At 30.7% G+C, this 139,453-nt stretch overlaps 20 protein-coding genes, 2 long non-coding RNA genes and 2 other non-coding genes across 26 annotated transcripts; 11 read left to right on the top strand and 13 right to left on the bottom strand.

The window, feature by feature from the left end:
- Positions 1-429: 429 nt before the first annotated feature.
- On the bottom strand, positions 430-1,574 carry LOC124931993 (RNA-binding protein involved in heterochromatin assembly dri1-like). 2 transcript variants are annotated; one of them, XM_047472587.1, is made up of 3 exons: positions 1,038-1,574; positions 828-961; positions 430-760 (listed from the first exon to the last, which is right to left on the bottom strand). In XM_047472587.1, exons 1-2 carry the CDS (start codon positions 1,499-1,501, stop codon positions 859-861), a joined length of 567 nt encoding a protein of 188 aa, XP_047328543.1. In that variant the 5' UTR covers positions 1,502-1,574; the 3' UTR covers positions 430-760; positions 828-858. The 2 variants fall into 2 exon arrangements, with proteins under 2 accessions (XP_047328543.1, XP_047328544.1); XM_047472588.1 differs by having other exon boundaries at positions 430-754.
- Positions 1,575-4,902: 3,328 nt separating this feature from the next.
- Positions 4,903-7,126, top strand: LOC124932482. The gene is made up of 3 exons (XM_047473119.1): positions 4,903-5,083; positions 5,613-6,031; positions 6,114-7,126. Exons 2-3 carry the CDS (start codon positions 5,624-5,626, stop codon positions 6,798-6,800), a joined length of 1,095 nt encoding a protein of 364 aa, XP_047329075.1. The 5' UTR covers positions 4,903-5,083; positions 5,613-5,623; the 3' UTR covers positions 6,801-7,126.
- A 1,863-nt stretch (positions 7,127-8,989) lies between these two features.
- LOC124932136 (GTP-binding nuclear protein Ran-3) lies at positions 8,990-10,682 on the bottom strand. Its single transcript, XM_047472743.1, has 7 exons — positions 10,535-10,682; positions 10,305-10,374; positions 10,086-10,142; positions 9,903-10,020; positions 9,720-9,809; positions 9,383-9,640; positions 8,990-9,303 (listed from the first exon to the last, which is right to left on the bottom strand). The coding sequence occupies exons 1-7, from the start codon at positions 10,535-10,537 to the stop codon at positions 9,234-9,236; spliced, it is 666 nt and encodes a 221-aa protein (XP_047328699.1). The 5' UTR covers positions 10,538-10,682; the 3' UTR covers positions 8,990-9,233.
- A 1,537-nt stretch (positions 10,683-12,219) lies between these two features.
- Positions 12,220-12,292, bottom strand: TRNAA-AGC. The gene has a single exon. It is a non-coding gene; the product is annotated as a tRNA-Ala (tRNA).
- Positions 12,293-13,723: 1,431 nt separating this feature from the next.
- Positions 13,724-19,622, top strand: LOC124929083 (potassium channel AKT1-like). The gene is made up of 12 exons (XM_047469351.1): positions 13,724-13,917; positions 14,156-14,521; positions 15,097-15,154; positions 15,240-15,560; positions 16,001-16,246; positions 16,416-16,514; positions 17,308-17,340; positions 17,450-17,635; positions 18,195-18,389; positions 18,497-18,572; positions 18,682-19,266; positions 19,348-19,622. Exons 1-12 carry the CDS (start codon positions 13,724-13,726, stop codon positions 19,620-19,622), a joined length of 2,634 nt encoding a protein of 877 aa, XP_047325307.1.
- A 191-nt stretch (positions 19,623-19,813) lies between these two features.
- Positions 19,814-23,324, bottom strand: LOC124929082 (1-deoxy-D-xylulose-5-phosphate synthase, chloroplastic). The gene is made up of 9 exons (XM_047469350.1): positions 22,911-23,324; positions 22,661-22,783; positions 22,401-22,565; positions 21,911-22,061; positions 21,565-21,836; positions 20,842-21,414; positions 20,469-20,750; positions 20,086-20,370; positions 19,814-19,998 (listed from the first exon to the last, which is right to left on the bottom strand). Exons 1-9 carry the CDS (start codon positions 23,079-23,081, stop codon positions 19,849-19,851), a joined length of 2,172 nt encoding a protein of 723 aa, XP_047325306.1. The 5' UTR covers positions 23,082-23,324; the 3' UTR covers positions 19,814-19,848.
- Positions 23,325-25,929: 2,605 nt separating this feature from the next.
- On the bottom strand, positions 25,930-28,344 carry LOC124929226 (3-ketoacyl-CoA synthase 11-like). Its single transcript, XM_047469527.1, has 2 exons — positions 28,177-28,344; positions 25,930-27,997 (listed from the first exon to the last, which is right to left on the bottom strand). The coding sequence occupies exon 2, from the start codon at positions 27,652-27,654 to the stop codon at positions 26,098-26,100; it is 1,557 nt and encodes a 518-aa protein (XP_047325483.1). The 5' UTR covers positions 27,655-27,997; positions 28,177-28,344; the 3' UTR covers positions 25,930-26,097.
- Positions 28,345-30,339: 1,995 nt separating this feature from the next.
- Positions 30,340-37,442, bottom strand: LOC124929445 (carbon catabolite repressor protein 4 homolog 3). The gene is made up of 16 exons (XM_047469807.1): positions 37,126-37,442; positions 36,622-37,045; positions 35,646-35,815; positions 35,207-35,272; positions 34,733-34,785; positions 34,247-34,328; positions 34,075-34,130; positions 33,732-33,813; positions 33,112-33,204; positions 32,949-32,981; positions 32,501-32,589; positions 32,319-32,412; positions 31,504-32,121; positions 31,335-31,420; positions 30,741-30,825; positions 30,340-30,649 (listed from the first exon to the last, which is right to left on the bottom strand). Exons 1-16 carry the CDS (start codon positions 37,204-37,206, stop codon positions 30,563-30,565), a joined length of 2,199 nt encoding a protein of 732 aa, XP_047325763.1. The 5' UTR covers positions 37,207-37,442; the 3' UTR covers positions 30,340-30,562.
- Positions 37,443-39,118: 1,676 nt separating this feature from the next.
- On the bottom strand, positions 39,119-40,087 carry LOC124932373 (V-type proton ATPase subunit c''1). The gene is made up of 4 exons (XM_047472992.1): positions 39,931-40,087; positions 39,777-39,854; positions 39,534-39,704; positions 39,119-39,445 (listed from the first exon to the last, which is right to left on the bottom strand). Exons 1-4 carry the CDS (start codon positions 40,041-40,043, stop codon positions 39,271-39,273), a joined length of 537 nt encoding a protein of 178 aa, XP_047328948.1. The 5' UTR covers positions 40,044-40,087; the 3' UTR covers positions 39,119-39,270.
- Positions 40,088-43,286: 3,199 nt separating this feature from the next.
- On the bottom strand, positions 43,287-53,323 carry LOC124930717. The gene is made up of 3 exons (XR_007098677.1): positions 52,961-53,323; positions 45,994-46,090; positions 43,287-43,525 (listed from the first exon to the last, which is right to left on the bottom strand). It is a non-coding gene; the product is annotated as an uncharacterized LOC124930717 (long non-coding RNA).
- Positions 44,977-52,681, top strand: LOC124930716 (pleiotropic drug resistance protein 1-like). The gene is made up of 24 exons (XM_047471063.1): positions 44,977-45,689; positions 45,798-45,918; positions 46,009-46,097; positions 46,187-46,271; positions 46,361-46,520; positions 46,961-47,037; positions 47,142-47,192; positions 47,271-47,361; positions 47,466-47,767; positions 47,863-48,144; positions 48,459-48,775; positions 48,849-49,009; positions 49,101-49,204; positions 49,282-49,438; positions 49,566-49,672; positions 49,736-49,918; positions 50,038-50,370; positions 50,449-50,739; positions 50,815-50,898; positions 50,980-51,113; positions 51,186-51,413; positions 51,499-51,670; positions 51,806-52,060; positions 52,156-52,681. The coding sequence occupies exons 1-24, from the start codon at positions 45,352-45,354 to the stop codon at positions 52,411-52,413; spliced, it is 4,380 nt and encodes a 1,459-aa protein (XP_047327019.1). The 5' UTR covers positions 44,977-45,351; the 3' UTR covers positions 52,414-52,681.
- A 1,729-nt stretch (positions 53,324-55,052) lies between the features above and the next one.
- Positions 55,053-58,919, bottom strand: LOC124932617 (probable LRR receptor-like serine/threonine-protein kinase At1g56140). The gene is made up of 18 exons (XM_047473275.1): positions 58,777-58,919; positions 58,545-58,704; positions 58,400-58,471; positions 58,264-58,335; positions 58,101-58,172; positions 57,886-57,957; positions 57,728-57,799; positions 57,575-57,646; positions 57,420-57,491; positions 57,168-57,239; positions 57,015-57,086; positions 56,852-56,923; positions 56,700-56,768; positions 56,533-56,586; positions 56,392-56,436; positions 56,174-56,241; positions 55,519-56,094; positions 55,053-55,444 (listed from the first exon to the last, which is right to left on the bottom strand). The coding sequence occupies exons 1-18, from the start codon at positions 58,862-58,864 to the stop codon at positions 55,263-55,265; spliced, it is 1,962 nt and encodes a 653-aa protein (XP_047329231.1). The 5' UTR covers positions 58,865-58,919; the 3' UTR covers positions 55,053-55,262.
- A 14,725-nt stretch (positions 58,920-73,644) lies between these two features.
- On the top strand, positions 73,645-77,445 carry LOC124929271 (UDP-N-acetylglucosamine transporter UGNT1). The gene is made up of 10 exons (XM_047469596.1): positions 73,645-74,002; positions 74,545-74,621; positions 74,766-74,918; positions 75,005-75,138; positions 75,940-76,070; positions 76,147-76,191; positions 76,306-76,403; positions 76,621-76,728; positions 76,956-77,012; positions 77,138-77,445. Exons 1-10 carry the CDS (start codon positions 73,867-73,869, stop codon positions 77,210-77,212), a joined length of 1,014 nt encoding a protein of 337 aa, XP_047325552.1. The 5' UTR covers positions 73,645-73,866; the 3' UTR covers positions 77,213-77,445.
- Positions 77,446-77,656: 211 nt separating this feature from the next.
- Positions 77,657-78,510, top strand: LOC124929273 (ATP synthase subunit b', chloroplastic). Its single transcript, XM_047469597.1, has one exon. It carries the CDS (start codon positions 77,757-77,759, stop codon positions 78,381-78,383), a length of 627 nt encoding a protein of 208 aa, XP_047325553.1. The 5' UTR covers positions 77,657-77,756; the 3' UTR covers positions 78,384-78,510.
- A 13,776-nt stretch (positions 78,511-92,286) lies between these two features.
- Positions 92,287-93,583, top strand: LOC124931609 (adenine phosphoribosyltransferase 5-like). The gene is made up of 5 exons (XM_047472120.1): positions 92,287-92,518; positions 92,603-92,713; positions 92,782-93,024; positions 93,109-93,167; positions 93,278-93,583. The coding sequence occupies exons 1-5, from the start codon at positions 92,428-92,430 to the stop codon at positions 93,347-93,349; spliced, it is 576 nt and encodes a 191-aa protein (XP_047328076.1). The 5' UTR covers positions 92,287-92,427; the 3' UTR covers positions 93,350-93,583.
- Positions 93,248-96,005, bottom strand: LOC124931608 (PX domain-containing protein EREL1-like). The gene is made up of 6 exons (XM_047472119.1): positions 95,803-96,005; positions 95,423-95,531; positions 94,788-95,335; positions 94,239-94,658; positions 93,862-94,071; positions 93,248-93,794 (listed from the first exon to the last, which is right to left on the bottom strand). The coding sequence occupies exons 1-6, from the start codon at positions 95,893-95,895 to the stop codon at positions 93,642-93,644; spliced, it is 1,533 nt and encodes a 510-aa protein (XP_047328075.1). The 5' UTR covers positions 95,896-96,005; the 3' UTR covers positions 93,248-93,641.
- Positions 96,006-96,080: 75 nt separating this feature from the next.
- On the top strand, positions 96,081-97,080 carry LOC124931613 (adenine phosphoribosyltransferase 5-like). Its single transcript, XM_047472124.1, has 4 exons — positions 96,081-96,210; positions 96,279-96,521; positions 96,606-96,664; positions 96,775-97,080. Exons 1-4 carry the CDS (start codon positions 96,105-96,107, stop codon positions 96,844-96,846), a joined length of 480 nt encoding a protein of 159 aa, XP_047328080.1. The 5' UTR covers positions 96,081-96,104; the 3' UTR covers positions 96,847-97,080.
- On the bottom strand, positions 96,745-100,316 carry LOC124931612 (PX domain-containing protein EREL1-like). Its single transcript, XM_047472123.1, has 9 exons — positions 100,070-100,316; positions 99,768-99,878; positions 99,570-99,668; positions 99,299-99,385; positions 98,919-99,027; positions 98,284-98,831; positions 97,736-98,155; positions 97,359-97,568; positions 96,745-97,291 (listed from the first exon to the last, which is right to left on the bottom strand). The coding sequence occupies exons 1-9, from the start codon at positions 100,157-100,159 to the stop codon at positions 97,139-97,141; spliced, it is 1,827 nt and encodes a 608-aa protein (XP_047328079.1). The 5' UTR covers positions 100,160-100,316; the 3' UTR covers positions 96,745-97,138.
- Positions 100,317-104,618: 4,302 nt separating this feature from the next.
- On the top strand, positions 104,619-113,904 carry LOC124930036. The gene is made up of 10 exons (XM_047470404.1): positions 104,619-106,050; positions 106,440-106,916; positions 107,029-107,330; positions 109,520-110,245; positions 110,327-110,605; positions 111,090-111,251; positions 111,354-112,307; positions 112,476-112,691; positions 112,781-113,041; positions 113,118-113,904. Exons 1-10 carry the CDS (start codon positions 104,670-104,672, stop codon positions 113,529-113,531), a joined length of 5,172 nt encoding a protein of 1,723 aa, XP_047326360.1. The 5' UTR covers positions 104,619-104,669; the 3' UTR covers positions 113,532-113,904.
- Positions 113,905-117,147: 3,243 nt separating this feature from the next.
- LOC124931514 (uncharacterized vacuolar membrane protein YML018C-like) lies at positions 117,148-119,431 on the top strand. Its single transcript, XM_047471996.1, has 8 exons — positions 117,148-117,518; positions 117,634-118,026; positions 118,120-118,334; positions 118,466-118,536; positions 118,621-118,722; positions 118,805-118,922; positions 119,003-119,138; positions 119,215-119,431. The coding sequence occupies exons 1-8, from the start codon at positions 117,438-117,440 to the stop codon at positions 119,275-119,277; spliced, it is 1,179 nt and encodes a 392-aa protein (XP_047327952.1). The 5' UTR covers positions 117,148-117,437; the 3' UTR covers positions 119,278-119,431.
- An 867-nt stretch (positions 119,432-120,298) lies between these two features.
- On the top strand, positions 120,299-123,115 carry LOC124931002 (ER membrane protein complex subunit 7 homolog). 2 transcript variants are annotated; one of them, XM_047471382.1, is made up of 6 exons: positions 120,299-120,479; positions 121,120-121,166; positions 121,765-121,873; positions 122,291-122,354; positions 122,465-122,581; positions 122,658-123,115. In XM_047471382.1, the coding sequence occupies exons 1-6, from the start codon at positions 120,382-120,384 to the stop codon at positions 122,871-122,873; spliced, it is 651 nt and encodes a 216-aa protein (XP_047327338.1). In that variant the 5' UTR covers positions 120,299-120,381; the 3' UTR covers positions 122,874-123,115. The 2 variants fall into 2 exon arrangements, with proteins under 2 accessions (XP_047327338.1, XP_047327339.1); XM_047471383.1 differs by having other exon boundaries at positions 120,300-120,479; positions 121,123-121,166.
- A 528-nt stretch (positions 123,116-123,643) lies between these two features.
- On the bottom strand, positions 123,644-126,805 carry LOC124929240 (protein PHOX1-like). Its single transcript, XM_047469541.1, has 5 exons — positions 126,704-126,805; positions 126,522-126,577; positions 124,410-126,410; positions 124,126-124,326; positions 123,644-123,947 (listed from the first exon to the last, which is right to left on the bottom strand). The coding sequence occupies exons 3-4, from the start codon at positions 126,397-126,399 to the stop codon at positions 124,178-124,180; spliced, it is 2,139 nt and encodes a 712-aa protein (XP_047325497.1). The 5' UTR covers positions 126,400-126,410; positions 126,522-126,577; positions 126,704-126,805; the 3' UTR covers positions 123,644-123,947; positions 124,126-124,177.
- A 4,159-nt stretch (positions 126,806-130,964) lies between these two features.
- On the bottom strand, positions 130,965-131,161 carry LOC124933268. The gene has a single exon (XR_007098963.1). It is a non-coding gene; the product is annotated as a U2 spliceosomal RNA (small nuclear RNA).
- LOC124933040 lies at positions 131,159-132,160 on the top strand. Its single transcript, XR_007098807.1, has 3 exons — positions 131,159-131,542; positions 131,711-131,763; positions 131,853-132,160. It is a non-coding gene; the product is annotated as an uncharacterized LOC124933040 (long non-coding RNA).
- The last annotated feature ends 7,293 nt before the right edge of the window (positions 132,161-139,453 follow it).

The raw sequence follows: 139,453 nt of genomic DNA, 5'->3' as shown, positions 1-139,453 counted from the left end.
AAACCCGAATGCTCTACTCAATTATCTATATGACTCTCCATTTATCCTAACTAGGTACTGTTTTAGACAGAAATATGTTTTAGTCGATATCTTCTAATCTAAAAAGTGTTTAATGAAAAGTTTGATATTTTTATATACATATATTGAGTATATATATATTTTTTAAATTGTGATCAAGTTTAATTTGAAATTTTAAATTAAATTTAGTTGTCAAATTGGATGCTTATGTGCATCAAAATGTTTAGAAATTACATTCATTCATTAATAATGTAAAGAAAACTAAGTACAATTATTTATTTAATAAATTATTACTATTATTTGAATGAATGATTTTCATGTTAACTTCAAATATTTTTAATCTTTTATAATATTTATATATATATATATATAATATATTTGTAATATTAGATAAAATTCTGACTTTAGATATCAATCCAACATCAATAATCGATACATAAATGTCACAACAATATCAAAAGAGAACAAGATTAAGGTTTTTCCAAACCAAAGAAAGAAAGGTCATTACCTAATTAAAAAAAAAAAAAAAAAAAACTCCCTGACAAAGCTGAATTTGATAATGAAATTAATAAAGTGAAAAAAAAAACAAAATACAAAAAAAAAAGCAAATCAAATTAAGGAAAGATAAAGTGAAAGCTGGCGCATGGTATCATAGTGGAAGTCCTTTCTTGATTCTCTCTTTTTCTCCTCCTCTTCCACCCCTGACCCGAATTTGCTTCTCCCGACCCGTTTCCGCCTGAAACTAATTAAACAAAAATTATTATTATTATTTTATAAATGGTTTTAGTAATTAATTAAAAGAATATTACCAAAAATTGGAGAATCTAATAATGGAAGAGATTAAAAGTATGACGATGACGTCATAGTGGTGGAGTCGACCCTTGGTGCGTTGCATCTGAAGCATTCCATTCGGCTTGCGAAATTGTGTTCGTTGCAACCCGACCTGTTTATATATATATTAAATTAATTTAATTAGATAATATAAATAATAAATAAAAAACTAGTACGTAGGTACGTACCGGGTACAAATCCAATCACCAGACTTCCAACTGGAGCGGCTGTTAATAATATTTCCGGGTGAGCTAAAAGCGGCAAAGGCGGCTGCGCCAAAGCCGGATCTTCCGCGGGCCATATCTGCAGCATCAAAACCAGTGGCTGGAGAATCGGCGTGGTCGAGCTTGAAAGCGCCGCACTTGAAGCAGCTGGAGCGACTGGCGAAGTTATGTGCGCCGCAGTTACCAACCGTACAGTACCAGTCTCCGGGCCTGACGTCGGGTCCGATGCTGAATCCGAATGGAGAATTGGAGGAACCACTGACGCCAGATGAAGCCCGTAAGGCCCCGAAGGTGGCGGCGGCATAATGATCGAGCTGTCCTACTAAGACTGGCTTAGGGTCGCCGCATCGCTGGCAAGAGTCCCTCCTTTGGAAGTTTAGATGAAAACATGACCGGCAGTTCCAGTCTCCGGGCCTGTTGTTCATCATCAGTTATTAACTAAGTAAGCTTTATAATATTAATTAATAAATATTCAATCGAGAGAAGAAAACAAACAAAATGGTAGCTAGTGAGTTCAAACAACTGGCTATGGCGGGCTTTATATATAAATTTCTTCACACCTCTCCTCGGGAATCGCCAAGATCTTTTTTTCTTTTTCTTTTTTTTTTGTTTTGTTTTGGCTACCATTTATATATTTTAAATTAATTTTAATATATACAACCCACCTCAAGTGGATAGGATTTGTATTAAAGGGTATTAAATATATATATTTAAAAAAATAAATTATTTTAATTAATAAATTGAGTAATGTCATTTACCAAAGAGAGGTGGATGATATTATGTATAAAAAAAAAAAGAAAAAAAAAAGTTTAGAATAGGGATGCAATTAGACATGCATATAATATGTTATTGTATAATTGGTGGAAAATAGGTGCCCCACAAAAAGAAAAGAAAAGCAATGTCTAAGCAAGACAAGTTTGATCATTTCAAGATCTTTGTTTGTAGCCTTTTATGTAATGTAATGTAATGACCGCCTGCTCATCACACAATTAAACTCCAGCCCTTTGACTGAATTTATAAGATCATCCATGATCAACACCTACTAATATAGTTAGAACCAAAAAAAATAAAATTGGAATAATAATAATTAATTACTATTATGTTTTAATTCTTTCTTCTTCTTTTTATATCATTGAGTGAGTGAGTGAATATTCCTTGCATTTAATGTTTGTTTTTTTTAAATATACATGATACTTTTATATATGCCATGAAAAAGAAGAAGACCCTACAAGCTTAAGCAACCTAGCTAGCTAGCTAGCTAGCTCGCTCTCATTGATCATGCATATTGTATATTCCATTTAATAATTATATATTCCAAAGTGAAGTCCCACTCCCACTTTTTAATGTGCTGCCAAGCCCGTAGCTAGGTAGCCCCCACAATTGATTCAAAAAAAGGTCAAAAAACTATTGATAATTAAGGTGTAACACTAACACATGTATTTGAATTAATACATTACTTAACATTTATATATAAATGTGACACTATGAGCTAGCTAGCTAAGCTAGGTCAAACTATCTTGTTAGTGTACGTGTCTAGATGGAGCAATGAATAAAATGACCTAACTTAAAATAAAAATTATGTTTTAAAATAAGTCTGATCTCAAAATATTGTTGTATAAAGCAATTTGCATGGCTGCAATTTCGAAGAAGGACGTATAATTAAGCTCGATCTGCTCAACCCTTTTTCTTTCTTTCTTTTTTCCCTACCTCTCTCTCTCTCTCTTTTTATTCAACCAATTGAGTTGATTCTCTTGCTTTTTCTGTTTCTCCTCTCTCTCCCTCTCTTTCTATATATATATATATACATAAATAAAATTAATATTGCATTCTTAAACATTAAGTAATTAATAATACTTGTAGTTATCCATGGCCACCATAGATAGATAGATTTTGATAGATATAGAAAACAAAAGATATCATGCTTTTAAATACCCTTGTTAATTATATATGTTAGTCTATTTATTTTTGTGTTAAAAATGAATGAATGAATGAATTAATTAAAGATATAGAGGGAGAAGAGAAAGGCAGATAGAGAATATCGATAAAGATGATAATAGGTCGAAGAAGGAAGATAAGTCTGTCTTGGAGGTATTATTTTGACCATCTTTTGCTACAAACACTGGTTTGCCTTTTTTTCTAGGGGAATGCCAAAGATATCTATCTATTCATTAATAACCCAAAGGAACTATTTATACAAACTTGGTTAGATCAGGTGTCAAATCTAATGTATCAATTTTAAATTTTATAAGTAATGCAAAGTTACTTATTAGATTGCATGTATATCCAAAAGTGTGAATAAAGTGACAAGAAAGTATATTCTCATGAGGACCAAAAATGTAATTAAATTATCAATAAAATGATCGTTTTTATTCTTTGCAATTTTGAAAATAAAACTAATGTAAATGTTACATTAATTGATTATCTAAAGCTATATATATACACGGACAAAAGTGATGTAAAGTCATGAAAGAAATATGCAAGTTATTTTTATTTTTTAAATAAAGCAGAGTTAGCATGAAAACTTAACGTCATGACTCAAATATGTGAGTTATTATAATTAAGAAAAATCAATAATCAGATATTAAACATTTCTCACTAGAGTTTTCCTATGTTGTGTGGGTTAGTTATTATGCATATATTTATTTTCATCAACTCTCCACTATATATATATATATATGTCAGTATCTTACTTTTCTTGATATGTCAATCGCGAATCCGGTACTGGCCGAGAAGTTTGGGGTGTCCTAGTTAGATTTTTTATATTTATTTATTTATTGAAGTTGCTATATTTTATATTATATTATAAATATATAATAATTTTCTATTTTAATTATAAAAAGAATAATAATAAATAACCTGGAAGGCCTGTCTGTCCTCACTAGTATAGACTCTAGATATCCCCATGAAAAAAGATGAGTAAAGAAGAAAGAAATTCCTTATAAATACACATCAACAAAAACATGTGTAAAACCCAAATGTAATAATGTTTTCACTTGGTTTTAAAGCTAATTAATTTGGATCTAATATCAAAGTTAAGTATGTATTTTCAACTTTTACTTGGGGAAGTGACTTTGGTAATAAAATCATTAATGTTTTGTGTGAATTATTTTTATTATTAATATCTGAATAAAAAATTGTCCCTTTAGGACTGACTATACACTTTCTCATTATACATTTAATCATTTAAAATAAAAACAATAGAAGTTCTATTTTCAAATAGGTCCTTATAATTTTACTAAAAGGCTTCTCCAAATTCCATATTTATTAAGCCCATGATAACCGCACAATACAGGCCCCATCAAGGCCACAAATTTTATTTTATTTTAATTTTTAAGAAAAGCCCTCAATCAAGATTAAATATTATTGCTTATATTTTATAAGCCATTTCCACCAAGAAAAATATCCATTTTAAACTGACTATTTTATATTTAATAAAAAAGTCCCAAATGTATCAATTAAGAATTAAAAACAAATAGATTAATAAAGAACGGATAATTAAGGTATTTTTTTCTTTTATTTCTGAAAATAAGGTCTTCTTTAATATGATTAAGTTAAATTAAATTATTGACATCATATTAATTATCAATACCATCAACAAAATTAAAAATATAAAACTATTTCCTTCTATTTTAACATTATTTTCTTCAAAAATAGGATAGTTTAAAAAATGACACCTTGAGCATTTACCCTTCAAACAAGATTATATTATAAATAGTTTAATTTAACAAAAACAACCCAAATAATAATATATTTAAAAAAAAAAAAAAAAAAATCTCTTGCACATGAGGATAACATTCCTCTTGTGAATTCCATTAATGCCCTCATTGAAAGAAATAATTATTATAATCCCATTTGGTATAAATAATTTTCTGGCCCCAACAGTTGTTTATCTTGAAGCCCTAAAGATCGAAACTTTCATAATCCAAATCCTTTTATCAATTTTCAGATCAAATTAACGATCTCTATAATCTAGAATTTGTGCTGCAATTCAATTTCTAATTAGCAACAAGGTAAACTTTGATTTCTGTTTAGTCATTTACGATGCTTCATATAATGTTTAATGTGTTAATTTCTAGGGTTTTGATGCATTCTTTCTGAAAATTGCTCTTTTTTACGAATTTGGAGTTTCTTATTGAATCTTCCCTTAATCGTAGGTTTCTCTACCGATGTTATTGTTTGATTTTAAGAATGTCTTATCGTTCTGTTCTTTACTCCTAGTTTCTTGGCTTTTACTATATCTTAATTCTCAATCTCAAGCTTCTCAAGTGATGCATGTTTGTTGTGCTATTTTATTGTTGATCAACGATTTTCTTCATTATTTGGTGATTTTTGTGGCTATGATCTTGCATCATTTTTAGTTTGCTTATTAGTGAAATGAATTTGATTGCTATCTCAATCATATCCTTTCTGGACAGATTATCATATGGAGAAAGATCGGATATAGTGCTTAATAAATTTTATTTATTTCTTTATTATTCTCTATCTGTTGTGTTCTTGCATGTTAACTTTGGGACTTATTGAATATTTTGATTTCTGCAGTTTCGCCAATCATGAAATTCAGGAAGGGTTGCAAAGTGGAGGTTATGAGTGGAAACCAGGTTCCAATGTCATGGCGTTGTGCTGAAATCATCTCTGGTAATGGGCGCAGTTATCTTGTGAAGTTTGATCATCATCTGGAATCGACAGAAGAGGAGGCTGTTTTCGAGAGGGTGTCGAGAAAGGCTATCAGACCTTGCCCCCCTTCAATTGAAGATATTCAGATTTGGGTGGCTGGGGATGTTGTAGAGGTTTTCAATTATGGTTCATGGAATAGTGCCACCGTTTTGAAGGTCTTGAATGGTGATTGTTATTTGGTGAGGCTACTAGGACCTTCCCAGGAACTGAGAGTCCATATGTCAAGGACTAGGGCTCGATTATCTTGGCAAAATGAAAGATGGGTTATTTTTGGGCATGGGCAGGTATATTGTGTTTCATCTTTTTTATCCCTTTTATCGTGTGATTTACTGAATGCTTAATTGGATTGTTTCCCATCTGCTACAGGGATCTAGAAGTTATCAGCATCTCAAACCTGCGTCTAATGGCCATCAGAAAAGAGGAATTTTAGAGCCAAAACCGAGTGGAATGTTTAAGAGGCGGCGTGAGAATGATGCTTTTGCTTGCGAAGTTAGTAGAACGTTGCGAGAAGCATCTCCGCCCCCATCGTGCCATCTTGATGTCTACAGCGGTCATTTTCAGAAAACAAGAACACTAGAAAGAGACTCTGCCCGCGCTCTTGAAAAGGTAGATGCTATTGCTTACCCGAGAAAATATCTGGGTGAAAAAAGCATTTATTCTTCATTTAACAATAGGTTAGATGGATTTTCTGATAGGAAGAGAACTGGTCCTATTGCCTGTTCTCTTGCTAGAATCCCTGAACCTAATGATTCTGATAATGATGCATGTTCTGTTGGTAGTTGTAGTGTTGCTAGTAGCAGTCCAGATAGGCTTCCTGAAAACTGCCTCGGAAATGATAACAGTCATTTTATGCACAAAAAAATTGATGATAGTGTTCATACATTAGAGTTGCATGCTTATCGCTGTACTCTAGAGGCCCTATATGCTTCGGGGCCGTTAAGTTGGGAACAAGAAGCATTATTAACGGATCTTCGTATAACACTCCATATATCAAATGATGAACATTTAGTCGAGTTGAGAAAATTTCTGCTGGGCGAGACACACAGTCGTTAGTTGAAATATTTTAAGGTTTTGCAAATTTGGATTCTAGGCTTCTTTAATAGTCTTTATATCTGTCTATAGAGGCTGTTCTTTAAGGATGAGCTCAGAAAAATGGTGTCAATTTGTATAGTTTCTTTGCGGTGTTGTCTGTCTATTCATATTTATAGCTTGAGACAAATTCTGAAGAAATGTTGTAATAGCCAAAAACAGTTATATCCTTCTATTTGTTTTCTTAATTTCCTGTCGAGCCTTCCATATTTGTAATAAAGACCTTTGTCGTGTTACTTTTAGCCGGTATATATAAAAGTCAAGGGCATGAGACTCTTTCATCTTTCTGATTTCACGGTTTTGCTAGCTGCATATTCAAAAATTGTGCTTTTTTAATATGTTGAATGCCCTGCGTTTTCAGGACCATGTTGGAGGCATGCTTTGCTTCCAAAGGGTCTATAGATGATGTTGAGTTTGCCGCTGGCAATATCGAAAATAAGGTCACTGGCAATATCGAAATTTTCATCATCTTCATCATCTTCATCTTCGGTGTATAGTTACTTTTTATACGAATTTTGGCTTTTTTTATTGTAAATTTTTTTTTTGTAAAGGTAACAACTTGTACCAAAAGAAAATGTACCGAGAAATTCTAATGCATGATGAATATTCCTTTACTTGGACTTCATCTCTTTTTACTATATAATAGATAGTATTTTTTGCTCGTATGTGGTTGATTTGGAGCTAGCAATATTGCCTTCTCAATAAATTATAGTTGTAACACTTTTGGTGTAACCAATATTTATTGAATAAAATTGTGACTAGATTATAAATCTTCATAACGAAAATTTATGAAACAAGTATGCTTCTTTGGTATCATTATACTTGTGGTTAGGTAGGTCACACTATGGGTCTTGATTGAATGTCAAACTGAATTTGAGATGCAACTAAAAATTCTGATTTACAGAAACAAGAAATGATAAGCGGAGGAGTTGGTTTGGTGTTTTAATTTGCTGGTCACCTAATTTCAGTAATGGTACATAATGGAGCATCTTCAACAGAAAAAAACAAAAAGAAAACATTGTCCTAATCGGAATGTTTCACTATGTTCTGGATTTCCAATAGAGGCTTATAATATTAAAATGACAAAATCTTTGGCCAATGAATTGCCAACTCTACAACTGGTTTCCTACAGAAATAACATATATATAATCGAAGGCCTTATCGTATTCATCACGAAGAGGTTAAAATTTCAGCGGCAAACTTAGCTTCACGTCCTATATAATAACTAAAAATACCAAATTTGGTATAGCCATGTCAACTGCCACCCTTCAGGAGTAGGCATCTCAATAAAATGCATATTCAGATCACTACAAAACAAAACAGTAACAAGTTTCTTTCACTTGTTAAATGGAAATTTTTTAGCTGATAAAAAATTGAAAAGAATTTATTTCTGTTAGTTTTTTTACTAGGGTAATTTTTCTTGGCTAGCTGTGTAAAAACAAATCTTGGGATTTAAAAACTGCACCAATGACATTTTTGTAAAGTAGAGTTTAGAAGAGATGACTTACCATCTCATTTCTCATTCAGCTTTTACTTAAGATTTTACCTTCAAGGTTAACCCTCTTAAAAAAAATTAAAACATAAATGAGAAGAAAAGTGAAGATGATGAAGATCCCAACAAAACTAAAAAAGTAAATAAAGAAATCACAATCTACCATTGAAAAGAACATCTGGAAATTCAACTAAGGTAGAGGTTTCTATGATAAAATGAAAATAAGGCTCTCATATGTTAACTAGTAACAGTCACTGAGACTTCTAAGGGTTCAAAACAAGGGTTTAAGAAGAGATCGTTTCTTCATTTAAAAAATTTGTACACTTAAATGGTAAGAAAAGTGAAATGATGAAGATCCAAACGAAAGTAAAAAAACAATAAAGAAATCAAAATCTACCATTCAAAAGAACATCTTGACCAAGGAAATGAGGAATTCAACTAAAAAAGCAAATAAAGAAATCATAATCTACCATTCAAAAGAACATCTTGACCGAGGAATTCAACTAGGGTTGAGGATTGATTGTATGATAAAAATGAAATTAGGCTCTCATATGTGTATGTAAGATGAAAAATGATATTTAAGCTTCTTTCAAATGAATCTTCTTCACTTTATAAAACAAAATTATAAATAAAACCCATAAAGAAGGAGAACAAACATTGTAGACAAATGACCAAACTTCTTTTTTTCAGCATAAAAATGTCATCATCTATATCATCCAAAACAACTGCTAAACAAATGGCCATAAACTCAGAATCATAACTTGATGTGCTCATGTCGAAGCACTACATATATTATAATACTAAAAATTCAAAAAAGACCACAAAACATCACTCAAAAGATATAGTGATGATTAAAAAGAAAGAGAGACCGAAACAACACAAACAAGGAGCAAAACAAGAATCATCTACTCAAAGGCATCATCATCATCATCTGGGAGAGGCTGATTTGCAGCTTGAGCAAGCTCAGCTTCATGCCTACAAAGATTGAAACCCACAATTATTAACAGTGTACGAGATAATGATCAAGAAAGATATATAAACTAAGAACACTTACTGTTGCTGGGCAGCCAAGTCAATAGTGACTTCTGGAGGAAGAAGTGCAGGCATCTCAACAAAATGCAAGTTAGCATCCCCAGCTAATTTACGGGCAAGATAAAGGAATGGCTTCTCGTAATTGTAATTGCTTTTAGCAGATATTTCATAATACTGCAAGTTCTTCTTCCTGTGAAATGTAACCTGCTTTGCTTTAACTTGCCTGTTCTTCACATCAACCTTGTTCCCACATAACACAATTGGGATATTCTCACACACCCTGGAATTTATTATTATAATTTAGTTAATAAGATATGATCTTTTACTAATAATCAACATGATTCGAACACACAACATACCTGCATAGATCACGATGCCAAGTTGGGACATTCTTGTATGTCAATCTTGCTGTTACATCAAACATGATGATAGCACACTGTCCATGAATGCTGCACATAATTCAAGATGAATGTTAGAAAACAAACACTTAAAAAGAACAGCCATGAAAAATTCATTTGAGAAACCATGTCTGTCAAACTTACTAGTATCCATCCCTAAGACCACCAAATTTCTCTTGTCCAGCTGTGTCCCAGCAATAGAACCTTATTTTCCCACAGTTTGTGAAGAAATCCAAAGGATGAACCTCCACACCAATGGTTGCTGATTATAAAGATAAATCAGTTGGTTTCATATATAAAAACAAAAAGATAAATCATGAAACTCACGTTCATATTTCTTCTCAAATTCTCCTGTGCGATGTCTCTTCACAAAAGTCGTTTTTCCTGCAATTTTCCATTTTTCACAAACAAGATCATAAGACAACTGAAAAACAAAAAGGGAGCAAATTTCATTTGGAAATCCCCCGTTTCCGTCTTCTACAGACAAACCCATTTCTGTTTACGATATCTTGTCAACGAAAAACAAAGAATCGGGAAACACAATACCTGTTCCACCATCGCCAACAAGTACAAGCTTGAAACTAGGGTAATCGACAGTCTGCTGATTAGGCAAAGCCTACAAGACAATAACCAGAAACATTTCATAGTCAGAATCGTAAGATTAACCATAATCACCAAATCGAAAGATACAAGAAATGTAATGATTGAATCATAGTAATACTTATAACCAGAAACCGATAGATAAAGAATTCAAGAGAGAAAGATACGAAACTCACCATTTCTGGATTCGTCTGGAGCGATTTAAGAAGATAGAGAGATTGCGGCAACAATGTCTGATCTGAATAATGCAAAATAAGGGTTTGCAAGATCTATATATATATAAAGGAGAAATGAAGGGTTAAGGGTTTTTCGTTTTTGCCATCTTAACCTTCGCCTCAGCTTTAAGCTAACGCGACCGTGTAGGCCGTTGGATCAAAATCTTAAATTTAATTAAAATAGTCATGTGTATGTCACATGGACCGTTGGATTATACTTACCTCTTATTGCATTTTCAACGGTTACTTTTCCATCTTTATTAAATATCTCACACGGTTCTTTGTTTTTTGAATTTTTACTAACCGTTTTTAATTATAAAATAAAATATAATATTTATTGATGACCAGATTCATTTTTTAAACTAATATTATGGGAATTCAGCTTCGATTTATTCAGGTACAAATATTTTACATATTCCAATCACTGATATTTTGTTCTATAATTTTACTTATGGAATATTTTATTTATATAATGGGTTCTCTAAAAGGAATTAAATATGACTTTGTTTGAAAATATTTAGAAGAAATTAGAGAAGTGTAACTGAATTTGAAATTAAAAAAAAATTATTAAATTTGTTAATATATAATTAAAATATATTTTATAATATTATCTCACATAAATTAATATTTAAACAAAATATATTTTTAGATAAATTTATAAATATTTTTTGTGGTTAAATTAAATACAAATCTAAATCATTTTGTTAAAAAACATCACTTTATTACTTCAATATAAGGACCAATCTTTAAATGATCAGATCACTCTTTTACTGCGAACCGAGCCGACCAAGACTAGCCCAAGGGTGAGCCCTGGGCTAAGGAAGACCTATCACTGGGCAGTCCAAAGACCCATCCATGTATTAAACAAATAAATCTTCTCCTTTTTTTCTATTAAAAAAATACATATTTAACAAGGATTTGATAAGCATATGCTATACTTTATTACATTGATAATTTATCTCTTTTATACCTAACAATTTTTATTATTTTAATATTTGACCTCTTTTGAAAATTGAAGGGATTGAAAATTACTCTTCTCTATTGAAATTCTCATATTTATAATTACTCTAAATTTTATATGTTCACAATAATATAATTTTGTTTATTTTATTAATTCACAATAATATATTTTTATTTCTTTTATTAAATTTTTCTTCTTTCTTTTTTTAAATTAGTTTATAAATTTTTGGAGTAAAATGATATTTGCTTTTCTTTTTTTATATATTAAAAAATATCGATCATTTGACTCTTTCATTGTGAATTGGATATTTATTTGTATTCTTTTAAGAATCAATGATTATCAATTCATAAGAAGATTTGAAAAAAAAAATCTTTGAAATTATCATATAACTTCACCAAAAGGTTCAAAAGTAACCCATCATCTTCATGTTAATAAGAAACCTTAATGAAAGAATGCATTCAATAATAATTACCATTGTGATTCACATTTTTTATTGTATTCTTACAAAATTTATTGAAGCCTACCAAAAAATGATAATTCATCTCAACAGAACTTATTCAAGCTGTTATAACAAATAAACTTGAGAAGATAATTAATTAATATATATGTTTTTGTACACTTGAAATTATACTTAAAAAAAGAAAACATGTTGAAACTAATTTTTTTCAAAATTTAACCAAAATAATGGAGATGCGGGGTATCGATCCCCGTACCTCTCGCATGCTAAGCGAGCGCTCTACCATCTGAGCTACATCCCCATGTTGAATTCTTCTTAAAACTTTAATATTTTCTTTATAAATTCAAAGAAGGCTAGTTATTGAATGAATAATAACACCATTTCCGTTTAATGAGTTTGATTGAATTGGGGTTATCCAATGGGTGATAAAATTATAAAAAATTGACATAATAATAAAAAATCCTATGAACACTAATTAGTGTTCAGTTTGACAAATATATACTTTCCCATTTTCATAAAATATGGAAAATAATATATATTAAAAATTTCAATATAAATATATAAATTTAAAAGCAACATATTAAACTGTTTATTGTATGAGTTTAAATATATTAACTAAGGTAATAAATTAATAATTTATTTAATTGTTGAAAGATTATATGTTAAATAAGTATTATTTTATAACATCAATATGTTGTCTTACAGTTTTTTTTATAAATTTTAAGTAGCAACCAATATTAGAATAAAAATGGAGTCAAGAATTCCAATCTTGTGCAATTTCTTATAGCCTTTAAGAAACCATCAATCTTAGAATTAGAATAACAATAATAATAATAATAAATAAGGCAAATAACTATTAAAAAAATAAGTGACATGCAGTGAATTTTAATAAATATGACATAAATTTATAAAATCATACCAACAATATTTCTTAGTTAATGTATAAATGTGAAACTTTTAGTCCAGGTTATTGATAAATTTGATATTTAACTAATTTTAAAAAATAACTGATAATTCTTAATTTTTTTACTAGTTTACCAAAATTAGATATCTTCTTAAAATAATTAATTTATTCATCGTATACTTTTTTATTCTAAACATTTTTTTTAATCAAATATTTTATTTAAATAATTAATAACCAAAATTTAAAATATACACCACTTAAATTTGAGTTTACATTGTATTTTTGTTCGATTCAATTCCAGCATTTCTTACCAATGCACGTTCCGAATTCATTGTCACTTATAATCGTTGATTGAGATTATTCTGACATTGTGTAATTGATCAAAATAGTTCGTATTTGAGACTATCTAATTTATTTTTTTATATTTAAATTTTTATTTTTATAACTTTTTTTATAATATTTAATATTATATTAAAGCTTAGTTGTTTTAATTTTTTAAAAATTGTATATTATATGAATATATTTGACAAAGCAGAGAAACATGCAATTTCATTTGATTTGGCCGTGGACCACCACCACCAAATAAAAGTGAAGAAAACAGGTGTAATTAACAAACTGAATCACAAACGCCGCGCGGATCAAACTGATGCAATGCAACAGACGAACGAGAGACGCGCATGGGATGTAGAGAGAGGAGAGATGTGCGTCGCCATTGAGCAAAACCTAGGTAGAAGAAGAAATAGAGATAGTTCGAATTCAAACTATACTCCCCCCAAATATACATACGTATATGACGCATAATCGCCAATAGAAGAGACCACCGGCGACATGAGGTCGACGGCATTGTTTAAGGGAGTCATTTGTGGCGAACAAGAGCTAAATAAGGAACTCGAAGAACAATCTTTGGATGGCCGAAGCTCATACAGCATCACCGGCGATATTCTTCCATCCCTCGGTGCACACGTCAATCGTAGAATCAAGCTTCGCTCCTATATTATTTCTCCTTTCAATTCTAACTACAGGTTTTTCCATTTCTTGTCTTTCTTTTAGATTCTATATATTCATCGTATAAGCCATTTCTGAAATGCTTGAGGTTTGTCTTGTTTTAATTCAGAACCAGAAAAGTTAGAGGAGTTGAATGCTTTTTTTATCAACCTCTACTGAATTGTTCATGCTTATAGTTGAATCACATTGTCTAATTACTTAAAAAAAACCACTTTATGTTTCACTGACACAAGTTTTCCTAAACTGAACTTGCAGAATCTGGGAGATTTTTTTGGCACTACTTGTTTTCTACACGGCATGGGTATCTCCATTTGAATTCGGATTTCTAGAATATCCAGACGGACTCCTCTCCATCGTTGATAATATTGTCAACCTGTTTTTTACAATTGACATTATATTGACATTTTTTGTGGCATACCTTGACAAAAGCACTTTTATTCTTATTGATGAGCCTAAGAAGATTGCTTGGAGATATACCAAAACTTGGCTTGTGCTTGATGTCATTTCAACAATTCCTCCTGAATTTTTTAGGCGTATTTTTCCTAATTCACTTAAATCTTTTGGTTACTTTAATATGCTTAGGCTATGGCGTCTTCGTCGAGTTAGTTCCATGTTTGCAAGGTATGATGTGTGCATCTCCTTTTAAAGTTATTTTTCTTTTATAAATTTATGTTCAACTTTTCACAAGCCTTATCTGATCCAAAATATTGATGCTAAATTGTTTAAAAGATTCGTCTTCAAGATCTCTACAAAATGTCCAAGTTTGGGGATAGGAAGGTTTGATCACCTAGGGGAGACATTCTAGATGTGTATCATGGCCAGACACATCTATATATTCCATATTTGGATTTGTAATCTGAAATTGATGGCAGTTTTCTTAGACTATATTCAGATACAGCCCTGTTTTAAAATGAAGTCATAAAGATCAAAGGATGAACATAGGGTAGTCTTTGTTAAGAGAATTTTGTTTGATTAATGTATTGTAGTTATTTACATGTAAGTTTATAGAGAGAAAATAAATATTACATATTTGGAGAAAATCAAATCTTTATCTCATTCATTTTTATCTGTTGTTGATGTGATAATTAGTCATAACAATGTTGCTCCTTTATTTTGGACATATTTTGGTGACGAGATAATTAGTCTTCTCCAATTATTCCTTTAGCCATAACAAGGTTGTTCCTTTATTACCGCAGAATGGAGAAAGATCGACACATCAGCTATTTTTTGGTCAGATCTGCAAAACTTATTTGTGTAAGCATTTTTAAAATTTTAAACGAACCCTTGCCCATAAGGTTTTTATTTATGAAGAGTTCTTGTCTAATTGTCAAATTTGTAGGTAACTCTTTTTGCAGTTCACTGTGCGGGTTGCTTTTACTATCTTATAGCTGCTCGTTACAAGGACCCCAAAAGGACCTGGATCACTCTGACCTTGGGGGATGACTTTGCTCAACAGAGCTTATGGCTTCGCTACATAACAACAATGTATTGGTCTATCACCACTCTTTCAACAACCGGATATGGTGATCTACATCCTGTTAACACACCCGAGATGATATTTGACACTTGTTACATGCTCTTTGACCTTGGACTCACTTCTTATCTCATTGGAAACATGACTAACTTGGTTGTCCACAGCAGCAGTCGAACAAGAGAGTTTGTGAGTAAAAATATTGCTTATTTTCTGTGTTAACAAAACAAAAAATTCTTGAAAAATCTTTTGCACTTTCATATTGTCCAACTATATATTTTCCCATGACTTACATATGGATAGAAAATACATGATTCTATTTCATCATTTTACCGCGTTAAATTAGATTCCAACAAGTCAATGATAAAACAATAATCAACATTAATAAAAACCTCAAAGGGCAATTAGTGCAAAACCAATCATGGTGTAGACAGTAAATAAGATGCATTGACTATTAACATAAAATTCATCCAAAAGTGAGGTGAATAGCTATGTAAATTACATAGTTGATCTATTTAGATGAGTTAATACTTTTTACATTGAGTATATTAGGTTGTGGAAACCGATTTCTTTGTCTCATTTAATATTTCATTCCATATCTTGTATTGATTTTCCTATTGAACTTTTAGAGGGATACTATTCAAGCTGCATCGAGTTTTGCACAAAGGAATCAACTACCTAACAATTTGCAAGAACAAATGCTTTCCCATTTGTGTTTGAGATTTAAAGCCGACTCTGAAGGGCTGCAACAACAAGAGATTATTGATGCACTTCCTAAAGCTATTCAGTCAAGTATTTCGCGCCATTTGTTTTATCCGGTGGTTGAGAAGGTCTACTTGTTCAATGGGGTGTCAAATGACTTACTCTGTCAATTGGTAATTCCCGGCGGAAAACATCTTAAATCAAGACGTTTGTTCTTCATATCTAATACTTAACTTGAATGGGTCATTCTATTCTCTGACATGTATCTAAGAGGATAATTACATTGACTACATGCTTAATGTTTATCCTTTGTTTGAGTTGTTTTTTTTATGATTTTTGTAGGTCTCAGAAATGAAAGCAGAGTACTTTCCTCCCAAAGAAGATGTAATTTTGCAAAATGAAGCTCCCAGTGACTTCTACATTATGGTTATTGGAACAGCAGTAAGATAAATGTTCTCTCCCCCATTAATGTGTAAGAAACACATCAAACATTAGTCTCCATCCTATTTTGAAGTAACCTGTTAGATGCTTCATAGTTCATACTAACCCTTGTACTTAGAATTATTTTCTTGCCTATTTCACAATTTTTCGCGATAAGAATATAGCTTGTCAATGGACCAGAACCCTTGTGACATATTATAGCAAGAAATGAAACAAAACTTCTCAATTGAGCAAATGACTCTGAGAAATATAATATGGATTATTAGTAGTGTATTTCTTCTCATGAAAAGGACAAAGTCTAGATATGCCCATGGAGAGGTGTAATTCACCATTGAAGTGAATGTAACCAAAATTCTATGTGTTCTGCCCCCCCCCCCCCCCCCCCCCCCCCCCAAAAAAAGAAAAATAAGTCTATCTGATTGAGATGAAGTTTATGCAGTTTTTCATTCTCTTGTTATATTTCTTGTAACGTAATGGTCTTTATAGAGTATAATCTGATCTATACTAGAAGAGAGAACTCGTACTCACGAGAATAGTAACTCAGCAAGTTTTCCTCAATTCCAGTTAGATGTTTCAACCATAGGTAGATCAATACTCAACTTTCCATTAAGGTGGAACCACCTTTCTATTGCTAGTTTATGCATTATTTCCCCTTGGGCTATAACCTTCTGCATTGTTTGAGATGTTGGAACTTAAAACCATTCAAGATAGGTTATTGTTTGATAGATCTTTAGACAAAAAAGATGTTTTATTTGTCATTTTTTTTCTTCTGACATTTGTTTCATTTGAGCAGGATCTCATCACACGGAAAAATGGAGTAGAACATGTAAGTTTAAAGTGATAATATCATTGAGCATCTGAAATATGCAACAGTTAATGTCCTTTAAAGTTTGTTCAGCATTTGAATGTAATATCATATGTGAACGTTCATATAGGTTGTTGGAGAGATCAAGGCAGGAGATGTCTTTGGTGAAGTTGGTGTCCTATGCTATAGGCCACAACTATTCACAGTTCGTACAAAAAGACTCAGTCAACTTCTAAGGTTAAACCGTACTGCATTTTTAAACCTTATTCAAGCAAATGTTGGAGATGGAACAGTTATCATGAACAATCTTCTTCAGGTTTGTACCCCCTCCCATATTGTACATTTTTACTTCATTACTTGACTTGTTATTCCTTTCAAGTATTTTCTTGATTGAGGAGAGTCTATATGTCAAATTTTGTTTGGTCCTTTACCCATAGTGCTATCATGTAAAATATAAATTTGAAACCCATGTTGCTCACATTCAACTCCTAATTATGAATCTTGGAAAAATTACAAAGAGGCACAATTCTACTCATGCTCTTAATAAAAGGTGCAAAAGTTATTGGTAAGGCCTTACACTAGACAGTTTATAATTTTTATTGTCCCATTTTCACTCGCTAAAGTTGGTACCTTTATTTCACTTATGGAGATGTGTACGCTTACAAAATCGAGTGTCTACATGCTGGCTCACACAGTTTTATAATACTCAACAACCCACAGTAATACCTAAAGAAAACTGAAAAATAAATAAATATATTTTATTGTCTTATAGTTGGTAGATACTATTCAAAACTGTTCTCTAATGTTGCAAGCTTGCATTTTTTTTATTGTTTTCCAGTCGACAAACTATTGATTAATAATCTTCTATTATGTAGCATTTGAAACAGAGGCCAGAACCAGAGATGCAAGAAATATTATTTGATACAGAGCATATGGTGGCCCATGGAAGGATGGATTTGCCTCTTACCCTATGTTTTGCAGCAGCAAGAGGAGATGACAAGCTGTTGCTACAGTTGCTGAAACGAAATATTGATCCAAATGAGTTGGATAACAATGGCCGTACTGCTCTTGTGTGAATCTTCCTCTAGTTTTAACAATTGTATTTTGTGCACAAATATGAAACTGTAATTTTGGCCCTCCTATGAAAGCTTGTTTCTATTTATGTTTTCCTTTGCAGCACGTGGCCGCAGCTGAAGGAAGTCGTGATTGTCTGGTTCTACTTTTAGATTATGGAGCAGATCCCAACAGGAAAGGTATGTACACAAGTCAATTCCTTTTTGTAATAACCAAGTGGGTATTTCCTTGTAAACTTACTTGTTTGACTGTGGGTTATTGAAAATAAGATTATTTGGGTAAATATAGATACTGAAGGAAATGTCCCACTTTGGGATGCAATTGTGGGAAGATGTGAATCTGTGATTAAACTGCTCGTAGACAACGGAGCCAAGTTATCAACTGGTGATGTGGGTGAATACGCATGCTTAGCCGTTGAGCAAAACCGTCTAGACTTATTGAAGGACATAGTCCATTATGGCGGTGATGTGACTTTGCTAAACAGTCTTGGCACAACCGCACTTCATACTGCTATATCTGAAGACAATTTTGAGATTGTAAAGTTTTTACTAGAACAAGGAGCAGATGCTGACCATCAAGATGTGTACGGTTGGACTCCAAGGGGTATTGCTAACTTTCAGGCTACGGATCAAATAAAATCTCTTGTACAATCCATAAAAGAGAAGGAAAATAAGACCTCCCTTGATTTTGTTCCCGACCCTAAAGCTGTAGTACCATCATATCTGGTGAGATACCACAGCGAGTCAGCAATGGATAAATTTACATCCGAAGAAGACACATCTCAAAAGAAAGCTTCTCGAATACAAGAAAAAGGAAACACTTATAACAATTCAGTGTTTGGAATACTGTCCGCCGCCAATAGGCCAACTAACGGTATATGCATTATTATTTTTATATTTTTTTTCTGTTCAAACAAAACTTAAATTCAAAACTCGTCTTATCACACAAATGCAGAGAGAAGAAGTTTTCGATCTAGTAGTAGACGGTGTCCTGATGATAATTCTTGGCATTCGAGCCACACCACCGTTAAAAGGGTGACGATCATTTGTCCTGAAAAGGCAGAACATCGAGGAAGGATGATATCTTTACCAAATTCTCTTCAAGAGCTGCTTGACATTGGCTCTCAGAAATTTGGAGTAACCCTCACCAAAGTTTTAACAGCAGATGGAGCATTAATTGAAGATATCGCGCTCATTCGAGACGAAGATCACTTATCCCTGGCTATTTAGTTGTTAGTTACTTATCCCCGGCTATTTAGTTGTTATTAGTTGAGCCATTCCTTACAAGTTTGCTAAAAAGATATTTAGATATATTATTATTATAATATATGCTATGGTTAATGTGAAATTCCTTGTGTATATATACATAGAACAGATGGATACTTTTAACCAGTTTGAAAATATGCAAAGTAAATTTTAGAAATAAAGAACAGCAAAACCCCGATCTATCTCTATTCTAGCACATCAAGAGGAGGGCTTCCCTGGTTCGACCAAGGAGATTCAATGCAGTAGCTGCAATGTGATGGCCCGAGAGCCCAGCTATTGTAAGTTGTTCTTCTGGAGATGCATGTTCTATATAGGTGTCTGGCAAAACCATAGGTCGCCACTGCAAAATCAAAATTGCACGAAAAAATAAAGCCATTTAGGGTTTAGCCACACAGATGGTCGGTCGAGAATCGAGATTGTATCGTACCTTAGTTTGTCCATCGAGCTGGCCGTCCAGGGAAATGAACTGTGCAACATGCGATCCAAAACCGCCAACAGAACCTTCCTCGACAGTTACTAGAAAAGAATGGGTGTTACAAAGCTGTCTGATGAGGCTAATGTCGAGTGGCTTGCAGAATCTGGCATCCGCAACTGTAACCTCGATGCCAAGCTCGTAAAGAAGGGACTGTGCTTTAAGGCAATTCTGCACCATTGCACCATATGCAAGGAAAGCAATATCCTTCCCCTCTTTTAAAATCTTCCCTTTTCCTATCTGTTTTTTCATACAACAAAATAATAATCATCATTCAAACCCACAGAATGTTAAAAGACCATCCAAATTCATTCATCAATCCAAAAGGATGTACTTACTTCTATTGGCACTCCTCCATTTGTAGGGATGAGGTAATCCTTAACAAGTGCACCCCTGGGATACCGGAAACAAACAGGCCTGTCTTCAACTTGGGCAGCGGTTGTCACCATGTTAACAAGATCATCTTCATTTGAAGGCGCCATGACAATCATGTTAGGCAAACACGACATGAATGCTATATCAAACGCACCGCAATGCGTCGGTCCATCAGCACCCACCAATCCTGCGCTCGTAATCACAAAACGCACTGCCATCCTTTGGCGATCTATGTCATGAACTACCTGAAGAAGATATCGACTAAAATACTAAAAATACCCTTATCATCATATTATAGACATTTAACCCAAATAACTTAGAGTAGGAGGGAAGAACCTGATCGTAAGCCCTTTGTAAGCAAGCAGACGGGATGATACAGAATGGCTTTAGACCCCCACAAGATAAACCAGCAGAAAACGTAACTGCATGCTGTTCGGCCAACCCCATGTCAAAAAATCTATCGGGGAACTTATTCTGAAACCGTTGAAGACTAGTTTCCATCTCCACTCCGGCATGAACAACCACTATATCTTTGTCTTTCTCTGCCTCCAAAATCAATGCATCCACAAAGCAGTCACTATAAGATTGAGTCAGAGGAAGAAGGAAGGGTTCATCGTCAGCTTCTTCGTCCACTTTTGTTTGTTGGTTATCTTGAAACTGAGGAGGAGGAGGAGGAGGTTCTTCTTTAGTTATTACATGAATCAAAACCGGACCCATTGAATCCAAAGATGCAACTTCATGGAGAACACACAAAAGATCATCTATATTATTTCCATCTACAGGACCAATATAATACAATCCAAGCTCTTCAAAAAGTGTCGATCCAATTGGACCCAGCATTCCTCTAACAAACTCATCAACTTTCGCCGCCCATTCATACGTACCTTTCCCAAACCTCTTCGTAAGACCCTGCAAACTCAAAATCCCACTAAGAATCAATAATATGAAATTATCACTTTTTTGAAGAATTAATGTTATTTGGTTGTGCTAGCTTCCTCCCAGAATAGATCATGATTTTCAAAAATAAAATAAGTAAAGTGAGCTCGCTTTCATGCTTGCCTTGGCGACTTCTCTGAATTTCCGAAAGGATTTACTAGACTGGAATTTGCTTAGAGTACTTGATAGAGCATTTATAGGTGTCTTGGAGCTCTCCACCTCAAGCTTTGGAAGCAACGTGTGACGAGTATCGTTTAATATCACCACCATGTTTGAATCCAAATAACCGGCATTACCCATTGCCTCGTAAACCTGACCAGCCATAGTTGTCCTGTTGCTTATCACTGCAACTACTCGTTCTCGTTTACCTTTAATATCTCGTGCAACTGCCAGGCCTGAAATATGAGAGAACCAAAATCAAAACCTGAAATACTACAGAAAATTGCATCAAACTAATGAAATACTCTACCAAGGCCTGCTGAAATGCTGTTGCAACCATGTCCTGCACCAAATGGATCAAATTCGCTTTCGGATCGAGATGTAAAACCGGAAATTCCATCCCTTTGTTGCAAAGTTTCCATTAGCGATCTTCTTCCGGTTAAAATCTTATGCACATATGCCTATCCAATGCACAAAACCAGTTAAATTCTTAAGGCCTTGTTTAATAATCATCAACTCAAAAACCCTTGCATTCTTATTTTTTTTATAAATCCATTCAAAAGGCAGTTTTGTCTTTTCATCTAGAATGCAAAGGGCAAGAAAACCCGATGATCTCATAAAGTCCAGATATTACACCAAATTAAATTATGCATATCTAAAAATGGTATCTGAACCCACAGAGTTTAAGTGTCAAAGAGTCTTAACTAAGAGACCAAAAATCTTTTCGATTTCCACTAAAAACAGTCTAAATTAAAGATGGGTCACACTAGCCACCAGGGAAACCAAATAAAAAATGATACCTGATCACCCACATCCCATAGTATCTTATCAACAGGAGCATGAAAAACTCGGTGTATTGCAACAGTCAACTCTACAACAGCTAGACTGGACTTGAAGGATTTCTGAGTTTTTGCTGACAAAAAGGATAATTCGGAACGGATATCATCAATTAGTTCTTTCAGTTCCTGCATCCATATCAACATGATCTGTCTACAGTCAGACTCACTGGTTTTGATTGTTAAATTCTCTACATAAATAATAGTGTCAAGAGAATAGTAACCTTATTAGATAAGTTCTTCAAATGCATTGGACTTTCAATTGTATCCAAGATTGGTGTTGGAACTTTTTCATATGAGAAATCATTATCCATATCGGCATGAGAATAAATTCGGCCAACACATCCCTGCATTAGATTAGATCAACACCATTTTAGATTAAGATTATTTGATATTTCCAAGAACTCCCATTTATTTTCTATTTTCAATTGATACTATAAATCTGAAATTTCTTCATGAATAAGAGATTCATACCTTGGAATTACTTGAAGAATTGTATGTTTGGTAAAGACCCTTTCCGGGGAATTCGCCATTGGAAGGGAGAGAGGAAGTTGAGAAGGAAAAAGAGTAAACCCTAGGAATATGATCTTCATGGAAACCAATGCTGACACCAAATAAACTGTGAGCTGAAGAAGTATAACTCATCTAAACAAGATGACTTTCAACTACCAAAATCAACAAAAATGAGAAAATGAAAGATGAATCACAGGACAGTGAGGGCTTATCCAATTTTTTTTATTTTTTTCCTAAGATATCCAAATTGTTTCTTGGGTCGGTTTGTTTACGGTCAGGCGGTTTGAGTTGGGAATCGTGCCCTTGATCGTACATTCGGTTGTCGGTTGCCCGAAGCCTCCAAACCGCACAATTTAATCAGTTGAATGTTTAATTAAATACTTCAAACACTCAATTCATTAAGTTTTGTTTTTATAAGTTGGCACAAACAAAGCAATGATACGAGTGTTGATACTAACATGAACATGTGCTTGCTTGAACACTATTAGTCGTGAGTCCGGATGAAAACACGACATAACTCAACTCTATCCGTTACTTACTTTTGTTTAACTGAAATTACATTTTTTTTTATTAATTTAGTTATTTACTTTTAATTATTTAATTTAAATTAAATTAAATCATAGTTTTATATAAAATATTGATTTTTAAATACTTAAATTTAAATTATTTTATAATTTTAACTATTATTAATATTAAATAATAAATATATGATTTAAATTTTATAAAATTATAATAAATAATATTAAATTTATTTTAATCTTGATTAACACTAAATTGATTGATAATTAATTTTTAAAATTATTAAATTAATAAATATCTTACAAAAAATAATAAAAAATGTGTATTAAATAAATTATATTAATCTAATTAAATTATTTTATATATATATATTAATAATTTAAAGATAATATTATATTTAAGTGTTTTTTTTATCTCAAATCGAATATTATTTTAAATAATTTTATTATCTAATTAATAAATCTTAACTCAATAAGTTTTTAAATAGTTATAATTAATTAAAATTTTAGTATATTTTAAATAACTTTTATATCATTATTTTTATATAACTAATTATTTTATATAATCTCAACATTCAAAAATATATATATTTATATATATATATATATATATATATATATATATATATATAATTATTATACTTTATAAAAAAAAATCATTCCATTAATTATATTTAGTCAATACTTTTAATATTTCCAAAATATTTTTTAATTATTAATTATTATTTTTTAGAATTAATTAATTATTCCTAATTTAACAAAATTTATTTAAATAAAAATGTAATTTATAAAATTAATAATAAATAATATCTAATCAAATCTTATAATTCTTATTATTGTCAATTCATTATAAAAAAAATAATATATTTCAAAATTGTTTCAAAATTTATTCTTAATATGATTTGTAAAAATTTAGAACAGCACTAGATTGAATGAGTTGACTATCCCTCTAAATATGTTTGTTATTTTCTGGGAAATAATTTACAAATGTTTAGTGTTGTTATTTTTAGGAGGGTTAGATAACATCTGAATTTAGATCATGATCCATAGACCATATTTTATATATATAAATATATATATGTTTGTTATTTGAACATTCTTGGAGATTTTTTTTTTATTGATTAGATTTATTGCAGAAATGGTATCACCATTACAAGTTGAACAACCTTTGAACATTAAAGGTATTTTTGCTAAGAGGTACACATGTTAGGTTATCATTTTGTGAACTAAACTCTCTATTCAATTTTTCTTATGAAATTTTGATATTGATAAATTGATTGTAAGAATTTGAGTTAATAAAATATATTTTAAAATTTTAATAATAAATGTTATTTGATAATTTTATAAAAATTATGATAAATAATAAAATTATATATTTTTTAAATATATATTACATTTTTAATATTATACTTTTTTGTTCACACAGCATGGATGAATAATTTTCTATTAGAACTGGACAAGTATATGAAACTAGATATAAGTATAACACAACACAATTAAATGTTTAAAATAAGTGTGTCAATTAGACTAAGGCAGAGAGGCACATGTAAACCCATCTCAGTCAGTCCACAAATTATGGGCAATTTAATAAAAAATATTTATTTAAATATATTATTATTTTAAATATAAAAAAGTTTAGTTTAGTGGTTGACGATGAAAATGATTTTTTTTATTTGGTAGAGTTCAAATCTCAGAAAAAATAAAAAATAAATAAAAATTGAGTTTAATGGTTTAATTATAGTGGAAAACATTTACATAAATCTTTCATTTCAAAATAATTTTGACTTCATTAAGTGGTACTTTGCTTATTTTGTGGCAATTTTTATCAATCAAATTTGGATAGTTAGAAATGAATTTCTTTTAATAATTCTGAATCACTGAAAATTTTGATTTGTGATACTTTATTATCTTAGCTCACTTTGTAAATAAAAATGAAAAAGAGGTGAAATGCATTCCATCATTATTTGATGTTCCACAGGACAAAGATTAGGACATACTTTTTATCATCTGTGTTTGGGATTCCAGGATCATTTAGCTTTTGGAGGAATAATGGTTTGCAATTGCAGTATTAAAGGTGAAATCTTTCGCACATAAATAAATTATGTCGAATGCAATCCATGTAGACACCGCTTAAGATATCAACAAAAGTATCCCGATAAAAAAAAATTCTGCTAACAAAGCAGCAAACTAAACCAGGCAATGAAACAACAAATATCCTCTCAATCAAGTTCAACTGTTATGGAAAACCATTGTATCCCACTTTTTTTTTTTGGTATGATAAGCAAATAGTCAATATGTGTTGTACAGTTTTGCAACAAAATCTAACATTAATAATTATCTCACTTGAAAACTGCAATTTATAAAGGAAGTGATTTTACCAACAGTTGGAACATAATCATAAGTAAAACTCATAACATACAATCAAGTTATGGTTTTACAAACTATATTCTATGAATAAAGTCTGCATGAAATATGAGCATGAACATCAAAACCATGGAAGTTTTAAGTTAGTCACAAGAATAAGAGAATGTTAGACAAACAAAATACATACTCCAATTAGAAAAGTCATCAACAAAAGACTTAACAAATTACGAGATATATATTTTAACTTACATTGAATATTATTATCATTAGATCGTTGCCACCTTCGGAACTTCTACAGGAAACTGGTCAATCTCATCCATCCACGGATTCCTCTCCTTCGCCGGATCAATCGCTCTCAAAGCCTTCCAAACCGCACTATTACACTTAAACCCCGATCCAAACGCAATCTGCCAAGTCCTATCTCCCTTCTTAACTCGACCCTTCGCTTCCGTATACGCCAGCTCATACCAAAGTGAACTGCTCGAAGTATTCCCAAATCTATACAGCGTCATCCTCGAAGGCTCCATATTCCAATCAGAAAGTTGCAAATTCTTCTCTATTTCATCCAACACAGCCCTTCCACCCGCATGAATACAGAAATGCTCAAACGCCAATTTGAAATCAGGTATATACGGTTTTATCTTCATCTTAAGTACTTTTCTCCCAACCAATGTCCCAAAGAAGAGAAGCTGTTCAGACATAGGCAAAACAAGAGGACCCAGAGTTGTAATGTTCGTCTTCAGCGCATCTCCAGCAACCGCCATTAACTCTTTCGAAAGCGAGACACCTATATTTCCCTCCGAATCCTCCATTTGGTATACGCAGGAAAAGCACTTGTCGTCCGCACCCTTATGGGTCCTTACTGTGTGGACCAATTGGTACTTGGATCGCCTTCTGTCAGACCACTTGTTAGAAAGTAAGATTGCCGCACCTCCCATTCTGAACAAACAATTGGAGACGAGCATGGATCTGTCGTTTCCGAAATACCAATTCAATGTGATGTTCTCCATGCTCACGACTAAAGCGTAGGAATTGGGTTGTACTTGAAGGAGATTCTTAGCTAGATCAATAGAGATCAAACCTGCACTGCACCCCATTCCGCCAAGATTGTAGCTAATAATATTCCCTCTTAGTTTATAGTGATTGATCACCATCGCGGTTAGAGATGGGGTCGGGTTGAATAAGCTACAGTTAATAATCAAAATCCCAATATCCTTGGTCTTGACGCCAGTTTTCTCCAAGAGTTCGTCAATGGCACCAAACATTACAGCCTCAGCTTCCTTTCTGGCTTCAGACATACAGGGATTAGGTGGAACTCTTAGAACAGCCTCGGGTAGATAAGTTGACTCGCCAAGACCGGACCTTTCCAGAATCTTCTTCTGAAACTGAAGGTTTTCTTGGGTGAAAGTGCCTGTCAAAGCCGATCTCTCCATGAAAATCTGCCTGGTGCATTTTCTGTCTTCATCGGGCTTGTAGCAGGAGAAATTAACAAGGTAAACTGGGGATGGACGAGTGAGGAAGTAAACTGTTGAGACGAAGACGAGAAGAGTTGAGCATAGGATGACTGATATGAGATTGTATTGTAATTGATCCCAGAGGGTGTAAATATCTTGGAAGGAGAATGTAGAAAGTTGAGCTACGATGACAACCATGAGAGGAGATAAGAACAAGTACATTCCATGGGTGATAACGTGATGGTAACCTAATTTCACATATTTCAACTTGACAGATTGCTTGAAATCAGGTAGTTTCCTTGAGGACGAAGAAGAAGGAGTTGTTGTTGTTGTTGTTAGTAAGGGAGTTTCCTGATTTGATTCACTCATCTTTCTTCTTCTTCTGATTTTACTTTCTCCTCCTTTGTTGAAGAAGTAATTGGTGTATAATACAGATGGCAAGCAATTAATTACACTTAGATCCCAAAAAAAAGTTCACAGAGATCTTCTGGATGGATCAAACGAAAGCAGCGGTAACTAATATATCCGAATAATCTCAGTTGCCACTTTTAATTTCACAACAGAGAATTCAATTAATTGCACGATAATATGATCAGTTCAAATCATACAAGTTACCATCGATTCGATCGAGAGGCGAGATTCAGAGACAGGACAATATCTGCTCGAATTAAGACTATCCGTCGTAACACAGCTCAAGGAATCAATCCAATCCCTACAAAATCAGAACAGTTTGATCAAATTACTAAAGAAAATGAATCGACTCATCCTCTCTGTCTGTCTCTGGTAATCTCGATGAGATCTAGGAAATGTCGCAAGGGAGATAAACAGATAAACGTTGGCTAATGAAAGAAAACATTCCCTAGGCTAATGGAAAGAGCAAAATAGACAAACCTTGAGCGGTGAAAAGGTGTAAGTTGATCGCGCTTCGGTCTTCCTTCCTTAATCCGGAGAAATCTATGAAGACGATGACAATTTGCAGAGAATATATATATATATATATATATAATTGTAGAGAGAGAGAGAGAGAGAGGGAGATCGCGTCAAATGGAGGCGGCCGGAGGAGGTCGGAGGAGGAGACTGAATAATAGTCGGGCAACGTGTAGAATCTCAGAAACTGCCAGCCAGCCAAGAAGAAGGAGACTTTAACCGAATGTTACAGCACAAGAATATGTGGGACCCTCCAATCAATTTGTATACTTTTATTTTTTATTATTTATATCTAAAATTAATAAATATCATTTTTTTTTGTTGGATTTAAAATATGATAATTGGAGTTATTTAATATTTAAATCATTATTCGATATTACTAAAACCAAATATGTGATAGTACAAAAATCTTATTTGAGAAATATCCAGAGAAAGAAACAAAATTGAGTACGCCATTTTTTTGGAGAGAACAACTTGGAAATGTCATTTAATAGGTAAAGTCAAACATATTAAAATAATAATATATATAGATAGATGTATAATCATTTTCAGTCAAAAATTGGCGGCAAAATGATCAATCCTTTTTGAACAGTTGCAGAGAAAATTCACAGGTCAAACATGATAGATTTTTTTTTTGTTTTTGTTTTTTACTAGCTATTTCATTTAAATTATTTAATTTATATTTTAATAAATTATTTAATTTATATTTTAATAAATTATTTATTTTTAATAATTAAAAAATTAAAAACTCAAATAAACTAATTTAGATCCAACCACAATAATAAAAAAAAAATCTTAAATAGTCAAATAGAATAAGGTGTTAGGACGTATTTGAAGAGTATTTATTAGTTTTTTTTTTATTATAAACTTAATATACCACTTCAACAGTTTAATCAATCTCTTTATTTACTAAACTACTAAAATTATTTTTTAACATTAATTAATTTAAAAAAGATATAACTATTATAGGGGTGATTTGGTCATACATTTTTTTAAAGAATTTTGGAGGAGAAAACATAAAAAAAACTCCTTCGAACTCTTAGACCTCGTTTGAGGAAAGAGTTTTTTGGTTTTTATCCGGATTTTATCTAAAAAATCTTGTGCGATAAAAAGTAGGAAAAAAGTGGTTTTTAAATTTTAAAGACTAATTTGCCTTTTGACTTTAGAGGGTATGGTGTAAGTGAGAGAATGATGGTTTAGAGAGAGAGGATAAAATTAGAGGATAGTTTTGGTATTAAAGTGATAAAATTATTTGATTTAATGGGTGACAAGATGTTTGGGTTTTGGGATAAAAAATGGGTTTTATCCCAAAAACCCTTTCATCAAACGAGACCTTAGAGGTATTTTGATCTTCTTCTTTTTTTCATTAGCTTTTTTTTTATATATTTTTTAATTTCTAAGTCATGTTCATACAACCAAATAAAAATTATTATTAAGGAGAGGGGATATTACACTAGTTTTTAAGATAATAATGACATCATACAACCATGAAATTAAAGAATAATTAAGATAATCTAAGTCATTATATTTTAATTTATCTAAGTATTTCTTGTAATTGTTATGATATTTCATTTAGTCGTTCTTTGTAACACAAAATTTCATTGTAGATTTATTAATTTTAATTTTGAAAAACTTTTATGACTTAAACATCAACCGTTTATGTTTGGTTTGAATGACAAATTATTAGTCCAGTTTTAATGTTTTTGAACAATAAAAATGTCAATATTATAACGATTGATTGTTAAACATAACTAGAAAAAAAATGTATTCAAAATAATAGTCTTATAATTGGAATTTAATTATATATATATATATATATATATATATATATATATATTATATTATATTATATTATATATAGTGTTAAATGTATAGTAGAATGGATTTCATTATTATTTATGAGCTGTGAAATGTGGTAGGTAGCAGACTTTTGTTTGCTTGCATTTTAGCTTTTGCACAAGGTGGGATACTCATGTCTTGTTCAATTCGAGAGGTTTTTCAAAACCACATGTTTAAATTTTAGAAATTAAAAATAAAATTATTATTAAATATTGTTTTTAATCATTTTACCAACTTATTTTTCTCTCCCTAAAATAAATATTTTCATTTTATTGATCACCAACGCTAGGAGAAGCTTACGTGCAATAATTCAAAGGGATTAATTCATTATGCACTTGCTCATATTGATTGTCTCAACAAAATGGGAAGCAAAACAAGTTACAAATGGTCCAAGCCAGGGAAACCAAAGAATCGAAAGAATACAATAAAATCAATCAGAGAAGATAAAAACGACAATGACCACATAGAGAAGAGAAGGATGATCGATGTCTGATCGTCTGATCATCTTCGGTTATGCTGTCTCTTGATTACTACGTGGATTCACATCTTTAGTGAAAGCCAACTCTGTGACTAGGGCAATATGATCGCTTCCCCATTTCTGATAAAGCAAAAGATGATTGTCTAAGAAGCTGAATACCAAAAGGAATGTAAAAATTCCAGGAAAGAAAACAAGATACAAATATTATTACCTTTGTAGGGAACCCGCCATATGCTATCATAACATCCTTTGGTATTGGAGCAAGCACACCAACAGTCTGAAGGCCTTCAGACCGCCTATATGTGAAGTTCAACATACATTAGACCGTTACAAGTTTCCTTATTCCAATTTCCCATAAATAACATACAACTCAATCAAGCAAATGTTCAATGAAATAATAATGAAATGTTGTTCGACTTTAAAACCAATTCAGCATGACTTGATGGTGGAATTATTATATGAACAAACTGTGCATGTCATGTAACGGTTTAGTAACAAGGGTAGTATGGTAATTAGCAGTAGTGTAGGGGTAATATGGTAATTATTAGAATAAGTTAGTAGCTTATAAATACTAGTAGCTTCTCATCTACAAGCTTCTACAAATCCTATATCTCTAGGACCTTGGTTGTTTTGGGTTATTTGAGATTAACCCACTATCCAATAATTTGTTTGTTACTGGTAGAGTAGATGTGAGTCTAATTTATTATTCAGATGAAGTAGCAGGATCCATTGCTTGCCTTGCATTGAAAGATTTAACCAATATTGGATCATTTACACACAAAAATATGGAAGTTTGAGAGCTTACCAGATATAATCTACAGTGCCAAGGAAGCACTTGTTATAACTAGTTGCAAGGGGTTCTCCATTTGAGTCTCTGCTACCAGAATGATCCTACATGTCATATATATATGAAATTCATTTTAAGCAAAACCGCAATTATTTCCAATTTTAAGGTTCACCAACAAAAAACCAACCTGAACTTCAGTATAGGTACTGCTCAACTTCAAAGGGTGTTCAACAAGTGTACACTCTTCATTACCACTAGCTGCTTTTATTTCCATTGGAGTCCATGCACTTGGATCATATGGAAATCTCATTGCAGATTCCACAACAGAATTGTCTGATTCTCTGATGGAAGATCCTATGGAAGGATTCAATTCAAGTGGAACCCCACCATCATTATCATGCAACTCCAAGAGAAACTTCACGCTATCCTCCTCGCTAATGTCACCTTCATTAGTGTCTATGTCAGGCTCATCGATTGACAAAGACTCCATTTTTTCTCCAGATCGTAGGCTACAGTCAGTTGATTCTTGCACGATACTGGGGACATATGAGAGTGAAGGGTTACTTTTTTCACCGGCATCAGAAATAGTTGACGGATTTTCTTCTGACTTTGAAGAGGAGGAGACTTGAGTCCCATTTGGAAATTCAGATGATGTAGCATCTGATTGAGAACTAATTAGTGATTCGGGAACTTTTGCTATGACATCCGCAAGTTGACATGATATTTCATCTGTTGTAGAATTTTCCTTGGTCCCTGGAGTAGAGCTAATAGATAGAATTTCATCCTTGCATTCATCTGTTTTATCCTGATTTCAGAATAAATTAACATAAATAGTACATTCTTCTAAATAATTAGTTAAAGGAAAAAGAAGGATGAATGGATTTACATCTTCTCATTGTCCAAAAAGAATCTATGGAAACAAATCTATTTAAAAAAGTTTATACATGATCTATAGATGATATAATATTTTTGATGTGTATAATTCACGAAAAGTAAACATACCAATTTTATATCCAAGCTTTTGTACACATGCCCAAGTTTTATATGATCTACAGTTGTCAGAGTTGGCCGGATGTGATTATTAGCTAAGTCAGGCCTAAGTCAATGAAATTACCATTTTAACTTTCACAGGCAAGTGGAAGAATATCAACTAAAACTCCAAGATTAGAAACAAATAGTGCTACCTAAAATTAGAATTGAACTGTCTTTGCGTTTGAAGTTCAGCCGATGCTTGTCCTGATAATTTATCTCTTGGCAGGTCAGCCAAATTAATCTGCAATCCAAGAGCAGTGTTAATATCATAATGTTAATTCTAGTGATGAGCAAAAAACACATGATACGTAGTAATATATTATTAGGGTAGGATGGTAAAATTGTACATAATATTAGTGGCATAACTGTAATTATTATTACATTAAACAACAAATGAGTTATTTACTATTGTAATAATTATGTTAAATGTTTAATTGGAAGTTACAGTTCCTCCATGTCTCTCGGATTCTCTGTTGCCTCATTCTCAGGCTTAGGCCGTTCTGTTTATCACCCTCAATCTCCATTCTAGCCCTAATTTCAGGAATTGGTTTGTATAAAAACAATGCAAAAAATAGAGCTGTAATGGATGTTCATATCAACCTGTTGGTTTGAAATGTAGTTGTATAGCGGACTCTGCCAAACAAGCCAAAAAAAGACAACATTATTGACTGATAAAATAAAAGTCACGGAACCAAATGAAATTGAAAACTGAAATTAAACACATCAGTACAAACAGAACTGATTCAACACTGAAGTTCATTACCTTTGGGGTACAATTAAAATCTCCACAAATTACAACAGGAGCATCATTCCAGTGCTTGGAAGTAGCATAAGCTTTTTCAAGAAGATTCCTTATCTGTTTGCAAGAACAAATTACCCTCATGACTGAAATTTCCAAGCAGTTCAATTTATAGCTTGAAAGCAATGAGGAAACGTCAAAAGTACACTCTATAGTGCAAATACATTGGCTGTGAAAACCCCGTATTTTTCTTCTAGGATTTGGGAGACTTTTTTTTACTAATCTCTAGAGGAGGCTAGCACAACAACCCACCCCCATGACCACTCCAGGCTCCAGCCAATTGGTGCTTTCAGTGAGAATCAAAATAAGACATCAAGGTCATAAACCTGTGTCCAAGCCTTTTGCCACTGAGTGTGGAGATCATGTAAGAAAAGCTGGGAAGTCACAAATCACGGATATTGATCAAGCTACTAAATGAGAGTGCTGTAAGTGGACTTTTGTCAAATGTGACACCTTAGTTCTGAAGTGAGGCAAAGATAGACTAATCTAATCGCAGTAATCAGCCAATAAAATCAGCAACTGTGCAACAATTAGAGTTTGAATAGATTGTACAAACGGAAAAACTTTCAAAGAGTGGTAAATACCTGACCAAGTTTCATCTCTCCTCTTTTAGGATTGAAAAGAATATGGGTGTTACAAACGACTAGTTTGTTAGAACTTGCGGACCTGCATTAGTATTAATTAGTCAATCTACAGTTGTATCTAAAAGAAAAACAAAGAGTAAAACAATTTGTTGGAAAAACATGTACATCATTTTCATCAACAAGCATGCATTTGAGTCTCTCGGAAAATAATAGAGAAAACCAGACATTTTTTGACAGAAAAGACTGAATAAGAGGGGCCATGCTGTTTTATAAAAAATAAAACTATAACTATAGGAAAGGCACTTAAGCCAGGGAAATGACCTCATCAAAAGAGAGAAATTACCGCAACGACTGAGATGCCATGTCTGTTGGATTTTTATTACAATTCTGGTCCAGAGACTACCAATAGAAATTAGGTCAGTTAAAAGAAAATAGGACTAACATAAACTAATCATACATGCTCTTTAACGTGCCGAATCATGTATCATAGATTCCAGATAGGATGTCAAATATACCTCAAAAACACAAATTTGTGCAACATTATCCCGAAGTCCAAACTTTTTAAATTCAATGTGTTCTTCATGAAGTAGCTTGAACCTATAAAATACAGTTCAACTTTATTATCAAAATCAATGCGTTAAAATTGGACAAATGAGTATACAAGAATAAAAAATTATACAACTAAATTTGACTCTTCATATTGTACACCCTTCCACCACAACTATGGTTAATTAGTACAATGTTCTTTTCTCTTATTTTTTTCTTGGGAGTGGTCAGGTGTGTGTGTGTGCGGAAATAACTACAGAATGATAAATAGTTGCTAATAACTACTACTAATTTAATTAACTACTAACTGCCTATAGCTTCCCATACAATAATTATAATATTATATTAAAAATATCTACGAGCATATTTGACATATCACTTTAATAGCATATCATAGCACCATGACTTGATCTCATTTGTCTAACAAAAAGAACCTAGGAAATTAAGATAGATACCTTGATACCCGCCAAAATATTGCACAGCCATCAACTGGATCACCAGTTCGCATCTGTCCATTTAAAGGATCAAGTTAATCTTCAGCTAGCCAGGGAAATATAAAGGTTATTACAAGACCATGTGCAGCAGCTTCCCAATAAAAAAGGAAATGAATTGATTGTAACTCCTCGGTAAGAAAACTGAAACAACTATATAAGTATTTGTGACGAAAAATTCTTTGAAATAATAAACTCATCGTTTAGGAAGAATTGTTTAGAGCTGGATCTATTACCATGTTGACACGATCAATGATAACATGAAGTAACTAAGTTGTAGCTATTGAGACAAAAAAAACTCACTTATATATGCTGATATATAAACACACTTAAATCACTATTCAATCCGGTTATGTGTCTAAATCAATAGTGACATGAATCAAACAAAAATTGGTAAATTGTGGAATAAAAATCTATAAATGAATCTGCCAGACAAACCTTCCAAATCCCACTGTACCCAGAATATTTTAGCTCATTCTCTAACTCCAGAAATCTGTCAACCTCCTGCCAAATATCTAGTGAAATAAGCAACTCAATCATTTCAGGTAAGAAATGCATAAACAAGTAAAGTCAGTGTTGTTTATTTTCCATTGTCTTGCTTTTCCTCAAAATACTTTTTCTCCACTCTCTTATTCCTGAAGAAATTTTATCATTCCTTATCTTAGTCCGCTCAATCCACGATATGCCTCTTGGTCATCAATCAATAATTGTCATTAGGTTGGATCAGTTGGAAATAGTAATACTTTTTTTCTGATTGGAACACTCTTTTGCACATCTACAAAACTTACCTTATTTTTTTCCCTTCTGTTATGTTGTATCAAGAGTTAGAACATTAAAGACAAACATTCGATCTAGGAAAATACATTGAGCTGGGAACCTGTAAGCATAAAATGTCGGCAGACCATAGTTCTTTGAGCTCAAAAATGATATTCCTCTTACGCCATTGCCAATCCAACATATAAGGAGGTATATGAAAGTAAAGCTTGCTTTGATGGTTGATAGCCAGATAATCAGCAAGCAAGTTGTAGGAGAGGACCTTAAACCGCTCTGTTAATCATGCCATTAACTAAACAAGATTAGATCCATTAACACTGGATAAGTATGAAACCTAACAAAAGAGATAAGAAGATAGAATAAAAAGTCCGACAAGACAAAAATCCTATGGTATTAAGCAAAAATATGTTCCTGTTATCTAATCCCAACCAAATCTTTTTTTAAAACAAAATTATTTCTCAAGTTACGTGTTAATAGGTCATCGTTTAAGCATAACAACAAAAATATATATATAAAAACACAAAAAACAAACCCTTACAATCCAATCCTTTCAATGACATTGTGCATTAGAGATTTCCATGACATAATAATGAGTCTATTTGTTATCACAACTTATGATCATGATCGGAAAAAATCTATATTGGTTATGTTTGTCAAAGATCACAATAATCTAGATCATGATCTATAAATAATATTTATACCAAATGAAGCTTTAAATTTACACTTTAATCTGGATCAAGAAATCAATCTGTTTACAAACATAAAGAAATCACTTTCAATTTAAACTTTGGCGATTCTCCACTGGGATCTTGATTATTGTGACACAAGTAGTGACAAAATATCAGTTTTCAAATAGACTCAATAACACACACATGCACAAGAAAACTAAATCAGATGAAAAAGAAAGCAGTTCTATTTTATCAGTGTGCTCTTTTTCATGGGAAAGGACATTCATTGTACAATAACTCTGCAATCAGTTTAGGGTCTGGCAGCAGATGTAACTAAAGACTTAAATCAGCTAACAGGTAGACCCAAAACAAATACTTGGGCCCCTAATTACATACTAAGCCAGAGATTACCGCATTCAGGAGCTAACTCAGAGTTTGATAATTCCCAGTTCCGATGGACAGGTGGTCGAGGCTTTCGTGGCTGAAATTGTTGTTGCGGCCGCTGGAATTGTTGGTTCTGATAGAAATACGGCACTGCGTGGCCAGCGGAAGGTTGAAAATTGGAAGACTGCATTGGATTATATGGAGAAGCTGAAGCATTTAACATAGGATGGGATTTATATTGAGGATGAGAACTGGGAAGATGCGGTCTTTGATTGTATTGGTAAGGACGGTGATAGGAAACATTATTGGTTCTCGGCACAGGCCTGAACCCTCGATTAGATTCCTGAACTGACTGGAAGTGCGAGTCTCCGGTAACCAAGTGGCCGTTAACGTCAGCGTTTGTCGGGCGGCAGGAGAATCCTCTGCCCCGTTGATAGCGACCGCCTGGGTGCTGCAAAAGAAAGAATTCGAATTTGATTGTCAGTGTTGTCGGACGTAAACAAGTGCATTACTTGTGCGGTTTTGGCTTACGAAGGGGCGGGAAGACATGATTGGGGTTTCTGTTGATGCGGCGGAAGCGAAATACTTAGTGGAAGGAGACAGTCGTCTCATTGATCGTATAGTGTCAATGGTTTAGTTGTGGTCTGCCATATTTTCCCTGTAACTCCATTCACCTCACTCGATCGATCCCAAATACCTCCGAGGATACCGATTCTATTCCGTTTGGTGGCGGGTAGATTAGGTTTTGTTGATTGATTTAAGGTGATCGGAGAATCACCGAAGATGATGGGATGGAATCGGGAAATGGAAAATAGCGATACATTTCCTCTACTACTCAAATAAACTAATCTTGAAGAATAAATAATTAGAGGGATGAGACTGCCCCCACCATACGTGGCACACGACATCGTACAATTAAAAAAATTTTAAAAATTTAAGAAATTATAACGCAGACCTCTTTATTCATTTCAAACCCTAACCCACAAAAAATTGTTATAGAGAAAAACTCGAAATTTGGTTGCGATTTCTTTACGTTCGTCGTCGGTTGTCTGGTGCAGGAATATCACCGGAGAGGATTTCATCTGGCGTCTCTCTTCTCCCTTACAGTTTTTCCTTCGAAGACCATTCCCAAATATAGGAGGAATCGACATATTTTACAAATTATATTTTTCTGCAATTTTTTCACTTTCTTCCCTCCTTCAGCCTTCAATTTCAGCCGCCCGCTCAGTCATCGCATTTTCTTCGTTCTGTTTTAACCGCCGCTTAAACTCTAGCAGACTACATTCCTTCTTTCTCAAATCCTAGTTCGTTTCCGTTTTGTTTTTCGTTTCGTGCACTTCAAAATTGTAAGCTCATCCTTCTTTACTTGAGTAAGTGCTGAAAACTTACTATTCATTGCCACATTGTAGTCTAATTTTTGACTCTGTAATTTTAAATTTCAGGTAAACAAATAATCATCTATGATTTCAAAGCTTCTGCAAATGGAAAAAAAAAAACTAATCGAAGAAGATAAGAAGATAGCAACTTATGATTCCTCTCAATGTTATGATTTGTATTAAATTGACTGAAATCTTTTTCTAACTCGTTGTCATACTTTATTACAATGTTGTCAAGAAATCTAACAAAAAGAAACCAGACAAAGTTCAAAGGTAACATTGTCATATTTTTTTAATTTCGTTATCATACTTTATTATAGTGTTGTCCATTAATCTAAAAAGAAGAAGTCTGACAATGTTGAAATGTAACAAACTTCGTTGTTATAGTTTTCTAACTAGGTTGTCATAATTTTCTAACTTTGTTATCATAGTTTTCTAACTTCGTTGTCATAATTTTCTAATTAAGTTGTCATAGTTTCTAACTTCGTTGTTATAATTTTTTAATTAGATTGTCATAATTTTTTAACTAAGTTGTCATAGTTTTTAACCAACTCAGTTAAAAAAATATGACAACTCAGTTAGAAAACTATGATAACAAAGTTAGAAAACTATGACAACGAAGTTAGAAAACTACGATAACGAAGTTAAAAAAAACTATGACAACGAAGTTTGTTATTTTCAACCTTGTCAAACTTCCTCTTCTTAGATTTATGAACAACGCTGTAATAAAATATGACAACGTTACCTTTAAACTTTGTTTGGCTTATTTTTGTTAGATTCCTTGACAATGCTGTAATAAAGACAACATTCAGTTTAATACAGATCATAACATTAAGAGAAATCATAAGTTGCTACCTTTCAACTTGCGAGAAAACTGTCATCTTCTTCGCCATCTTTTTTTCGAAATTGTTTATATAATTTGACATCTAAAATTTTAATTAATTATTTAAATTTTATTGATTTTATTTTATGTTATTTACTAATTAACTTTATATAACTCTTTTATTTGATTTCAATAAGAATTAATTTTTATAAAAATATTAATATAAAATTTTATGTTTCTTGATTCAAGTTAATAGCAAATTAAATAATTAGTTTTACGAAGGTGGATTGTTTTTTATCATTTACTTTCTTATACATCTCCTAAGTTGGCCAGTAATGTTTATATTTCATTATTTTATATTGGAAGATTAATTATCCTCTGTTTATACATCACAAAAACAAGTGTTGTGTTTTGTTTAGTGAACAATTAATTACAGACCCATGATGAACAAACAGGTAAGAAATGGATTAGATTAGATTAGATTAGAGACTTAGAAGGCCATGAAGCTTGAGCAGACATGATAATGGCAACAATAACACCAAACAAGCCAAGTGCACTTCCAAATATTTCAATAACCAGAATCTTCACAAACAGAGTCGAGTTCTGTGCATCAGACAATGCACAACTACTCCCAATCACCCCGACACACAACCTGTAATGTAATAATTTGTTTGTTTGTTTGTTTACATATGAAATAATAATAATAAGTTGAAGAAGAAGAAGAAATTATAAGAACAAACCCGCAAACAAGATTGGCAAAGCCAACTATAATCCCAGAAGCAAAAATTGCATAACCAGCTCTAAGTGATTCTGGTGCATATATCTGTGATTTCGGCACACTTTCCAACTTTGTCTGCAGAATTATTGCAACAATCACACCATATATTGCAACTGCTTCACAGAATATCACACTGCCAGTGCCAATACAATACTTATTATTAGAGAAATTTCAACAATTTGTTCTTCTTAATTAATTTTCACACCTGATGAGATTTTTTGAAGTTATTCGAGGAGCTTTAATGGCAGCTCCAATCAAACTGCTTCCAGTTATATATATACCCCTGAGAATTCAATCAAATTAGATATCAAGGATTCTGTAGGTAGAGAATGTGAGTAAATTGTTGTTGTTGTTGTTACCAGGCGGCTCCGAGAACGGAAAGGCCGATGGAGATGGCAATGCCGATGGCGGAGAAAGTGTAAGGCGAAATATGCAGTATTGCTCTGATCCAACTCGAAGAAGCTCCTCCCATTGTGGAATCTAGCTAGCTTTCATTCTTTCTTCTTCCTCATGCTTTTTATCAATCAATAATCTCGCTCCACTGACAGAGACAACAGAGAAGAAGAAGAAGAAGCTTCCTAATTTTTGATCTTTTCTGGATGGAATGCCTTTGAATTTGTTCTATGATTTAACTTTTAAGCAATCAAATAAATTCATATTTGAATAAGGGAAAATGGGCCAATATTGATTGTATATTAATAAATAAATAAATATGGATTAGGATTTAGGGCTAAGCCCATTCACGTATATTATAATTTAGGCCTCTTGAGTCCTTAAAGTCATGATATAATGTTGAAGGTCATCAGATCTGAGAAATTTGTTTTTGTCTGTCAAGTAGTTTGTGTGTTGTTTTTGTTCGCGGTTCTGTTCGTCGTGGTGTGTTGTATTCCTTGTTTGCTCGTCGCTCAGAGTTTTGAGAGAAATTGGAGAATACGACTGAGAAGAGAGATCGAAGAATAAAAAGAAATTAAAAAATGACGAAAAAAATGTATATATATTTTCTTCCGAAAATGTTATTTTTATAAAATTTATCCGAGACAGGACATTTTAATTAGAATAAATTAATTTTGACCAGTTTATTTTAATTTTATTTTACACAAAGTTATAAGTTTTATAATATGAATATAGTTTAATATAAAATTTTAAAATTTATAAATATAAAAAATAAAAATTAAATATAATTAAAGTTATGATAATAACTATATTATATAAAAGTAATAATTTAATTATCTAAATATATATATATATATAACTAAATAATTAAATTTAAAATAAATTTAATAATAAATTATAACATTAATAAAAATATTAAAATAAAATAAATAAATTTAAATAATAAATTACGTTAGTTTTAGAATTTCATAAACTCAAACAAAATTAATTTGAAAACCACCCACAAATATTCTTTATTCATATATCTTTTGAATATTAAAATCAATATGATTTATTTCTTATATGAAAGAAATAGGAAGTTAACTTATGCTTTGTCTATTAATCAAGACAATATAATCCAAATTTATGATAAATTTAAAGAGAAATACAAAATACTCTTAGACTTGATTGGTATTAATTTATTTAAATTTAATAATAATAAACAATATAACATTATCATTCAATTATTCAATCAATGACCAAAATAGTCTAATTAGATCAATTTTATACAAGTTTTTGTTAATTTTTCTTTAAATTTAAAAAAAAACAAGACGAAATTGACATTCATCCCCCCTCTTCCACTTAGGGGATTTAGTCTCTTAATCAATACTGACTCAAATTTTATTAAAAACTTTAAAAAAATCAAAAATTAATTAATGCAAAATACTCTTAGACTTGACTGGTATTAATTTATTTAGAGTTAATAATAATAGTAATAAAATAATATCATATTATCATTCAATTCAAATCATATACTAAAATATATAAATATTTGTATCAATTGACCCAAATAACCTAACAAAACCATTTTTTCATACAAGATTTGATATATATTTTATTTTATTTTATAAAAAACAGGTCAAACAAACTCTTATATACATTACAACTATGAATGAAATGTAAAACTTTTTCGAGTTGAAAGTATAAATAATATTTAAATTGTGGTTGACCGTTAGTTGGATTAAAATCAAACTTATACTATATATATGAAAAAAAAAAGAAATTAAAGAGGCTTATAGATTAAACAACTATATATTGTTAAGTCTATTTTGAAAATTGAAAATAATTTTTAATAATGTAGGGTTGGATTGATTGCTTCAATAAAACTCGTGAGTTTTTGTGGCTGTGAATCAAACAAGGCGCTAAGGCCTATCCGGCCTGTGCATGAACAGAAAGATATACTTAAGGGTTGACTCTGAATCTGCATTTTACATAAAAATAAAAATAAAAATAAAAAATCTAACAAAATCATGTATATATATTATCATACAATCAGATCCCTCCACGTATTTGTAGGACTTTAGATTCATTTAATTTCTTCATGTGTTGTTATGTTTCTGAATGTACTTGATTTCATTTTACTATTATCCTTTTTTATTTTTTATTTGATTTATTGAATTAGTTATTCATTAATATAATTGTGATTATGATTGCTATTTATTAATATATACAACTTGCCAGCTCTTTCAACCAATTATTGATTTTTTTTTTTTCAATTCTGTCTTAATTGGAAGAATGTCAAATATGACCCTTAACTTATTTAAAATAATTTGATGATTTGTGTTATTTTAAAATTGGCTAAATAATTACGTAATCAATAATTTTAGTGTTATTATAATTTGGATTTATGTGATTTAAATATTTTAAGAAAAAAATATGATGCCATTACCTTCCCAACTAAAGATTCTTCTTCATTTACAAACAAAAATAGGATGAAGATCGAGGTGGATGGATATATTTTATATATAATTTTGTAAACCCATAATGAAAGAAATTTAATTTTCACTAATTTCCCAATCCACTGCAGTCCAAGAACTACCTTATTATATTGTTTGTATAATTTAAGTTCCACATGGGCTCACCACACCAGCACTAATTTAACCCTTTTTTAAAACACCCTTCACAGTATATCCTCTCCTCCATGTATTATACGATAAACTTATTTTTGTCATGTGTTTATTATATATAAACCTATATTATTTGAATAATATTGAGTGAGGTTGATTTTGAGGAGAATTTTATTTATTTATTTTTAATAAAAATACTTAAAATATTAATATATAATAAAATATTTTTTTATAGAAAATATATTATTATTTTGATTAAATTGAGTATGTAATTAATGTCAGAGGGGATAAATTTAATGTCAGAGGGGATACATTTTGTTTGATTATGGTTGAATTTTTATATAAAAAAAAAAACAAGATGAACCAGCCAAGTAACACAAATTTCCAAACTTCTTAGTTGAATGGGGTCATTGTAGTCAACTTCTGAAAAGTTATGCAATTCTTAAATTTTAAATAACAAAATTTTCACACCAATCGCGACAAATTCAATTTTCACTAAGAATATCCTAAGAATATCCTAAGTGAATAGAAAATCATGAAAAAAAGAATAATGACTATGGAGAACCTGCTAGCTTCCTTGTCTCAGTAACATTTAAAAACACAATCAAGAAAGATCTTTAATTCTCATAGAGGCAGCATATCAAAGAAGTTGAACACATTGACCACATTTAGAAACATCTTGATAAAGAGGTTTTATTTATCGGAAATGGATTAAATTACTTTGTAAACAAAAACTTAATTTAATAGAATTAAAGTATTCTAAGCTGCTTTTACTAAGAAAACTAAAAAAATGATATGTTGTTTACATTTTAGGTAATCAATCATATACACATGAAATGCCACCTAATTTATGAAGTTAAAGATTCTGAGACTAATAATGGAGATGATGCTGGATCTGACCTGTAATGGCATGAAGTCATTTTTTAACCACCCTTCCTCATTCCTTGTGCTTTCCCTAGTACAAAAGTTAACTAAGTTTTAGATCATATGCAAAACAAATAAAGAAAGGTGCCTTTCCAATGCCAGTTTTGTGTGAATGTTAAGAGTTTAAGAAATCTTCTGACACAAGAAAAGATTAACAAGGTTTTATCCCAATAAAATATATGATCTTCCCAAGGGAGCAAATCCCTTATCATAAGAGTCGGTCAATGCACTACAATTTATAATAACCTCATAAAACAACTGGGATATGCAACATATGAGCAATTCTAGGAACTAGTGCAATTTATATGAGAGTGGGGAGAGAATATTGCCTTAAAGTTTGGGGAGCTAATTAAGTTAATGAATTTCATCAAGGTTTTTGTTTAACCTTTCTCATAGGAGAAAAAGAAGAGATGCTTTGCTTTCATACCCACATTAATCTATAACAACAGTTAAGAAAACAAATTAATTAATTAATTAAGAGTTAGTCAAATTAAGTCTACTGCATATTTACGGAGTGGAGCACATACATAATACCCAAAAAGACATCATCACTGACAACTATCCTTAAACCATTTTACTAGTTGTCTTCATTAGGCATCACCCATGACATCAAATGCATATATATATATATATATATATATATATATATATATATATATATATATATATATCATCAAATATATTGACAAGATCTTTATTCGATTTCAAAGTAAACTAATTGGGTTTGAACATAGAAAGGGTTAGTTTGATTCTGCTTAAAAAGAAGAATAAGTCACAATTGCATAATAAACTGAGCGAATAAATAAAATCAAACATACCTGAACGTCTAACAAATAAGATGGAGCGATTAAGTGTTTCAAACATATCAAGCAAGCATCAATGCTTCAATGAAGTTGAAAAAGATGTTTTTGGATCCCCATGGAAATTTTGGGAGTATAGATCATCAAATAATTTGACATGACTGATCTCTGCATCATGGTAATGTCCATATCTACTGTATTAATGGTGGTCATTCTCTACTCATGAGTAGGAATGACAATATAGTTGATTGGAGTGGGAAATGTGATTATCATTCTCGTCCCATTCTATATCGGGATTATTACTATCATTCCCGCCCTGTTTGGTTTCAGAGAATCTCCGCGAGCACTATTATACCAAATTCTCTATAAAAAAAAAGTATTTTTATAAAATTATATAAATGATTTTTTTATATTATATATATTATAATAAATTGAAAATTTATATTATTAAAAAGAAATAAACTTAAAACTCTTATAAAATAATTGATAAATATATTGTTATGTTATATATCGAATTGTGTTTGGGGGAGAATCGGGGTGAGATCGAGGGATACCATTCCGCCCCATCCCGGTCAACTACCGATCAAACCGGGGAAAAAACGCTCCTATTGAGGTAATTTGGATCGGAAACAGCTGGACGAATTAAAATGGTCATCCCTAGTTATGAGACAAAAAGGAAGATGATGACAAAAAGAGCATCTTCAGTTAATCAACTACTCCACAATTAATTAAATTTATTTCTAATTATATATTTTTTAGCTCTAATTCCTATAATATATTATATTATTAAAGTATGCTCACAATTGTCAATATCAAGCCACCTATAAAAACGACTTTCCTGAGTTAAATTGAAACAGACCCTCTCCTTTTGTATCGAATTCCTCAAAAATAAGTTCAAGATCCATCCAAAACCGAACTTGAACTGTAGCATAGAAAGCTAAGTTTCTCCATCTCTCTATCAATATCTCTATCTATAAATAGACACTAGTAGAGACAAGAACATGAAACGGGAGTTCATGACATGAGTGAGTGAAAGTTTATAGTTTTAAGGAGAAAAATGGAGGCCGGTGATGTATTTAGAGCTAGCAGTGCCAGAATAAGCAGTGCCCGGTTAAGCAGTTCAAACTTATGGAAGGGAAGCACAAGGGAAGTCTTTTCCAGATCTTCCCGTGATGAAGATGATGAAGAAGCACTCAAATGGGCTGCCATTGAAAAGCTGCCAACTTATCTACGTATAAGGAGAGGTATACTGATTGAAAATGAGGGTCCTTCCAGAGAAATTGACATCATGAATCTTGGAGTGTTGGAGAAGAAGAACATTCTAGAGAGGTTGGTGAAGATTGCAGAGGAAGACAATGAGAAATTCTTGCTGAAGCTCAAGGAACGCATGGACAAGTAAAAAATAAATAAATCTAACCAATTAATTTCTTATACCATATATTTTCTAATTGTGGACTCTAACTTATTCAGTCTTTTCCTTTCTAATTTTCCAAATGGATACAGAGTGGGTGTTCAACTTCCCACCATTGAAGTCCGGTTTGAGCATCTCAATGTGGATGCAGAAGCACATATTGGCAGTAGGGCACTGCCAACAGTAGTTAACTTCTCCATCAATATGTTAGAGGTAAATAATTCAGTAAAAAGATTGTGCCAATCAAGATTATTGTGATGTAAATAGTATAATATGTGAGTGAATTACCTCTCTGCTTTGAAGGGATTCTTGAATTTTCTCCACATTCTTCCTAGTAGAAAGAAGTCATTCACAGTCCTTCATGATGTCAGTGGAATCATCAAGCCTGGAAGGTAAGAAAAATAAACGTATAAATAGAAAAAAAAAAAATACAATCATTTCTAGTAAAGAACATTAATATTTCTTATGATAACTTCTACAGAATGACATTATTACTAGGACCTCCAAACTCTGGGAAAACCACATTACTTCTGGCTTTAGCTGGAAAGCTCAGTTCAGACCTGAAAGTAAAGAGTAGTAGATACAAATATATTTTTTTAAATGATCAAGTTATTTTGGACTTGGTTTTTTATTCAACACTCTATGTTGACTCCAGGTTTCGGGGAGAGTGATATACAATGGACATGGAATGGAAGAGTTTGTTCCACAGAGGGCATCAGCTTACATTAGTCAATATGACCTACATTTGGGAGCGATGACAGTGAGAGAAACACTAGCTTTCTCAGCAAGATGTCAAGGAATAGGGCAACGTTATGGTCAGTCAGTTAAACCTAAACCTCTTTTGATGTGGTTTATTGGAAACTAATTCCTTGGGCCTTGATCAAGGAACTCAATTAGGATTATTTGAAATTAATTATTTGGGCCTTGATCAAGGAATTCAATAAGGGTTATTTTGAAAATAATTCCTTAGGTCTTGATAAAGCTTAAGGGTTATCTAAATAACCTAATTCAGAAAGATGTCCAAATAACCCACTATTCAATCAATAATTTACTCATTAATCACATTATTAAATCATCAACCAAAATAACTTTTACTTCAACTTTTATTAAAAAGAACGAGGTTATGAAATAACCAATTGGTTATTCAAATAACCCTAGAGATCAAACAAGGCCTGGATGGACTTTCTATAGTTTTTAGCCTTATGTTACATAATTGGGTCTGAATTTATAACCCACATAATATAAAAATATGCAGAGATGTTAACCGAATTGTCAAGGAGGGAAAAGGAAGAAAATATCAAACCAGATCCAGACATTGATATTTACATGAAGGTATATAGTACCTAAAATTATTCCAGAAATAACAGTGAAGAAAGAATTATAAGACTTTTTGTCTAACTTATGTTATGCATGCATAACTCTAAACATTAACGCAGGTCACTTCCTTAGAAGGGCAAGAAGCTGTTGTCACAGATTATCTTCTTAAGGTATTGACTGAAATTTCACATTCTTACCAATTCCAGGAAGACCCTCAATGAGCTGATCAATCTCCTTTTCTTGAAAAGATTTTAGGACTGGAAATATGTGCAGACACATTAGTAGGAGACGAAATGTTCCGTGGTATTTCAGGTGGCCAGAAAAAGCGTGTCACCACGGGTATATTAATTAAATACTAAAAATATATTCCTCAAAATCTTAATTCCTAATATGGGTCATTGGTTAAGAAAGATTCCTTCTGTTTCCAACTATATATAATGCAGGTGAGATGCTTGTTGGACCTGCTAGAGCGCTTTTTATGGATGAAATATCGACAGGTCTAGACAGCTCTACAACTTTTCAGATAGTGAACTCAATCAGACAGTCTATCCATATCCTCCAAGGAACTGCAGTTATATCTCTTCTCCAGCCGGCACCAGAAACTTATGACCTCTTTGATGACATAATTCTCCTCTCAGACGGGCAAATTGTGTATCAGGGTCCGCGAGAAACTGTAATGGAGTTCTTTGAGTATATGGGCTTCAAGTGCCCAGAGAGAAAAGCAGCTGCTGACTTCTTACAAGAAGTAAGGATTACACGGGCTCGTACCTTTTCCCTTCTTAATTCAAATATTACCATGCAATAAAACTTGTTTTTTTCCTTGGGAACAACTTTATATAGGTAACCTCGAGGAAGGATCAAGAACAATATTGGGCACGAAAAGAGGAGCCTTACAGTTTCATTAGTGTCAAAGAATTTACAGAAGGGTTTCAGTCTTTTTACATAGGCCGTAAACTGGGAGACCAGCTTGCTGTTCCGTTTGATAAAGCAAGCAGTCATCCTTCTGCATTGACGACTAAAAAGTATGGTGCTTCAATGAAGGAGCTGCTGAAAGCTTGTATTGCAAGAGAATACTTGCTCATGAAGAGGAATTCATTTCTCTACATATTCAGTATGTTCCAAGTAAGTACAATGTTACAAGAACCAAAAAGAAGGAAGGTCTAATTAATGTGGGACACCAAGAGTTTTTTTGACTTAGTTTTTTTTTTATAAATAATTCGATTATTATGAAAAAAATGAATTATTTGAGTTAAATGACTAAAATATCTTATATATTTAATATTTTACAAGAATATAAAAAAATGGCATTTTAGTCTTTTAGTTAATAATGAGATACGGAGCTATTTGGATAACTCTTCATCAAACAAGGCCTAAGAAGCTTTTAGATTTGCCTCTAATTTGAATGTCAAGCTAATGACTCTTCATCTTTGTCTCAGCTTATTCTTATGTCAGTCATCACAATGACAGTATTCTTTAGAACAGAGATGTCAAAGAAAACAATAGATGATGGTGGAATTTACATGGGAGCTACATTCTTTACTTTGATCATCATTATGTTCAATGGATATACAGAGTTAGCCTTAAGCATTATGAAACTTCCAGTCTTTTACAAGCAAAGAGATCTCTTGTTCTTCCCCTCCTGGGCATATTCTTTACCAACGATGCTCCTTAAGATTCCAGTTACATTTGCTGAAGTTGGTATTTGGGTATTCATGACTTACTATGTCATTGGATTTGATCCTAATGTTGGAAGGTAAGAAAAGCTAAAAATTAATAAAACGAATAGGCCTATTTCTTTAGCATCTGACGGTAATTTCAAATGGCAGGTTTTTCAAACAGTATCTATTATTACTCTTCGTTAGCCAAATGTCAAATGGACTTTTCCGATTAATGGCGTCATTAGGAAGGAATATAATCATTGCAAACACGTTTGGATCATTTGCACTACTAGCAGTTATGGTATTGGGTGGATTTATCATGTCAAGAGGTAAGATATACTTTCAAATTAAGAAAGAAACAATGACCACATTTCTTATTGAAAATTTTCATTGTAATAATGTCAATACTTTGTCCATCAGATAGCATAAAGAAGTGGTGGTTATGGGCATATTGGGTCTCACCTATGATGTATGGACAGAATGCAATTGCCGTGAATGAATTTCTTGGGCACAGCTGGAGTCATGTAAGACTGTTTATCTCATATGTCTAAAAAGCTTTTTAACAGAGCTATTAAGCTTAAAGGTTACTGTCTCTTTCCAGATTCCTCTAAATTCCACAAAACCATTGGGAGTGTTAGTTCTGGAGTCTCGTGGGTTTTTTCCTAAAGCAAGCTGGTACTGGATTGGAATGGCTGCTACAATAGGATACATAGTTTTGTTCAACTTCTTCTTTACAGTGGCTCTCACGTATCTGAACCGTAAGTAATAAAAGATTTACTGGATATTTCAGCAATGTCCTTCAATATTCAATAAGATCTACTAAACCTCTTGAGTATAAAGACTCTTAACAGTTAATTGGTTCTAAGACATTTCAATGTTGTGCAGCAATTGGCCAGCCTCAGGCAATTCTATCGGAAGAAACTTTGGCTGAGAGGAATGGTAGCATGAAAGGAGAGTCCGTTGAGCTTTCTCTAAAGAAAGCTGCAGGTGAAGCTTGGATATTCAGCTTTCAAAATTTAAGTCATCACTATGATGTACAAATTTTCATCAATAAGTTGTACAAATCCCATTATGCAGAAAGAAGCAATGCAGTGGTAAATATCCCTTCAAGATCAATGTCATCAGGTTCGGGCAAACTTAGTGAAGCAGAAAAGAACAAGAAGAAAGGAATGGTTCTGCCTTTTCAACCCCTTTCCATCACGTTTGATGATATAAGATATGCTGTAGATATGCCACAGGTATCTCTGAGTTTGCATCACATACTGTCATGATTCCGTAATAATTTCCTACTGATTTGAGAATCAATGATGTTTCAGTGGCTCATAGTTTGAACATATCAAAACCATTTCTTTTGCAGGAGATGAAGGCTCGAGGTGTAGATGAAGACAGGCTGGAGCTCTTAAAAGGTGTAAGTGGATCTTTTAGACCAGGAGTTCTTACAGCTCTCATGGGAATCAGTGGGGCTGGTAAGACTACTCTCATGGATGTACTTGCTGGGAGAAAAACAGGAGGATACATTGATGGAACAATCTCAATATCTGGGTATCCAAAGAATCAAGAGACATTTGCCCGCATAGCAGGATACTGTGAGCAAACTGACATCCATTCTCCCCATGTTACAGTTTATGAATCCTTGCAATTCTCTGCCTGGCTTCGGTTGCCTCCAGAGGTGAATGATGAGACCAAAAAGGTGAGTCTCAATACAAAATTACCTTAATTTCACGTTATTTTGGCTTATCATCATTAAAAGATCACATGAAAATTACAGATGTTTGTTGAAGAAGTGATGGAGCTTGTAGAGCTATCTCCACTAAAGGAAGCACTAGTAGGGATGCCAGGAGTCAATGGCCTTTCAACTGAGCAACGCAAGAGGCTCACCATTGCAGTTGAGCTTGTAGCCAATCCATCCATAATATTTATGGATGAACCAACCTCAGGACTTGATGCAAGGGCAGCTGCAATAGTGATGAGAACAGTGAGAAACACGGTTGACACAGGAAGAACTGTTGTATGCACAATTCATCAACCCAGTATGGACATATTTGATGCTTTTGACGAGGTATCTATCTACCCATAGGCTGTTATTCAAGTTCACATACTTTATTTAGCGAGCTAAACCTTCAACTGCATGCAGCTGCTACTTCTAAAACGAGGAGGTGAAGCAATCTATTTCGGTCCATTAGGCCGTCACTCCTTCCATCTTATCAATTATCTTGAGGTATAGTTTATAGGTTCTTTGGAGAAGAAAACCCTTCCCGTCTAGAATTCTACCATTGAAAAATAAATTGTGTTCAATTAGGGCATAAGCGGAGTTAGCAAACTCAAGGACGGATACAACCCAGCAACCTGGATGTTAGAGGTGACTTCAGCATCACAAGAAGCAGCTCTTGGTATTGACTTTGCTGATGTGTTCAAAAGCTCAGAGCTACATAGGTATACCAATTCCAGAAGTTTGATTTTATAGTTTATTTTATTATTGTATCTTAAGAATTGTACATGAACCAGGAGAAACAAGGCCATGATCAAGGAACTCAATAAGCCGATACCAGGATCAAGTGATCTACATTTTCCAACTAAATACTCACAGCGATTTGTTGTACAATGCATTGCTTGCTTATGGAAACAACACTTATCCTATTGGCGAAACCCACCGTACACAGCGGTCAGATTATTTTTCACTACAATCATAGCTGTAATGTTTGGGACCATCTTTTGGCAACTTGGATCCAAAAGGTTTGTCATTTTCATCTTTGTTCTCAAAAAAATAAATCTTTGTGGTTATCTGATACCATTGTTGATGCTTTCTGGGGATTGACAGGGAAAGACAACAAGATTTATTCAATGCAATGGGTTCCATGTATTGTGCTGTTCTGTTTATTGGAGTATCAAATACCATAGCAGTGCTGCCTATTGTCTCCGTGGAGAGAACAGTATTTTACAGGGAAAAAGCAGCTGGAATGTATTCTGCTTTGCCTTACGCCTTTGCCCAGGTAATAAAACTCAAAACTCTTGTTGCAAGGAACTGGTTTAGAATAATTGCAACTTAGTTTGCATTTACAGAAGGAAGATTTCAATGGTGTTATTGTGCAGACACATTATGACCAAATTTTTTGTCTTCCCTGCAGGTTCTAATTGAGCTTCCACATGTTCTATTTCAGACAGTCTTTTATTCAGTTATAGTGTATGCCATGATTGGATTTGAATGGACGGCTATCAAGTTCTTTTGGTATTTTTTCTTCATGTACTTCACCTTATTGTACTTCACATTCTACGGGATGATGGCAGTTGCAGTTACTCCAAACCACAACATTGCTAACATTGTCGCAACTGCATTTGTACTCATATGGAACCTTTTCTCGGGATTTGTTGTTCCAAAGACAGTACGTCTCTTATACACTTACTGCATTCTATCACTGGAGAAAGATCATCACCCAAACTGATACAATATTTTTCTTACTTTTTGAAACTCATGCAGAGGATTCCAGTGTGGTGGAGGTGGTATTGTAACATTTCCCCCGTCTCTTGGTCGATGTACGGATTACTGGTCTCACAGTATGGAGACATAGAAAGCAAGCTTGATACTGGTGCAACGGTGAAAGAGTTTATGAAAAGTTACTTTGGCTACAAACATGAGTTAGTGGGGTATGTTGGCATGATCATAGTTGGGATGGCTGTGGCATTTGCCTTCATATTTGCCTACTCAGTCAAGGCATTTAACTTCCAAAAGAGATAGCGGGTGCACCAAATGTTCAGCATCAAGAGTTTTCTCAGTAGGTTACTACCATGCATTAGAAAATATTGGAATGGGAGAATCCTTCTCCTTATATTTATCATATCTATAGAGAAAGGCTCACTCTTGTAGAGTTTGGAAAATATTAGTTGTACGCAATAATTGAGGTTATTTCTACGTGTTTCCTCTTTCATAATCATAGGGGTGTATAAATTTTTGTGTAAAGGTCACAGACAATCAAGAAGCTGTAATCGTCGAATTCCATGAATGCAATAAAATTCTAGTAAGTGTCAAGTAACCTATAAAAGCCTTCTCTAAAACTTGGTGGTGTGCCTGAAGTTTCTTCTAATTATAAGATTAGTGTGGACAATTTGAGTTGGAACATCTAAAGCCTTCCTACTTGAGCATATATCAATCAATTCAAGCCTTACATGGTTTTTGATGCTCATAATCATTAAAAAAAGTATCATACTCCCTCAACAAACAGCATGTATATAGAATTGCAGCAGTTATCAAAATGTAGGAAACATATAGTTGAGCAGTGAAATACCTGTTTGAACTGGCGATTGGAGTAGTGGTGCTGCCAAGTGCCAACTTGGAGGACTTTAGGTTAAAGTGAAGAGGAACGAACAGCTGTTGAAGCAATATCAAGTGGTGACAACCGGCTATTGTTGATGAACGAACGAACGGCGGTTGTTAAGATGACGAACTGAACTGGAAAGCCTCACAGGCGAATATATAGATGCGCTTGAGGCTGAAGGACTGTGCTCAGACGACCTTCAGAAATTTGCGTAATCGATCATTCAATTTGTCGAGGAGGAAATAGTGTCGGCGGAAGGGGCTACAGGTGACTGAATCTATGTGCGAGCGAGGTATATTGGCTACGTAGTTGATCATTAGCTGGTGATGAAGTTTGAAGGATCTATTCGAGGAATTTATATATATATATATATATATATATATATATATATATATATATATATATATATATATATATATATATATATATATATATATATATATATTTGAAAAAAAATAAAATGATATAAATAAGTTAAAATTTAAAAAATAATAATATTTGCAAAGAGGAATGACAAAAAAAAAGAAAAAATGTAAATATTAAATGCCTGTAAATATTAAAATGAGAGAAATTATTAATTAAGATAAAATAGAAAAATAAACATATACTTAGTCAGCACTCCAAATCATTGACTACAATTTTGTTACAAATATTTTGCTCTCCAAATATGTATACAATTTGCTTGACTTAGGGCATTTGTATCAGCTTCCCTATTTTGTATCCCTAAAAATAATATAAAATAATAATATCCATATTTTAGAGAATCAAAATATAAATTATTCTACATTAGCTTCCTTATCTTTATCCATATATCATTTAAATATTCATTAAAACAACCAAATTTTCAACCACCTCAACCACTTAATTACTTATTCATATATATTTAAATATTTATTGTTAGCCATGAAAGAGAAAATATATTATTTTATTATTTAGGGATGCTACGGTAATCCCTAAATATAAAGATTCACTGTTCATCATTCCTAAAAAATTATAAGGATAGAGAATTTGATAAAGCATTTTTTTTACAACTTTTATGTTATTTATCTTTATAATAGAGATAGAACACATTTTAAGGATTCTGCTACAAATGCCCTTATTATACAATTTGCTCGTCAAGTCACGCACTTTACAATACACATTATCAAAAATATCATTTGTGCAAAATATTATTAACTTCGATTATTTTTCAAATTTATCTTCTTATTGTTGATGTCATTTTGTAAAATTTCTTGGATTAAAAGTAATTTTGTTTATATTTGAGATAAGAGACATTGAAAAATTATTAAAAACAGTGCTTTAAAATAAATTACACAATAATAATAATTCACTTGAATCAATTCCCTTTAATTTCATAAAATAGTAATAAAAAAAATATTTGATTCATTCCTTGAGGACAGCAATTTCTTCAAGTTATTCAACTTCTTTCATCCTAAATACCCTAATATGTTAAAATTTCTAAGTTTTTTTAATGGTCAATCATCATCAATTTATTAAGATATAATATAAAAATCATGAAAAAAATATTATGGTAAAATTTTTATTTGCGAGTCAACCCACAATCCGAACCAAGTATCTATTTACTCTCACATATATCCAAATTAACCACAGCTCTCGACCCGACAATCCGGACACTTTAAAAGTTAAGCATCATTATATATATATATAGATTAGTTAGTTAAAAAGTTGAACTTATATTATTAAAATGTCACGCATTTATCAAATTTTGGGTTGAATTTAAAATATAAAGTGTTATTAGCCTAGTTGGTTAAAAGGTTGTATTTATTTTGTTAGGTTGCAACTTTGAACCATACCTATAACATTTTTAATTTTATTTTTAACCGTTTTAAGTTTATGGGCGGGTCAACCCACAATCCGACCCAAGTATCTATTTACTCTCACATATATCCAAATTAACCACAGCTCTCGACCCAACACACACTTTAAAAATTAAGCATCATTATATATATATATAGATATCCCAAAATCTATTTATTCCAAATCATATCTCACAAATCATGACCCTTCAACTTAAAGGGTTCTAGCAAGCCAAGAACACATTAATAATCATAATATAACACACACTTAATGACTTAACATTGAACCTCTTACAAAGTTGTGACATTACAACAACTAAATAACATTTCACATAAAACTCACATATATTACAACATTATTGTAATTCCAGTTGCCAACTGTTTTCTAACTACGTTCAATCATCAATGAAAGGATGAGAACTGAGAATTGATAGTTTCACCATTATGAGACAATGCTAAGCTTTTGTGGGCGAATCTGACTGAATGCGCGAATGTAAGGGAGATCTCGCCATCCCCCGCCGCCATATATAGAGCAAGGAGACAATGATTATCAGTACACCAAAACACCCGAGCGTCAACCCAACAATCTTACCAGTCCTGCGTTTATCGCTGTTGGAAGAAGAAGACTCCCCCCAGACTGCAAAATCAATCAAATAAAAATTAGCCAGTTATTGTGGAGGGGGAGAAAGTGAAGAAATTGTTGTTTTAGACCTTGAGAAACATGAATGGCTGAAACAAGAGGGCCATATGTGCTTTGTAATGGAATGCAACAAGTGCCTCTCCCAGCCCACATAAAATGTATGTCCAATATCGTGTTCGTCACGTTTGCTTCCAATACTTTCACCAACGCTCTCTTCGATCCTCCTGCTTCTTTTCTAACGTTGAAATCCTTCTCTACTCTCTCCCCCTGAATATAGATATCGAAAAGGCGCCTTCCCAGGCCTTTCCAACTATTTGGATCGTCATCCATTTGAATCTCGGCAAAGTGAAGCTCGATTCTATACGCCCCGTTCTGCATTCCAAGACCGTAGTACCTAAGGGAGCTGGGTGAAACTCTGGCCGTCTTGTATAATTCGGAGTTCAGTGTTTGGGTAATTTGTGAAGAAGTTTCTGTCGTGTATTTTGATCCTTGTGGGTTGGAAAGGTAAGCTCCGGTGTTACTTACTGCCCATTCATGATCTCCGCCAATGTTCATCGTGGCTGCTCCGAGTGTTTCTGAGTCGTCCTCAAATTTATTGCCATCTAAGGTTTCCATCTCACTTCCTCCACATTTTATGGAAAATGAAGCTGCAACCAAACAAGAATTGATCAACCATTTCAAATAAAGCTTTTGTAAATATGGTGTAAAAAAGGATCAAAATCATACTTGATGGGTTTTTGTTGTTGGAGCACTTTATGTCATTTGATATGCATCTCATTAATTGGACTTCTTTCCTGGAAAAGTAAACAAACAAACATAATTGGGCTATTCTGTTAGTAACTTTCTTCATGTATGATTAAAATCACAAATATGTGACCAAAATTAAGACAATACAAATTTCAAATAAGATCAAACTTTCCGATCAAACTGCGAGGAAAACTTACCCACTCCCGTATCTGTACTGTGCGATGGACGTTCCGATGCTATTCCTGTATCGAAAACAACAATGGGAGCGATGATAAGGAAATGATTCTTTTTGGCTCTTGAAAATGAAAGTTACACTTCATAAGAAGCTTAATTAATACCATGTGTTGATGTATGAAGGAATACTTCCAGACAAAGGATTGAAGGAAACATCGCTGAGAATTAAAATTATAAGAGAATTATGTTTCTGATATTGAAACAAAAATAAATTTCTGAAATGTATCCAGATACATAAACAGAACAATAAGTGTTTCTAAATGGGGATTACAGCGCAAGTGGAGTCGGAAATCCAATATTTTGTGGCACCTCACCGCTCAAGTTATTGCTTCCAAGATATCTGAAAACAGATAGAAAAGTAGGCAGTTTTATACCTGATTTCAGGATTTAACAAGACAAATTGACTAAAACTAAAATGCTTACAAGTATCCCAATAAATCAAGATTCTGGAAGGAATTTGGAATTGAACCCGTCAGCTTGTTGAAGCTCAAATCCCTTTAGCAGAGAACATAATTCAAGAAATTAGTCAACTTTGCAACTATGCAAGGAAAGAACAAAACAGTTAGAATGTATACCGATGACTTACAATGATTTCAGATTAGAGAAAGTTCCAAGCTTTGCAGGAATTTGACCCGAAATTCTACTGTTCCTCAAGGATCTATATACAAGAAGGTAAGACGATGTCAGTTGATTGTAACAAATGTAAGACCCTGTTGGAAATATAAACTAGCGGCTTTACAGTATGGTCAGGTTTGTGAGGTTCTCCAAAAAGTCGAGAGAAGAATCTTCCCCGCCTAGATCACCGATCCTCCTATATAGAAAAGAAAAGGAGAGATATGAAACTGTCACCCTCCTGAAACACTTATTGTTTGAAAACTAAATTCGATTAAGATTCACATATTTGTTTATGTCTCTGAAAACCTATTCAGATGCAAAAACAATAAATGTTTCCAAATGGGGTATAAGTTGAAAGAAAATCTACTTTGCTTACAGGTCATCTAGCTTTGTTAGAGCACCATAACTGTTAGGAATTGGTCCCTCAAGCATTGTTCCTTCAAGTCTCCTGAAATTAAAACTTCATTACCAAGAACTCAAGAAAACTTTAATTTAAAATTTCAGAAACAGCATATGGAAGCTCTTGTATACAAGACATTAAGATCTGTGAAAGTTCCAAGGAAATCCGGAAGCTTTCCTGTGAAGAGATTATCAGATGCCCACCTGAAAAGAAAGAATTGACGATTTAGATGGGTGGATATAGACTTAATATGATCGTAAAAGTAAGGGTGGTGAAATAGATACAAGATTTGGAGACTTTTCAAGTTTGACAGTTCATGTGGAATGGGTCCGCTTACACCACTGCTATCGATATATCTGAGAGCAATCAAGATATGGAAGAATTATGAATGTTCTAATAATTACACAATTAAGTGAGTTAGGCATTTCGTAGAACAGCTTACAGCTGTTGTAAGGAGGTTAGATTTCCAAGGTCAGGAGGTAATGATCCAATGAAACTGTTGGAGCTAAAGCTTCTGAAATAACAAAACAATACAAATGAGAACAGGCCTATGAAAGAAAATACTACCTCCAAATCCAATTGCGCTACATATTTGTAAAAGAAGTGCAATAGAAAAAGGCGGGAAAGTCTGATTCGAAGATGAAAGGAAGAGCTTACAAGGAACGCAATTTAGTGAGATTGCCAAGCTCAGTTGGCACTTCCCCTGAGAGATTGTTTATGCCGAGGCTTCTGTTTCCGGTCAATCAATGAAAAAAACATCAAAATGGAAGAAGAAACGATGATTTTGAAGTGAAAAGTTTATTCAAGTTGAAGAAATTACAGGTATTCCATATCAGATAACTGTCCTATTGCCGATGAGATCGGACCACTCAATACATTTTGGCCTAAATTCCTGCAGTAGGTAATGAGAATGAGGCGATAGGGTTTTTGAATCAATAATTAATATATTGACTCACAGATCCTTAAGTTTCTTCAGTAGAAACAGTTCATTTGGAATTTCACCAGAGATGTCCAGGGCATATATTTTCCTGTAACAATCGATAGATAAAGTGAATAAACCTAACTAGCTAGCTAGCGATCAGTGAAATGGCGTGTGCTTACAATTTAGTTACATGACAGATATTAGAGGAGCAATCGCATGCAAGTAGAGGATTTGCAGGGTCATGAGCCCAGTTTGCATTGGAAGAACAAGGATCAATTCCCGTAAAATTCAATTTGGTCCCCAAATTCCAGTAATCTACCAACTTCTTCAGAGCCGCCACTGATAGAAATTCAAAACACACAATTGACAGATCCACGTAAAAGAGAATGAACTGGAAAGAGAGAAAATGACCTTCATCCGGTGCAGTAAGAGCAGATTGCTGAGCCGTAAGAGTTCCAAAAAGAGAGAGAAGAGCCAAGAACAGTACTAGAGCTTCCATAGATAGCTGGTTAAGTGAAGAAGCATGCACACATGGAGTGTGGATATATATATATATATATATATATATATATATATATATATATATATATATATATATATATATATATATATATATATATATATATATATATATATTTGGATTGAACACTGTTGTGGCCGGCCGGCAATAGATTCGAATTACAGGAAATTTACAAGAGAAAAAGATCATACCACCAGAAGATTTTAAATATTTTCTGGTTTGATTATTCAACTTTCATTAATGTAGTTGCTTGCTTTATATTAAGCAACAAATGACGACTTTTTGACCATTGACGCCACTAAAACACCACTAATATATATCCATCCAAATATATGTGATAGGCCCATCAAACCTAAAATAATACCAAATATTATCATCAACATTTTTTATTCTAAAATTATGGTTATTTAATAATAATATAGAATAAAATGTAAATATTTTTTTATATTTTATATAAACAAAAATATAATTGAATTACATGTTAAAAGTTAATAAAAAAGTTTTTTTTTTTTTATAAACTTTTAAATCAAGTTATATAAACAAAATTAATAAATATTTGATGTCGAAAACATGTTTTTAGTTGTTAGGGACGAATATATTTTTGAGGTGATCGGAATGGATAGAATTTGTAACCAATCAAAATTGTCTATCTCTCTACCTGAGTTCATTCTCCCCATGATTTTGGTCATTTATGGGGATGGATTGAGATGTGTCAAAAGCTCCGTGAGAGAGGATACCTTTCGATTCCAGCTCCTAGTAAAGGAATGGGGATATAGAAGCATCAAGATCTCGAAGTTTCCACGAATATAAGTATGATGTTTTCCTTTGTGTATTCTTAAATGTTATTTATTTTCAAAATTCAATAAAATCGATACAGATCACGAACGTAATTTTGAACATCAAAACGAAAAAGTTCAACAAAGATTACCAAAGCTTTTGTTGTGCAAACAGCCCACCTCAAATATGTGTTTGTTACTTTGAAAAAAAATTTATTACAGTAGAAATTTAATATTACTCTTAATTTTAAAAAAGAAAATTAATTTAATATTTAATTTTCTAATTCTATAAAAATTACAAAAACTTATTAGCATCTATTCATTTTAATCCTAATTTTTCTGTTATTTTTTAAAATTTATCCAACTCTAAATTCGATTAGTCCTTATTTACTGTGATTATTGAAAATTCTAAATGGATATCAATAACCAAAGTTGTAACATGGTTGTACCAATGTCCATAATGATAATAACTCGGAATTGTGAATGTTTTACTGTGAAAATAATTGTATTTTTACTTTTTAATTTATCAAAATTTAAAGTGATTTTGATAGTAATTATGATAAAAAAAAATATATATATTTTTTAAATCAACTCATAAAAAAATAAGATAGTCAGCATATAGTTAAGCCTATTTATTGAGCCTGTAGTATATTTTGATAACATTATTGAATTTATAACCTGTAAAGAACTTGATAATTAAATAGAAATCACAATATGATTTTAGTGATTTAAATAAAATCCATATTTTATTGGAGCTGGACTGCTGTAGCCTGGAAGACGGAGAACATTTGGGCTACAGGATTAGAATTGGCCTCATGTATAAAGTAGTGGCCCGCGACCCATAATACATAAAAGAATAAAAGAAACACACATTAACAAAAATAAATAGATAAAAGATGAAGAACCATAATCAAATTAAAGTTTTTTTTTAAAAAAATATTATTAATTCAAAATATGAGTTACATATTCAAATTTAAATTTAACATAAAAAAGTTAAATTACAGAATAACAACGTGAAAAAAAATAAATAAAAATACAGATATTAAATAATAGGATATATTTACAATAATTAAATTTTGAAGAAAAAAATTCATCAATTTTATAAAATTTTAGGTGATTCAAAAGATCTATATCATAGGAACGAAGGAATTATGTTGTTTAATTTAATATGTAATGACTAAATTTGAGTAGGAGAATTAACAGTGATAATTTAATCTGATTGTTTTAAGAGTCACAATGATTTGCTAGAAGCGATTAATGAGGTTAAACTTATAGCTATTATAATTGGATCACATGAGGTTACACATTTAAAGTTGACGGAATATATTAAAGGGAAATAATTTTTAATTATTATTAAATATATTAGATATTATTAATAATTAGAAATAAATAAAACAATTATTATTTCATTATACGACGTTTTCCCAATAAACAATAAGATTACATTTGTTGTTCTCACGTCCTAACAATTAAAGACAACAATATTTAAACGGACTCGTGTGGACTGACTAGAAGAGTAACACCTGGGGCTCTCATTTTTATACTGCAAGATTTGCCGAGTTCACACATCAAAGATATAACTTAGTGGATTATATATTTAGTCGATCGATTATGAATGAATATCCTAATTAGATATTTAAATTAAATATTTTTCCGTAACATATATCTAATCTAAATATATAATTAGGATATTCATGCATAATTGATCGATTAAATATATAATCCATTCAGTTATACTTTTGATGCGTGAACTAGGCAGATCTTGTAGTATGAAAAATGAGAGTCCCACGTGTAGCTCCTCTAGTCGGTCCACACGAGTCCGTTTAGATCTTGTTGACTTCGATTGCTAGGACAAGAGAACAATAAAGACAATTTTATTGACTCTTGGAAAAAATTTATTATATCGTGATAAAATCTTTCTATTTCTTCTTATCTTTGTTGATTAAAAAAATAGATGGAAGAACAGCTGAGACTATCCATTTTTCTAATCCATTTTCGAAATTAATTTACTATAAATAATTGTTTTATTTCATAAATAAAATAATACAATTTTTTATATTCCGTTTCCGAAATTAATTTTACCATGAATAATTTTTTATTTTATAAATAAAACAATATTTTTAATTATTAATAATATCTAATATATTTACTAATAATTAGAAATCAATTCCTTTTAATCTATTCCGTCAACTCTAAGTGTGTAACCTCATATGACCTAATTATAATAGTTATAAATTTAACCCCATTAATCGCAGTTGACTTCTAACAAAGCATTGTGACTCTTAATAATCAGATTAAATTATCTATGTTAATTGTCTTACCCAAATTTAGTCATTGCACATTGATTTAAAGGACACAATTCCTTCATGAGTAGAGCAATATGAATAAACCAATCAAACGGAGGAAAAAGAATTTCTACCAAATATTTTGAGGCGGCAATAAAACCGTTCTTGATCGAGGGTTAATAAGCAACGCTAAAAAATATTATGTCAAGTGATAATTTATCATCTACCTAACCAAAACAATGAGAAATTCATAGAAATAATATGAGAATATCTATAAGAGAACCTTCAACTGAAAGATCAATTTATGTGACTATTTATTGAAAAAATAAAAATAATTACAGATCTGACAAATTCATCTCATTTGATACCAAGAATGTGATGAACACAGACTCGAAAAAGATCATCAAAACAATCGAAAGATATGAACAACAAACAACCCACTAACCACTCGAAATATTATTCAAATTATAAAAATTCGAAATAAAAATATGATCCAACTAAAAAAATATACAACATCAAACAAAACACAAACTAACTCAAATCTTAGTGATATAAAGAAAAATAAGACACCTTCAATAATAGAAAAACAATAAGAGGGGGCGAAAAGGAATTATAGTGATTTTTAGTGTAGGATAAAAAGAAATTACATCCCAAATGAATATTAAAACACACAATAAAAAAGAAAGAGAAATATGCCACAAAACAACCGATAGTACTAAGCTAATTAGGGATTGATTCCATGTCTTCTAATTCCCCTACAACCCCTCTTTGACCACCTTATCGTCCACTAGCCTAATTCATCATCTACAACTCTAGGTTACATATATATTAAGAAAAAAAAATGAGTCATTAACCGTGTGAAATAGACCCACAAATTCAAAATTAATAAATTAGAGAAAAAAAACTACACATTTTTAAGAAGGATGGAAGAATTATTCATATAACAATAATACTAACTGATCGATCATGATATAGTACACTTCCCTTTAATTTCATAAAATGGTAATAATAATAATAATAATAATATATATATATATATATATATATATATATATATATATATAAAGTTTAATCAAAATTTTCATCTTAATGACCCATCATGATAAAACTATTGAAATCTTATTGTGTTTTTTTTTTTTAGTTTTTCAATCATCATTAATCTAATACATTAATATCAAAACTTCATTGTTGAATTGGGCGACCATATTTAAAGGATTTAACATATATATATATATATATATATATATATATATATATATATATATATATATATATATATATATATATATATATATATATATATATATATATATATATATATATATATATATATATATATATAAAAGCTGTGACAATAATGATAGTTGATTAATTAATTTATGAAAAATGATCAAAATATGTATTTAATTAATTCAAGTCATGTATTGAAAGACGAAAGAAAGACCGGTTTTTGTTGTTGCTGAACCAGGACCGGCAAAAAAATAAGAAATCAAAATCATGTACTCTCATTAAAGTTTAAACTCACGATCTTAATAGAATTTATTATAGCATTTAACAAATTAAATTAGATTATTATTTTTGTTAATTATAATGCAAAATTATTATATATTTTAATATAACATAAAATATATTAAGTTAAAATAAAAAAAAAAAATTTAAGACACTCCAAACTTTTGAACTAGTCCTATACTGAATGACATCGATAATATATAGAGGTTGATGCATGACACTTTGTGCCCCACGATTAATTATGAAATTGATTTATATTGGTGGATGCATCGTACTTTCCAAATCACTAATCTACCAAATTCATGAACCAAGCTAATTTGTGGTGGGAATTTTAGTTTTAAGTCATGATATTGATGATTAATTGGGTTCTTCAAAACAAATATGTAATGCATTGGACAAGATGTGTCATGCATTACTGTTTTTGATTTATTGTCATGAATTGGCTTAGCTAGCTAGCTAGTGGTGCTGTCTTAGAATATGACCATCATTACTTTTACATTTTTCTTTTTATAAACTTGTATTGTTTTTATTAACATTAAGAAGAAATCAGAAAGTATACTAGCATTAAGATTATGAAAAATAATACAAGGAAATAAATGAAAAACTCACAACGAATAAATCAAGCAGAGAAATTGAAGTTAAAGTTATTTCTTTATTTTGCATATATATAGGGAAATCATGAAAATGTTAAATGGCTAACATTTTGTCATCACAACAAAAAATTAATGAGATTTTTTTTTATTTAATGAGATATATATTGTCTCAGCATCATTTCATGGAGAAGCTGATATTGATAAATTAAACCACCCTAAATAAATTCAGTATGGGTGAAAGCGGAGTTGATAAAAAAAAACAAAGATTTCAACCAGGCATGACTATTTAATAATTAACCAAAATAAAATATAATAAATAAAGTTCAAATACGACTTCAAAAAATATATCTTTCAAGAATTCTTAGTTTCATATAATTACATTAAACGAGCTCATTCATTTTTTAGGTATTATTTTATTATTATTTAAAAATAATAATAATTAATTTGTGATCATTTAAAGAAGAAGACCATATGAAGGTAGTGAAAGATCCAAACTTTTTTTCACACTTTTTGGAATAAAATGTTAATTAATTATTAATTTTGTTATTATATAAAATAATATTTTCACAATATAATTAATATTGTGATATTATTATTATTATATTAGTTTGTTTTATAAATTTTATAACACCTTAAAATAAAAATAATGATGGTAGATAGGATGCTATTTTAGATTCTTATATTTAAAAAAATTATAAGTTTAACGTAGTGCCAATATAATATATAAATGATGTAATATTATCTCTATATAAAATTATACAATTTATGTCTTTTATATACATATATATATAAATAAATAAATAGTCATTACACTGAGTTTATAATTAAGAAGGTTAATATTATAATTATATTATTACAATAGTATACTAATATTTTATAAATATATTATTTTATATGTTAACAAATTTAATCATGATTTTAAAATTCTTGAAAATTATATTTTTGAAACCATGATTATAATATATATATATATATATATATATATATATATATATATATATATATATATATATATATATATTTATTATATTATATTATAGTAATTGTTTATACAAAATTATGTATCTCATATTCTCATTGCATATATAAATACAAATATATATATATATATATATATAATATATTATAGTTTGATTACATTACACAGATTGGGACTTAATTAGTTATGTATGATATTCTATCTCCCGAACTCAACTCTTCTCAAATCCCTCTCTTTTTCACCAGATCCATGCCTCAAGTTGATTCGATAAATGTTCTGCCAAAGAAAAATTAATAAAAAAAATTTCTTAAAATGTTCTTGAATAATTAATTTGCTGAATATCATACCGGCGGCGGCCACCGCCATGGATGTGGTGCATTACTTTCTCTCTCCAAGTGTTGATGGGCGGCCATCCCACAACTAATTCATCATCATTTATAACTTCCCTATATATATATATATATATATGTTTCAAATAATTAATCATCTTTTATTTATTTTACTTTTTCAATTAAACTAATTAAAAGTTTCTCACTTTCAAAAAAAAAAAAAAAAAAAGTAACCTTACTTGTTGACGATGTAGGAAGACGATAATCGTTTCTTGTCTCTTCTTCTCCGATCCTCCTCGTCTGGGTATTTCGAGATTCCGGCATTATTATTATTATTATTATTATTAGTGTCGACAGAACTACAGTGTTGTTGTATCTTGTCTTTCATGGAAGGGCTGTTGTTGGGAATTAGCTCTACCACAACTTCCATCTTATTGCTTTAATAACTAATTAATTGCATGCTCTTACCATATATATATAGAGAGAGATTTTATATTAGTAAAAGCTAAAGCACTAAAGAAAAGAATTTTTTTTTATAATTATATATATATATATATTAGTAAAAGCAAAAATACATAAGATGGATATTGTTGGAATATAAAAACATCTCATCATTCTAAGATCAAGATTAATCTTGTAGGAATTTGAAACTGAAAATTAAATAAAATACTTTAGTTTTATTCTCACTAACAAAACATATATAGCATGAATAACTTGGGATTAGTCTTCTCTTCAAATTTGTATTTTTATAATCCTTACAAAAAATTATATATGTATATGATAAAGTATGCACCAATCCGTTTTAATATGCTTTTGATTATCTTTTTTTTTTTATTTTTATTTTTTGTAAAAATGAATTTATGTTAAAATTAATATTGTGTAAAAATTAATTAGTAAAAGTTAGGATTAATTGTTATATATTAGCTAGGTATATTCATCTTTTGAATTAATTAGGGCCTCGTTTGATGAAAGGGTTTTTAGAATAAAACTCAGTTTTTATTCCAAAACCCAAACATCTTATCAACAATCAAATTAAATAATTTTATCATTTAAATACCAAAATTACCTTCTAATTTTATCCTCTATCTCTAAACTATAATTCTCTCACCTACACCATGTCCTCTAAAGTCAAAAGACAAATTAATACTCAAATTTTAAAAACCAATTTTTTCATACTTTTTATCAAAAAGAAAAAAAAGGTTTTTTTTTTTTTTTTTTTGTAAAACTCAGATAAAAAAAAAAAAAAAAAAAAAAAAAAAAAAAAAAAAAAAAACTCTTTTCTCAAGCCCGTCCTAGATGTATATATTAATGCTGAAGGTAATTAAACATTTTGTTGGTGACCAAATTAATTAAGAGGGAGTGGGAGGAAAAAGGCTTTAGATGTGAAGGAGAAGTAAAGGAACAGAAGAAATGTAGTCCGGTCGGTAAATTGCCGGCAAAGAAAGATATGGATATGTCGGTAGAAAAAAAGTTCAATTAAGTTGCTATTATTCTAATTATTTTTTTATTCATTTTTAAACATGACTAATGTAAATTATTTTATATATATATTCAAAACATTAACTAACAGTATTATAATATTTACAAATTTGGATGTAAACTCAAAGAGTATAATCGATGTAATAAAATTAAATTTGAAATTTGAAAAATCTCACTAAAACTAAATAAGATCAACTATTACTTTGAAATTCGAAAATAAGAATTATAAAGATAATGTTAGTTTCCAATATTAAAATTAAATAAAATAACTATTCCTATTTCGCCAACTATTGTATATGAAGTCTTAATCAAATTATTATAAACTAAATATTACATTCAAAAAATTATTAGAGTAAATCAAGTTCTCTTGTTATTATAAAAAAAACAAAAAAAAAAGTTAATATCTTTTCATTAAAGTTTTAAAAAATTGAAGGTAAAAAATTACTAAACAGACCTTAACTATAATTAAGGAATAATCATCTACCAATTTTAAAATATCTAGTTATTAACATTCACATAACCATACAACAAAGATTATTTAACTTCTTTTATATTAAAAGAATTTCAAGTATGTAATTTTTATTTTAAAAATTCAATTACCTAGCTATTATTAATTTAAATCAACATTCATCCAGGATCCAATTTAATTTAAACAACAAACAATAAATATTTTAATGAAAAATTACTTATTCTTTCTACATGATCATAATTACCTAGGTTAATTATTCTTCCTTTTGTAATTCTCCATTTGAAATTTCAACCTTGGACAGAGGAAAATAAAGACCAATAATTTAGTCTAATTTGTCATGCTGATGAAATTAAAATAAAAGAGAAACTTAAGCAAACCGTACTGATTAAAGTCAATATTAGTGCCCTCTTTAGGGAAATTAGTTGAAAATTAATCTTAATTAATTACCTGTAGCGTATATTACTTTAACAGACACATAACTATCCTTTATTTAATTTGAAGTGTAATTAATAATTATGATCATTGTATTCATTTCTTTAAGCAATTTCAAGACAAATTAGGATTACTATATTTTTATTCAAAATTAAAATGTCCAATTTCAAGCCCCAAGTGTAGATTTTAAACCATGTGACGTGTCAACTGATTACTGATCAATAGCTTCAACCAACAACATTGTTCAAGCCCTCCATCATTATTCATTATTAAAGGTCACACAATATATATTATTAATTTTTTTTAAAGCTAGCAAATTCTCCTCACTTTATGATGAACTTGGGTGAATAATGTTTTTTTTAATAAATATATATTTTTTTTATAATATATTGAGGTGTTAATTTAGATTAAATAATATTTTTAATTTTTTTCTAATTATGTATATATTAACCAATTTAATAACATTTATTCGTTCTACTCCGACTTCACTATAGTTTTATGTGTTTAAAATTATGGTCATTATTACGATGGTAGTTCGGAATCTGAATAAATTTTATGAAAAAAATATAGCTCATGTAACTTTCAAATCTTAAATTCGCCATTGTTTAAACACTGAGAAGAAGTTATAATCATATTCATGTATAGTTAAAATAAGTGATTTTCCCTTTTCCTAATACCATATGGTAGTGTTTGGTAGACGGTACAAATTATATAGGGTATAAGTTGTATAGAAGTATAAATTGTAACGAGGTATAAATAATATGGGGTAGTATAAGTTGTATAGGTTATTGATGTTTGGTAAGAATTATAAAAAATGATATAAGTTGTATATGGTTTATAATTTTGTGTTTGGTATAAGAATGTAGTATAAATTGTATAAATAATAAATATTAATTTAAAACTATTATTAATATTATTATTTTATTTAATTATTTATATTATAAATAATATTGTTTATTATTATAAATTATCGTTTTGTGATTATTTAATAATTATGTAATTTATTTAAAATATAAACAATTAATTATAATATAAACAATAAATTATGTTTATTTAATTTAAATATTATTAATAATTTTAATAAATTAAACTAAAATAAAAATATTATTTATAATATAAGTAAATATAGAAAATAATAATTAATAAAATTATCGTTATAAAAATAAATAAATATTTTTTAATTAAAATATTGACTATTTAAAAAAATATATATATTAAAAATAATTATATATAATAATAATAATTTTAAAACTAAATAAAATATTTAATATATTATACAATAATAGGTTATATATAATATTAATAAAAGATATAATAAAAAATTAAAATTAAACTATATAAGAATAGTGTTGTACCTAGGGGGACTAGTTACTATTTTATACCAGATATGAGGTATAAATTATATAGGGGTATAATTTATACCAACAGTAAAAAGGTAAAAGAACACCATATTAAAACACTATTGGTATAGTTTATACTATACCAATAGTGTAGTACCCCTTTATACCTTCAACCAAACATACCCTAACCAATAGACAAATCAAAGCAGACAGTATTGCTTGTCCATTTGGTACATGTTCTCTTTAAAAATAATTAATGGGATAAGAGGGAGAGAAGGAATATAAAGATAAATGATTGGTTTTAAATCAGTGAAGATAAGGGTCAAACAATTCAATGAACTTGTAAGATAATTCAAATTATTTATTGATTTTTATTATGTACAAATATTACACGTTTACATAATAATAATAATAATAATAATATCTAGATCTGTACCTCTCTAGTAACAATAATAGATATAAGAAGATATTTATATATTAATAATAATAATTTAATTCTTTTTAAGTATAATGGGTGAGTTTGGAGTCCAATTTATTTTCAAATCTTTCTACATTATTCATAATAATTTTTATATATATATTTTTTAAACTTTGGTAAGTCTTGAATGGTTTTCTATTCCTTTCCATAATAATTGACATAAACAAATAAATATTTTTAAAGTGTATGTTGAATTAAAAATATCTTTTTTTTTTCTTTTATATATAGTCATTTATAAATGATACTAAAAAATTTAAAATATCAATTTTCAAACTAACTAGCCAATATATATATATATATATATATATATATATATATATATATATATATATATATATATATATATATATATATATATTATTTATATTTTTCTTTATCTAGAAAACTACTACAAACTTACCGTTAGAGTCTTAAGACACTCTATTTTAGCTTAAACGTTTATAGTAAAAATAAAAAATTTAGACTTTTAATATTGTATACAATATTCATTTAACTATTTTAAAGAGTTCGTCAGTGGAGAGTGATTCATGGTCTAAGATCATGCTGAAGGTATAATTGAATGTTTAAGAATTCACCCTTAAAGACCACAAAATTCTTCCGCATAAGGGTGATTGGTTTGACATTTCAACTTTGAAGTGGGAGATTTATAGTTTTGGAATCATAATATTTCAATTAATTACTATGCAATTTGAGGGAGTTATCAATAAACACCTCAAAAAAGAAGTAAATGATAGAACACGTATATGTATAGAGAAGGAATTATCTGCTATGAAAGGTGTTCTGAACTAATGATTTTCCCCTTTCTCGAGAATTTCAAAGGTTCTTATTCAAGGTTCAATAAATGAACATAAATGACTTATACATATGCTTCATTTACACTTTTAAACATATCAATTCTATGACTATTTGGAAAACATAAGTTAAATTATTTTTTAAAACTAAATTATAAATTACAGTTTGTAATCAATCAAAACTACTCCATTGTCCATTGTTGTTTTATAAGGTATATTAATCAATAGAAATAATAGAAACTATGGCAAGAAATTTGACAGAAATGATATCTCTTTATTGGACTTCTATTAGATTTTCAATTTAATAAGATAAAAATTATTTCTGTCAACTTTCTTAACATATCATTAACGTTGTCTATCATTTTTCATTAATAATTCATTCAAATCAAGCCAAGAAGAGTGAAGAATAAAAACAAAACCGATTTTAGCATCTTCTTGATTTTGAAATTGGAGATTTTTTATTTGAAAATTTTGAATTTGATTCTATAAATTATCAATTCCATAAAAGAACAACAATACACACAAATTTAAATATATATATATATATATATATATATATATATAATCAAATCAAGTTTATATAAATTGAAATATGTCATGTCCGTGTGCGTTTCTTAGGCCAATTGTGGATTCTTTATGGCCATCGTGTGTTAACTTTGAACAAATTGTTGTAAACTCAATTTCAGCTCTCGTACTTCTTTTACTTTTTTGGGTCTTTTTAATTAATGACGTAAGTCATTTCTCAAAAAAAAAATTGAAATATGTATTAAATGAATTGAATTTTATAAAATGATTTACAATATTTAAAAAAGTAACTAGAGACGGGTTGACAACTTTTGATCATCCCCATTTTGATCCCTCAAACTCTTAATATATACTCCTTGGGACAATATGAAATCAATTCAACAAACTTCAACGGGATTATTAAGAATTATCTCTTTTCGTTCTTAAACTTCTATGGACAAATTTGTCATTTTAACTTGATTAAAATGGTTGATTATTTGGGAAAATAATCTTTAATCGTACAATGAACTAGTAGCTTCAAACCATTCTCAAATTAGTGGACTCCATTAAAGTTAGTAAATTTGAAATAATATTGAAATTCGCAGCTATAGTTTTATGTATTTGGCGTTGCTTTGACATTTGTTTTCTCCAAGTCTACAATAACAAATATAAATAGTTGTGTGAAATTTCACCTAATGCATTTTGTAATTATTTATTTTTTAACCATATTCTTTAATTAATTTGGGACGTTAAATTAAAACTTTACTAGGTCAAAATTAAACCTAAATTATATCTCATGCAATGAATTTAAATATGTCAACTATAATCCAGCCCCGTGCCCAATCTGAATTAATCAATTTGAGGTAGCTTTTTGATTTTGTTTTACCGGTAGTTAACTACAAATAAGAATATATTAACATCATCATAAGTATATTTGTTTTACGCTAATAAACAAAATTAAATATATAATGATCAATAATTTAAATTAATTATAAGAGAATTCAAATTTTAACCATAAAATAAAAATGATTCTTATTTAATTTATGTTCTTCAATTTGTATGTATTGAAAATGCTAATTATTTCAAATAAAATTAAATGTAAAAATAAAAAATAATTTCAAACAACAATATTTGAAATTAATTAAATGTATGTGATCATTATCTATATACGTAAGAATAGTTCTCATTACATTCATTTTCTTTATTCTCTCCTCCATGTTCCTGAATTTATCGTTTCTTTTATTACTCATCTTTCGATTCATTGATTTCCTCCGTTTGTTGCTTATTATTTCTTTTCGTTAATCCATTGTTACTTCTTTTCGTTTTATTGATTTCCACTAGTACTATAAGATATGTATTTCTATATTGTCCCTAATGTACTTGGAACTAGGGTTTGTATTTAAATTGAGGGTATGTATCTTCATAACTCTAGTTAAAGTTTGTGATAAATTGATTAAATCTTGATTTTCTATATAAGATATTAGTTATGAGTTCAAAAAAAAAAAAAGAAAGAAAAGCAAATAGGGAGTTCTTTATCTTGGAATAATCAGGTAAAATTGTATATATTGTACTTAAATTATGATCTACTCATTAAATGGGTTATATATTAATTTTTAAGGTATCAATTAAACAATTTATGCATTTCAACCAAGGTCTTAATTGGTAGAGGTGAGATTTCTGAAATGTTCAAGGTATACATTTACAAATAATTTTTAAAATTAATAATTTGATATGATTAATTAGATAGAAAAGACAGTTAAAAAAAATTAAGAAACGAGCCAAATATAGTTAAATTGCATGCATATTATACGAGTGAAAATAAGTGTGGACTGATGTTGAACTTTTAAACACCGACTTAAAATATGCTATGAAAGGCAAATTTGATTTTAATATAATAATTGTTTTGATTTAATTATAAAATAATAATTATAAATAAAAATTTAATTAAAAAATGTAAAGGTGTGACAAAAGGTTATTGCTCTCAGAGTATATATATATATAAACATTTCATTTATTATATTTTATTTCTAATCAATTTTTATTTAGATTGATTTGAAATTTTGTTTCTATGTGGAACATCTAATATTTCAACTAATTACTAGCAAATTTGTTTTAAACTAGAAGTGAGTGTAGTTGTGATGTAACGGAAAAAACAGGTTACAAAATATCTACTTTGATAAAGGATTAGGATTGTACGGAATTTAAATCAATTGAGAGACCGACAATAGACGCTTGAGTGACTTAGAAATAATAAAAAATAACTTTGGTAATGTTTAGTTTTGTCTTTAGAACATGTTTTTAGAACATCTATAATTATTTTTTTTAATTGCTAAAGTTGAACGTGTCCTCTTATATAATAGAAGTTCTAAATATCCAAAAAGAAGAACTATTATATATAAAAGTTTAAATATCCAAGAAGAAGAAAACTTTACCATAATCAACTTGTAACCAAAAGTAAACTCTAAAAAAAACAAAAATACAATACATTAAAAAAGATAACAGGATAAATAACCAAAACAAAACAATAACATGTTATAAGATTTTAAAGATGCATATTTGTTTATGAAATATTTGTTTTTGTAGAAGAGGATTTGAGAATATAAGGAGAAGGGAAAATTGAAATTTAAAAGTGAGCTTTTACTTAAACTCTCCATTTTACTAGCTTAATTCTAAAAAAATCATATTAATTACACTCTTAATTTATCAAGTTTAATGGGCCCGTGGACCGTGATGTTGGACTGATCTAGAATGGATGGGCTTTTTATGTTTATGTCTTTGTATAAGAATTAAGAAAATTTCCGAGTCAGTTCCGCGGGGGGTTCAGCTTACGAGTTACGACTCGGTGCTCATATGGTGAAAGTTGACTCTCGAGGGAGATGATAGTCTTTGGCCCGGTCCATCCCCGTGCCTTGGCAGATCGTGGAGAGGAGAAGCGTACTTATTTATGTAAACAAAGCGATTGAGTGAGACAAAAGTGTCCGTCTTAAAGACCAAAAGGTCGATCTCTTCTCTCTCCCATGGCGTCCACCTCAGCGAAGAATTCCTTGTTGCCTGTGTCAGATCCTCCAAAACTTGGCGATGATAAGCTTTTCAAAGGATCGACGATGACCAGAAGAGGAGCTTTCGCTTCTATCTCTTACATGTCATGTGCCGGTATGCTTACGATTCTCCCGCATGTTTCATATCTATTTGTACGTTGAATTTTACGATTTCGAATGGAATTTTTAAATTATTTGGCCAACACCAAGCATGCGAAGAGCGTAATGCTTGTTGAATTACAGTGAGAGGTTGAGATATTTGAGTATTAGTAGATAGCTGTCATGATAACAGTATTGCATATTGAATTCTGCTACTGTACATTACATTTCTATCTCGAGACAAACATTTATCTAGAACACAAGGACGAGTATAGACAATTCCGTCTTATAATCTCCTTTTGCGTAATTAAACACTGATATGTTTGTATATAAGTTAAGAAGTTGTGAAAACACTGATGAAAAGATTAAGAAAGGCCATGACATGATCATGTAATATTTCAGTTCAATTTCTTATACACTTTCTGTTCATAATTTAATGGTGAGATGGCTGTTTTAACTAGTTGATAAAATGAAAGATGTCAACTGAGCACCCTTCAATCATCATTGTCTTGTGTTATTGGCTCTTTACTCGTGTTTCCTTCCTGCAATTTGGTACAGTACTTCTGGTGTTGTTCAACAAAGCTGCTCTTTCTTCTTATAGCTTCCCTTGTGCAAATGTCATCACTCTGTGCCAGGTAATTATCAAACACTTCCTCTCTTTTCTAGGCGTGATTTGTTTTATGTGATGCTGGAATACTTTGTTAGAAAAAAGATAGATAGATATATCTAGAGCAGAGATGTATGATCATGTTGAGAATTTGTAATTTGGTTTCTTGCAGATGATAAGTTCAAATGCATTTCTTTTTCTATTAAGACGATCAAAGCTTATATCCTTCAGTGGAGGTGAAACCTTTGATAATAATATGGGTTTTGTTCCTTTGAAGACGTTAATTCGCACCTCTCCTATTGCATTTTCCTATTTGCTCTACATGGTATGGCTTTTTACAGATCCTCAGTTTTGCCTTTATTGGATTCTCGAATGAATAAAATGCAAATGTCATCTGTTTCTCCTTGATAGTTAGCTACCATGGAATCTATCCGTGGAGTAAATGTTCCCATGTATACCACTCTTCGGAGGACAACAGTGATATTTACAATGGCTGTGGAGTATACTTTAGCAGGGCAGAGATATTCAACTTCAATTTTTGGAAGGTAAGAAAATCCTTTTCTCATTGTTCCTTTTGTGCAATGTTTTGGTGGTTTCAGAGCGATTGGATGCTCAAATTATTGGTAGATTTGTAGTTGATTAAAAAAATATGTACAATAGATAGATATGTTTAATAATACAACTTATCACTTAATCTAAATGATTGATTGCTTATATGAATTGATTTCATGTAACTATTCTTACTTAATTATCTAGGCTAACTCAAATTAAGATAAAAAAATGGATTTATTAGAAAATCTATGAATGACTTAACTCGGTAATCCAGTAAGATCGTTCAAAATACAACTTTAACCCATGGAAGTTAAACAGATCATGTCATTATAAGGTTAAAAATAGACTGTAAATACTTTTCCGACAAATACCACATTTTATCGAATCAATTTACATATTAAGTACTTAAAATTTTGGTATTTCTCATAATAATTTTCAATTTTATTTAACGCACTCAAATATTTCCTGACTTGGGATTAGCAAGGCTAATTTTATTTTGATATTGTGGTTACTCCAAACTATTGATCTCAAATGATTCTGATACAACTAGCTTCATGGTAATTGATAATAGTTAACTATTATTAAAATAAAACCTCCTTACCTTTTCTCTACACTAACCAATTCAAATGCAAAAGTCAGGGTAATACATATTAGCCAATTATTGTTGCACTATTGTCAAGTTTTCATCAACGTATGTCAGGCCAATCATGTTGTCAATAGATTGCACTGTGATTAAACCATGATATATTATGTTTCTGATTACTTCCTTTAACAAAAAATTAAGGTGCTATCAGTGTGGCTTTGATCATTTTTGGTGCATTTATTGCTGGAGTACGGGACTTGTCCTTTGATTCATATGGCTATTCAATAGTCTTCTTATCCAACGTCACCACAGCATTGTATCTTGCTACTATATCGCGGATTGGTAGTACTTCTTCTCTTATTTGCTACTTAGCCGGCAGTTACTTCTTCGTTCTCATACTTCTTCTCTTTTTCCGCAGGGAAAAGTAGTGGCCTGAACACCTTCGGTCTTATGTGGTGTAATGGTAATTTGGTGCTGTCTGAGAAAAAAACTTGAATATATTAAATTCTTGCTTAATTGTGTTAACACGTTTTCTAGCTTTGACAGATAGTTCTGTTACTTTTTCTATTTGTTGTAGGAATAATTTGTGGTCCCATTTTACTGTTCTGGACATTTGTTCGGGGTGACTTGGAGACTACTATGAATTTCCAGTATCTGTTCTCACCAGGCTTCATGGTAATCTTCCCTACATGTTGAAATTGTTCAGGCAATAGTTGTGTTCTTAATAGTTCAAACTTATCAAGCTTTCCAAATCTAAACAAGAAAATCTTCAAAGACTCCAAGTCAATTTCTATTGATATATGACTTTTTCAATCCCGTAATACAAAACTCCGCTTTATGATGTCACTAAGAATAATATGATAAATGGTGCTAATGTTCTAAAAATTTGCAGGTTGTGTTGCTTCTATCTTGTGTATTGGCTTTCTTCCTGAATTACAGTATATTTCTCAACACAACTCTGAATTCAGCTCTCACCCAGACCATATGTGGCAATCTGAAGGTGTGTTTTTGTAGATGTTCTCTTTGTTAGATCTGATTTATGTTATGAGCACAAAAAGGCTGCTCTGATGTCAAATAAAACAGAATTATAACATTGTCATGATCCAAAAGAAAACTGTAATCAAAAGGAAAGCTGAATCTTTATTATTAAATAGCATAACTCCCCCAACTGCACTTACAAACAAGAAAAGGAAAAGCTGAATCTTTATCTCAATGTTGTTGGTCTAGGATTTTTTCACCATTGGACTTGGCTGGATGCTATTTGGCGGCCTTCCATTTGACTTTGTAAGTAGCAAAATATCAAATATTTGGTAGACTGCAATGTTTCAATCATTTTATATGAATACTACTACTACTAATACTCTAAGAAGAAAGCTCACGAGATTTTGAAATATTTTGCTTCATTGCAGTTCAACGTGGTAGGACAGGTCCTTGGTTTTGTAGGATCGGGTTTATATGCCTACTACAAGCTTGTCGGGAAATAATAGAAGCGAGAGTCTCGAAAGACTAGACAAATTTTGCACATAAAGAAGAGCTAACTCAAAGAAGAAGGAAGGTAGAGTTTATGTAGCAATAGATTGTGCTTTTTATATGGTACTCCTACTATTCGGCCTCTCAGAATATCAGTTACTTTTATCATGTATTTTTATCGACCGGTTCTCTTTTCGTGCTTCATTCAAATTCTATCAAATAATACTGATATCATTCTTAGCTATAATTTGGCACAATCTTAGTGAGACCCATTTTTGATACACTACAATTAGTCTATGTAAAATAAAATTTATTTAAATGGATGAGAATTTAGTTTGAATCAATTTTTTTAGAAATTAAAAATAATAAAGTTGAGAAAGAAGATCATGTTTGAGTGGCTAGGATGAGATATGAGATATCCTCTAAAGAAATGAAACACCACTCGTTCTTTTTACTACCACTACTACTCAAAGAAAATAATCTCAATTGCTCGTCTCTCTCTCTCTCTATCTATCTATCTCTCTTGTTCGTTCGTGAATAGAGCACAGCTAGCTAGCCATGGCTAACATGATAATGGCGTCCTGCAAAACCCTAATCCCGTCTTGCTCCGCGAACCAAGTGAGACCAAGCTTGATGAAGCTCCCACAGCTTTCTCTGCCCAAAATCCATCTCGCTCCGTCGACCTTAAAATCAATGGGTGCCTTAATCGTCACCTCCCTAGTGGCGGCGCCTCCATCGATGGCGGAAGAGATAGAAAAGGCGGCGCTTTTTGACTTCAACTTAACACTGCCAATAATGATGGCGCAGTTCCTGTTCCTGATGGTGGCGCTGGACAAGATATACTACACGCCGCTGGGGAATTTCATGGACGAGAGAGACGCTTCGATAAAGGAGAAGCTGAACAGCGTGAAAGACACGTCGTCGGAGGTGAAGCAGCTTGAGGAGCAGGCGGCGGCGGTGTTGAGGGCGGCGAGGGCGGAGATATCGGCGGCGCTGAACAAGATGAAGAAGGAAACGCAGTTGGAAGTGGAGGAGAAGCTGGCGGAGGGGAAGAAGAAGCTGGAGGAGGAGTTACGGGAAGCGAGGATGAATTTGGAGAAGCAGAAGGAGGAAACGATTAAGTCTTTGGATTCTCAGATTGCTGCCCTAAGCGATGACATTGTCAAGAAGATCCTTCCTATCTAATCCCAGTTATTAATTATCATCAAATTTCATTACAAATTCTCAATGTTTTCAATCTAAGAACAAGAACAAGTGTATAAAACTACTACATAAGAAGAAGAACTTCACTGTTGTACCTTATTTTCTTGCCTGTTTTAATCTTAAAGGGTTATTATATTATAAGTTAATTATTCTGTTATTCATCTAATACATTGATTTCTGTTCAATGGGTTGGGTTGTTAAAATCTTGAAGAACTGAGTTGAAAATACTATATTATTCATTATTTCAAACAATTAGCTTAAAATCATGCACCTTTTTCTCTTTCCTTCTGGACCAGTTTTGATGTACCAAAGTGTTCCACAATCTTCTTCCCTCTTGTATCACTCTTTCTTCTCATATTTTTTTTCTAGATTTATTAAGTTAAAACTGTGTACCGTTCAAAATAGACAAGAACCAACTACAATACAATTCTCTAGAATAGAGAATGTACAAGAATTCTTGAGTTATCCTCTCTAATTCCTCTATTGTCTCAGCTTTCTGCTTCAATAACTGACATTATGATGTATCTAGCTCCATCACCTCTTTATCTAATTCTTCTTCAATCATAATCAAATCCAAGATCTCTTAAACTTAGAGATTCGGTGCTTTTCAAAATCTTTTAAATTTAAATTTGGAGTTACGATATCATCTTAAAATCTTTAAAAAAATGTAAATTAAAAATACAATATTATTACCGTGATTATTTCAAACAATTAATCCGTAAGTTGTTTCAAGACTCTGTTACATAAGTTTCAGGATCTGTTAATAGTTTGCTCTTGGTAGGTTGCCTAAGTAGAAGGGGCATGGAACTCGTGATTCTTTTGCGATATCTTGTCTTTCGGATCAGGCTCTCGCAGAAATAGGCTAATGCTATGCTAACTAATTAGTTTGTAGTTTTAAAATAACTAATTAACAGTTAAATTATTAATTATTATTTTTTATAGTTTTCAATTATTGAATCGAAAAAAATTGGTTTTATTATATGAATGGTCCTAATTAGACTGTAAACGAGTTAATCCAATATTAACTATGAAAAATTAAATTTTATTAATTAGAATTATAATTTAATATATATTATAAATAGGGTGGGCTCAGCCCATCACACAGCTTCTTCAACCCATAAGAAGCCCATCATATATGATCTTATAAAATAAAATAAAGAGTGGGCTTAAGCGATCAATATTTTAATAGTACATATTAACCTAGCAAAACGAAATTGACATTAATGATAAAGATATAATGTAGACTGAAACCTCATTTTGTTAAATTATGCTATATAATCAAATTAAAATTTGTGCCCGAAATCATTTAATTTAATTGGCCCAAATTTGAGCAGGAAAATCTATGTAGATGGTCACTTGATATATAAAATTTTCAAGATAACAACCATGAGTTAAGTTGCTTAGTCAGATAGATATGATATGGATTAAATATTAGATTAGATCATGAGTTAAATTAGTGGGTACTTATATAATTACTTTTTTTTAACTTATAATTATGTCATTAAAAATAGATAGATAACGGCATGAGGTGGCTAGATATAATTCATTTTCAACCAGGATACAATGGTTAATTTATTATAAGATTTGAGTGGAGATTAAATATAATAATTAATATACTAATTAAGCTACAATCATTAGTTTCACATGAGCTAGTAGACCATTAATAATAATAATAATAAAAACTTACTTTTACTAATGTAAACTATTAAAAATTAGTTTCACTCACTCTTATTTTAAATGGATCGAACCACATTAACTTTAGTGGTCTGTCATTTATTTATTTTTACTAAAATCAGTTTATATATTTTTTAATTTAATATTAATAAAATTGTATCTTTTAATTAGAAGTGTTTAATCATATATTTATAAATTATTTAATATAATAAAATATTTTAATAAATTATTAACAAACTAAATGTTTTTATTCAAATAATAACTCATCATAAATGAAATAAAATTAAGAACATAGATACATTAATTGTTAATTATTAATTTTCTCTTATTAGATATTTTTTAATTAACATTTCAATTTTTTTATTACTCAATTTTTCAGTTATATAAATAATTTAATATATATATTATTAATTAATATATATATACATAATTTATATCATTTTAAAATATATTTACTAATTTATAATTTATAAAATTTAATAGTTAAAAAAATATTATATTAATATATATGTGAAATTATATAATTTACAAAATATATATTTTAATTTTAAGTTCAATTATATTTGTTTTAACATTTAACCAATTTTAACTCATTAAATAGTTTAAGTGATAAAAATGTTTTTTGAGAGAGCAAATATTACCTGTTCTTCCCCAAAACTCTGTAAGTTGAAATGTGGTTTCATTGTTCAAAAAATTTATTATATTTTTTTTTGAAAAAAGTCAATGCAAATTATATAAATGAGAGTCGTTTAAGCACAACGACAAAAACATAACAAGAAAAGAAAAAAAAAGATAAAAAACAAAAATAAAAACAAACAAACAACAACGTGATATAAATATGTTCACAAATGACCAAAGGGTATGACAAAAGAACAAACTTTAACGAGCACGGAGATCTTCAATAAGATCAATAAGTTCCCCGTCCGCATCAACTGGTTTTCCCAAAGAAACCTCCCCGATTGTCATAATAATAGAATTATGAATTAGACGCATTGGTCTGCTACGATTACTTAACATTCTCCGGTTCCTTTCAAGGCAAAAAATTTATTATATTAAATACATATTTATTTAAATTTAAATAATTTTAAGTGAAAAATAATTTATATATATTAAAACAATAATAATAAACATTTAATAGAAATATGATCTAGTTTGAAAGAGTAAGAAAAAAAATATAAATTAACAATAGGTTAAATGAACCATTTTTAATATATATTTGATAAGTTTGAAGAAGTAGTAACAGTGTAGTACAAGTGCATACGCTTAAAAAAAAACTGAGATTTGTTATTTAAGGTAGCGTTTGGTAAGCGATATTAGTTATATAAGTATAAGTTGTAAGGGGTATAAATTGTAAGGAGGTATTAAGATGTATAAATTATATAGGTTATTAGTGTTTGGTTGAGAAAATAAAATATGTATAAATTATATAGGTTTTATTATTTTGTGTTTGGTTGGTGGTATAAAAAAATAGTAAAAAATGTAAAAGACTATTTTACCTTTATTTATATAAATTATTTTTATTTATTATTTCAATATTTATCTTATAGATAGTTTTTAATGATTAACTATATTAAAATTAATAAAAATAATATTTAATTATCATATAAATTCATTGTAAAAATAAATAATACTATTATACAGTATATATTATTTTATATATAATTTTATATAATTTAATTTATATAGTTATATAAATAAAATTTATATATTATTTAATATTTAATAATTATATTTAAAAATTTTGTATCATTATAGATATTTGTATATTTAAATAATATTGAAATTATAATGGTATAATTGTTTATTTATTAATATTATTATTTAAATTAGATAATTAAATATAGTTAAATATAAATTAATTTAGTTATAGTTTATTATTATTATTATTATATTTTAAATATAATACCAAAAAAAATTGAATAATTTTATAAAATTAAAGAATAAAAGAGTAATATAAACTTTTATACCTTCTTGTACCTGGTGATAGTAGGTATTATTTTATACCCATTTCAAAGTATAAATTATACTTAAATAATACTATTCATATAAATATTAATCCACCAAACAACTCTTATAATTTATTATAGGTATACTTATACTATATGTACAGTGTTATACCCATAACAAACATAGCCTAATAATAGTATTGTTCAATTTGAATTTATTATTATTATTATTAATTAGTTATAGAAAAATAGGATGATTATTGCATTCATCTTCAAATTTGAGACGTTTTTAATAAAACTTAAATTTAAGATTACAATGTTTCTGGGTTACTTAAATGTTTTTTTAATATATTCATATATAATTTTTTAAGTAAAATTATAAACATATATGATTTTATCATTAAAATTGATCAAAAACTAGTTCAAACTAATTAGTTAAAGAGTTTATTAGTGAATCTTATTATGCCTTTGAATTCTAACTTTTACATGTTTATTATTTTTTGTTTTAAATTGAGATACATAAAAATTGATAAGTAATAATTTATTTACTTTTGGACATTAACTATATAAATTTGTTCATTATGAGGCTTGATACAATATATAAATACAAAATATATATATATATATATATATATATATATATATATATATATAAAATAATGCTTAATTTTCAAAGTTTTGAATTGTCAGGTCGAGAATTGTAGTTAATTTGGATATATATGTGAGAGTAAATAGATATTTGGGTCGGATTATGGGTTGACACGCCCATAAACTTAAAACGGTTAAAAATAAAATTAAAAATGCTAAAGGTATGTTTTGAACTTGTAACATAACAAAATAAGAACAACTCTTTAACCAACTAGGCTAATAAGACTTTATATTTTAAATTCAACACCAAATTTGATAAACGCGGGACGTTTTAACAATATAAGTTCAACTTTTTAACTAACTAATTAATATATATATATATAATGATGCTTAATTTTCAAAGTGTACAGATTGGCGGGTTGAGAGCTGTGGTTAATTTGAATATATATATGTGAGAGTAAATGGATATTTGAGTCATATTGTGGGTTGACCGACCATAAATTTAAAACGGTTAAAAATAAAATTAAAAATGTTACATGTATATTTTAAACTTGCAACCTAACAAAACAAGTACAAGCATTTAACCAACTAGGCTAATAAAACTTTATATTTTAAATTTAACACCAAATTTGATGAACGCGAAACGTTTTAACAATATAAGTTCAACTTTTTAACTAACTAATCTCTATATATACATATAATGATGCTTAATTTTTAAAGTGTTTGAATCTGTGGTTAATTTGGATATGTATGTGAGAGTAAATTAAAAATATTATCACATTTTAACCGTAATTTTTTTCTCGATTTTATATCTTTACTCGTGCAAATGCACGGACTACATGTTAGTTATATATAATACCATATATGTAGGCCGACTCTGGGTAAGCCTGGCAAGCTATCGGGATAGAGGAGCCCACTCCCCAGGGCAACCCATTTATTAAAAATTATAAACTATTTTGTTAATTTTATAATAATTTTAAGTATAAAATCTTATAGCTTAGTGCATGGTTTAAGATAATAACTTATAAACTTTATATCGTTATGAGTTCAAATCTCACCATAAACAAACATTTTTTTATCAATTTTTAAAATTAGACTTAGGGAACAAAAATATATCGATTTTTTTCTACCGGGCTAGGGCAGCCAAAAACTCCAGACCTACTCTACATGTATGCAAACTATTAATTATTAATAATTTGAGGGATTATTAAGATCGAAAAGATGAAAATAGTGCTCGATAAAGTTTGTTATGAATAAATTGTGAAAGGAGAATTAGTTGGGCTTGGGAGGTAGTAGATAAATCTCTCGTAAAATTGACTGAGGAGTAATTTGAACATGGTAAAAAGTTGAAGGACCTAATTAAGATGCGTGTCATGCATACATGCATGTGTGTATAAAGAAAACAAGATAGGGGTGAGTGACGTGAGTTTAAGGTTTTAAAATTAGATTTAAGATCATGGGAAGAATCGAATCTAATCGAATCAGACAAGAAGGATGTTTGTTTAATATCAAATGCCTCATGAAGTCATGCAATTAATATATATATACATATTTATCCATCTACTTTTATGCTTATAATTAATTATCTCATTAATCATATATCATATATCATATATGATAGTCCTTCCGTGAGTAGTAATTAGTTGAAGTATATATATACATATATATGTTTGTCTTAATTGATTTGGTGGTAATCAATTGTTAATTACCTATATATCTTTATACGTATTATATTCATTTATATGACCTCAATAGCCTCGACCTTTACTTTTCAAATTCATTGTTCGCGCACAATCTAACCAGGTTATCTTTCCCAATAACATTAATTATTTAGCTAACAAAAACATAAGTTCAAATTTAGGGTTTCTAAATTGAGTCATTCGCGTTTATTTGACAAATATGATTGCATTTAAAAACTTAAATGTAAAATGATGAAAATGAAGTTCAAATCTATCTACATTATATATATAATGATGTTTAATTTTTAAAGTGTCCGAATTGTCAGGTCGAAAGTTGTGCTTAATTTGTATATATATATATGTGAGAGTAAATGGATATTTGGGTCGGATTGTGGGTTGACCCGCCCATAAACTTAAAACGGTTAAAAATAAAATTAAAAATACTTTAGATATTGTTCAAACTTATAACCTAACGAAACAAGTACAACTTATTAACCAACTAGGCTAATAACATTTTATATTTTAAATTCAATACCAAATTTGATGAATGCGGGATATTTTAACAATATAAGTTTAACTTTTTAACTAACTAATCTATATATATATATATAATGATACTTAATTTTTAAAGTGTCTGGATTGCCGGGTCGAGAGCCGAAAGTAAATGGATACATGGGTCAGATTGTGGGTTGACTCGCCATAAATTTAAAACGGTTAAAAATAAAAATAAAAATATTATTATATTTTTATCGTAATATTCTTTTCACAATTTTTTATATTATTACTGCAAATTCTCATCCAAATAATGTACTGTTATAATAACTTAACATACATACAAATATCTAAAATTCAAGCAGGGATTATTTCCAAGGAGAGATATGGTCAGGTCATGATCATAGGATATAAAGTGAAGAGGGTAAGATTTGGGTCGAGATTATAAGGTGTTAATGGATATTCATGAAATTCCAATTTCCACAATCATAACTTTTCTCTTTTATTATTATTTTCTACTTTTTAGGTAAAATCACATACGACAGAATATTAAAATAGATTACCCAAATCTATTAACTGCAATGTCTCTTTCTAGGAGCTACTTTGAAGTAGGGTTATTTAAAGTTTTTATATATTGAGTTTTAAAAAATTGTTTGACTATAAAATAAGTTATTTATGTTTTTAATTATTTGTTATTATAATGACTTTTTGTATTTAAATTTTATAAAAATTAAAGTGAGAGTAATTTGATATTTTAAGAAATGAATTAAATAATTAGTTGTAAGTACACAAATAAGATAAGATGTATTTTTTAAATCAGGGTTTGAAATTTTGCAAAACATTTTTTTTTCTTGATATTTACAGTACTTTGAAAACACTAATACTCTTCTTGAAGTTTGTGATTTCATATATACAAGTTTTATACTGAAATGAATATAAAATATGTTATCTAGAAAAACTTATGAGTGAAATATTTTTCTTACTTTTAACTTTAAAGTAGATCCTAGGTTTAGATTCCTAGTAACGAGATTGATCGAGTATTGGAGATTTGTTATGGGCGTGATTTTTGTGATAAGATGTTGATTATTTAATTAATGACTAACTTATGAGGACATATGATTGTGGATAATAACAATTTCAATTGCCAAAAATAATAGTTTATTTAACCTTGGATAGGAAGGAGTAATATATCACTAGTACTAAGAAAATTTATAACTTTGAATATTTTTTTTTTAATCCAGACTTAATTGTTATTGTGAGCTGAATCAAATTAGTTATTTATTTTCTCATGTTTTTGTAATTTTTATATCGAAATATTACAATATATATAGGAGGGATAGAAAAGGGAATGAGAGAAGGAATGACGTGTCACCACATCACTAACTACTGGACAAATGATAAAAAAAATTATGAGAGAAAATATGTTATTTTTTCAATGAATTAAATTGCGCGACATCATTAACTCTAAAATTCTCGTTAGTAATCATCTCTCGTGTATATATATTATTACGAGTTTGAATTGTGGTGGCGCAGTGTTTCCTATAAGAAAAAATATATATATTTATTATGAATATTAAATTACTTTACTACAAATTTACAAAACATGGAATACTTAATATTTTAATTTTTCTCGTAGACTAACTAGTTGGACAACTGCAACCAAACAAAAATGTAAGCTGACAAAAGAAAACCTTGTATAAATATTTTTTATTACCAAAATATCAAGAAAATCAAACCATCAAACAATAAAACACAAACAGATTAAAGTCCTCTAATGAAACTCCTTGGGCCCCGTTTGTTTTCTACAGCCAGCCACTCAAACCCAAACAAGATTTTATATTTTTTTAATCAATTGTTTGTTAAATTAAAATAACATCAATCATAATGATAACATATTAAACAAACAACTCATTTAAAAAAAATTAAGTAAATGAGCTGTCTTACTCAATCATGGGGGTTTGTTTGTTTGTTTGTTTTGTTTTGTTTTAAATTAATAATGTTAATATTCATACTAACATTCGTTTTGGATGATAACTGTTAACGAATATATATCTTTTTTTCCGGGAACATCCTTTTGCACGGCGGAGATTCGTTTGTCGGGATGCATCGAGCCCATCGTTGGCGTTAAAAGCGCCCACGTAGTAGTTGAATGGGAGACGTCGGATTAAGGAGAATCTAAGATGCATGAGTGGTCCTAAATGAGAGACGTATACTTGTTATAATGGACACTCACACACACAATACTTACTTACTTACTCAGCTCAAACTCACTATTGTACAAAACGCGCGTGCCAATGAACAGTGTTTATTAGGTACGATGATATTCCTCACTGGGACCCTTTTTCATTTAACCACTCTCTTCTATTTTGCGTGGATACTACGCTCCCACCCGTTTTCTTAAGCTTTTTAATAATAATCTTATTTATTTCATATTTTTTCTCAATTTATTTTTAATTACAAATCTGGTAATTATTGGTAAAATGATATTTTTAATTCCATCCTCAAATTAGCATGATTATTCAAAATAAATAAAAAATTATGAATAAAAAAAAATATTAATGTGAGTTTTGCATTTTTTTTAATTATAAAAAATAAAATAAATTAAATTAAAAAATTAAAAATTATGAAGTAATCTCAAGTTTCTACTTAAAAAAAAAGGACAAAAAAAAATTGGGTAAACTAAATCACAGCTATAAACTTTGATATCTTACATAAAATTTTGAATCTTCATATTTGAATTATTAAAATGTGTTTAAATATAGTTTGTATAAGTTATTAAATTAATAATTCAAATATTGTTATATTTGAAAATAATAATTAATTATATGTATATTCTAAATATATTTTATTTAATTACCTTATTTTTTCTTTACATAATTTATATTAAAAAAACTTTATTCTGGATAAGAATTGATATTGCTTTAAGATTTAATATTATTTAAAAATTTGAATCTATTATTTAAAAACAACTTCCTAGAGAGTATTATTATATTAGTTGGAGAGATTCATTGTCAGAATCAAATGAAATCTAAAACTCGAATTTTCAAAGATTTAACTCACTTTTTTAGATGCTACACTACCACCTACTTTTATGTCTCATTTTATTCATTTAATTAATTCGCATTTCAAGCTTATTATTATTTTTATTTTGTTGTATATTAGTATTATAATGCTTTAATTATAAATTCTTAATTATAGAGTTTTATTAACTAATATATAATAAATATAAATATAATTTATTATAGTAGTTTCAAATTTGGATTAAATTGAAATATAATGACTGAATTTGAAAAGAACATAAATAATCATTTATTCAAATTTAATAGCTGTATTAAATATATTAAAATGGAAAATAATAATAATAATAATATTGTAATGGGGGACCACACCACGGCCAAATCTAAATTGGTCCTGCCAATGGATTCTCTGCGAAACCAGCAGCCGTCAATTTTAAAGTAGTGACCAAATTGCCCTTTTTATATCTCTTTTACCTACTACCTACTCTTTCAGTCTTTTTATAAAAATTTTGTTTTGTTTAATTCCTAAATTTTCTTTTATTTATTTATCTCTATTAAAGATTAACACAGAACTAATAATTTAATATACATATATTTTTTTTATATTTTTATTATATATAACTATTAAAAAAATATTAGTTTATTATAATTTACATAATTATTATAATAAATTAAAATAAAAAACCTATATATTTGTATTAGACTGTTGTTTATTTTTTCTTATTTAAAATAGATTTTAGACATTAAAATCGAATTAAACATATAAATACACATATTTTTTTAAATAAATATTTTTGATTGATAATTAATTAATAAGTGGATGAATTGTAATAGTATTTTATTTGAAATTTTTTTTATAACACTGTAGCAATAATAAAAATAATAATGAAGGAATTGGAAAAAATAATTAAAATTATTTTAATATTTTGATTGATGATTAAAATAATCTAATAAACCGACACTTACTAATTATTTTTAAAAAACACATTCTGGATTTTTTTCAACATAAATGATTATATACATTATTAATATTTAATGTTGTAAATATTATAAATCAAAAGAATTAAGCTGATCTTCAACTTCACTGAGCCTCAATTGATAATTATTACCGTATCATGTGAAATAGTTTTTGTTTAACAAAAATGAAGGGTATTTTTGGCCACTCGAATTTGATCATTAATTTATTTTGGTTTAGATATGACATTACATGTGTTGATGATGATAACAAAATTAATGACATGGCCTACAGTTTTTCCAAATTATCCTGTTAGATGAATATGGCTATTTATTAGAAATACATGCAGCTGTAAGCTTATAATTGTAACCGGTTTTAATCATTTTGGTAGATATTTTCGGTCTCTCCCAATTTCGGGTTGGGTAAATTTTGTGTCTGATTAATAGTTGAGTGTGATTGCAGCTTTATGGGTTATGTGTTTAATTTGTTGTCTCATTTTTTTTTAATTTATCTTAAAATATATATGTATATATTTTAAAAAAAAATGCTTACACTTTCATTTATTTATTTTTAACTTTGAGTTATCGTAATAATAAGTTAACAGAAAAAAAAAGATTATTAAATTTATTAATAAATATTTTTAAAAACATGTTTGTAAATATACTAAAATACTGAGATTAGGAATATACAAAAGAACACTTTTATCTAAGAGGGCAAAATTGTACATTTAATGAAGGTAACATCTAGAAGAAGTTAACAATTGGTCAATTTTGGGTCACACTTCTTTTATTATTGTTCTATATTCTTGTTTATTTTAAAACTCTATATTTTTTAATTATACATATAATTAATTATAATTTAGCATAAGATTCAAATATACAGTTTTGTATCAAACAAAATTTATGGATTGGTTTGAATGAGTTTATAAAAATAAACAATTGCGTGTAATTTGTTATAATAATTTTAACGAATAAATAAAATCAAATATATATATATATATTTAATTAATATACTGAATAATTTATAACAAATAAAAAATAAAATATAATAATTCAATGTATTAAATATATTAAACTTGACGTTTAGCTATTCAACTATTATTGTTATTATTATTAGTATTAAATGAATAAATTGAATATATTTTTTAATTAATTCCCTAAATTGACTTAATTAGCAAACGTGATTGCAAGAGTTCAAAAGTGATTCGATTTTATTTTCAACCCTTTAGTTGAAATTAATGACATTTTTGTGAAGGATAATGGTAGTATTATATATATATTTTTAATATTAAATCATATTAATATTTTTAGTAATTCAACAAAATTTTAACAACAATAATTATCTATCCTAAAATAAATTAACAAATCCAAAAAAAAAATCACAATACTTTTTTATTTAAAAATATTTTTATTATCTAAGATAAATTAAAATAAATTCAGAACCTCTGCTCCAATATCAATTTTATGATTTTTATTCATGCTCTTCCTCACAGGAAGGGGCAAAATCACAATTAAAAAAATATTATTATTTTAATTACGATTTTCTCTCTCTATGTGAAGTAAAATGCACTATTATTTACAACTTTTCTATTTTCATTCAATTTATTTTTTAAAAAGTTTTTTTTGAAAATTCAAATTTTCATTCAAACATTTTTATTACAACGAAGTTAAAATAAATTACTTTACTAAAGGAAAATAATAACAAAAGGGAAAGTTATTATTTTTGTAAAAAAACAATTTATTAAAAATATAATTAATAAAATAAAAACAACAAATAAAACTTTACAAGTGACTGCAAATGAATGCTGCACTTTTATCATTTTAATTGCATGAGTGTGAATAAACCATGACGTTATAATAATTTTATCTAACAAATTATTATTTTTATTTTTTTAAACATGGAGAGTTAACATTACACCTATGAGATGTGATACTTCAATTATAGTCAAAATTTCAATTGGGAATCATACTCGTAAACCAAATATGCTCGAATGTTTAACAAATAAGTTGTATAATCTTAAACGAACAAGAAATAAAAATTAAAACGATTAATCATATCAAATTCACATGAATGAAAAAATCAACATCTTCCCCATCATTATAATTCAAATAAACTTTTAACTATTTAAAGAACTAATAAACTAAATCAAATAAAAATAAAAATAGAATACAAAAATCTTGCCCATTATTAATATATATCCATCACAAAAAAAAGAATTAGTATGGATTTTTATATATATTAATTCTACCGCCAGCTGGAAAATTTGACGAAATGACCCTCGTAACACTCATAATAGGGATGAATGAGCGGGTGACTAGCCCATAATTTAAATGCGCTGATGACCATTTCATATTTTTTTTTTGACGAAATTTCCCTGTCGCGAGACGCAACCGGATGTCATGTGAAAAATCTATAAATCGCGAGACGCAACCCCAGTTGCGAGAAACAACCGGCAATCGCGAGACGCAATTTATTTTTTTTGAAAAGTCTACAATCACGAGATGTATTTGCGAGACGCAATCGCGAGATACATTTACAAAAGAATTTTTTACAGCCATCCGGTTGTGTCTTGCAACGGGGACAATTTTGTCCAAAAAATTTTAAGTGATCACCCGCACACTGTCACCAACTCATTTGAAGCAGTTACGAGGGTCATTTCATCCCATTCCCCGCAAGCTGGCTTCAACCAAAAATTATACTTTACACTTAGAGATCTTATTAGGACAATGATCTATAAATAGACTGTAATAGGCAATGGTCAAATACAGATAATATTCTATTATTTTCCTTTAGTTTTTAAGTTTTATTATCATACATCTATTTATTGGAAACTAAAGTGTTAACAAATATATATATATATATATATATATATATATATATAATATTAAGTTATATTCTAAAACATATCTCATATATATTAATAAACTTGATTAAAAAAAAGTGTTTTGAAAGAAATATAAAGAATAAAAAATATTAGATATTCAATTTTTATTAAAGGTATTGTACAAATTGAAGTGGGAGTATTGATAGTTTTTTAAAAAAAATACTACAAACTGTTTTTAAGCCATAAAGAAAATCATATTTATAACAAAAATTGAGTATTTGTTCCTATTTATGAATATAAGTCATAAAATAAATTGTTGGTATTTAATAGACCAAATGTGACCAGTTGAAAATTTTGAGTTAAAACACAAATTAATGTTAAAAGTAAAATTGAAAAGAAAAGGGTAGGTTTAAGTTTGTTGTATAATGAATGATAAATTAAGATGATTATTAGTTTAGCCGCTAGAATGAAATAAAGAAATAGTTGTTTGGATTTGGGAGAATGTCCATTAAAGATCCTTTGCATTTATTAGTGTGTCTATTGATCACACGCGCCTGAATGTTTTAATTGAATGAATGAATGAATGAATTCATTGATTCATCAGTAGACACTAGTGCTTACTACTGCTGAGGCTGGCCCTATGGACAACAAACAGCAAAATGTTTATTTATGGCACCACTTCCACTTCCCCTTCTTCTTCTTCTCCAAAGAAAGAGAGATAGAGAGAGATTGAGCAAAAAGAAACAACTGTTGTTGGAACTTGGGCTATAAAGTCCTTCCCCCCATTTATTCAATCCCAATTGTTGTCTATTCAAAACTAAGAAGAAGAAGAAAGAAGAAAGAAAAGAAAGATGTTTGCAGCAGAGAATGGACTGAGAGGAGATTCAAGGCTCCAAGGAATCTCTGATGCCATTAGAGTGGTTCCTCACTTCCCCAAAGCAGGTTTCTTTCTTCTTCTTCTTCTTCTGCTAATTATAGTTTGGGTTAGTTAATGATAGATAATTGATGATTGTGTTGTTGGGTCAGGAATAATGTTTCAAGATATAACGACACTGTTACTGAACCACAAAGTCTTCAAAGACACCATTGACATCTTTGTTGACAGATATAGAGACATGGGCATATCTGTTGTTGCAGGTTCGGTCTTTCTTTCTTTCTCATCCTTTTCATATAAATATAATAATTTTGTTGGTTGTTATGTGTAGGGATTGAAGCAAGAGGTTTGTTTTTCGGTCCATCAATTGCGCTGGCTATTGGTGCTAAATTCGTTCCATTGCGTAAACCAAACAAATTGCCAGGGGAAGTCATTTCAGAATCTTATGTACTTGAATATGGAACGGATTGTCTTGAGATGGATGTCATCTCTGTTAAGCCCGGTGACCGGGCTGTCGTCATAGACGATTTAGTAGCCACCGGCGGTACTCTCTCCGCCGCTATTACACTTTTGGGTGAGTTGAGTTAGTTGAGTTCATCATTTTACTTCCTTCTTCATCATCAATCATCATTCGATTCTCATCTTCTCATTCTTTCAGAACGTATGGGAGGTCAAGTTGTTGAATGTGGATGTGTTGTAGGATTGCCCGAAGTTGAGGTACACACTCTTCTTTCTTTCTTTATCTTAAAGAACATAACTTTATAACTTGAAATGAAAACCCATTTAAACAATGCATCATTTGAAAAACTCTACTACTCTGTTTTTAGGGACAGAGAAGGCTAAATGGAAAACCACTTTACATTCTTGTACACCCAAGGGAAATAGAAGAACAGTACTGATTATGATGATGATATGACTATCAAGAAGAAGATGAAGAAGAAGCCTGGGCTGAGATTTCTCTCTTGTAAAGGTGGTGATGCCTTTGGCCTCCTTCCTCCTCCTGCTGTGTTGGACTCTTCACTATTTCTCTATTCTTTTTTTTTTATTGCTCATCTTCTCATTTCCTTTTTATAGAATTTTCAACTCTATCATTATCTACTCTCTCAAAAGGGTTTATTATTATTATTTGTTCATTTCATTTCTCTTTTCTTTACTTCACACTATTGTTTTTGTACAAATAGTTATGTTGGATCATGTAAGGTGCATGGTAGAACTAATGATCTCTTTTCTCAACTTCACATTGTCACTTAACATGTTTGCAAGCATCCTCTTCATTTCCCTGTCTATTCTTCTTGTCTCATCTTCCTCTTCAGACCAAGCATCACTTTCAGCTAAAGATTCCACCTGAAATTCATAGACCACCAAACATAAAAAAAAAATCTCACAATCAAACACAATTTACTACTACTACCTTTGCAAGAAAACCACATATTTGATGATCGGATGTTTCCAAGAGATTCAAGTCTGCAGAACCATTGACCAACAACTTAAGATCTTCCCCTTGTTCAGGCAGCATGCACTTCAGAAGTTTTCTGTGAACTAGAACTTTACACTCATTAAGCAAATTCCTTCTATCTCTATTAATCTGCACATTCCTCTGTTTCTCTACCTCCAGGAGCTCCTGTAGGTTGTTGGTGACAACTTTATTATAAGATATAATCTTGAAAAATGTTCTAAGTTTATTTGAATTACCAAGTGTAGAACTTGAGGGTATTTTGGTCATTAACCTCAAATAAACCATCTTAAAATTTGGCAATAATTATCTACAAACAAAACCAAGCCATGTACCTGTGAGACAGAATTTTCCTTCAGTAATTTGCTAACCTCCTGCTTTAGTTCTCTCTGAGAATTTCTGAGGGATTTTATTTCCTTAATGAGAACTTTAAGATCAGCTTTTGATTTCAACTGAAGTTCTTCATGTCTCTTTAGCAAATCCTCTAGTTGCTTTTTTGTTGAGTCAAGCTCTTGAAGTACCACATCATCATCTTCATGAGCAAATGATTCTGGTTCCTTGTCTTGTTCTTGTGGTAATATTTCTCCCTCCTGTTGGGATTTTATCTTTAATTCCAATTCGAAAGATTTCTGCCTAAGTTCCTCCATGTCCCACTGCATTTGCATGACTCTCTCTCTTTCAATTTGAATCGTTTGTTGAAGACTTTCTTTATTTGTCTGCTTGGTTGCCTCCAGTTCCACTTCCAAATCATTCACCTGTATGGATCAATCAATCAGTATCAAGAACAAATTGGTTTTTTTTAGGAAATCAATGAAAATGTGATATAAATGGATCTTGGTATAATTTATAAATTGAGATCTATGTAGAACCAGAGATTAAGGTACCTTAGTCACAAGATAATCATTCACCATTATTTCTTGACTTAGCCTTGTTATAAGATCTTCCATATCAGTTTTAGCTGTTAACAGCCTTCTCTGCATGCTTAGAAGAATCCTGTCCATTTTCTGGCGCTGGTCAATTGGAAGAACTATTTCAATACTATCGAATAGACCATTGCCGCCACAATTAACAAGGTGCCCATCTCCATTCGAATTTGACAATTCACTACTTTTTGTTGAACTTACATTACTTTCAGTAGAGAGCTTCCGAGAATGACCTTTAATCTCTTTAAAAAGTGGTTTATGCTTCTGAAAACCATCAATCTGCTCCAAAATTGCATGTCCCATAAACAAACCTTCATCAATGTTGGATATCCCGTATTTTACAAACTTCTCTATTGGATTTCCCACATCATCTCCATCCAGTGATAAAACCTCCAACCCAATTTCAGATTTGTTGTCTCTCACAAGGATGGGGGATTCTATTTCAGATGTTTCACAAGCAATACCAGTAGGACTTGTTTCCATATCTTGTTGATTCTCATTTTGAAATGCTGACAAGAAACGGTATAGAATTTTAAATTAATGGAAACAGTTGTTGAATCACAAGGTGTTATCCACAATGTTCCAAATTGACATACATGATCTTGCAGCAGCTTCTAATTCAAGAAATGATGCCACTGGGGCACTTCTTGACAGTTCAATGTCAGAAAGTAACTTCAGTATCCATCCCTCTAAAGAGGACCGTCTCTGCAACAAAGTTCAACTATTCAATAAACAATATACTCATCAACCAAAATACCCTATAATCTATTTAAAAAATATTGTTTTTTATTATATATTTATACCAATAAGTTTTTATCCAAATAATTTTACATCAAACAAGGCCTAAATCTTGGGGTAAGGCGGAGGAGGGATGCACCATTTAATCCAGGGCCTAGTATTGTACGGTTTACATATCCCCTGAATAAATGACCTAAAAAATTTTCAGCCCTTGATAGGAAAACAAAATGATTGATACCTCTTCCAAAAGTGTCTTGTTCTTAAGCTTCAAGAGCCCCTTGGGTGGGGCAGGTGGAATATCCTTCTTTGGGAATGCTTTCTTAAGCTGCATGATTCAATTGATGAAAATGAGAATGTCTTATCTTAATCGAGTTTTCACAGTAATAATAGGAAAAGAATAAACTTGGAAATTTGCCCAAACAACATATATACTCAGAAATAAAGGAACAAAGACAAATTAATATTTATTAAACAAGATTCACATGGTTAAGACTTAAGTGTCTCCTTAAGTCTGTTGATTGTGTTGTTGGGTCAGGAATAATGTTTCAAGATATAACGACACTGTTACTGAACCACAAAGTCTTCAAAGACACCATTGACATCTTTGTTGACAGATATAGAGACATGGGCATATCTGTTGTTGCAGGTTCGGTCTTTCTTTCTTTCTCATCCTTTTCATATAAATATAATAATTTTGTTGGTTGTTATGTGTAGGGATTGAAGCAAGAGGTTTGTTTTTCGGTCCATCAATTGCGCTGGCTATTGGTGCTAAATTCGTTCCATTGCGTAAACCAAACAAATTGCCAGGGGAAGTCATTTCAGAATCTTATGTACTTGAATATGGAACGGATTGTCTTGAGATGGATGTCATCTCTGTTAAGCCCGGTGACCGGGCTGTCGTCATAGACGATTTAGTAGCCACCGGCGGTACTCTCTCCGCCGCTATTACACTTTTGGGTGAGTTGAGTTAGTTGAGTTCATCATTTTACTTCCTTCTTCATCATCAATCATCATTCGATTCTCATCTTCTCATTCTTTCAGAACGTATGGGAGGTCAAGTTGTTGAATGTGGATGTGTTGTAGGATTGCCCGAAGTTGAGGTACACACTCTTCTTTCTTTCTTTATCTTAAAGAACATAACTTTATAACTTGAAATGAAAACCCATTTAAACAATGCATCATTTGAAAAACTCTACTACTCTGTTTTTAGGGACAGAGAAGGCTAAATGGAAAACCACTTTACATTCTTGTACACCCAAGGGAAATAGAAGAACAGTACTGATTATGATGATGATATGACTATCAAGAAGAAGATGAAGAAGAAGCCTGGGCTGAGATTTCTCTCTTGTAAAGGTGGTGATGCCTTTGGCCTCCTTCCTCCTCCTGCTGTGTTGGACTCTTCACTATTTCTCTATTCTTTTTTTTTTATTGCTCATCTTCTCATTTCCTTTTTATAGAATTTTCAACTCTATCATTATCTACTCTCTCAAAAGGGTTTATTATTATTATTTGTTCATTTCATTTCTCTTTTCTTTACTTCACACTATTGTTTTTGTACAAATAGTTATGTTGGATCATGTAAGGTGCATGGTAGAACTAATGATCTCTTTTCTCAACTTCACATTGTCACTTAACATGTTTGCAAGCATCCTCTTCATTTCCCTGTCTATTCTTCTTGTCTCATCTTCCTCTTCAGACCAAGCATCACTTTCAGCTAAAGATTCCACCTGAAATTCATAGACCACCAAACATAAAAAAAAAATCTCACAATCAAACACAATTTACTACTACTACCTTTGCAAGAAAACCACATATTTGATGATCGGATGTTTCCAAGAGATTCAAGTCTGCAGAACCATTGACCAACAACTTAAGATCTTCCCCTTGTTCAGGCAGCATGCACTTCAGAAGTTTTCTGTGAACTAGAACTTTACACTCATTAAGCAAATTCCTTCTATCTCTATTAATCTGCACATTCCTCTGTTTCTCTACCTCCAGGAGCTCCTGTAGGTTGTTGGTGACAACTTTATTATAAGATATAATCTTGAAAAATGTTCTAAGTTTATTTGAATTACCAAGTGTAGAACTTGAGGGTATTTTGGTCATTAACCTCAAATAAACCATCTTAAAATTTGGCAATAATTATCTACAAACAAAACCAAGCCATGTACCTGTGAGACAGAATTTTCCTTCAGTAATTTGCTAACCTCCTGCTTTAGTTCTCTCTGAGAATTTCTGAGGGATTTTATTTCCTTAATGAGAACTTTAAGATCAGCTTTTGATTTCAACTGAAGTTCTTCATGTCTCTTTAGCAAATCCTCTAGTTGCTTTTTTGTTGAGTCAAGCTCTTGAAGTACCACATCATCATCTTCATGAGCAAATGATTCTGGTTCCTTGTCTTGTTCTTGTGGTAATATTTCTCCCTCCTGTTGGGATTTTATCTTTAATTCCAATTCGAAAGATTTCTGCCTAAGTTCCTCCATGTCCCACTGCATTTGCATGACTCTCTCTCTTTCAATTTGAATCGTTTGTTGAAGACTTTCTTTATTTGTCTGCTTGGTTGCCTCCAGTTCCACTTCCAAATCATTCACCTGTATGGATCAATCAATCAGTATCAAGAACAAATTGGTTTTTTTAGGAAATCAATGAAAATGTGATATAAATGGATCTTGGTATAATTTATAAATTGAGATCTATGTAGAACCAGAGATTAAGGTACCTTAGTCACAAGATAATCATTCACCATTATTTCTTGACTTAGCCTTGTTATAAGATCTTCCATATCAGTTTTAGCTGTTAACAGCCTTCTCTGCATGCTTAGAAGAATCCTGTCCATTTTCTGGCGCTGGTCAATTGGAAGAACTATTTCAATACTATCGAATAGACCATTGCCGCCACAATTAACAAGGTGCCCATCTCCATTCGAATTTGACAATTCACTACTTTTTGTTGAACTTACATTACTTTCAGTAGAGAGCTTCCGAGAATGACCTTTAATCTCTTTAAAAAGTGGTTTATGCTTCTGAAAACCATCAATCTGCTCCAAAATTGCATGTCCCATAAACAAACCTTCATCAATGTTGGATATCCCGTATTTTACAAACTTCTCTATTGGATTTCCCACATCATCTCCATCCAGTGATAAAACCTCCAACCCAATTTCAGATTTGTTGTCTCTCACAAGGATGGGGGATTCTATTTCAGATGTTTCACAAGCAATACCAGTAGGACTTGTTTCCATATCTTGTTGATTCTCATTTTGAAATGCTGACAAGAAACGGTATAGAATTTTAAATTAATGGAAACAGTTGTTGAATCACAAGGTGTTATCCACAATGTTCCAAATTGACATACATGATCTTGCAGCAGCTTCTAATTCAAGAAATGATGCCACTGGGGCACTTCTTGACAGTTCAATGTCAGAAAGTAACTTCAGTATCCATCCCTCTAAAGAGGACCGTCTCTGCAACAAAGTTCAACTATTCAATAAACAATATACTCATCAACCAAAATACCCTATAATCTATTTAAAAAATATTGTTTTTTATTATATATTTATACCAATAAGTTTTTATCCAAATAATTTTACATCAAACAAGGCCTAAATCTTGGGGTAAGGCGGAGGAGGGATGCACCATTTAATCCAGGGCCTAGTATTGTACGGTTTACATATCCCCTGAATAAATGACCTAAAAAATTTTCAGCCCTTGATAGGAAAACAAAATGATTGATACCTCTTCCAAAAGTGTCTTGTTCTTAAGCTTCAAGAGCCCCTTGGGTGGGGCAGGTGGAATATCCTTCTTTGGGAATGCTTTCTTAAGCTGCATGATTCAATTGATGAAAATGAGAATGTCTTATCTTAATCGAGTTTTCACAGTAATAATAGGAAAAGAATAAACTTGGAAATTTGCCCAAACAACATATATACTCAGAAATAAAGGAACAAAGACAAATTAATATTTATTAAACAAGATTCACATGGTTAAGACTTAAGTGTCTCCTTACCAATGAAAATAGTTTAAGGAAGTCGTTAAACCTTCTTAATACTCCTCGTGTAGTTGTAATGCCTTCCGGTGACTGTAATCCAATCTGAACTCTGTAAAACTGCAACTAGTATTTAGGAACTTGAAGTAATCAACAGACTAGCATTATTATTATGGAAATTCTGGAGAATCAATGGATTTATCATTTATGTAGTAGTACCACTACAGAATCCGAATCTCTCGTTTTTGGACGAACAATCCATGAAGGAACAATTACACAATAACTCCATCCCGTTCGAGGATCATGAGGCCAAACAGTGTCCTGTCCGTTCTGCGTTAAGAAAGCAGCCACACACATTAATCAAATGGAGAATTCAAGGCTCTTATCTTATTTCAATATAAAGAGATTAATGACACAAACTCACTATAGCTAGTCAAATAACAGGTAAGGAGTTCATAGTACAAGTTTCAAAGTACACGATCACGGCGAATTCAGCTGATTTAAAATGGAAAAAAACTCACCCATTTACGAGGTGGAGGACTCCAGTCCATACCGAGAGGCAACGGCGAAGTGTCATCGTGCCGATGCTTCGGTGGACTCTGCCTCTGCATAATTAATTATCGATCAGAACGCAATGCTCAGCTTCTTCTTCTTCTTCTTCTTCTTCTTCTCTCTTTGCTAGGGTTTATGGTGATCGGATTAGGAAAACGGAGACAGGTATAAATGGGATCGATCATTTCGCGCATTGTTGTGGATTTTAGTTCTTCACGCGGCGCAAGATAGTGAATACCACCTCAACGTGGCTAATCGGAACGTCACAGGAAAGAACCGCCTCCCGCTTAACACCAACTCTAAACCGGACCCACATTAATTGTTATGGACGACGACCAATTATTATTATTTATTTTCTAAAAGGGGACGAACAAATTAATTGAATAATATTTATACGCATTAAGACAAAAAAATTAAATATTGTTTTAACTTATATTTATTCTGTTATATATTTATATTATAAATTATTTTAACTAAAATAACTATCATTTTGAGTTTTGTCGTATATAATGTAAAATAGGGTTACAAATTTATTGAAAATAATATTTTCACATATATATATATATATATATATATATTTAAATAAATATTTCAATAAATTGATACAATTACACTACATCAAAAACCACATTATCTTATATCTTTTCTGTTTTTGCAAATCTTAACATTTAAGAAATGTATATATTTTTGTGTACAATACGCACAATCCAAATTATTTGTAATATGAGTAATTCTAAAGCTTGTGGGTAATAATAATAATATTGAGTTGATTGTTTGATATTTGAGTTATTTGAAAAAAAAAATATTATGTAATTTATCTTTTTAATCATCAAATTATTAATATATTAAAATAATTTTATAAATTTTAATTAAATATAACAAAATGTTTTAATAATTTAACTTAAATAATTTAAAAAATCGTTCTTCTTCTTCAAATAAAATTTGCTTTCATAACAATGGTTTTTTTTCTTTTTAAATAAACTCATATCAAACAAGCTTTTGATAATATTATTATTATTATTATTTCTCTAAGCTTTAGTATTACTAAACAAATAATTTGGATTATATTTGATGCCTCCTCGATGTGTTTATTTTATTATTATTTTTTTATAATAGGAGTTTATTTCTTAAAACAATTAATAGCATTACTTTTACTCTTTTTTTATGGACTGATAACCAACTTAAATTAAAATGTTGTTAAATTTTTAATATTTTAAATTATAAGATATTTTGACATTTGAATTACTTGTATAAAACTGAACTTATGTATTTAATATTTAATCAGTTTTGAGTTTGTATTTTAAATAGTCTTACACTAATTACATAATTGACAAATATTTGAATTTTAAATTTGTCTTTAGTGTTATTAATGCTATATATCATTTGATTTTTGCATGGTTATTTTGATATTTTTTTTGGGTTTAATCTATTTATTTTATTCGTTTAATGAAATATGAATTCAGAGATAAAGATGTAAAGATTAATAAAACTCCGTGGTTCCAATCATAGTAGTTACTAAACAAATTCAATAGAAGACATAAAAAATTAAAATAAAACTCAACATTAAAACATATTGAATATTGGATTAGAGTCGAATTAAAAATATTTATATATATAATTAAGTTGAAGATCACCTTACTTTGTGATTTGAAAACCATATTTGTTTGCATACAATTAATTAATTCCATATATTAATGTTTATTAAGCTTTGTTCGGTTAAAGTAATTTACTTCAAAATGTTTTATATTATATTCCTATTTTAAATTTATTAAGTTGTGTTAATTTAAAATAATAATAGTAATAATAATAAATAAATAAGTTTGTTAATATTAAAAGAATCTTAAATATTAGCATATTTAAATCCATATATTTTTAGAGATATTAATTATTGTACATTTGATAATTTTTTATGAATAATTATCTTACTAATAATGTGTTGAATCTAATAAGTACATCTGCAATTTATATGTTATTTTCTTACCATTACAATTTTATTTTAAAATTATAAAAATATAAAGTAAAATAATATTGTTTTTATTTTATATTAAAATTTTGATTAAATTAGATAAAAGAATAAATAAAACAACTGTTTTTTATAAAGTTATAAATTATGCACACAAATTTGGCTGAAAAATATTTATCTGTCAAATGAACTTTTTATTACTTTTAATAAAATGATAAAAACATGATTATAAAAAGAATGAAATTATTTTCCGATTATTATTGCAATTACATTGACTTGAAAATTGTCACATAAAAAAATGGAAAGATTTTATTTATATTTAATATAAAAAGTATAATTAAAATAAATAAATTTATTTTAAGTAAAAATTAATAAAAATTCAATATATATAAATCTTGCTACATCAAAACTTTTTTAGATCTACAAACATGTCAATTTCCTTTTAGATTTTTTTTCCAAATTTTATAAAATAAGGATTTCTTTTTGTGAAAAAGATGAATTACACACGTATATATATATTTTTCTATAAAACTGAATTTAATATAAAATGTGTTTTTTATAAAAATTGAATTTAATATGAAATATTTAAAATTTATAAATTTGTAATTAAAAATCAATAATACTTTGAAAATAATTAAAAAATATTTTATAAATAAAATGAATAATTAAAAATTATTTCATAAACAAAATGAATAATTAAATAATAGTTAAATTAACTTTGTTAAATTTTAAAGCTGATTTATTTTTATATTTTAGACTGTTATAATAAATATCTTAATTGATATGTTTTTTTAGATAGTATTAGGTATAGAAAAATAAATAAATAAATGTGATTAGTGTGAATAAAAATATAGTCCTCATTTATCTATTTATTATTAAATTGATAGACAGACTCTATAAAGTAACTCAAAAAATTAATAAATAAAAAGTAAAAGTTTATTAAAATAAAATTACTTATTATCCCATAAACTAAAGTATTGATATTCATTTTTTTTTGTAATAAAAAAAAATAAGAAAATATATATTCTTAAAAAGTAATTTTAGAATTAAAATTAATTAACCCACTCATAAAAAAACTTTAAGAGAATAAAAGTCATCGGATTCTAAATACCTTTCATCTTGGGTCATCCTAATTCAAAATAATAAAAATAAATAAATTACTGATTAAAATATGAAAAACTTATATCATGCACATTATCTTAAATAAAAAAATAAGTATAAGTTTATTAAATAAAAACATCTATAATTTAGACAATTTATTTTTATTATTATTAAAAACGTTCAACCAAAGTTAACTATGTCAACCAACTAAAATTTGAATAGATCAATTTAGAGTTATTTTTAGTTTTGTTTAAGTTCTTAGCCCGGGTATATGTAAGAGCCTACTCGGGCAGTAGCTCGGGTAACCTAAAATAGTGTACGACAAAAATATAACGACGATAAAATACCGTCGTTATTGATAGTTTTTCTGTCGCTAAATAAAATTAGCGACTATAAATTCAGTATATTTTGTTTGGTTTTTTTAATATTATTATCGTTCTGATTCGGATAAATTTTATGAAAAATATTTAACCGAGTAGATTATAAATCTTAGTTCCGCCCTTAATCATATAGGTTCGTTCGCGTTCTTTTGTATAGTCTTCAAATCCTGTATCACTATTTCACTATAGACATATGAACCCTTTATTAGTTATTACTCCACCCTTGAATCCAAGATAAAAAAAAAAAAAATTAACTTTATTATCTTATTATCTTTTATATAACCTTTTGGAGAGATTTTTTTCTTCTTTTACTGCCCTTCTGAAGGGGTGACCCTATGCATCTTGTCCCTATCCCAAAACTCACTACTTGAAAACTCACTACTTGATGCATCGGGAAAGTCAACCTGACCAATCTAGGCAAGGCCATGAAGTCTAGGTCTTAGCCAACTAGCTTTGAAGTGTCTCCCAAAACCTTTTTTTCACACCTTTATTTATATTATTAATTTTTGCCTCTAATTTTTATTTGTTGACTTAGTTTAGGGTAATACAAACCTATTAACAATACCAACAACTACATTGTCACAATTGTAATAATTATGTGCAATAATTTTCAAATGATTTTTTATTCGGAAATCAAAACACTCAATGTATGTTATCTCTAACAAACATAATTATATCAATGAAATTAAATTTATCATTTATTAAAGAGGCGAGTACGAATTTCTCAAGTAACATTTTTCGTCCTATCAATTCAAAAGTATCACCATTTTATTAAACTGATAATGACATTGACTTTCTTATCTAATCGTTTGTGTCAATCCAAACTCAAGTGTATTTACTCATTTTGATATATATATATATATATTTTAATTTCAAATGTTTTTTATACATTTTTTTTTTCATCAAGAAAATTCTTTGATTATTGGAAATGTTTAGAAAATCCCAAATCCCTAGTAGGATTTTAACCCACTCTCTTTCTTTCTTTCCTCTCCAACTTCACTTTTTTTATTTTTATTTTTATTTTCTGTGTCAAGTTATTTATTATTATTCTTTTAAAAAAGGAAAGATGTATACAGTATATATAGATTTCTAGAGAGAGAGAAACCTAAAAGATACGAAGAGGAAATGAAGCAGCAGAACTCGTCGACGTCATCCTCATCTGAGGCGGTATCATCTTCATCCTCCTTGTCTTCATTGGACCAATCTCATGCTTCCGTACCCATGACGCCATCCACGTCGATGGCGCCGGCGGCGGTGCATTCTGACAAATCAGCTCTCGCGCTAGCGCCGGCGACAGAGGATCCGGCGGCCTCCAGGGACCCTACCGGAGGGCAAGAGTCAGTCGTTGTAGAGAGGCGTGGAGACTTCGCCGCGGTGTGCAAATGGAATATACATAATTTGCCTAAGGTTAAGGCTAGGGCGCTTTGGAGTAAGTACTTTGAAGTCGGAGGTTATGATTGCCGTCTTTTGGTTTATCCTAAAGGTGACTCTCAAGCTCTTCCAGGTTACATCTCAATCTATCTCCAAATCATGGACCCTCGAGGCACCTCATCGTCTAAATGGGACTGCTTCGCCAGCTACCGCCTCGCCGTTGTGAATCATCTGGACGAATCCAAGTCTATTTATCGAGATTCTTGGCATCGTTTCTCCAGCAAGAAGAAGTCGCATGGTTGGTGTGATTTTACCCCGTCAGCTTCCATTCTCGACCCTAAATCTGGGTTTCTCTTCAATAACGATTCGGTACTAATAACTGCCGATATACTTGTATTGAATGAATCCGTAAGTTTTTCACGTGATAACAATGAATTGCAATCAAATTCTTTGTCGCCGTCGACTGTAACAGGACCGGTTGGTGATGTTTTGAGTGGCAAATTTACTTGGAAGGTTCACAACTTTAGCTTATTCAAGGAGATGATTAAGACTCAGAAAATAATGAGCCCAGTTTTCCCAGCAGGCGAGTGTAATCTGAGAATTAGTGTCTACCAGAGCTCAGTTAATGGCGTCGACTATCTCTCAATGTGCTTGGAAAGTAAGGACACCGAGAAAACATTGGCATCTGATCGGAGTTGTTGGTGTTTGTTTCGAATGTCGGTGTTAAATCAAAAACCTGGGATGAATCACATGCATAGGGACTCTTACGGCCGTTTTGCTGCAGACAACAAAAATGGGGACAACACTAGTTTAGGATGGAATGATTACATGAAGATGTCAGACTTTATTGCGCCAGATTCAGGATTCCTTGTGGATGATATGGCTGTGTTCAGCACATCCTTTCATGTGATTAAGGAGCTCAGTAGCTTCTCAAAGAATGGGGGCCTCATTGCAGGCAGGACAGGAAGTGGAGCAAGGAAATCTGATGGGCACATTGGAAAATTTACTTGGAGGATTGAAAATTTCACGAGGTTGAAAGACTTGCTGAAAAAGAGGAAGATAACAGGTCTTTGTATCAAGAGCAGAAGGTTTCAAATTGGCAATCGTGATTGTCGGCTTATAGTTTATCCCCGCGGTATGCAAATTTAGTGCTGTAGAGACTTTTATATTTCAATGGATTCTATTGTATTTTGTAAAGCTTTTTTAAATTAGTTATAGCTAGGGAAGTGATACTTTTAATGTTCTATGTACTTGAGACTGAAGATAGACACGTGTCCAATTTTTCCCGCTGACCCATCTCCACATTGAACCTGTTTGAGCTATACTTCCATTTTTCATAGAATATGTTTTTTAGGTGCCAAGTGCTTGGTATACAAATTGAACCTGTAATTAATTCAACTTCCAAAGAAACTAATTTGTCTTTTGCATTCTCTCAGGATAAAAGCAACCAATGACTTTATTTTATAGGTATTTTAGGTAGTATTTTAGAAGTATATTGATTAAAACTGTTGTTGATGGTATCAGGACAGTCTCAACCACCATGTCACCTTTCAGTATTTCTTGAGGTTACTGATTCAAGAAACACGTCGACTGATTGGAGTTGTTTTGTTAGCCACCGGTTATCTGTTGTTAACCAGAGGATGGAGGAGAAGTCCGTCACAAAAGAATCACAAAACCGTTACTCCAAAGCTGCAAAGGACTGGGGTTGGCGTGAGTTTGTGACTCTGACTAGTCTCTTTGACCAAGACTCGGGATTTCTTGTTCAGGACACTGTTGTATTCTCTGCTGAGGTACTAATACTCAAAGAGACGTCTATATTGCAAGATATTAATGATCAAGATACCGAGATGAATTGTAGTTGCATCACTCCGGCAGATAGAGTTGGGATCAGGAACTCATTTACATGGAAGGTGGAAAATTTCCTCTCTTTCAAGGATATAATGGAGACCCGCAAAATCTTTAGCAAATTCTTCCAAGCGGGTGGATGCGAGCTTCGCATCGGTGTGTTTCGATCTTCTTTTGTCCCTAAAACTGGATAGAATATAGTCACATTTTCTCGAGGATCTGCTGGCTTGTAATATTTTTTCCACTATTTGTCTTTGTCCGGATGCAGGTGTGTACGAGTCTTTTGATACAATTTGTATCTATCTGGAGAGTGATCAATCAGTTGGAACTGATCCTGATAAGAACTTCTGGGTGAAATATAGGATGGCTGTGGTCAATCAAAAGAACTCTGCCAAGACTGTGTGGAAAGTGTCTTCAATATGTACCAAGACATGGAATAACTCAGTTCTCCAATTCATGAAGGTTTCAGACATGCTGGAGGCTGATGCCGGTTTCCTTGTACGCGACTCAGTCGTGTTTGTTTGTGAGATCATAGACTGCTGTCCCTGGTTTGAGTTTGCGGACCTGGAGGTAGTGTGCAAATACTCATTGAACTTGCAGTCAAATTTATTCATTTGTGCATAGTAGATCATTAGATATTTCAAATGTTGATACTTGCTTACAGAATTATCAAAATAAGACTTGTTAAAATGAAGTTTCTCATGAAAAAAGGAAAAAAAAAATATGACATTAGGTTCTTCGGAGGTTACTTAATCCTTGGCCATGATGATTTCACCTAATGAACTTTTTGTTCTGTAGTCAACTAGTCATATTAAACGATTTGTTCTAGCATACTTATCATCCATTTGGAAACACTTTTTTGTTTCTGTTTTTGGATCTGGAATCAGATACAATACGGTTGAAAACTAAACTTAGTAAAACAAAATTAGAATTATGTACTTTTTCTGGATCCGGATCCAGGTACATTAACAGATTCACAAAATATGCACAAAGTGTTTTCATGCTTCTATATCCACTTATGTTTTGCAATTGCAATATTCCCTTGGCTTACAAAATATTTGAGGGAATTTCTAATGCAGCTTTTGGGTATTTCCGTCTTTGGTTTGTGACTTTCCTGGTAAAGAAAGTAGAAGTTGGTATCCTTTTTCAATGTCCAGCTAACTTATAATTGCTAACTAACTTATGTTGACCCATGCTAGAGTGTTTTTCTGTGTTAAAGACTGTTGCAGGAGTCCCTGATGGTTTTAATAAAGTCTGCTAGTCTGTACATGATCTATGTCTGGAAGAATGTTGATTTTTTATAGTTTGAATCTGCCTAACTGAATCTCCAGTATTAAATTTACCCATGAGGGTTACTGTCCAAGTGCTAGAGTTAACTACAGTAATCTTTGGTACTCTTGGGTGGTGGTAAGTTATAGGTCTGAAGTACTCATTTTTTTTACACCTACAATTATTTATAACTTTTCTAACTATAGTCTTGAGAGACATTTAACCTTGCAAGCTAGTGTGAAATCTCAGACTCTATGTTTGATGTTCTTGAACTTAATAGATTCATTTAATTCTATATTATATTGGTTTATTAACGAATCTCTGCTCATTGCTTACAAGAACAAGTGTAAACTCAACTCACTTATTTATGCTAAGTAGGCCATTTATTGAATAGTACATAAATAAAAATTTCCCATATTACGATTCATTACATTTTATATTGATTACCTATCTTTAATTATGCATTACCCTTGTCTAAAAGTTTTAGTACCTGATTGTTGTTGTTTAGCTTGAGTACTCATGTTCGAGTTTCTATTAAGTAGAACTTAGATTGCAGTCATAATAATATGTGAAAATATGATTACTTCACATTAATTAATATTAAATTGTACTTCAAACTGATTAACATAGAATTTTTTTATATTATTTTCTTTTGTTCTTCTCGGCGTCTTTTTATTACATTATAAACAAATTACCCCCTGATTGTGGTCGGAGTAATCTGCGAAATTATGTTGATTACACTTTATATTAATCATGTCTTATTTACTGTGTACCAATTATTCAGAAACTTTTAGACTTCATTAATATTGTTTAGATTTGATAACAAGTCACCGTTTGTCAAATAAACCCTTAATTGCAGCCATAATAAAATGTGCAAATAACCCACTATTCCATGTCTTTTTTCCAGTTAAACCTTGAAGCATTTCAAGCCTGCTATGGGGTTTCCTTGTCCTACACTTTTTGTTTTTCTCTTTTTAATTGCCCCTCTGCTTAGCGCTGAACTTTTATTTTTGTGTTGTATCTGATGGTTAATACAACATTGACGCAGACAGTTACATTTTAATATAGTTTGTAACTTGCTGTATTTTAAAGGCAACAACTTAACTTCTTTTTGTTGCTGAACTTTCCGATATGGAGACCAATTATAGTTAGAGGAGAAGCAGAAAACTTGATAATATGGTGTTTGATATTAGACCTGAAAAGAATAAAGATGATTGTGATTCAAGGCTAATTAAATTGCCGTATCACAAGTGTTTGAAAGTGATTATTATTTTTTCTTCCGTTTAGTATTTTTTTCCAGATTATTTTCTAAATCATTGTGATTTTTGACAACCAAACAAATTAGATTTTCCGGATGGATTAACATGAAAAATATTACAACTTCTGTACCAATCCGGTCGATCTGATAACAAAACAACCCAAAGTTTGTTTGGATCCATGTCATTAAAATTTGTGGCTGTCTTAATGTAACCTGCATATCTGTTTTGTAGGTTTGGGCTTCTGATGATGACGAAGATGCTCTGACCACTGATCCTGATGAACTTATTGACTCTGAAGATAGTGAAGGGATAAGTGGAGATGAAGAAGATATTTTCAGAAACCTTCTCTCCAGGGCAGGATTTCACCTCACGTATGGAGACAATCCTTCAGAGCCACAGGTTACTTTAAGAGAGAAGCTTCTAATGGATGCTGGTACAATTGCTGGATTTCTGACGGGACTGCGGGTTTATTTGGATGATCCTGTGAAAGTAAAGCGTTTGCTTCTTCCAACCAAGATATCTAGTGGTAATGATGGAAACAAAGCAAACAAAAATGACGAATCATCTCCTAGTCTAATGAATTTGCTGATGGGAGTCAAAGTTCTGCAGCAAGCAATTATTGATCTGCTGTTGGATATAATGGTGGAATGCTGTCAGCCTTCTGAAGGAAGTTCTAATGACAATTACTCAGATGTAAACTCAAAAAATTCTCCAGAAAGTGGGGTAATAAGCTCGCTGGAAGCTGACAGAGACAACGGAGCAACTGAATCTGCAACATATCCTGTCAATGACAGATTGGATGCAGCAGCTGTTGAAAGCACTGTTACCTCTGCAGTACAAAGTTCTGATATGAATAGATTCAATGTACCTGTTAAAAAAACTGTAGCTGGACAGTCTATTTGCCCCCCTGAGACGTCAGGCACCGATTCTTCAGAAAGTGCTTCTCTTGGCTCTAAGGTACAGTAGTTATCATCTTGTGTGGTAAACTTCTTTGCTCGAGTTGTTTGAACTGATTTATCGGAATTTTTTTTATTCCAGACTAAATGGCCAGAGCAATCAGAGGAGCTTTTAGGTTTGATTGTGAACTCACTAAGAGCATTAGATGGAGTTGTACCTCAAGGATGTCCAGAACCAAAACGGAGGCCGCAATCTGCCCAAAAGATTGCCCTTGTTTTGGATAAGGCTCCTAAGCATCTGCAGCCTGACCTCGTTGCTTTGGTGCCCAAACTAGTCGAGCATTCAGAGCATCCGCTTGCTGCTTGTGCACTTATGGAGCGGCTTCAGAAGTCTGATGCTGAACCTTCTCTCAGAATTCCTGTATGCTGATAGATTTTCATGGACCTGCATTATTTGTCATATTAACTTTCTACCCATCATGCATTGTCATTGGAAAAAGAAAAGATTTTAAATCATAGAGGAATATGTTGAGCCTATTTGAAAACTGGTATTTGTCACAACTTATTTTTTTTGGTAGAAGTTTTTTTCTGGATCATGATCCAGATTATTGTGTTTTTTGTTGCTTCATTGGTATACAAATTATGTTTTACATCATGATCCAAATTATAATGTAATTTTTTGCTTCATTTGTCATAGAGATTTTTGTCACCATCATGATATGATTATTTTTTGAATCATGATTACATTATTTTTAGGTCATTCTGATTTCTTCACAACATAGAAAATGTATGTTTTTCAATCAGGATCAGCATGAAAAAAACCCGCTTGTTATCTTTAAACTTGGGATTCTGAAGGAATCTTTTGGTTGCTGGCTTCTCATAATTGTAAAACCTTTGCTTATCAGGTTTTTGGGGCTCTAAACCAGTTAGAGTGCAGTACTGAAGTCTGGGAACGGATTCTCTACCAGTCTTTTGAGCTTTTGGCGGACTCGAATGATGAACCTCTTGCAGCAACTGTGGATTTTATATTTAAGGCTGCATTACAGAGTCAACATCTTTCAGAAGCGGTTTGCATCCTGTTCTTGAATAATTTCTGTTTTGTTTATGTATTTTAGCATATTTTTGAATTCTTCATCCTTGGACATATGATTGTATGTGTTCATTTTCAGGTTAGGTCTGTTCGTGTTAGGCTAAAAGACCTTGGAGCTGATGTGTCCCCATGTGTCCTTGATTATTTAGGTAGAATGGTAAATAGCTGTGCAGACGTTTCTGAAGCCATTTTAAGAGATATAGATTGTGACAGTGACTTGACCAATAATAGGCCAACAACGCCTTGTGGGGTCTTTGTTTTTGGTGAAAATGCGACTATTTCCGAAAGATTGCATCCTATAGACGAGCAATCTTTCCAAGCTAGTTGTCATTTTTCAGACATCTATGTCTTGATTGAAATGTTATCCATTCCTTTCCTTGCTGTTGAAGCTTTCCAGACTTTTGAGAGAGCAGTAGCTCGAGGGTCAGTTACGGCTCAGTCTGTAGCCATGGTCTTGGAAAGACGGCTTGCACAAAGAATAAATACCGCCTCACAATATGTTGAAGATAATTTACAGCAATTGGATGTGGTAGGAATAGAAGAAGAAACCATTGAGCCCATTGAGCAGTTGAGAGCCCAGAGGGATGATTTTGCATCTATACTTAGTCTTGCTGAGACTCTTGCTCCTTCTCGAGATGCCTCCGTTAGAGGCTTCGTAAAGATGTTGTATACCATATTGTTCAAATTGTATGCTGAAGAGTCCTACAGATTGAGGATGGTTAAGAGACTAGTTGATCGTGCTGTAAGCACAATAACTGATAGTAGCCGTGAGATAGACCTGGATATGGAAATTTTGGTAATACTAATGTGTGAAGAACAAGAAATAGTACGGCCAGTTCTAAGCATGATGCGTGAGGTAGCTGAACTTGCAAATGTTGACAGAGCAGCTCTTTGGCATCAGCTATGTGCCAGGGAAGATGAAATTGTTCGTATTTGTGAGGAGAAAAAGAGCGAGATTTCCATCATGGCTAAAGAGAAGGCTGCTTTGATGCAAAAACTAAGCGATTCCGAGGCTGTTAACAGCCGTCTCAAGGTATTTTCATCACATTTTTATCCGATTACATATTATTGGTCCCATTTGTTAACAAAACTTAGTCAAATTAAAAATTGATTAGCTATTTATCCGAATTCTGATCTAGAAACAGGTGTTCATATCTTTCTTGTGTGGTTTAGAATTTTAACACATTTATGTAAATCTCAGTCTGAGTTGAAGGCGGAGATGGATCGTTTTGGTCGGGAGAGGAAGGATCTATCGGAACAGGTACAAGAAGTGGAGAGTCAACTTGAATGGTTACGGTCTGAGAGAGACGACGAAATTGCGAAGCTTGTATCTGATAGGAAAGTTCTTCAAGACCGTGTCCACGATACAGAAACACAGCTTGCACAGCTCAAGTCTCGGAAACGGGACGAACTAAAGGTTAGTCATAGACCACACAACAAAAACAAAACAAAACTAAATGGGGTGTTAATAATTGTACATGGGGACTTATTATAGAATCATCGCAGAGAGTTGTGAAGGAGAAGAATACTCTAAATGAGAGGCTAAAATGTTCTGAAGCAGCACGGAAAAGGTTTGATGAGGAGCTGAAACGGTATGCGACTGAAAACATTTCTCGGGAGGAAATCCGTCAGTCACTTGAGGATGAAGTTCGAAGGTTAACGCAGGCAGTAGGACAAAGCGAAGGAGAAAAACGTGAGAAGGAAGAACAGATTGCTAGATGTGAAACATACATTGACGGCATGGAATCAAAGTTGCAAGTTTGTCAGGTTTGTCCCTTGCTTGTACCCTTTATTTCCTTTCTTGGTGCGAATGAATGAATGAATATTATTATTATTTTGGCAGCAATACATTCACAGCCTTGAGATATCAGCCCAGGAAGAGATGTCTCGACATGCACCTTTATACGGTGTAGGTTTAGAAGCGCTATCCATAAAGGAGTTGGAGACAATAGCACGTATACACGAAGAAGGTCTGAGGCAGATTCACACCCTCCAACAACAGCGTAAGGGTAGTAGTCCCGTTCTTCCCACACAACAACAACAACAACACCATCATGGGTTGTTATTCCCTGTCCCTGGTGGTGCAGCTGCTGCTCCTCCAATGGCGGCGGCTGCAGCAGCAGCAGTAGGGTTGCTGCCACCTTCTTCCCTCATCCAAAATGGTGTCGTACATGGAAAAGGACATCATCATGTCAATGGTAACATAGGAGGAGGAGGAGGAGGATCTTGGTTCTGCCATTCTACTACACCCATGTAGAATGATATTTAATACATATCCTATCCTATCTTTAACTTGTTGTTTGTCTGTCTATTAAGGATAGACGACAACAACAACAACAACCATGAAGAAGCTATTGCTGCTATTTGGGTTGGGTTTTGGCGTTTTTGGAATATGTACCGTCTAAACAATAAGATAGAATGCCAAAGCTATATCCAAAATGTGTCCAAAGGAAAAAAGAAAAAGTAAAAAAAAAAAAGAAAGAGTCCTTATCCTAGTCGTCTTCGGTCGGTGGGGTTTTTGTTTTATAGGCTCTAGAACAACACATTATGTGTATCAACAACATACATCCACTTATTGTCACCATTTCTTTGTCCTCTTCAATGGAAAAAAAAAAGCTTTACTATTTATACCCAAGTTATCTAAATCCTCTCTTTATTGTCCTCAATCTATCTAAATCCTCTCTTTATTGTCCTCAATCTATATGGGATAACAATTGGGTTCTTTGTTTGCTGAAAAAATAAGTTTATTTAGATTACCTATTTGAACGATGAAAGTATTTTTTTTAATTGTCAATTTTTATTAAAAAAAAGTGCAAAATGCAGTGAAGAGAAAAAACTTAACAAATAAGAAAACAAATGTGTCTTTTAAGACTATTGTATTTATAACATTTTATTTTGAATTTTTTTTTATTTTTTATTTCAGTGTCATTGATTTTTTTATTTTAAATTTGGTGAGGGAATGACTTGGCATAATCTTGTTCGCTGAAAAAATTAAATAATTTCTCTCTTACCAAATTCTCTTTCTATCACTCCTTAAAAAAATAAAAAAAAATAAATAATAATAATAAGTTTAAAATTAAGGGCAAAATTATTAATAAACATAAAAATGAACCACGTCAGCAGAAATCTTTTGAATGTTTGGTCCCGCCTTTTTGAAAGACTGGTAGTTGGAATCTTCTTCTTCATCTTCTTCTTCTGAACAGAGCAGAACAGAGCAATCAGATCAGAGCAGCCATGGAGGAAGTACAAGATAACAACAATAAGACATTCGTCTTACTATGCTTACTAGAACCACTCAAGAATGTCTGCAAGAATCTACAGACGAGCGTATTCTCTATTACATCAACCGCCTCCAATTTATCCTTCCTATCAACCATTTCAGATTCGACAAATCAGCTAGCCCCATTCCTCGCTTCCCATCCGACCTTATCCAAATCTTTCTCCACCCTCCATATCCATCACCAACACCTAGAACAAGCAGCAGCTTCCACAGATTACTGGCTTTCCTCCTTAATCCAATGCAAACTCATCAACTACCAGATCTCCAATACCGCAACAGAAATAGAAACAGAGATCAGATCGTGGATCGACAAAGAAAGAATCGCGTACCTTGCTATCATTCTTCACGATCCCTCCGTCGACGACAACGCGAAAGTAACCGCTCTGAGAGAGTTCGAGATCAGGATATCGTCCGGTTACGAAAGAGACGTTCAGGAAGTGATCTTGAAGGCGAAGCTGTTCAATGTTCTGGAATCCGTAGTGTGTAAATCGAGATCTTCGAACAATGTGAAGGAACAATGCGGAAAGACGATAGTGGCTTTGGTGGATTTCAATCGTAATGTATTCATAGGGCAAGTGTTGATGGGAAGAACAATCGAGGTTTTAATTGATATGGCTTCAGTTAAATCCTTAGAGGTAGTTTCATCTCTTATAAGATTGATAAGAAGTCCATTGGCTTATGAAATAGAATCGAAGGGTTACATAGAAAGGATAATGGAACTGCTGGATTCGGAAAACGAATCTATTAGAGGTTCGGCTTTGGATTGCGTAATGGAATTGGCTTCGTTCGCGAGGATGGATGTGGTGGAAGGGATGATCGAGGAAGGTCGAGTGATCGAAAGAGTGATAGAAAATTGGCGTGGATTTGCAGTAGGGATTTTGACTAGATTTGTTGGGAAGATGGAGATGAATGAAGGTCTGGAAATGGGAGAAATGAGACAGTTGAGAGATGAGGTTTTGAAGAAGGCGAGAGAAGCGTGTGTTTCAGAGGATGAAGCTACTTCTATAGTTGCAGATGTATTATGGGGTTCTTCACCTTTGATCCTCCATTGATTTATCTATATAAATGTTCGATTCACTCGAATCTTCAAGAACATGAATTTATGTGCTCTAACTACTAACATCGTAAAATACCCTCTTTACCCATTTTCTCTAGCCTAGAGACCGGTACAAACTAAAGGGATTTGTCCCAATAGTTTGGTGGTAGAACTTGTTTAAACTATTCACAATGATAGTTCAAGGTTGGAGAGAACCGGGGGCTTCCATTCAAAGCTGTTAACACTTCTTCTTACGACTTTTCAGTACCAGACATTCACGTCGTCTTAAGACATGGTGCCAATCATTAAACTTCGAAGGTTTTCTGATCTCATGTCATAGCAGAGTTTTCGTAAAGATATTTGGATACCAAAGTTGAGAATCGGTTTAGGATTTAGGATTGCATGTTTAGAAATTAAATTTTATAAGTCATTTTTATTTTGACAAATTTTCAATTTTCAAAATTCTTTCCTTCAATGTAGTGATGGATTATCAATTATTAGAATAATCATATGCAATTTATTTGTAATCATAACAATATAAATAGTTTTGATTTTCTTGGCCAAGTTATTTGTTAGATTCTCCTCTTGACTGTTTACTTTTCATTTATCAATTTTGTTTTATTGAAACTTGAATAACTAATCAAATTATTAATATTTAAATTTTAATGTTAAGAAGATAACAAAAAAAAAACACCACAGCTTCTAGTTGACTGTTAGTTGAAGTGTACGGTAGGTTTTCTGTTTAAATTATTTTTTTTAAGTGAAAATTGAATATTAGATGATTTTTATTATCTTATATGATTGATATTATCTTTAATTTTTTTTATTGTTTGGGTGAATTTAATAGGCTGATAATGTTTTGTTTTGACTTTTGAGAGGATGATGCTTGTCTTGCTTTAATTAATTAATTTTATTATTTATTTAGTTTGATTTTGTTGAACATATTTTTATTTGTTTACAAAGTATTATGATTCACCCAATGATAAGGATATTAATGGATTATTACATAATGCTTTCTTAATAATTCACTTATTTAACAAAAATGGCTAGAAGGAAGTTGCAATGTCTATTTTTCTGCACACTAAAGGAAAGTAAAAAATTGTCAAACTTTGCTTGAGTTTTTGTGTAAAGAGAAATTATAGTCATTTATAAATGAGGGTAATTATTTTAAGAGTGGCACTTTATCATTACTAATTATATCATTAACATTTTTTCATTTCTTTAGTACTAATCAAATCAACAAATGGCAGTCTTTAGAGAGGAGTATGTCCTTTATAAAATAATAATAGTAAGAAAATAACTTGTAAGAAAAGTGTTTGATCATTATCATAGTTTTGAGTATATTATATAACCTCTTTTGTTTTTTTCTCTTAGGTACATTAATAATTATACATTTCAATTTTTAAAAGACAAAATAACCACACTCTATCTCAATAAATGAATAAATAAAGATATTACATATAGTGTAATGATTATCATTAAATGCATTATGATGATATTGTTTTGATTTGGCCCATTTATTTAAAGAAGCTACATCCTTTCTTAAGTTGAACACCATTGACCTCTCCACAATTCCCTCTGCGTTATTCGTATTTCTCCTAACTCCTCGGGGCCTTTTTATATTTTCCCAAATCTCCTTTCTTTCTTCTTTTCTTCCTTTCTCTGTATTCAATTTTGTGAATCCCCAGAACGTCCTCGGCCTCCCATCAACCTCCAGCGACGCATCTCTTTGTGTCGTCGGCAACGTAGGGCTCGGTTTCCTCATGAAGATCTGAGCTTTCAAGGGGGTTTGTTGTGGGGTCGCTGTTTCAATTCTTCATTTTCGATTTTTCTTCCTTAAATTGTAGATGGGTTGGAGGTATAGAACTGGTTTGCTTCTTATTGCTGCAGTTGTCATCATATGGGTTTCCTCTGCTGAAGTTACCCAGGTTAGTTTTTATCTTTCTTTCTCTAATCTAGGGTTTTAGATTCTTAAATTTACCCATCAATGTTTGTGATCCAGGAAAGCCTTTAAATTTGTGGGTATAATTTTGGTTTGAACAGGGTATTTTCACAGACTATAAGCAGCCTTTTGCAGTGACGTATTTAGGAGCTTCATTGCTGGTAGTTTATCTTCCATTAGCATTCATTAAGGATTGGGTTTACAATATAATAAAGAAGCGATCTTCTAGAAGTGCCAGAATTACAGCTTCAAGTATCGAGTCTTCAGCAGCAGATCTTTGCTCTCCCTCCTTAGAATGCATTGGGGAACATAGTATCTTTGAGATTGAACTTGAAGGTTCACTGAATAAAAAGGGGAGTGATGTAGACCTTAATTCTCAGGAAGAACAAGAGGTGCCTTTTGTTTCTTCTAAGCATAGAAATGATCAGCCTCTTACAACCAGGGAGATTGCTAAGTATGGATTTTACATCGCTCCTCTCTGGTTTGTTACCGAGGTATATGTTAAATTTCATTTGAGAGAAAAAAAAGGAGAGATACAGACATCCTCCATTGATCAGAATTTTGTTTTTTCTTCTCGGGTTTTGCAGTATTTGTCTAACGCTGCACTTGCACGAACAAGTGTGGCGAGCACGACAGTGTTATCATCTACGTCTGGACTCTTTACCCTATTTATTGGTGCATTTCTTGGTCAAGATTCGTTGAGTGTAGCAAAAGTGGTTGCTGTTTTTATCAGCTTGAGTGGTGTAGTCATGACAACCTTTGGAAAGACATGGGCTGCAGACGAGGCCACAGACACTTCTTCGTATGTTCTACTAGTTCCATCTTTATTAGTTTTTCTTTGTTTTGTTTGCATTAATGTAGATTCTGAATTGAAATTGAAAATTCCAGGGTTGTTGGTTGGACTGACAGTTGAACTTATTGTTTCTTTTGAAGAAATGGTGAACGCACTCTTGTTGGTGACCTTTTTGGCCTTCTCTCGGCTGTGACATACGGACTGTTCACTGGTCAGTCGAGAGTGTTCCATGTTTTTGGGTCGTTGAATTCAGTTTGATGCAAATTTGAAAAGAATTGTTGTTAATTGTCTGCAGTACTTCTTAAGAAGTTTGCTGGTGAGGAAGGAGAAAAGATTGACTTACAAAAGCTATTTGGTTATATGGGATTGTTTACCCTTGTTGCCTTATGGTGGGTTGGTAAGACGAAAGCAACTCGATCACAGATCACACAATTGTTTGAGTTTGATCCAGTAATTGATTTGTTTTTTTTTTTTATCAGTATTGCCGCTGACAGCGCTAGGAATCGAACCGAAATTTGCAATTCCTCATTCGGCTAAGATGGATGAGGTTGTTCTTGCCAATGGATTTGTGGGAAGCGTGGTCTCAGATTACTTTTGGTAAGAGGAACCTGTTTTATGATATGAACTTGGAGCATGTTTTATTTGAAAAAGAGTTATTTGGTTTCTCCGATGAATAGGGCTTTATGCGTGGTGTGGACAACTCCTTTAGTAGCAACATTGGGCATGTCTCTGACCATACCACTCGCTATGATTGCTGACATGGTTATTCATGGTCGACATTATTCACCCATTTACATTCTTGGTTCGGCTCAGGTAAATCGACTGACACTAGTTTGATTGCTTTCTTGTCTCGAATTGGTTGGTTGAGGTTTATACGTGGTGTTTACAGGTTTTTGGTGGATTTATAATAGCAAACCTTTCTGATCGAATATCGAAGAGCTTGGGACTATAATTGTAGTAGTAGCATTTTAAAAAATCCCTTCATTTTTGGGTTATTATATTTTGCATTTTGGATGGAGACTACTGATTTTATGAAGTAAAAAATGTAAGTTATTGTTATATTATTATTATTGTAGCATAAATGAGGAAGAAGAAAAAGTATATATTATGTGTTCTATTTTCACAAATGTTAATGAAATTGTTCTTCTTTCTTTCTTATAGATTTTTTTTATCTAAACTTTATCTCTTTCATTTTGGAGTGTTTGTTTCAATGATAATGAAATGCTAAGTTTATATAAAATTTGACATGAGGGCATTTTCTTTTTAAAATTGTATTGAACTGAATCAATTTAATTCAATTCATTTTATTTTAAAATTGTAAATTTAATTTGTAGTTTTTGAATCTACATTTTTTTTTAGTATAATATGGATGTATTTGCCTGTCTTGCATGCATTATTAATTCAAAAAGTGGAAAATTAATTTGTTAATAATATAATATAACAATTATATTTATACATATGTGTTTTACTCATATTTATACAGCCACTAATTGTATATTTATATATGTGTTTTACTATTTTATATATTTGAATTAAGAAAATAGAAATTGTAATTATAATGATGATTTTTTGTTACACCCTACAGCTAAGTTTTTTTCAAGGTATGTGGTAATGAATTATTTGAAAATGTATAATTTTAGTGGTGAAAAAATTAATTATTTAAAAATAATAATATTATTAAGTAGGTGAAAATACAACTCATTAAGGGCCAAGACTCAAGTGAAAGGATTGAATTATATATATATATTTTTAGTAAATTAAAAATATAATAAAAAAAAAGAAGAAAAGAGGTGAAAAGATGTTTGAATTTAATTGAATAATCTCTCTATAATTTATGACTTTTGATCATTTTACCCTAATCAATTTTATACATCAAACAAAAAATAAATCATTTCAGAATAACCTTATTATTTCCGAACGAATAATAACCCTCAGGCTATTTTATACATCAAACAAGCTCTTGAAATCAATAGTTGAGTTTTACAAAGAGAATTCTCTTTCTCTTTCTCTCTCTGTGACGCGAGATCGCAGGCGCTCGTATTTGTGCTAGTGAAAAATGGGGTTCCAGAAGATCTCCGTCGTCGCCAATATGATACAATTATTGTTTCTAATTGGCTTCTTTCTACTCCCACCGGCGTTTGCGTCCACATCCGGGTACGCCTTGACTTTTCGTTTGCTGAATCTTACTTTGTTTATCTGATCTGGGCAATTATTAGAGATCCAAATGCTTTCTTGTCATATTGGGTTAAGTTTTCGAACCTTACTGCCGGAATTAGATATAGATGCCCAACTCAGTTCTTTGATGTTTAAGAAAGATCCCACATCAGACAGTAATACATTCTGCAGGATTGGACGGAAGTAAAATTGATACCTATAGATGTCATTGATTGCGTCCTTCAGGGAGATTTGCCCATATTCTGGAAGCTTTTATTTGTGCCCTAATTCCTGTATTGAGTCTTGGTTGTTCAAATTGTTGTTTAGTCTACTAGGTTTGTAAACATCAAGATTCAGCACCATATGACATGTTGATTTGCTTAACAAGAAATTCTTTCGTTTTTTACTTTTGAATAGTTAAGAGAGATGGGGAATTCTGTGTATTGATTTTGTAATAGTGGAAACTCTTACCTTTTTTAAGTCTTTTCAAATTAGATGTTTTGCCTAAACTCCTACTAGGTTTCTTATGTTCTTTTATGCACAGCTAAATGAGTTGCTATTTGAAATTTTCCTTTTTGGTTACAAAAGTTAACATGTTTATTTGTCTGTTTCGCTACTGATATGGAAGCATTTTTTTTAGCAGGAATGCTGATGGCTATTCTATTAATGGTCGTGTGAAGATACCGGGTATGCGCCTCCATTTGTTCCAACTTCTTCATTGTTTTCATGAATTCTATGTTATGTTGATTCCATATATGCAAAAACTTGGTTATCCAACTTTTAAAATAGTGAAAGTTAGTAGGTGATCTGTAATCAGCTTAGAGGTCTAGGATTTGTAGAAGAAATTTAGATGAGATAAATCAGATTCAATACTCTACTAATTACCATACTACCCTTACACTACCACTAATATATCCTACTATTACATATACATAATCTTTTGTGGCAGAATGAGCACTTTATATTTTATGACTCTTTGTTATGGAACCCAGATTAGTTGTATGGAGAGATGATTTTATTTTTCGGTTTCTAACAAATATTGAGTGAGTCAATATAAACAGTTTATGCAATCTTGAATATCTGTCTCTAATTGGTTTTGGTATTCAATTGTATCTTAACTTTGTAATTCAGTCCAAGTGTTAAATTAATTTAAAGACGGGTAACAAACAGCACCAATTTAAAGTTTATTGCTTGAGGTTTTTCACACAGCTTTTTATTAATGGATTTGTTTTGTTCACTGTTAATTGTATTGGCCTGATTGTAATGATCTTTTATGTAATAATAGGTTTTGGCACAAAAGGACTTGGACTTCCTGGAAAAATATCAAATGTTAAGGTTATCCTTAATGGTGGCCAAATAGTCTCTTTTCTCGGCCCTGATGGATATTTTTCATTGTATCCTCTATGTTCCATTAAACTTGATGCACCTTGCTTACATGAAACTTTATAGGAAAGTCTTAAGAGCTTCAAATTGCGATCTGTTTCTCAAAATTATTGAGCCTATTTGAAAACTGCTATTTTGATACAATCACGATTCCAGAAAATCATGATGGTTAAAATTGATAATTACTTTTTTATCGTTTTTTTTTCTAAATCATGATTATAGAGTGATTTTTCACTTCATTTGGTATATCGATTTATTGTCATCTTCTTCAAAGAAGTGTTCTCGAAAGTGTAGTTTCAAGATCATACTAAGCAAAAACTAAACATTCCAAAGTTCTTGGCAAACAAATTACATTTCTCGTCTTCTTGAAACTACATTTTCGATATTGGCTTGTTTCTGCTTTTTCCTTAATCTTTGTTTTTCTGAAGTCACAATGTCCTAGCTGGTACGCATCTCATTGAAGTCAGTGCAATGGGTTATTTCTTTTCTCCTGTGAGTTTCTTGCAAATGCTTTAGCTATTTTACATACGATGGCTGTTAAATAAATATGCTGATAATGAAATTGACGACGGTTGTTGGTTCATGTATCCAACAATTTTCAGGTTCGTGTGGATGTCAGTGCGAGACACCCCGGTAAGGTCCAGGCAGCACTTACAGAGAACAGGAGGGGATTGAATGAACTGGTTTTGGAACCTTTGAGTGAAGAACAATATTTTGAGGTTGATTTCTCTCATAAGCAATATTTGAAAGCTATGTGATGAGATTGATGATAAAGTTGTATGTTTTTGAATGCAGATGAGGGAACCGTTTTCAGTGATGTCTCTTGTGAAAAGCCCAATGGGTATGATGATAGGATTCATGGTATTTGCAATGGTTCTAATGCCAAAGCTGATGGAGAACATCGATCCTGAGGAGATGAAGCGAGCGCAGGAAGAGATGAGAAGCCAAGGGGTTCCGTCTCTTTCTAGCTTGTTACCTGGAGCTGGAGCTGCTGCTGCTGCAAGGAGCTGAAGACAATAACCAATTAACAAGAAGGCGTCTTGGCTAAGTCTCCTCTACTTTTATTGTTCTTTTGAAGGAGGTATTGGTTGTAGGAAATTCAGACGAATTACTCTTGTTTAAAGAGAATTGATGGATCTGCTTAACTTTTTTGGATTATGTTATGAAGCCTAGGAGAAGTAGTTCTTCAATTCTCATTACACATATAAAACTTATACTGCCTCTCATTTATTTTAAAGAATTGTATTTGTGTTCTTGTTATTGTTTTTGGTTCTTATTAGATAATGAAGTATATATGGTAGGAGATACAAGTTGTATGAAGTATAATTAGTAAAAAGATAATATAAAGGGTACAAGTTAATATATTGTTATTTGGTTTAAAGTACATGCTATACAAATATTTTTATTTTTTATTTATAGTTAAGATAGAAAGTTATTGTTTGGGTTTAGAGTATAAAGAAGTATAATAATATTAATAAAATATAGAATTAAGAGACATAATTTATTTCTTCAATATTTTGTATATGATGAATTTAGTATAAGTTATACTTTGGAAAACTAGTTATAAACTTATATGATATGATGTATAAGTTGTATTTCTAAAATAATTTATTAAAAACAATATAAAAGTATTGTTATGATAACTTGCATGGCTAGATACCAAATAATATTTGCATAAATGAAATTATTCTCTTGGAAGTCTCACTTATAGAGTAAGAAAGACACAAAGTATAGCTAACATCTCCTCATCATGATTGAAATATTCAAGAACAAAATTAAAATGAAAGAAACAGTAAACTTCATTAACAAACAACTAATATATATGAAGATGACTGTCTCACAACAATGAAATAATAATAGCAACAATTAATGAACATTTTAATATCGAGTCTACAAAACCAATCACATATATAAATCAAAATCTACAACCAATAAGCTCCATCCAATCGTAATCGAAGAATACCACTTCTCCAAGAAGATCCCCTAAAAAAACAAGGGAAAAAAGAATGCCTATATGGCTCCCAATCTGAAAACCAAATCAAATGTGGCAGCAATCTCCATTTTTTGCTCCCAACTAACAAAAACCTGCAAAGATCCAAGCCAAAACATCGACTTAAAATCATCAATGATAGTTGATGAAAACATAGCAAACAGGCAGAGCCGATTGATCTCAAACATGTAATTGTGGTTAAGCTTCTAATCATAATGAACACATGATGATGAAAGGTCAAAAAAACATTCTCTTTTTAAGTGCAGTTGTTACCTATGATAGTTGATGAAAACATAGCAAACAGGTAGAGCTGATAGGATAGATCTCAAACATGTTCCAACATGGAATGAAGTTTTGGAGCCTTCCTGCGAAACAACGGTTCTAATCTAAAAGATGGAACACCGGTTTGCCACCTTTTCGCATCATACATCTCATTCCACGCTTGTACTATCTCGTCAATTTTGAATCCAAGACCTGCTCGAAGAACAACAAAAGTAATTAACATTATGGTCATTTTTAATTATTCGAAAGGCAGAAATTTATGAGTTTGACATTACCATCGACAGCAGAGTCATTCGAGCAATGATTCTTTATCATTACAGCTATGTCAGTAGAGGATGCTCCAGCAAGATCAAATTTCTCGACTGCAACCTCGAGACATTCTTCCCATGTTGGAAGACTCAGCTTGAATTCCACAACAGAACGTTCATATAGCAAAGTCCCCCATAAGAGGTATATTTGAGACCTCATATTTGAAGCCTTTTCTGCAGCTTCATCGGCTGACATATCATTCAGTAACTGAATCAATCCCAGCCTTTGAAGCTCATCTTTATATTTATCAAATTTCGACAGTCCATTCAGCCGTCGTTCCTCCATTTCCTCCCACATTTGCATTCCTCTCTCCATGTTATCCTCGGCTTTGTTATAGAGATCCATAATCTCTGAAGCCAATTCAGTTTCCACTTCAAAATCGACTTCACTCCCAATTGCATAATACCAAGAAAGCTTTGCTTGTTCGAATTGCTGCTGCGCGAGTGCAAGAAGTCCTTCGTAGAAATCTGGTTTCACTTTCAAAGCCTCTTCGTATCTTAGTCCTGCCTTAACATATTCTTTCTTTGCCCATTCATATGCGGTTTTCACCTGAGAAAGTACTTGTTCCTTAGAACCATCGTCAGTCAAATTCAACCGTTTCCTTGCCCTGGACATGTAAACATTACCCCAATTGAACAAAGCCAAAGCTGCCATCTCCTGAAATTTATCTGCCGCAATGTTGAACAGTTCTTGTGCATCGTCACTTGTAACAGTTTCTTCCATGGCTTCTGAATATAGCTTCATACCTAGCTCGTGAAGGTCCAAGTACGAATCTGAATCAAACCCAACGTGATTCTTGAACAGCCTAGCGAACTGGACAATCCAATCGTCAATTACTTCATTACTAAGTTCCTCACTCTTCTCTGTTTTGCTGTCAATGATTTTCTGATCATCCTCTTCTGTCCTTCCCTCGTATGCCGGTTCTTTGTCGGGATTAACCTCTGTAACATAGAATCTCAGAGAACCTTGTTGATCTCCTGCTGCTTCAGCTAATCTCAATTCATCCGTCGTTGTTATAGTTACAAGATCACCTTCTATGTCCCTATATTTGATTAGAACACCTTTCAAGTTGGGGAACCTATCCTTGACTATATCCCTCACTAGACGAACATTGCAACTGTGGGGTAACTGAGCCCATCTTATGTCTTCACCAAACACCAATTTCACAGTCTTTGCCACTGAAATCTCTTCTTTTACACTCACTTTGTCCTCCACGATCACCTTATCATCCGCCTTTTTCTCAATTTCTTTTTTCTTCTCAGATTTACTACCCTTCAACTCAATTTCCTCCTTCTCCTCAATTTTCTCCTTGGACTTAATGCCAGATTGCTGCAACTTGTTGGACTTTTTTTTCTTGGACTTCTCCTTCACGGGCTTTAATGGAGTCTCCTTGACATATTCGGGAGGAGGAAGAACAATCTGTTTGTCTTCGAAATTTAGACCTCTGTCCTCAATTTCCTTCTTCACACTGTCTGCAACCTCCAAGGCCATCAAATTATTGGGTTCAACGCTTAAAACACTATTAACATCCCTCAAGGCTAAATCAAACCTGTTGAGGGCCTCATAACACCTGGCTCTCTTCAGTAAAGCCTTGCTATACTTAGGGGCAACTTCAAGAGCCAAATTACATTCGTTTATCGCTCTGGGGAATTCTCCAATACCCATCTGCATATAACAACCTGCCATATTACTGCGCAGATGGGCAACGTCTATATGATTTCTGGGCAGCAATTTGAGAGCCTTTTCGTACTTGAGCATCGCCCCTTCGTGATCCCGCCGCTGGAAGAGCCTGTTTCCTTCATCCTTCAATTCCTGAGACATGTTAATGAAGACTGCTGTATCTTCATCGAACGCTTTGTTAGTTCTGTCAGCAGCAGCCTTCCCCCCCTGCTTCGTACTGTGACTATCCACCACCACCACCACCTGCTTGTTCTTTTTTCCGCTCGGCTTACCCATTATTCCTCTACCTGTGTTAATCAAAACCCAGAAAGAAAAACAACAACTTGAACTGGATTTGCTTTCATACCCAATGATTAATTATTAAGGAGATTCATTTCATTGAACCAAACAATTCATACCGGTCCGAGTCCTAAACCAGAGAAATGTTTGTCTGTCTGTCTACGAACCTCTGTACCTGAGAAAAGAGTCGTCGAAAATGAGGAAGGAATATGGCAAAAGAATTATGTCGCTATCGAAAAATGAAAAGATCCGCGACGACGGGAGAATGATAAAAGCTGAGCACTTGTCGTCTCTAACTAACCTGAAAGTCGAGTCGTCGTCAGTAATGGCGCCTCGATTGCAGAGAAAATGTCGACAATTATCAGTTCTACAGAGAGTCTATAGTCTGTCTGTATATATTCTCTCTTTCTTCTTCTAGGGTTTCCAAAATCAGACAACTTTTCCAGGTCAATTTTGCTTACCTTCTCAATCATTTCTTGGCGCGTGTAATAAAACATGGAAAATTAACTCACTCCACTTTCTTAACTAATAAAGTAGTAATTTCTTATTAATATATGTTTGAATACCTTTCTTAACTAATAAAGTAATAATTTCTTATTAATATATGTTTGAATACCAATATATAATCTCTTTTAAATAAAGAAGAGAGGAGTTATAAATAATTAATTCTATTTAAACACATTTTTTTATTTTTTTCTCACATATTATTAATATCCTAATTACTTTGTTTCCTAATAGGTTATGTTTCTATGTATAAATTGTCTCTAAATAAGATATTTATTTTGTGTTGTGTGAAACCTTTTTTACATTAATATATCAATTGTTAACCATTCTAATAGGTTTATGAGACTAAAAATTGTTTTAAATTCCTATTAATAATTTTGTATTTTACAGAAAATATGAATTAAGATGGTTAAATAAACAAAATAATAATAATAAAAATGTATAACATTTTTTCTAAAAAAAAGATTATACAAAATAAAACTTTCAAACCTATCATATTAAGAAACAATTGACTAATTTATTGATCATTTTGACTGTATTTATTATATTAAGTGGATAGATATATAAAAGAAGACACAATTGACTACTTCATATTAATTGAATAAATGAACATTTGAATTTGTTGGTATTTTATTGTAAAAGCAATTGATTTAAACAATAATATTTGTTGTCCAAATAATTAAAATACTTATTGGTCATACATTGATCAACTATTGTTGTCTTTAAATGAGGATAAAAAAAGGTATATTCTATAAAGTCTGGTCCGTAAAAACGGGTGGTCATCAAAGGATGTTGAGTTTTTTGTTTTTTTATTATTATGTTTTTGTTTATTGTTAATAACTAAATTATTTAATTTATTAATTAAAATAAAATCTAAATTTTGAATTGTTAAATTAAAAATAATAATATAAATTATTTAACCAGTTAAAAATAACAACATATTTCTTCATTAAACAATAATTTAAAAAGTAAATAAATAAAACATTAAAAAGCTCTCTAAGGTTGCTCTAAGGAAAAGGGGATTACAAAATGAAATATAATTTTAGTAAATAAAAATATTATAAACACAACAACATCAAACGAACCTTAAATTTCACAACTAAACATCTTTGAATATATATATGTATGATTTTTAATATTTAAAACAAAATAATGTATTATAAGGAGCAGTTGTATTTGTCACGTGTCTAGCGCGTGGAAAGCGCGATTGAGAGAAGCATGAGTGGGAGTGGGGTCCAGCTCCAGCCTAGCTTAACCCGGAAAATGTGGAAACTACGCGTCCACCCTCTCTTTATTTATGACTTGTTTGATTTAAGATTTGATTCTCACTATTATTTAATTTTTTGAGTCAAATTTCTTTAATTTTTTAACAAAAAACTATAATTTATTAATAAATAAAATTTCTATCCTTATTTTTTCTAATGTTTCAAGACAATTTCAAAGATTCTTTATAAAAAAAAAATACAATATCAGAAATAAAAAAAATTAACCAATCAAAATTCAAATTTATCTCATACAAGATTTTGACCAATATTTATATGTCTTTGGCTGGTTATACATCAAGGTTATTTGGAAATTATTCCTCAATATTCATGATAATATATTATTTGCAGGTTAAGGCTTTAGATGTTGGATATTGGGCTTTGTTATTTGATATTATTTATATAAAAACAAAATAGTTCATTATATTTGTTTTAACTCTACAATTAATCAAATTACTTACATAATTAATTCATTAAAATATTAAATTATTTTTTATTTGTTAATTTATTAATTTTTTATTATGTGTTATTAAAAATAACTCCAATCTCCAAACAAATCATTGGGTTATTTATAAAATTTTGGATTATAAGTTCCAATTTTTATTTGATGAAGAAATGAATATAAGTATTTTTGTTAAATTATTAAATAAATAAATGTAAGTATTTTTATTAATAAATTAAATAATTTTATTAATGTATAATTGTAACATTTTCACTAACTATAATTACATTATAAATAAGTATGGTCAACTTTAAGTTAGTCACCTTACACCAGATTTGACAAAAATAATACATAAAAAAAGAGAGTAAAATATTACTAAAAATTATCAAAATATTTAAAGCAAGACTTTTTAAGTGAGACATAACGCATTGGTTATTTCTTACATTGATTTTGTTATGGTTAAACACACAAAAAAATATTTAATTTTTTGAAAAAAAATTAGGTGATTGACTTGAAAGTCTTTTTACCAAAGTCACAGTTTGATTTAATTAAAATATCGAAGAAAATTTTGTTTTAATTTACTTTTATTGAAAAACATTTTCTGACTTATTTTAAACACATACAGACTTGCATCAACGGAGATGAATTTGGGATTGATTCCAAGAATCCAAATCAAACTTGTTATCAACTTCCTTGGGTTCGCCATTCTCTAGTGGAGTCTATAGAACGGTTAACCGCAATTTCGATTTCAAAATCGAATTTAGGTATTCTCACTTCACAAACTAATGCAGCAAATAAATTCAAACACTGACGAGTCGAAATAAAAAACAAATCAAATCACAAAAACAATTGGATGAAAAATATAATCTTCAAAATTCAAAAATGTAAATCGAATTACAAGCCAATGTGGCACTTATAGTGTATAAGAATGACTTCCTTGTAGCTATAAAACACAATATAATCAGTTAGCAATCACTAAAAAATCTCACACTCGAAAATAAAAATAACCATACAAGCTCCGAAATCGAAATGATTAAACTTTCAATAGGAGGATTGTTGGAAGTTATGGTTGTTTGTTCATGTTCCTTATTGCACTAGGAATTGTTTTATACCGACCGGAGGATGTCACAATTCTCTCCCACAACCAATTTGGTTGTAGCATCTTCAACCGTGAAAACCTTGGAGATGGAGATGAAATTGTGGAGTCGTGGTTTTCTTTAGATTACAAATACAACTACACGACTCCATTTCAAAGTTTTTGCAGTCGCATGGGCCGTCTAGGTTTGTCCCTCTAATCGCCTCGACTCGGTAGTTGGACCGGTCCTGGGTAAGGCAACCAATGCACTTGCATAGGGCCCCACTTTTATAGGCCCCATTTTTTTATATTTAATAATATTATATTATTAATATTATTTTTTTCTCTTTTTTCTCCTTTAATATTAAATATATATTATAAAAATAAATTTTTATCTCATTTGTATTATAATATATTAATTATTTATATTTTATTTTATTAATTAAAATTAAAAAAAATATTTTTGTACTATTTTAGGGTCCAAAATTTAAATTTACATAAGGCCCTCAAAATCTCAGGACAACCTGTCTGCCGTGCCCTTATCGGTTGTCAAACGGATTCCAACTAAATTTGACGATATTTCTTTTTCACCCCTACAAAATAAACCCAACTTCAATAATTCTTTATTCAACTTATCTATATGTAACCTTTAGCAATATTTATAAATATTATAGATTAATTATTTTAAATTCAATTCTTGTACACTGAGACTTATATAATTTTAGAAAAACAAGTTTATAGGATGAAGATTAATTTTAAAATATAAAATTGGGAGTGAAGTATGAATGTTTACAATATTAAAAAAATCTTTAAATAATCCATATTTTTATTAAATAATATGTTTTTGCATAAAACCCAAAAAAAAAACATAAAAGAACATCCAATATCAAATTAGCTCTAAGTCAACAATTTGAGGAAGAAGTAATTTTGTTATAAATGATGTCAAACAATTTTTGTTGGCATTTATGTTTGAGCTCTTGAAATTGAAGTTGTTGAGCATATATTATGTCAATGTAAAGGTTTGAGAGTTAAATAGAGCAATAATTTTGTATAAATTAATTAATTAGTCAGCCTAAAAGATTAAAACATCATAAATAAAGAGTTATAACTATATAATACTATTAATTTCTTAAAATTATAAATAATAAAAGAATTTTTTTATTCAAACTCAATTTAAAATGTTCAGTTATTGATTAAGTTGTTGTAATTATAAAATAGTTTTAATTTGAGAAAAAAGTTGACTTCATAGCAAATGACAAAAATAATTTAAACTGGGTTGGAGGGGTGCGCCAGCCTATGCAATAGTGTAACGCAAAGGCGACACGCGAAGAGCCCCAGCAGCAAGCTACTGATAATGGGCCTTCACCCATAAAAAATTAATTTAATATCATGTGGGCCGATGGCCCACGTATCAGATATTAAACTGATAAGAACAGATACTACACTTGATCTTAGCCAAAAGGCCGAGAAAGGTATGAGTTCTTCTCTACATCAGATTGCATTTTATAATCATTCTCCCCAGCTTTTCCAGTAGTCTTCAACCGATGTGGGACAAAAAACGGACAACTTTCTTCTCCGCATATCTATTTTCTTCCTTTCTCTGCCTGCGTATCCTGGATATGTAGATGAAAATCAAGCTGTAAACGAAAAACGCCATCTAAGTTATTCTAAGAACACTTGCTCTCTGTTTGTGTTTTAATTCTTGTATTTCTACGTCCTCCTACATCGGTTCCTTTGAAGTCCAGAAAAGGAAACTGAAGGCAGATTTATATACTTTACTGGCAGCGTTACCAAATGTGAAGCACCTGTATTTATTATGCAATTCCCAGTTTGTATTGTAGTAGAAAATGGATAAAGGTTCAACCCTATAAATCCCATCTTTCCTTAATTCCAATCTGGATTGATGCTCATATTGATAGTATTTTAAAGGATTGTTAAAATTTGTGAATAGATTGAAAGATCTATGAAGTTTAAGAGTATAATTATCCCTCTATCAAGTTTGATAAGTTGGTTTATTTTTCATAGGTATGTAATTGAAGAGTTTTCTGTAACTTCAAAGGTGGGGTTATGATTCAACTGTGAGTACTTTGAATTGTTCGTGTTAAGTATGTTGCTGTAATTTGTATGCCTGATGGTGATACTATGACACTGGAATTGGTCTTTATAGGTTTTGCAGGTTGGCCAAGAATAATTTTCCCCTATTAAGTTCACCTGGATATGGCCATCTTCATCAGAGATAATGCCACTTTGGACTGATTGATCATACAGGTTGGTTCATGGCATAATGAAATAATATCTTTGTGTGGTTTAGTTGAAAATAAACATTTTTCTTTTAACAGACAAGAACTCTTGATGGATAGAGTTACAATTTGTTGTTGATTCTGTAAATTTTACAGGGTTTAAGATATTGTCTAGAAATGTCATAGAAACTTACTATTTAACAGTTTAATTATGTCATAGTTTTGTTGAGCTATTGTGAACATTACTCAAACACTAAGTTTCTTTTATCTTCAAATTATCTTTTCAAATAATTTTAATCAATGTTTTGTCACTTGAGAAAGCCCTTTAGGCTTGGATATATCTGGTTTATTGGAATAAATTTGGTTGAACAAGCCTATGAGTTATGTACATGGACTAGGTTCATTGGGCCGGGTTTTGGGAAATGGTTTAGAGACCTTCGTATTATTGCAATTTCTATAATATATTGTTTAAAAGGAAAATAACTATTTTGACAAATGTTCTAAGAACATTGCACCAAAACAAAGCTGACTCATAATAATAATAATGTGAAAAATAGATCTGTGGTTAAAAAAAAACATGTGACTATTATTATTGTTGTCTAATCATTTATAATCTCAGATTTTCATACTATATATTGTAAAATTCTGCTTATGCAAACTAAATATATAATATATTGTAAAATCTCACCAAGCAAACTAAATAACTTGTGAGTGAGGTAAATTATCCAACAAAAAACACATAATGAAGTCAGCGTGATATAGGCATGGTTGAGGAAAATATGAAACAAAAGTAAAATTGTTTTGTTAGGCTTTATAAGAATTCACTAATACAATTATGAGATTTTTTTAATACAATAAACTAATATTACCTTTTAGTCATTACTTAGCTACCCTTTGATCTTAAGTAGTTATGTAATAATTGAATAACGATATCGGGTCATCATAGAAAACACTCTTGTCGCCAAACTATTAGTGGGTTTACTTGTACATTAAAAGTTAATAAAAAAATATCAAAATAATGCATATATAAGAGTGGATCTAAAAAAAATGTGAGTTTTGATTGGTGTAGTGACCGATTACTATAAGACACTTTTTTGGAAAAAAAATATCTATTGAAGTACAACCTTACCGAATGAGCAAACTAACAATTATAGTTCGGTGTATTATTAAAGAAAATTAAAATAAAATAGAACTATAAAATTATACATTGGATGAGAGACAGCTGTCATAACTTCAAGACTTTAATTAATTTTTATTTAATATATATTTTTATTTATTTTAAAGAAAGATGATATTATTCCATAGTTTAAAACATAAATTTCAATTTAAGACGTTTTGAATGTGAGTATTGCACTTGTTATTTTAAGATTTTAGAAATTACTAATAGACCTTAAAAACGACATTAATATGATAAATGAAATGTTGTGATTTTTGTATTAGTTACTATTGTGTCATTAGATATTAACATAATATATATATAGTGTAATGTACAATGGTTTGTTGTTATATTATAGAATAAATTTTTATTGTATTTTCAAATTCAATTTACTTCAAATTAGCATAGAGATACTTTTAGTTAAAAAAAATATATGTAATTAAGTTTATCTTTGTAAATTAAAATAAAACAATTTGTGATTGTTATAGAGTGAAAATATCCTTTTTCAATGATGTTTTATGTATGGAAGTGATTTATACCAATCAAATGAACACCAAAATAACTAAGAAAAAGAGAAAAAAAAACACTAAAGACTAAAAAGAAAAGCAAATAGATTGAAACTAATTAAGAACACTACTAAGTATCAAATATAAGAGAGCCATGTTTGGTTAAAAAAACTCACCTCAAATCTAAAAAGGTGCAATTAATTAATTAATTAAAAGTGTGGAAATAAAAGCAATGACATTTAATATTAGACAGGTCTTTAACTATTCTAGTCCATTTGGTTCATATTATTAATACATTGACATATTTATAATTTGAATCTTTAATCATAGTTAGATAAATTAAAGAGGTCAACAAAACAAAATTCCAAAGTATTCTATAATAAAGAAAATATTTAGATACAAAATTTATTACTTCATTCAAAACATTTACAGTTCAAAATAAAAAATATATATATAATAATTTTTTTTAAGTATAGTAATCAATAAAAAGTTTTAAGATAAAAGGTAAAACTAGAATATTTAACTTCATTTGGAAGGGTGTGCCAGGCTAATGCAATAGTGCAACGCATAGGCCGAGAAGACCACAGCAGCAAGTTAATAGAATTGGAACTTCACCCATAAAATATTAATAAATTAATTTCATATCATTTGTGTCAATGGCCCACGTATGAGTTCAAATTTATATCAACTTGCATTTTATAATCAATTCTCCCTAGCTGTCCTAGTAGTCTTCAACCGATGTGGGACCTATAATGGATAAAGGTGCAATTAATTAATTAACAGTGTGGAAATTAAATGCGAAAGATGTATAATATAAGAAGTTCTAAACTAACAAACATCCAAAACACTAATTATTTAATTATTTAGTGAGGAAATTTGGTGAGAGAATACTTGAAAATTATGCTGAAAATATCAAATAATTACTCTCTTTTCTCTCTTTCCTCCACTTTTACATTTTCTATCCGATGAAGGTAATGCCAAGTTATTATCTCACCAAATTCCCTCTTTTTATCGCTCCTCTTTTTATATTTCTCATTTTCTATAAAGTTGGGAGTTTAATTTTGGCCAAATTAAGTGATCATTTGATTGGTCCGACTTATAACACTCTTTCACACTGAAGTGATTATCATAATTCATTACCAAATTTTCTCACAATCGATCCTTATGTGGCAAAATCCCACCAAATTGATATACATGTATCATATCATTCAAGATTGAAAATTTACTTTAACAATAGTAAATTGAGAGTTTATTTCAATATTAAGATTTTACTTCAAAAAAATATTATTGGTTATATATTATAGTTAAGTATAAAATCATTATATTATCAAGAGATTATTAATTTGAATAATTAATAATATTTGTTTAAATTTATAAACATAAAAAATCACTATTTTATCGATGTAAAATTAAAATAATTTATAAAATCTTAAATTTTTAAGATTATAAATTTAAATCATAAAGTTTATCTATATCAGAGTTATTATCAATTTTAGAATCATAAAATTTTAAAAATTAATTAATTGAATCCTTTAAACATTTTAATTATAGGAATGCATTTTTGAGTTCTTGGTCCAATAGAGTTCAATTATAATCAAATATGTCTAGTTGACATGTTAAGTCTAAGTCGATCTAAAAATGTTATTACTTAAAAAAACATATATAACATAATTTAATATTTTTTTTATTAGTTGATTAATTAATGGTTTAAAATGTGTATAGATAGAGATATGCTCTCACAAATAGTTCCATATGTATTATGCTTTAAAATTGAGAAAATTTATACATGTAGAGGTGGGATCTGACTACTTAACCGAAAGTGGGGGAAAATTCATGTCTTATTCGAGTTGAACAATATCAACTAAAACTTGTTTAGTAATTCGTGTTAAAATTTATAACATAAATATGATTTGTTTATTTGTAATTAATTCGAACTAAACTCAATTGATTTAACTGAACTTGAATCCAATCCGATGTAACTCGGCAGGGGGCGGAGCTACCCTTGGGCTAGGGTGGGCTCCAGCCCCACCTAAATTAAAAAAAATACTTAACTAGGGTATACTCTGCCCCCAAATAAATTAAAAAAAATAAAAAGGGGACAATTACCTTTTCTCACTCCTCTACTATTAGATTCTCATATATCTGATCCCACCTAACAAAATTTCTTGCTTTTTATTTTTATAAATAAAATTAAATTAGCACTTTATATTTTTTTTTATGTTCGAATAAGTCCTTGTATATGTTAATTTCGCATTTTTAATATCATTTCTTTCTCCCATCAAAATTTATTTGAATTAGCAATTTAGTGACAATGATTCATAAGAGTAGTTTTGTTGAAAAACATTTTTTGAAATATTTAGTTAATCTTTTTTAATATGAATACAAAAAGACTTTTTATCCTTACCTAACTTATTTATAATATTATTTATTATTTATTGGTCAAATAATTAATGGAAGTGTTCTAAGTCATTTCTAGTTAGGTTATTTGTTTGTTTAATTATTAAAATATAAGTGATTTGAGTTAAAAAAATATTAAAAGTACAAATATATAATAAAAAATAACTATAATTTTTTTAATAATTTAGTTTTTTTAGTTAATTCAATAAATAATTGGTATGTTTTCTCTTTAAATTTTATGTAAATTCATAAATTATTTTTAAGGTATATATTATCTAATTTTGATGAAGGATAAGTCTAATTTAAAAGTTAAAATGATTAATTAAATATATTATTAATTTTTTTATTTAAATATTTTTTAATGTTTTACTTTTTTTAATTTATTTTTATTAAAAAGAATAGAATGACACCGCTTCAATAATGTGTATGCTAAATGTTTTGAATATACTGTTTTATTTCATAATTTTATAAAGTAAATGTTCATACATCTTTTATTTTATATGTTTGAATATATTAATTTATTATAACAATTACAGAAAGAAAAAAAAAGTGAAACATAGAAAGTTAAATTTGAAGTGATGATGATTTGGTTTGCGAAAAAAATTGTAGTCAGCCCCAAATAATGTTTTTATTTTAGACAAATAACATTAATAAAACAATGAATCTAAATCACAAATTCCAAAAATGTAAACACAATATCACACCAGAGACAACTAATAAACGCATTGATAGATATATTTTAGGTTATTAGTCAACATAATTTTAACACGTTTATTTATTAGAATTAACATGATTCCGACACAAACCTAAAATTACATTATCCAACTTTATTTTTCATGTTAAATTTGAATAGTGAAATTTCCTGCCCTAGATAAATCATACCCCTCAACAACTAAATAAGTGAAAGGAAACTAGAAAAATGTATATAAAGTCATAATATTCTTAATTTATTCAGCATGGTGCAACGGCTGTTTTGTTAGTCCCGACGAACATCTAGTATATATGTAATATTATTTTATTTTCTTAGTCCCGATCGACAAACACATAGTACGTATCTCATTGCTTTCCCAGTACACTTCGTACAACTAGCTATGTTTGTTTGTTTGTTTCGTTTCGACATTTGAATACGACCTTCATTTAAATATTCCATCGTAATTTCGTTGTTTACATTCAGGAATTAGAAGACAATTTCCTGGGAACTTACTTTTATTTATTTATTATTATTATACTTGGAATATCGAATTGGGGTTATTTTACCATATTATAATATATATTTGTATATGAAGAAAATAAGAGGTTTATGAGAGAAAACTTTTTTTTTGTTTTGAATTGATAGACTGAAGAAATGATAAATATATATATAATTTAATAGTGTTATTGGAAATCAAAATCATGATGAATATACTTTTTTTTTTTTATATTTATTTTTTATTATTATTATTATTTAGAACTAGCATGACACTCACACATAGTCCCGCTTAAACTCAAAATACTTTTAAATGAAAACGAATTCGTGACTTTTGGTCTTTTAAACCGATTTTTACCACTTGTATGGGGATAAGATTAATATATACTTAATAATAATTTTGAAGTGTTATTTTTTATTTTTTATTTTTACTAATAATTTAAGAATTGATTCTATTAGGATTAAGAGAGAATATCGAAGGTATAATAATCCTAATTAATTAGGAATACAATATTCATCTTGTAGTTAACGCGGGTTTGTTTGTTCGTTGCTCCTTCCAACTTTATTTTTATTCGCTTATATTTTCCAAAATATTCCGAACTAAGCAAATCATTGCTAATCACTATTCTTAAATTATTGTTTCGTTGAGAGATTTATTATATTTTAATATAATCACTTATCTACAACTATTTTGATTAAAAAATAAATTATTATTCAGATATTTGTCAAATTTCTTTTTTCGTTTTATATTTTATAACAAATTTTAGTCTCAATATGTTTTTTTACATTATGTAAATTAACCGTCACATTTGTTATATATACCCTATTAAGATTATTCATTTAGAATATATAAAATATTGTATTAAATGTTTTATATTAAATTACATAATTATATCTAATATAATAATTATATTATCACAATATTATAATATCTTTTTCAGAAAAATTCCATATATATTAAAAATGAAAAAGACCGTTTAAACATAACGACAAATATTGACATGAAAATAAATTAAATAAATAAACGGTACTCAATAAGTTATCGAACACGTAAATCTTCGAGAAAAATGACAGAAACTCTATTGGTTTTCCTGAACGAACCTCAGAAACGTCGTAATAATAGTATTATTGTATTTTGATTAATAGGCATCAGACGACTACGATCATTTAAAAGTTCGACAATTTTCTCTCTAACCAAATAGATCACAAAAAAATAATTGATATGATAAACTCAAATATGTAGTTCTATCATATCAGCCGCATCAATCAAAACTTTTCAGCAACTATCCAAAAATTCGGGCATCACCTAATTAATCTCAGTAATATTGTATAAAAAATTTAAAATACTAATCACCCCTCGATAATGTAAAAGTGGACTATCGATTCAACTTTTTCGTAACACATGAATAGTGACTAACTTTAATCCATATTTTCTAAATACGTAAAGATATGATAATGAAGGGATAGTTTATTGTATATGAATGGTTTTTGAAATGTTTTACTGATATTTTAAAAAATAAAATATAAAAAATTATTTGACAAAGTAGTTGAATTATTGGAAGGTTCTGGAGAATTGTTTGCAATGATGACATAATATCTTCAAAGTTGACCCTGCATCATTTACATTACGTGAGATAACAAGACTCAGCTTAATTATTTATGGCAACCAAACAAGTTATATAAAAAAATCTATCTCACTCTTCATTTTTGTTTTCTTTTAATTCTCTATAACAATTTAGTGCTAAATGATTAAATTAGATCCAATAAAATATATAAAAAACAATTAAATGTATATAATGTAGTTAAAACAGTTAAAGAATAAATTAACCCCATCTTTATTTACAACCAACATATATAATCATTTTCACAGGTCACAACTAACCAACTTATTAAAGTAGTTCAATTGACAGAAAAAAAAACAAATATCATAGGTTAATTCTAACTTAAAATACTGACCATGACAAAAAAAATAAAAAAAATAAATACAAAATGCAAATTCTACATAACACTCAATAGTAATTACTTCTTTCCTCCCCCTTCATTTTTTTAATATTTTAAATTGATCAAATAGTAAATTGGATTTTGTATATTTACCTTCATTGTAGATGTTTTTTTTTTAATGAATTTTTTATTTTCTAAAAATGTCATTGTTAATAATATTTTATTCGAGAATGTGAAGTGTTAATGTTAAGAATTTGAAGTAATGGAATGAAAGGAATCATATATATATATATATATATATATATAGGCGACTTTAGTTATTTTTTTCGGTCTTCAAGATTT

The sequence above is a fragment of the Impatiens glandulifera genome, chromosome 3 (genome assembly GCF_907164915.1).
Source record: "Impatiens glandulifera chromosome 3, dImpGla2.1, whole genome shotgun sequence".
NCBI classification, from domain to species: Eukaryota; Viridiplantae; Streptophyta; class Magnoliopsida; order Ericales; family Balsaminaceae; genus Impatiens; species Impatiens glandulifera.
Note: the sequence above shows the minus strand (reverse complement) of the source record. Positions and strands in the feature narration are given on the sequence as shown.

Excerpts from the sequence above, each read along its gene's own strand:
- LOC124931993 (XM_047472587.1), bottom strand. The coding sequence starts at position 1,501 with ATGATGAACAACAGGCCCGGAGACTGGAACTGCCGGTCATGTTTTCAT. Across the intron at positions 962-1,037 it reads GGTGATTGGATTTGTACCCG|GTCGGGTTGCAACGAACACA; the intron begins GTACGTACCTAC and ends ATATATAAACAG.
- LOC124932482 (XM_047473119.1), top strand. The coding sequence starts at position 5,624 with ATGAAATTCAGGAAGGGTTGCAAAGTGGAGGTTATGAGTGGAAACCAG. Across the intron at positions 6,032-6,113 it reads TTATTTTTGGGCATGGGCAG|GGATCTAGAAGTTATCAGCA; the intron begins GTATATTGTGTT and ends CATCTGCTACAG.
- LOC124932136 (XM_047472743.1), bottom strand. Across the intron at positions 10,021-10,085 it reads ATTTGAGAAGAAATATGAAC|CAACCATTGGTGTGGAGGTT; the intron begins GTGAGTTTCATG and ends CTTTATAATCAG. Across the intron at positions 9,810-9,902 it reads GGTCTTAGGGATGGATACTA|CATTCATGGACAGTGTGCTA; the intron begins GTAAGTTTGACA and ends AATTATGTGCAG.
- LOC124929083 (XM_047469351.1), top strand. The coding sequence starts at position 13,724 with ATGAGGTCGACGGCATTGTTTAAGGGAGTCATTTGTGGCGAACAAGAG. Across the intron at positions 18,390-18,496 it reads ACAATGGCCGTACTGCTCTT|CACGTGGCCGCAGCTGAAGG; the intron begins GTGTGAATCTTC and ends TTTCCTTTGCAG. Across the intron at positions 18,573-18,681 it reads AGCAGATCCCAACAGGAAAG|ATACTGAAGGAAATGTCCCA; the intron begins GTATGTACACAA and ends GGGTAAATATAG.
- LOC124929082 (XM_047469350.1), bottom strand. The coding sequence starts at position 23,081 with ATGAGTTATACTTCTTCAGCTCACAGTTTATTTGGTGTCAGCATTGGT. Across the intron at positions 21,837-21,910 it reads CAGCATTTCAGCAGGCCTTG|GCCTGGCAGTTGCACGAGAT; the intron begins GTAGAGTATTTC and ends CTCATATTTCAG. Across the intron at positions 20,371-20,468 it reads ATGGAGGAGTGCCAATAGAA|ATAGGAAAAGGGAAGATTTT; the intron begins GTAAGTACATCC and ends ATGAAAAAACAG.
- LOC124929226 (XM_047469527.1), bottom strand. The coding sequence starts at position 27,654 with ATGAGTGAATCAAATCAGGAAACTCCCTTACTAACAACAACAACAACA.
- LOC124929445 (XM_047469807.1), bottom strand. The coding sequence starts at position 37,206 with ATGAGACGACTGTCTCCTTCCACTAAGTATTTCGCTTCCGCCGCATCA. Across the intron at positions 34,786-35,206 it reads GGTACAGTGGGATTTGGAAG|ATGCGAACTGGTGATCCAGT; the intron begins GTTTGTCTGGCA and ends TTAAATGGACAG. Across the intron at positions 34,329-34,732 it reads ATATTTTGGCGGGTATCAAG|GTTCAAGCTACTTCATGAAG; the intron begins GTATCTATCTTA and ends TGTATTTTATAG.
- LOC124932373 (XM_047472992.1), bottom strand. The coding sequence starts at position 40,043 with ATGGGAGGAGCTTCTTCGAGTTGGATCAGAGCAATACTGCATATTTCG. Across the intron at positions 39,705-39,776 it reads ACTTCAAAAAATCTCATCAG|TGTGATATTCTGTGAAGCAG; the intron begins GTGTGAAAATTA and ends TGGCACTGGCAG. Across the intron at positions 39,446-39,533 it reads TTTGCCAATCTTGTTTGCGG|GTTGTGTGTCGGGGTGATTG; the intron begins GTTTGTTCTTAT and ends ATTACATTACAG.
- LOC124930716 (XM_047471063.1), top strand. The coding sequence starts at position 45,352 with ATGGAGGCCGGTGATGTATTTAGAGCTAGCAGTGCCAGAATAAGCAGT. Across the intron at positions 46,272-46,360 it reads AGCTCAGTTCAGACCTGAAA|GTTTCGGGGAGAGTGATATA; the intron begins GTAAAGAGTAGT and ends TGTTGACTCCAG. Across the intron at positions 49,205-49,281 it reads TTGGGCACAGCTGGAGTCAT|ATTCCTCTAAATTCCACAAA; the intron begins GTAAGACTGTTT and ends GTCTCTTTCCAG.
- LOC124932617 (XM_047473275.1), bottom strand. The coding sequence starts at position 58,864 with ATGGAAGCTCTAGTACTGTTCTTGGCTCTTCTCTCTCTTTTTGGAACT. Across the intron at positions 57,240-57,419 it reads CTAACAAAGCTAGATGACCT|GAGGATCGGTGATCTAGGCG; the intron begins GTAAGCAAAGTA and ends TTTTCTATATAG. Across the intron at positions 56,587-56,699 it reads TTTCCGACTCCACTTGCGCT|CGATGTTTCCTTCAATCCTT; the intron begins GTAATCCCCATT and ends TTTAATTCTCAG.
- LOC124929271 (XM_047469596.1), top strand. The coding sequence starts at position 73,867 with ATGGCGTCCACCTCAGCGAAGAATTCCTTGTTGCCTGTGTCAGATCCT. Across the intron at positions 75,139-75,939 it reads TCAACTTCAATTTTTGGAAG|TGTGGCTTTGATCATTTTTG; the intron begins GTAAGAAAATCC and ends AGGTGCTATCAG. Across the intron at positions 76,729-76,955 it reads CCATATGTGGCAATCTGAAG|GATTTTTTCACCATTGGACT; the intron begins GTGTGTTTTTGT and ends TTGTTGGTCTAG.
- LOC124929273 (XM_047469597.1), top strand. The coding sequence starts at position 77,757 with ATGGCTAACATGATAATGGCGTCCTGCAAAACCCTAATCCCGTCTTGC.
- LOC124931609 (XM_047472120.1), top strand. The coding sequence starts at position 92,428 with ATGTTTGCAGCAGAGAATGGACTGAGAGGAGATTCAAGGCTCCAAGGA. Across the intron at positions 92,714-92,781 it reads GGGCATATCTGTTGTTGCAG|GGATTGAAGCAAGAGGTTTG; the intron begins GTTCGGTCTTTC and ends TGTTATGTGTAG. Across the intron at positions 93,168-93,277 it reads TAGGATTGCCCGAAGTTGAG|GGACAGAGAAGGCTAAATGG; the intron begins GTACACACTCTT and ends CTCTGTTTTTAG.
- LOC124931608 (XM_047472119.1), bottom strand. The coding sequence starts at position 95,895 with ATGCAGCTTAAGAAAGCATTCCCAAAGAAGGATATTCCACCTGCCCCA. Across the intron at positions 95,336-95,422 it reads AGAAGCTGCTGCAAGATCAT|CATTTCAAAATGAGAATCAA; the intron begins GTATGTCAATTT and ends GTTTCTTGTCAG. Across the intron at positions 94,659-94,787 it reads ATGATTATCTTGTGACTAAG|GTGAATGATTTGGAAGTGGA; the intron begins GTACCTTAATCT and ends TGATCCATACAG.
- LOC124931613 (XM_047472124.1), top strand. The coding sequence starts at position 96,105 with ATGTTTCAAGATATAACGACACTGTTACTGAACCACAAAGTCTTCAAA. Across the intron at positions 96,211-96,278 it reads GGGCATATCTGTTGTTGCAG|GGATTGAAGCAAGAGGTTTG; the intron begins GTTCGGTCTTTC and ends TGTTATGTGTAG. Across the intron at positions 96,665-96,774 it reads TAGGATTGCCCGAAGTTGAG|GGACAGAGAAGGCTAAATGG; the intron begins GTACACACTCTT and ends CTCTGTTTTTAG.
- LOC124931612 (XM_047472123.1), bottom strand. The coding sequence starts at position 100,159 with ATGCAGAGGCAGAGTCCACCGAAGCATCGGCACGATGACACTTCGCCG. Across the intron at positions 99,669-99,767 it reads GAGATTCGGATTCTGTAGTG|TTTTACAGAGTTCAGATTGG; the intron begins GTACTACTACAT and ends TACTAGTTGCAG. Across the intron at positions 98,832-98,918 it reads AGAAGCTGCTGCAAGATCAT|CATTTCAAAATGAGAATCAA; the intron begins GTATGTCAATTT and ends GTTTCTTGTCAG.
- LOC124930036 (XM_047470404.1), top strand. The coding sequence starts at position 104,670 with ATGAAGCAGCAGAACTCGTCGACGTCATCCTCATCTGAGGCGGTATCA. Across the intron at positions 106,917-107,028 it reads TGGATGCGAGCTTCGCATCG|GTGTGTACGAGTCTTTTGAT; the intron begins GTGTGTTTCGAT and ends GTCCGGATGCAG. Across the intron at positions 110,606-111,089 it reads AACCTTCTCTCAGAATTCCT|GTTTTTGGGGCTCTAAACCA; the intron begins GTATGCTGATAG and ends TTTGCTTATCAG.
- LOC124931514 (XM_047471996.1), top strand. The coding sequence starts at position 117,438 with ATGGGTTGGAGGTATAGAACTGGTTTGCTTCTTATTGCTGCAGTTGTC. Across the intron at positions 118,335-118,465 it reads GAGGCCACAGACACTTCTTC|AAATGGTGAACGCACTCTTG; the intron begins GTATGTTCTACT and ends TTTCTTTTGAAG. Across the intron at positions 118,923-119,002 it reads GTGGTCTCAGATTACTTTTG|GGCTTTATGCGTGGTGTGGA; the intron begins GTAAGAGGAACC and ends TCCGATGAATAG.
- LOC124931002 (XM_047471382.1), top strand. The coding sequence starts at position 120,382 with ATGGGGTTCCAGAAGATCTCCGTCGTCGCCAATATGATACAATTATTG. Across the intron at positions 120,480-121,119 it reads GCGTTTGCGTCCACATCCGG|CAGGAATGCTGATGGCTATT; the intron begins GTACGCCTTGAC and ends CATTTTTTTTAG. Across the intron at positions 122,582-122,657 it reads GTGAAGAACAATATTTTGAG|ATGAGGGAACCGTTTTCAGT; the intron begins GTTGATTTCTCT and ends TTTTGAATGCAG.
- LOC124929240 (XM_047469541.1), bottom strand. The coding sequence starts at position 126,399 with ATGGGTAAGCCGAGCGGAAAAAAGAACAAGCAGGTGGTGGTGGTGGTG. Across the intron at positions 124,327-124,409 it reads GAATGACTCTGCTGTCGATG|GTCTTGGATTCAAAATTGAC; the intron begins GTAATGTCAAAC and ends TTCTTCGAGCAG.